Genomic DNA, 144,179 nt, shown 5'->3' with positions numbered 1-144,179 from the left:
CAGAAGTACAGTAGAGCAGATCAACAGGACTAGAAGCTGGTTCTTGGAGAGAATCAATAAAATTGACAGACCACTGGCAAGACTTATCCAAAAGAAAAGAGAAAGGACCAGATTATTAAAATTATGAATGAAAAGGAGAGGTCACGACGAACACCATTGAAATTGGAAGGATTATTAGAAATTTTTATCAACAGCTATATGCCAATAAACTAAGCAATCTGGAAGAGATGGAATCCTTCCTGGAAACCTATAAACTACTAAGATTGAAACAGGAAGAAATTGATTTCTTAAACAGGCCAATTAATTATGAAGAAATTGAGTCAGTGATAAACAACCTTCCAAATAACAAAACTCCAGGCCCGGAGTTTTCCTGGGGAATTCTACCAAACATTCAAAGAAGAAATAACACCTATTCTCCTAAAGCTATTTCAAAAATAGAAACAGAAGGAAAGCTACCAAACTCATTCTATGAGGCCAATATTATTGATCCCAAACCAGGCAAAGGCCCCTCAAAAAGGAGAATTACAGAACGATTTCCCTATAATATGGACGCCAAAATCCTCAACAAGATACTTGCTAATAGAATCCAACAGTTCATTAAAAGGATTATCCACCACGATCAAGTGGGATTCATACCTGGGATGCAAGCGTGGTTCAATATTCGCAAATCAATCAGCGTGATACATCATATCAACAAGAAAAGTCTCAGGAACCATATGATCCTCTCAATCGATGCCGAAAAAGCATTTGACAAAATACAGCATCCTTTCCTGACTAAAACCCTTCAGAGTGTAGGAATAGAAGGTACATTTCTCAATCTCATAAAAGCCATCTATGAAAAGCCTACTGCAAATATTATTCTCAATGGGGAAGAGCTGGAAGCCTTTCTCTTAAGATCAGGAACACGACAAGGATGCCCACTCTTGCCACTATTATTCAACATAGTACTAGAAGTCCTTGCAACAGCAATCAGACAACAAAAAGGGATCAAAGGTATTCAAATAGGCAAAGAAGAAGTCAAATGTCTCTCTTGCAGATGACATGATACTCTATATGGAAAACCCAAAAGAAGCCACTCCCAAACTATTAGAAGTTATAGAGCAATTCAGTAACGTGGCGACAAATCACGTCAGAAATCAGTTGCATTTCTGTACAATAACGAACGAAGAAAGAGAAATTAGGGAATCCATCCCATTTACAATAGCACCAAAACCATACATTACCTTGGAATTAACTTAACCAGAGACGTAAAGGACCTTTATTCTAGAAACTATAATCACTCTTAAAAGACATTGAGGAAGACATAAAAAGATGGAAAGATATTCCATGCTCATGGATCGGAAGAATTAACATAGTTAAAATGTCCATGCTACCCAGAGCACCACACTTTCAATGCTATCCCGATCTACTGATATATTAAAGAACTGGAACAAATAGTCCTTAAATTTGTATGGAAACAAAAAAGACCCCTAATCTCAAGGAACTGTTGAAAAGGAAAAACAAAGTCTGGGGCATCACAGCCGGATTTCGAGCTGTACTACAAAGCTGTGATCACAAAGACAGCATGGTACTGGCACAAAAACAGACACATAGACCAATGGAACAGAATAGAGAGCCCAGAAATGGACCCTCAGCCCTTTGGGCAACTAATATTTGATAAAGCAGGAAAACATCCGGTGGGAAAAAGACAGTCTCTTCAATAAATGGTGCTGGGAAAATTGGACAGCTACATGCAAAAGAATGAAACTTGACCACTATCTCACACCATACACAAAAATCAACTCCAAATGGATGAAAGACCTCGATGTGAGACAGGAATCCATCAAAATTCTAGAGGAGAACATAGGCAGCAACCTCTACAACATCGGCCAAAGCAACCTTTTTCATGACACATCAAAGGCAAGAGAAACAAAGATAAAATGAATTTATGGGACTTCATCAAGATTAAAAGTTTCTGCACAGCCAGAAACAGTCAGAAAAACTAAGAGGCAGCCCACGGAATGGGAGAAGATATTTGCAAATGACACTACAGAGAAAGGACTGGTATCCAAGATCTACAAAGAACTTCTCAAACTCAATACACGAGAAACAAATAAACAAATCAAAAAATGGGCAGAAGATATGAACAGACACTTTTCCAATGAAGACATACAAATGGCTAACAGACATATGAAAAAATGTTCAAAATCATTAGCCATCAGAAATTCAAATCAAACCACACTGAGATACCACCTTACGCCAGTTAGAATGGCAAAAATAGACAAGGCAAGAAACAACAATTGTTGGAGAGGATGTGGAGAAAGGGGATCCCTCCCACATTGTGGTGGGAATGCAAGTGGTACAGCCACTCTGGAAAACAGTGTGAGGTCCCTTAAAAAGTTAAAAATTGAGCTACCCTATGATCCAGCATTGCACTACTGGGTGTTTACCCCAAAGATACAGACGTAGTGAAGAGAAGGACCATATGCACCCCAATGTTCATAGCAGCAATGTCCACAATAGCTAAATCGTGGAAGGAGCCGAGATGCCCTTCAACAGATGACTGGATTAAGAAGTTGTGGTCCATACATACAATGGAATATTACTCAGCTATCAGAAAGAACGAGTTCTCAACATTTGCTACAACATGGACGGCACTGGAGGAGATAATGCTAAGTGAAATAAGTCAAGCAGAGAAAGACAACTATCATATGATTTCTCTCATCTATGGAACATAAGAACTAGAATGATCGGTAGGGGAAGAAAGGGATAAAGAAAGGGGGGGTAATCAGAAGGGGGAATGAAACATGAGAGACTATGGGCTATGAGAAACAAACTGAGGGCTACAGAGGGGAGGGGGGTGGGGGAATGGGATAGGCCGGTGATGGGTAGTAAGGAGGGCACATATTGCATGGTGCACTGGGTGTTATACACAACTAATGAATCATCGAGCCTTGCATCGAAAACCGGGGATGTACTGTATGGTGACTAACAATATATAATAAAAAATCATTATAAAAAAAAAAAAACAAAGGGGTGAAGTATGACGCCTGCTACAACATGGATGAACACTGAAAACACTGAGCTAAGTAAAAGAAGCCAGTCATGAAGGACCACAGATTATAGGACGCCACTTATGTGAAACGCCCCAAATAGGTAAATCTACAGAGACAGTAAATTAGTGGTTTCCAGAGGCTAGAGAAGTGGGGGATGGGGCATGACAGGTATGGGTACAGGGTTCCTCTTTGGGGTGATGAAAATGTCCTACAATGGACTGGGTGATAGTTGCTCAACTCTATGAATATACAAAAAACCATTGAATTACACATTCTAAATGGATGAATTGTATAGTATGTGAATTATATCTCAATATAGCTGTTGCCCACAGTGACACTGCGACAGGAACGTTAACATGGGGCCATACCTTGATGATACACGAGCATTGTGTGTGCCTGCAGAAATAGCTCATGCCATCAATGTCGCGGATGATGGAGGCCACAGGAAAGCCACGCTCATGTCAGGAATCCCAGGTTGTAGCTGCTGCCCCACAGAATAACAAAAGGGAAAGAAAAGAAGGAAGATTTTTTTAAAAAAGAACTATGACGTTCAAGGAATGTAGGATGAATGAACTTTCTTTTTAAACTGTGAAAATACTTTTATCTTTGTTATAGACTGAGAAACCATCCTTGACATGTTTTATGATTTAATATAGGGCCACGCATGGTGCGCTTGCACTGCAAATCCTATGAAGAGGGAGAGCCTTCTCTCGCTGTGTTGTCTCGTCTGACAATATAGATGGTGCCAGCGCCATCCTGCACTCCTTGCCCGCCCCACCGGGCGATTACTTGGGATTCCACTTAGTGTAGCATCAGAGGCCTGAGATCCAACTGATCCGTCTCCTCTTAGTTTATAGTGAAGGAACCAAATGAACCTGGCGTTCAGGGACTTTTCCAAAGTGATGAATCCAGTGGGGGCAGAGTTCCTGACCACCCAGACCGGGACACTTTACCTTATACCATGCTCAGTCCCAGAGCTGAGTCCCAAGAGCAATGAAGAAATGCTGTGGAAATGTTTGAAGGTCAGGAAACTCATATTTCATGTAAATATTCTCAATATTTAACAGAGACAAAAGTATTATTTTGGAACAGGGACAAAAATGGGTGTGTGACTACGCTCTCTGGCATCTACGGAGGGAGCATTCTTGCAAGCCAGCTCAGCTCCTGGGCTGTTCTACAGTTTGGAGATTCTGGAAAGGGCAAAAGGGAAAGTGGAGAGAACAGTTATGTTTAAAACTGTCCGGCAATGGTGTTTAGGGACAGGGAAATGAGAGTAGAAGAGAAAGACTTTCAGGGAGCAAAGGATAGTAAAAGGAGAAGCAAGGGAAGGAAAACTATTTTAAAGAGGGTGGCCATGTATTAAGAACACACTAGCCCCTTTCCCATTTCAATAAGAATTTGAGTAAAGAACTGAAATATTGGTTATAACCTTTTGGCCACCATATTGCTCCTTTGAATATAACGCCCTGCCCAAACGGAGCCTTGAGGTATTCTCTAATTTATTCAAGTTATACTGAGAATCAAATTAATCTATCTATCCAAATCGCCTACTTATAATTCAGGAAAAGAGTGCTCTCAGAACCTCTTTTAACATACTATGTCTTGCTCTCCATTACTGCACTATATGAACTGACAACTCGTAGTGAATATTCAGAAAGCAGAGAAGTTCTTACTCATCTTTCTATCCCCAAAGTACCGAACTCTGCTTTTACATAGGTGTGAGAACTTTCAACATTTACAAAGTTAACAAGCGATCTGAACTTTCCGATGATTCTCAGATGTGAGAAAGAAAAAGGAAAGGACAGCCATGCCTTGGGTTCTGTGGCATAGCTGATTGTTATCCCCCAGGATGGCCCAGGATACCTTGGCTGGTGTTGAGAAGAACAACTCAGGCTCCATCTCCATAATGTGTGGTTCTAAATTTCAGATTTGAGGATTGATGTTTGGCTTGTACTAGATTCTTCTCTGGAAGAAGAAAAGAAAGAGAGCAAAGGGTGAGCTCAGAAGACCATTCCAGGAAATCGATCTGAGGCAGAAGCAGCAGGGACAATGTTTTTTGAGAAGATGGCCAAAACGCATCAGACCAAACATAACAAGAGTTCAAAAGATCCCAAGTTATTTAGCTGAAAGACAATTCCAATGCTTTTTCTTGCACACAGCCCATCAGAGCTGAAACAAGTGAACTCCGAGAAGGCTTTAGACGACACCCTGAGAGGTATTTCCTTAGAAAACCAAGCTTGCAAATCCAACCAGCTCTCCGTCGGCCAGAGGCTGGCAGTTCGATCTGTGAATCCAGACTAATTCTTCATCTCTTTGAGACCCCTGCTATCTGCTTTTTAACACTTCACCAACTCCCTCAAGCCTGGGAGGGAGCATAAAAAGAAAACTCAAAAATAGTTCATCCAGGAATTTGGATTATCAGCGCTTTTTTTCTCTTCCTCTGTCGGTAAAGTGATATTTCTCTCTAGACTACAATTTCTACCATTGACCAAATTTTATGGCCTGTTTCTTTCTCTATCAGTTAGGTTATGCTAGGTGACACTACAGTAACTAACAAGCCCAAAATCTTAAAAGCTTAAAACACAATAGTTTATTTCGCAGTATATGCAAGTTCTGGCACCTTCTAGTCGCTGCCTTGGGTGTTATATCACCCATCGCCCCAAATTGATGATCACCCCAATTTGTATGATCACCATGAGGAAGAGAACATGGAAAACAACACCAGTTTTTTCTTTCTTTCTTTTTTAATTTTCTGGTATTCTTTATTTGTTTGTTTGGAGTACAAGTATTATTTTTCTTTTTTCTTCTTTTAAATTGAGGTTTAATTGACATATAATTTTATATTGGTTTCAGGTATACACCATACTTGTCTTCGATCCTTGTATACATTGTGAAATGATCACCACAGTAAGTCTAGTTAATATCCAACACCACGCCTGGTTACACATTACGTTTTCTTTTCTTTTTTTTTTTTTTTAAGATTTATTTATTTATTTAACAGAGAGAGAGACAGCCAGCGAGAGAGGGAACACAGGCAGGGGGAGTGGGAGAGGAAGAAGCAGGCTCATGGCGAAGGAGTCTGACGTGGGGCTCGATCCCATAACGCCGGGATCACACCCTGAGCTGAAGGCAGACGCTTAACCGCTGTGCCACCCAGGCGCCCCCACATTGTGTTTTCTTATGGTGAGAACTCAGATTTCTTTTCCTAGCAACTTTCAAATATATGATATGCAGCATCATTAATTAGAATCACATACCAGTTCTTAAGTGTTTCCACTCAGAAGGGACCTACTCCTCTCCCACTCACAGCTCATTCACCAAAAACATCACATGGAATATCCACCTTCAGAGGCTGGGGAAGTACAATCATTCTGTTTGGCCGAAGGAAGGAAAGCAGGAAATACTGGTGGGCAGCCGTAGTGCCTTCCATACCTGGTCTGCTCCTAAATATAAGAAGACTTGTTATTGTTTGCTTTTTACTTTGATCTCTGAAAGCCCCAAGCATGGTAGGGAGTGCTGTCCAGATGCTTGGGAGTACGAGTGCTTGAATGAATGACCTTGTGAAACACAAGTCTGGCCACCCTCGTCCTGACCATCCTCTGGTATCAATTACTTTTCGAAAGCTACCCTTCAGATGCTACCGTGACCCCCGGGGCTCTGTTGGCAGTGCACATTCGATAGGGTTCCATTTTAATGAGCCATCCTCAGCCCTTTCATCGCTCCTTGTAAGCGATGCCAAGCATCTGTACAATTAGAGAGCCTGTGTAACTTTGGAACCAAGTTTCAGAAAGTCTAAACTGACAACACTGTTTAAAAACAGCCCCATTTCATGCACAGAACATGACAGAGGAGAAACTTGAAGCCCAGAAATGAAGTGACTGGTCTAAATTACAAAGCTAATACATGGGTGTTGTTTTAAGTTGCTAAATGTATGGTAGTTTGTTGCACAGAAATAGAAAAGGAAGACAAAGTTAGAGTTCCTCAAGAGTATTTATATTTTACGGGGCTCAAACTAAGACCTAATGTACTAAAAAATCGGAAAGACAGTAAAAAGATCTTGACATTAACAGTCACTTCCATATGTAATTCAAAATAAAATGGAGTTTTATGGGGCACCTGGTTGGCTCAGTGGGTTAGGCGTCTGCCTTTGGCTCAGATCATGATCTTGGGGTCCTGGGATTGGGCTCCCTGCTCAGAGGGGAACCTGCTTCTCCCTCTCCCTCTACCGTTTCCTCTACTTGTGCTCTCTCACACTTTCTCTCTCTGTGTCAAATAAATAAATAAAATCTTAAAAAAATAAATAAAACATCGTTTTTGAAATGTTTATATGTATAGTATAATTAACAAATTCCTTACAGATTTTTTTTACTTCAAGAACCTGGATCTTTCTGTCAACACAATATTTTTCTCCTTTTTCTCTTTTTAACTAATCTACCATTGATTTTTTTAAGATAAGATAAGGAACCTTAAAGTTAATGCCTAATTATAGAATTTCAGAAATCGAGAATGAGGGCACGTGGATGGCGGGGAAAGGAATCCTTGCCTGGGGTCCAGAAACCATCTGAAGCCCCCTTCTCCTGCCAGTCACCCAGCCACCACCCGGGTAACCGGATTTCGTGGCAGCAGGCTTTAGCAGGTGCTCCCGCATTCTCCTCATTGGGTTCTCGCACTCCTCCTGCACCATTTTGGACTCATGCGTCTACTGCCATCCTCTCCAGCTATGTCAGGAAACTAAACAGTACACAGTGCAATTATCAGATGCCTTTCAAATCACATTCAGGTTGCCTCTGAGGTGGCAGAAACCAGTGAGGTCAACGGACTTCCCCGGGGCCATGGCTGCCAGGCTCCCCATGTGCCGCCAGCCAGCACCCCACTACAAATAGACCAATGGCTATTGAAGTAACTGCCTCTTTCAGGTCAACCTCTACCACCCCTTCGTAGCCATAGTTTGCAGAGGGCCAACTGGGAAAGAGGCAGGGGGAGAGAAATCGAGGGAGCAGGTGTGCACACCCGGCGAGAGAGCAGATGTCAGGCCACCATGAAATAGAAACCCAATTCTACACACCTCGAACCTCTGCAGAAGCCCGTCGGGCCCCCTCAAAGCCACCTGTAGAGGTGAAGAGCAACGGCCTTGACATCATTTGCTACCCATGACCCTAGGCAAGCTATCTAACTGCCCTAAGCATCTGTTACCTTGTCTGTAAAATGAGGATGATAAAAATAGCTTCCTCATTGGGCTGTTTTGGGGATTAAGTGAGTTAAAACACGAAGTGCTGGGTCCGGTGTCTGACAGATAGAAAGTACTTTTTTTTTAAGACACTCTCTTCCTCAGCTCTGGTAAACTTGCTCTCACCCTGAAAGGAAAGAAGAACCATTCTCCACCTCCCTTCTCAAACACACTTGACTTGCTCACAGGACCAAGGTTGGTACCACTGCTGAAGTTCACTCTGCACTTGGAGGAAGCAGGGTGTGATGTTGCATTATCCTATCTTTCTGTTTCAACAACCGCTCATCCCCTCAGCTCGCCCCTGAGCTGCCTCTAATGCCGCAGCTCATCGATGTGGGCAGTTGAGTCTTTTTTCTTAATTTGGGGCCAGAGGCAATGGCGTCTTTTAAGTAATGGAATCATAGCTCTGATAGTTCTCAGTTAGGAGGAGGTCTGGACTCTGCGAGGAGAGGCTGTGTCTCTTTCCCAGTCCAAGTTTCCCCTGGAATGAATCCACTTGGAGGTAAATACGGCTGGCGCAGACCCGCATTAATGTGCAACCCTTGAGTGCTAGAGCCCATCTGGAGAGAGGAAATCACAGATCCTGCCCTGCCCGAGGCAGTTAGTGAACCCCAGGCCAGCGCCCCAAGCTGCAACAAAAAATAATGAGATGAGAAAGAAGAAACAGGCAAAAGGATTGTGGCTTTAAGCTGCGAGGTCTTAATTTAAAGAGGTGTCCAGCATGCTCTCTGAACCAATAGAGAGAGTATAGGAGGGTGATGGAAACACAACCCCGACCAGCTTTTGAAGCCAACTGGCCAGGCTGCATCATACTGGAAAAATATTACTCAGAAGATTTTTCAATTTATAGTTCAAAAATTACATTCCCTTGGTCAACTTTCTAACCTACCTTTGAAAGGACTTTCTCCTCTGAGCCTTGTGCTCAGGACGAGATGAAAATAGAAAGAAGGGATTCTAGTGAGCTCTTTGATCCCCATAGGGCTGGTCCAAATGGCTGGAATGAGCTCCAACATTTCTGAGTAATGTTGTCTGTCACTCAAAGTCACAGATGGAAAACTCTGATTCCAAAAACCCTCATGGATGAAACAAAACAGCATATATATTATCTGAGCAAAAGGAAGTTAGGAAAATTTTTCCCTCATCGCTTTCCAGTGTAGAATCTTTACCTAAACCTCGTGTTGTCCCATCCTTCATTCCAAAATGCACTGGTTCCATTTGTCCAAGAAGTGGTAGTTAATACGCTCTTTCCCAAAGGGAACGGCAGCAAGAATGGAATGTAATTTATTTTTTATTGCTGAGTTGGGCTTTTGCAAATGATTCTTGCAGACGTATTTTTAATAGATTTTCAGACATATTTTATTTGTTGAAAAATTTCCATGCCCTAGCATAATTTCAATTATTCAATGGAAACCAGAGTTTGGGGAATTGTTCGAGCCACTCATTCAGCCCTGTGAATAAGCTATATTTATCACTTGAATTGATTACTTTGTCCATTTGAAAATTAGCTCAGATGAAGGGGGATTAGGAGAGGATATGTTTCAGATCTCTTTTCCTCCTGCAACCGCACAGAGGCTCTTTGCTTCCTTGGAGCAGTTTGCAGCCTGGCCTTTCAGGCCACTCGTTCCTGATGAAGAGGTTCAGGAGAAGGAGGGCTTCATTGAGGGCACTGTGTTCCTAAAGATACACTCAACAGAGGTTTGATTATTCACAGTACAAGAAATCTAGAGATGAACAGTCATTGCTCTTGGTTGGGGGGATCGACAAAGCCCCTGGTCAATGTCTCAGTGTGTTTTTGGACCAAAGATGGATGCTACAGGTCAGGTCATCACATTCATCAAGAAGAGTAAAGGGAGAAGAATCGGTTTAGTATGGTCTGTCTCTTTTTATTAGGAAATCAAAACCTTTTCCAGAAGCCTGCAGCTGATGTCCACATACTTCCACTGTCACCCTTGGTCAAGTCACCATCATATCACCCCATCGCCTCCCAGTTTGTCACCCACCTTCTTCCCCTTGACCCATCCTGTCCTTTCTCAATATAGAAAGCAGAGTGAGCACATTAAAGTAGAAATCGAAAATGGCACTTCTCTGCTCCAACCCCAGTAGCTTCCCAGCACACTCAAGAGTCAACTCCAAGCTCCTCAGATGGCCCATGTGATCTGGCTATCTTGTTCCTGCTCTGATTCCCTCCTGACTACACAATGCTTGCCCATTCCACTCCAGCCACACTGGTTCCCACTGTTTTAAGGCGGCCAGGCCTCCCCCTTGCATCTGCTGTTCCCCTCCACTTGGCATGCTTTTCCCCTCTATCAATACATGGCTGGCTCCCTCACCTCCTTCAGGCTTTGAGCACATTTCAACTTTGCAGTAAGACCTTCCCTGACTACCCTATTCATAATTCCAACTTCCCTTCCTCCATTCCTTTCTGTGTTTTATTTCACTGCTTTTGCATAGCATTATCTAACATATATACATATTTTTTTCTCTCTCCCCCAGTGACTAGAACAGTGTTTAGCTCATGTCAAATGGCCATATACTGTCTGTCGAATAATGCATGGCAGCATGCAATCATGAATGGGACAGAACTGTCTTGCATGGCCTCTACTAGCAAGTATTTGGTGCTCCAGCCTCTAGTGCAAGAGCCTACTGGGAGAAAGGGGGCTCGGAACGACTTTTGAGTGGTCAACAAATAGTGTGTGTCATATGGATCTACTTGTGAATGGTTGCAGCAAAATTGCTCAAATTAATTCTGCTTGTTCTTATTAAGTGAGGATCCCAAAAGTTGCTTAGAGTATTAGGTGTAAGGGAAGGAGAAAAAAATTAAGACAAGTCCAGAATCTTCATAGACACTTTATGTGTTACTTACTTCCTTAAATTCTCAAGACAGCCCTGGAAGAGAGTGAAGTTCAGAGACTTCAAGTAATGTGGCCACAGACCTTCAGCTGGGACGGAAGGCTGGGGGTTTTAGTCTCCAGGTTCTTTGTTATTTCCACTGTACCAGGTGTCTCCTGATGGACACATCGATGCCCTGATGTTTACATCAGTAGCTGAGAACATGCCTTCCAGAAGCCTGGGAGATCAGCATCCTTACCTGCCCCCTTGGCCAACTATGTGGCCTGAAAAGGATAGGAAACAATAAAAAGATTTCAATCTCAGGCAAATTATAAGTGTGATTCAGGAAATCTGGCAAAGTTACCCTGTACACAGCCCAAAATATGTCCCACCCTCTTCCACATTGCTGCTCAATATTCCTTTACCCACAGTTAAAGCGTTCATGATTTTAACTGCTAAGTGAACATATCTAGTCTCATAAATTTCTCCTGAAATTATTTTGATTTTTTTTCTATTTCAGTTTGTTCACCTGTCACAGGTATTTGTGTGTCGTACTTGAGGAAGAAACCATGTCCTACATACTTACCACGGCATTCTTTCCCATCAGTCAGTATTAAATAAGTGCTTGCTGATTGATTATAAAGTTGAAAATGCAAATCCCCAGGGTTGCGTATTGTACTCCAATATTCGTGTTTGGGGTAGTGTGCTGTGGGGAAAGCAGAGTGAGTCACACATGCCTCAGTTTCCATCCTGGTCCTACCACTTATCACCTGTTACACCTTGGACAATCGCCTTTAACCTCCCAGAGCCCTAAGTGTCCACGTTTGTATAATGGGTCTGTAAAGGGCCCAGCACAGTGCCTGGCCTATCTTGTCCCTGAGCCGGATTCAGAATTAATGACCCTCAGTTATGGCGGCAGAACAGAGCCACTCCAATCCTGACCCTCAAGGGTGAGATTCCCCAGCACAGAAGATAGTGACCCTTTGGTGAAAAGATACCCCAAGGCTTAGATGCATCCCAAGCTCAGCACTCATTCAGAACAAGATCCACTCAGATAGAAGAGGAAACGAAAATCATCACCCCCCCCCATTCATGCCACTGTCTGACACCCAGCCAGCCACTGGCCTGAGAGAAGCTGAGGACCACAGGCCCACAGAGCTCCAGAGTTTCTGCATGAGCCCCCTTTCTAACCACCATGCCCTGCCCTCCCAACCATTTGCAGGGCAGCTGTTCACCTGTCACACCTGTGTCTTGGGCCAGGTGGCAGATCCATCTTCCTATACCTCCTCTGAGCCCTTCCAGACATTACCTGCCACCCTTAGCCTCCAGTACAGTTGATTATCCCTTCTCCTGACCTACCCCTCGGGTTCGACAGCAGAGAAGTTTCTCTCAGCCCCACTGTAGAGACCTCCACTGTCAAGGGTGGCTTGGGGGCCCTGAAATGTGGCTGGTCCAACTTGAGATGTGCTGTAACGCCAAAATGCAGACCAGAGTTTGATGACCTAGTATGAAAAATAGTAAAATGTCAAATATCTCTTTATATGGATTATATATTGAAATGAGACTATTTTGGATATATTGGGCTCAGTAAATGTACTATTAAAATGAATTACACCTGTTTGTTTTAAATTTTTTTAAGTGACTCCTAGAAAATTTTAAATTACTTTTTGTAGCTCATGTTATATTTCTGTTGTATAGCACTGGTGAGGACAATTCATCGCATTATACTGTCATTATTTGTTTTCTTTCTGTCTCACCCACTAGACTGGGAGCTCAAGGAGGACATGAAGAGTGCCTTCCAGGGCCCCGAGAGAGGTTCTATCCATGGTTAACCTTCTACAAATGCTTGTTAAATGAATGAAGTTATGACCAAAATGAACAAAAACCCCACAACTATTCAACGTTTCTGAAATAATATAAAATCACTTGGAAATATATGCTATGAATTGCTATTGAATTGCCTACTGATCTCTTTGATATGGAGATGACTTTCAATACATATGGTTGCTATGCATCCCCAACGATGCCCACAGGTGTAAATAAAATGAATATTCCAAAACAACACTGAACTTTATGCATGCGAACTTGAGCCTGTACATTTATCTCATAGGCGAGCTGGGATGGCTACCAATTTATAAAGTGTTGTAAGTGACAATTGCCCTTTCTCAAAGCTTGGCTGTTTAGTCAGCTGTTCTGTTTATTCCCTTGGGCGAGCCAAGGACCAGCAGCATGAGCATCACCTGGGAGCTTGTTAGAAATGCAGACTATCTAGTTGCATCCCAAGCCTATTGAATCAGAACAAGATCTCTGGTTAATTGTATGCACTTAAAATTTGAGAAGCCTGAGCTATGCATTTTTGTTTCTCAACTCTAACGAAGAGGACCACCTGGGAACTTGGCTATCATTCCCTTCTACTCTTCACATTTTTTTTTCTAAAAATGTGTTGAACTTTCACTTTATGTAAGATACCATCCTAGGGCCTGAATATGAGGATGAACCAAACACGTGACTCTGGGTTCTGTGACTCATGTCTCATGTGACTGATCCTCACTGAGTGTGGGACAGCTGGACATACTATGTACAGGAGTGCCTGAGAGCTCTGCAGAACTCTACAGAGAGGGGCAGACAGGAGTGTAGGGGTCAGAAATGGTGCAAAATTGCCCCCTGTCTGGAGCAAATCTACAGACAGATGCTTTATGAATCATGCATGCTGAGGGTGTCCAGAGGAAAGGAAACAGCCAAAACCGCCCTTCCCTTCAAGAAGAAAACTTTTCCAGAATCTGCCTGTTTCCATGGAGACCCAAGAATCTGCCAAGCTGCCATCAGCTCTCTGGTCCCCAGGCTCAAGTTCAAGCGAGCTTAATTCCCCTTTGACTAGGTCTCTGGGATAGTGTGAGTTTTCTTCCTCTAGGGGAATACGAGTTTGTCAGTCTCATCTCTGTGTTCCTGGAGAGCTGAATCAACTCAAACTCTAACTTGGCAGCAGTCCCCGGACACTCTGTGGATGGTGAAGTACAGTAAAACCTCAGTACACCGTCACCCAAATAACCAGAAAATTCAACTACCGGGATTCTTCTCCTCTATTTCTGCAATTATAATTGCATTCACTTCATTAGTCAAATTCCTTAAGCAACTATGGAGTTTACTATGAAGAATACAGAATGGCCCTTCCTAACAAGAGAAACTGATGTGAGAACAAGCTATAGCTTAAAAATCTTCCCATGTCTCCCATTGCTTCATATATGGAAATTTTGCACAAGGGCATGGCCTACCAGTCTCTGTCCTGAATGGCCCTGGTTCCTTTCACCCCTCCCTGCTGCTCTCTGCACTCCAGCCATACTGGCTGCTCCCACCTCCTCCCCATCCTCCTTCTCTCCTCCTCCTCCTCCTCCTCCTCCTTCTCTTTGAAGGCCCTCATCTGGAATGTTCTTCCCTCCAGTCCTCCTTATGCCTAGTAAACTCCTATTTATCCTTCATATCTCAGCTCAAGATCACCTCCACAAGGAGTAGTCCAGTGCTCAATGGACTACATGCCCTGGGTCCCTACTCTGCGCTCTTGAGCTGTTCTTCCTTACACTTTCTTCATTGATCCCTTAGAGTGTGCATCTCCTTCCTACTGGTACAAACTTTATTCCACAGTCTATGGGAATCTAAAAATTTTCAAGCCAGAGAGAGATGAGATTAAAGTTTGGGGAAGATGAATTCAGCAGCTGAGAGCAGAGTATATTAAACAAAGGGAGAAATTGCAGGCATAGGAAAGAGACTGGAATGATTATCTTTGAAGCGCCAGGCCTGGGGCTATTTCTAAAATATTATCTTATTTGTTCTTCATCATAGATTTATGGGGAAAGAGTTGATGTTCCCATTGTTTAGTTGAAGAGACTGAGACCATGAGGGGTTTAGTAACTTGCTCCAGGCCACAGAGCTGGTGTGCCAGGTCTGCCTGGCATCTATAAGTCAGCCTCCCACAGAGACTATTGTAAATGTTCCTTTATGGGAAGATATGGAAAGGAAAGAACTGACCTAGCAGAAGTATTGTATTGTGTTGTATGTGTGGACATTGAGCACAGAAGAGGAACTCATTGAAGATGACTGAAGTTCTCACCTGGCCACTTCCTCCCAGAATTACTCCATATACATCTCCCATGTGTTCCCTTAGCACCCTGTGGATCCCCCAGAGAAGGCTTCATAGACTTTTACAATTCCCAGTCTTTCCCACCAAGGCCATGCCTGTGGGATTCACTGCTGGACCAACCCCCACACTGAGGAAGACAGCCTGTAAACGCCCAGCAAATTCTTGCTAGATGAATATAAGCCAATGAATGAAGGAAGGACCACATGACTGGGAGAGTGAAGATGTCAATGACAGAGTCACAGACAGAAGAGCCTGGAGCAAAATGTCAAGCATCAGCCAGCCAGAGCAAGTGGGGCAGCTCTCTGGGGACGCCTAGAGTGTTTGCCTGTGAGGATCCTGGTGACTTAATCCCACTAAAGAATGGGACACTCTAAGGTAAGTGAGGTGATCAGATAGGGCAGGGCTCCAGTCGCAGAGGAGACTCAGCTCAGTGCATCCAAGGCTAGGTAAAAAATCAATAATGCCACAACTGCAAAACTCAGAGAATCCTTAGTGATTTGTTGGTGGGAACAGTTGGCACTTGAAGAACAATTTATGCCACAACTTTGTCAATGCCTTCTCCATAAATCTATGATGAAACTTTAACAACATGAAGAATTGGTTTCCCTTGAGAGTTTGAAAGAATGTTCTACAGAGAGAGAGAGAATCCATATGTTGGCTCCTCAAATTGCATCTACCTCAAACTTTCTCTGTTCCCCATCTGGGGAAGGGTCAAAGAGCCCTGCATATCCGTCATCACCACTTTATTCCCTCTGGAAGTTGTAAAAACTCCTCTTCACACTCTAGGGGAGTCTCAGTTTCTCCCCTACATCTCTCTGTGCTGGCTCTAGTCAACATCTCCCCTCCTGAAAACACCATTCCAGTCACCTCCTTCTAATCTGCCATTAGTATTTCTCCCCTTCTCACTCTTCCCTCCACACTGTTAAACAGATAAATTTTTCTAAACACTGATCAGAACCAAGAATAGAAATTACAAGTTCTCAAGCTGGCATTCATGATCCTTCATGCTGGCTGTCACCTCCCTCGCTGGACTTACCTTCCACTGAGCCTCTCTTCATGTTCACAAGCCAGAGTCAAGCCAATTTCTAGCTCCTCCTGTATCCTGCGCTCTGCTTTCTCGCCATATTGTCACTTTCAGCCTATGATTCCTTCTCTTCAAGGACTCTGCCAAAAATCCTACTGTCCTTCCAGAATTTTCTCCAATGCCACTTCCTCTCTGAAGCTGATCCCAATTCTCTTAATGGGAATTAGCCCCTCCCTTTATATATTCCCATAGTACTTCTTTTTTATGGCTGATAAAATTTTCAAAAGATTGCCTCATATTGTAGTAAGTTCCATGAAAGTTTGTGAAACAGCCCCGTTGCATGATGGTCTCATTTTGCATGATATGGTTAAGGTACAACACATCAGCACATCAGTGGGTGGTTCTGGTGTTCTCTGCAACCTAAAAATTTCTATATTTAATGACCCTAATTAAAACTCTCAACATATCAAAGCAATTTTTTAGAAAAACAACAATTAGCTTTGGAAATTTTCACAATTCGTTAACTTTGTCAAGTTCAATAAACACTGTTTCTTTCCACTTACAAGACTTCCAGGGAAGCTTTGAAATCCTGAAGCTTCCCCTTTAATGAGTGGAATTAGCATGGGCAAACATTTTAAAACTTTTCTCTTTTTTCTTTTCTCTCCTCTCTCAAGTGAGAAAGAGATTCTATATAGTCTTTAAGGAGAGCCAACTCAAGTATTCATTATCAACTGTCCCCTTTCTCTTGGATAATTCTTAGCTTACAAGAATATGCTCAAATCTCCATGTTTAATTATCTTCTCTTAACCTAGTTTCTCCCTCCAGAAATGACACCTGCAAAACTTCTCAGAAGGAATCGTTTATATACTCCCTATCTCTAATTTCTCACTGTCTCTTCTCTATTTTTAATTAAATTTATATTTATATTATACTAAATATGAAATCATTGTGGAAATCAGAAAATACAGATAAATTATGAGAAAATTAAAAGTACTTATGTGGGAAACTGCTACGCACATGGTAAAAACTATATTTCTCAGCCTCCATTGCACAAGTGAACACTTACTTTCCACTGGTAAGTGAAATGTTGTCTCATAGTCTACTCACTAATGAAATGTGAGTGGTAGTGCTATGTCCTACTTACTGGCATGGGCCACAAACCACCCTCCACACCCTTCTTTGCTCTTTCCTCTCCCTGGAAGATTGAAAGGAAAGCCCAGAGCAACTTAGAAAGCCAGGTTTTTTGAAAATGGCAGAGTCAGTATTAGTCTTGGTCCTAGGGCTTTTTGGAGAAAGGCCATCTGCTAACCTTCAAGTCTAGCCCAAGACTACGCCAAGACTAAGAAATAAACCTCCATTAAGTTTGAGCCATTGAGAAATTGATTTCCAGCATTAGGAAGTGCCACTGACTTACTTCCCAGTGAAACTGGTGAAAAAAAATTTTTTTTTAAATAATTATTCAAAGCCTTTGGTAACAGTCCTAAAGGTAAAAAGCAAATGAAGAAGTACCTATTCAAGAAAATCTATGAAAATTCAGAAGGAGAGATGAGAGCCAAAGATGAGCCAATACTGTTCCTTTCTTCTCCTTCCCTCCAGCTCAGTAGTCAGACACTCCATCCCAGACTTCTTCAGTCAAGAGCCCAGGGCTTCTACTTGGGAACAGGATATCTGTGTTTCTTATTCCACCCTCAGTACCTTATTGCCAAAGCTAAGCTCTGGGCAAGTGTGAGTAAGAAGTGGAGATTCTCTTCCTCCACCCAGTTCCTATTCATGGAATAGAGGGTCTACCTTGGGTGTGGCACATTGAGAATACTAGGTTCCTGATGGTCCTTCCTTTGACTCACGAATCAGTGGTTCCACACCAGAAGATGCAAGCTGAGAGAAATCCAGGCTATTGCCCCCTGACAGGGTTCATCACCTAGAGTGGGGGGCTGTCCCTCGGAGAAGCTCGCCATTTTCCCTACTCTCAGCCCCAGAGTCCTGCCTCAAAGATTTTTGCTTAGGGGAAGAAGCAGGTCATAAAGCAGATAGCTCCTAATCTTTTCCCAAAAGAAGTGACTTCATTTGCAACAGAGCACATAGAAGTTCAAGCCTAAGAATGGCTCTCATGAATAATGAGGATTATAGTGAAAGGCAATTGGAAGGAGATCCGTGGATCAATGAAGATACAGCTAGAATGTAGACTGGTTACTACAGGAGAGAAATGAGGAATAACACAGCTGGGAGGAGCTTTCTTGAGATCAGATCAAACATCAAACGCTAACCACGAAAATCATTCCTACAAAAGAACCACAATTTAATTGGATTAGTTTGCAGAGGAATATATACTCCAGAGCGTTGTTAAAACCCTAGAGCAATCAGCTGGCAATTAGTGGAGTTTAATAGCTGTGTGGGAAAGGTGTAGAAGAAAGCTTTATCAGTACCGTTGTCATGTGGTGTCATCCTAGAGTGAGGAGCAACATCGGATTAATACTGTGGAAAAGGCAGGGAACAGACTTCACTAAAATAATCCAGCCAGTCACTAAACGAGTAAGCAAGCAAATAACAATAACAAGCCTAGGCAGTGTTGAGGGGAGTTAGACAGTACCCAGCGTTGCTGCAGTATATTATCTAAAATGTCAGTTTCCTTAAAAAAATTACAAGGAATGCAAAGAAATAGGAAAGTGTGACCAATAACAGGCAACAGAAACTGCCTGTCAGAGCAAACAGACAAAAGATTTAAAAAAAAAAAAAAAAGGTTTCAAGGTAGTCATTATAAGTATGTTCACAGAACTATAGTAAAATTAGTAAAGTAAAGCATGATTAAAGAAGTAAAGGAAGGTTTAATAACAATCGTGCATCAAGTATAGAATATCAAAAAATAGAAATTATTAAAAAATGGAAATTCTGGAGCTGAAAAGTATAGTAAGTCAAAAAAAAAAGACATAAGACTCAAATTACTAGAACCAGACATGAAAGAGGGAACATTATTACCAATCCTACACAAATAAGAAAGATTATAAGGGAATACTATGAACAATGCACGCTAATAAATTAGACTAGATGAAATGGACACATTCCTAGAAAGATACAAACTACATAAACTGACTTATGAAGAAGTAGACAATCTAAATAGACCTAAGACAAGTGAAGAGATTAAATTACTGGTCAAAAAAACTACCCACAAAGAACAGCCCAGGTCTTGATGTCTTCACCACTCAATCCCACCAATCAGCTAAATTAGAATAACACCAATTCTTCACAAACTCATCCAAAAATAGAAGAGGAGAGAACACCTTGCAAATCATTTTGCGAGGCCAGTATTACCTTGATAACAGAACTGGGAAGATACCAGAAAAAAAGAAAATTACAGACCAATATTTCTTATGAATATGGATGTAAAACCCTTCAACAAAATGCTAGCAAACAATATCCAGCAATGTATAAAGGAAGTTATATACTATGACCAAGTGGGATTTATCCCAGAGATGCAAGGTTGGTGTAAAACAGGAAAATCAATTAATGTAAGACATTATGTCAATAGCATAAAAACAAAAATTACATGATCATCTCAAAAGACACAGCAAAAACATTTGGCAAAATCAAACATTCTTTCAGGATAAAAACACTCAACAAACTAAGAACAGAAGGAATTTCCTCAACATGACAAAGAGCATCTATGAAAAGCCCAGAGCTAACATCTTACTTACTGGTGAAAAATTGAAGACTTTTCCCCTAAGATCAGGAACGAGACAATGATGGCCATGCTTGCCACTTCTATTCAACACTGTACTAAATATTCTAGCTGGGGCAATTAGCCCATTTGAGCTGCTATAAGAAAAATAACACAGATTGGATAGCTTAAACCACAAATATTTATTTCTCACAGTTCTGGAAGCTGGGAAATCCAAGAGCAAGTCACCAACAGATTCTCTGTCTGGTGAGAACATGTTTCCTGGTTCAATGACCAGTCTTTTCACTGTATCCTCATACAGCAGAAGGGACAAGGGAATTCAATAGAGTCTCTTTTATAAGACTTTTGCATTCAAGACTTGATCACCTTAATAAAGGCCCTATCTCCTAACACCATCACATCAGGGGTTAGGATTTAAACATGAATTTGGGAGAGATACAAACATTCAGTCAATGATAGCACTTAATGAAGAAAAATAAAAGGAAATTATACTGGAAAGGAAGAAGTAAAACTATCTCTGTTCACAGATGACACGATCTCGTATACAGAAAATCCTAAAGAATCCACTAAAAAACCATTAGAACTAATAAGTGAGCTTGGCAAAATTGCAAAATACAACATCAATACATAAAAATCAACTGTATTTTAATACACTTGTAATAAATTATCCAAAGATGAAATTATGAAACAATTGCACTCACAATAGCATTAAAAAGAATAAAATACTTAGGAATACATTTAACAAAAAAAGTGCAAAATTTATATGCTGAAAACTATAATACATTATTGAAAGAAATTAAAGAACTAAGTAAATAAATAAACATGCCATGTTTATGGATCAAAGGCTCAACATTGTACTAAGATGGCAATCATCCCATGTAACGTCGTGAGTCAACTATACTTCAATAAATAATAAAAATTATAAAATTAAGTTAAATTTTAAAAGATAGGAATCATCCCCAAACCAATTTACAGATTCAAAGCAGTATCCATCAGGATCCTAGCTGACTTCATTGTAGAAATTGACAAGCTTTTTCTAAATTCATATGGAATTGCAAGGAACCCAGAATAGCTAATAAAATCCAGAAAAAGGACAAATAGGAAGGATTATACTTCCCAGTTTTAAAACTTACCACAAAGCAATGGTAATCAAGACAGATTGGTACCAGCACAAGATTAGATATGCAAATCAACAGAATAGAATTGGGAGCCCAGAAATAAACCCATACATCAATGGTCAACTGTTTTTCACAAGAGTGCTCAGAACATTCAAAAGAGAAAGGATAGTCTTTTCAACAAATGGCACTGGAACAACTGGATAGCCACATGCAAAAGAATGGAACTGAACCTTTACCTCACACCATATACAAAGATAAATACAAGATGAATCAAAGACCTTAATGTAAGGACTAAAACTATAAAACTCTCAGGAGGAAACACAGAGGTGAATCTTCATTCACGACCTGGTATTTGGCAAAGGAGCCTTAGATATGACCACAAAAAGATAAGCAACATGAGGGAAAAAAATGAACCAATTGGTGAGGATATGGAAAATTGAAATGTTCATACACAGCTGGTGGGAATTTAAAATGATGCAGCTACTTTAGAAAACAGTCTGGCAATCCTTCGAACAATTAAATACAGAGTGACCAATATGACCAACCAATTCCACTTCTAGGTATATACACCCAAAGTAAGTTAAAATATATTCCACACAAAAAATTGTACTTGAATGTTTATAGCAGAATTGTAACAAGCAAGGGTGGAACTGATGAATGGATAAACAAAATGCAGTAAATTCCATCAAAAGAAATGAAGTACTGATACATGCCACGACACGGACCAACCTTGAAAACATTATGCTGAGTGAAAGAAGTTAGTCACAAAAGCCCACATATTCTATAATTCAATTCATATTAAATGTCAAGAATAGGGACATCTACAGAGACAGCAAGTACATCAGTGGTTGCTAATGGTTGGGAGGTTAGCAATGTAGGAATAAAGGGGTGATAGTTAGCTAAAGGGTATGGGGCTTCTATTTGAGATGATGAAATACTCTAAAATTCACCGTAGTGATAGCTGTATGTATCTGTGAATATACTAAAAAAACCTCGAATTACATTTTAAATAAGATAACTGGATAGTGTGTGAATTATATCTCAATAAAGCTGTTTTTAAAAGTTTGAGCCATTGGCTACTGGGGTATATTTGTTACAACGGTTCAGCCTATCCTATCTAATATAACCCATAATCTCACAATCTAGTGATATACTTATTTTAATGTATATCCTCTGGACTTTGTTTTGCATGAATATAGTTTTAAAAACAAACCAATATTCTTTAAAATGCATTCTTCCACTTAATTATAACTATTTAGGTCAATAAATGTCTCTTTTTCATTTCATTTAATATCTAGCACTAAAAACATTCTGTTTGATTACAGTTTAAAATCTTGAGTTTGTCAAATAGCTAAAATTTCCTTTTCTTTCAGTTTTATTTTTTATAGTAGTATGAATTTTTTAGCTTTTTCCCCCACATTTGTGTTGTTTTATGTTCTGAAAGATTCCTTAACTTTATCACACCAATTCTTTTAGCACATTTTACATTTCCTAGCTTCTATCTTTTCTCTGAATATTCCTTCATAATAGTATCCTATTGTTTTTCATGAATGTAAAATCTTCTCTTTTGCTGAAGGTATTGGAAGTTTTTGTCTGATCTCTGTATTGTCTGACTTCTCCAGGTTCTTTTTTTTTTCCCCTGTTTGTTTGTTTTGTGCTCTGTGTTTCATCATAAAGGATTCTTCTGAGTATATGTTCTTCATTGGCTTTCTGTTCACGTCTAAAAGCAAGGCACTAAAACATGACTGGAAGCTAAGTGTGTCACAGTGCAGTATGCTAACTGGTGAGCTCATTGAGCAGAGAGGGAGCGAGTATCTGGCTTCTTTATTGTGGTTCCTAGATGTCGGTGTGTGGCATTATTCTATCTTACACTACATAGTTTCTCCAGGCCAAAGTCCTCCCACCTCCTGGCCTTCACACTTACGGCTCCCAGCTTTCTGGTTGCTCGGAAAGGCAACGAGGTGGAGGTTACCCCACCGCGTATGTAGAGTTTACCTTGATGCCCTCTGCATGCCTTGCCTTACTTCTGTGTGGCCACTCCCAAGCCCAGAGCTTCTCCCTCCCAGTCTCTCTCCCAGGCATCCTTCTCTCTTCGGCTCATTCTGATCAGTTTTCCATCCTGACCACTGCAATGAAGAGTCTCTTATCTAAGTCTTTAATGGCCTCCATCTTGCTAAATCCAAAGGATGTTTTTCTGTCCTCATCTCAGCCTCTTAGAAGAATTGAACACGGTTGAGTTTTCCTTCTTTCCAGAAACTCTGTATTTACTCCATGACAAGAGATCTCTCTGCTACCTTGCAATCCATTTCCCACAATTGTTGTAAATGTAAAATAGACATGCCATGCCACTCTCCTGCTTAAAACACGTGAAACCTTCTCAACACACTTTGAAAGTATCTGGTTTCCTTATCATAACCCACAGTGCTCCACATTACCTCTCCCTACCTGCCCCTCGGCTCATTTCTGACCACCCACTGTGCACTCACTCTGCCCCAGACATCCTCACCTTCTCTCTGCGGCTCCAACAGACCGACTCAGTGCCAAGGGAGAGTGTTGCACTTATGTTCTCCATGAAGCACTCTTGCCTCAGATCTTCCTGAGGCTGGTTCCTTCTCATTATTCAATTCTGAGCTCAAATATCACCTCCTTACCCACCACCATCACCCCAGCTACCCTTATTGTATCAATCTCTCCTGCTGCCACCGTGACATTTAAAATTATGTGATATTATCTTATTTTTTATTTACTCTCTGTCTGAATTCCCCTCAAGAACGGAAGCCCACATGGACAGAGGTGTTGTCTGTCTTGCTCACAAGTGTCATCAAACGGAGCCTGGAATGCAGCAGCCCCTTGATAAGTGTTCGCTGCGTGAAAGAGTGAAGTGACCCTACAGTCATGCACTGAGCCCTCTGTGAGAAATCACTGCAGTACAGTTCAATGAAGGATCTGTTTTCAGCTCAGACTACCACCTAGAAGGAACTCTTCCCCACAGAGCAGATTTAAATTCTCCTTGACCACCATGGTTCCTGGAACTACTCATCACCTCAGAGAACACAGAATTTTTAACTAGAAAGTCAGGGAACGTATCTCATACAGCCATTCCTCATCAGCAGAAAAACAGGCAACTAGATGATACTAAGCAAAAAAATTAGTTACAATAAAGTCAGCACCTTAAAACAGAACTTTGGACAAGTACACAAGTAAATATGAAGAGTTTCACACAAATAAGTGCAATATGCAATAAGCAGAAGGATATCCAAAATAGTCTAAAAGAGGGTCTGTTCTCTCGGTCCCACTGATCAGGGGTTCCCGCCACTTTCTCAGTGTGAAAGAATTAAACGTTGCCACCAGAATTTGCTGTAAGTCTTTCAGTTTTCAAGTTATATAAATATGCAAAGTGAACTATATGCTAAAAGAGTTATGGGTTAGTCACTGTCAACGAATTCTGATTTAAAGAAATTCTCTCAATATTTCATACATACAGTACCCAAACAGATGGACTGTGCTGTGATTTCTTAAAAATTTGAACACTTTTTGGCCCTACAATTCTACTTTAAGGAGGTTAACCAAGGGAAATAAGTAAGAATGTGTATTAACTTTTTACTATAAGCATAGTCATTACACCAGCATTTATAATAGCAATCTAAATGTCCAACAATAGGGGGCACCTGGCTGCCTCAGTGGTAGAGCATGTGACTCTTGATTTTGAGGTTATGAGTTCAAGCCCCATGTTGGGCACGGAACCTACTTAAATTTTTTTTTAAATTAATAAATAAATAAGTACATAAATAAATAAGTAAATATCCAACAGTAGGAGATTGATTATAGCCATTTACAAAATTATTCCACGGATAAATATTTGTTGGCATAGAATGAGTTCATTAGGTTGAAAAGGGCAGTTTACAAAGAATATGATCCCATTGTATTCATATAATATTATACAATATAAATTTAAGAAAGATAGAGTAAGGGGGCAAGGAAGGTCATACACTACCCTGATATTTTAAAAAAGTTTCTCTAGATAATAATTTTATAGAAGTTTCTTTATGTGTTTTTTTCTTTATCCTAATCTAAATTCTTTTTTTCTTATAATAAATAGTTGTTACCACTGCAAAATGAAAAAAAAAAGCTGTAAAATTGAAATTGAAATTTTGCTGATGATCAGAGTGGGCATAATCAAGGAAGAAACACTCTTTATAGTGTTTCTTAATAAGTTTATTCCACCCAAAAGTGCCATATACTACACACACATGGACGACACCAACCATTAAGCCCAAAATAGCCTGACAGAGTCCACCAGACACCTCCAGTTCAGAGGTTTCCCAGCTCTTTCTTCTCCCTGTCTGATGCTCACCCCACAAAGCCCTCTCCATGCTCTCCCTCTAGCATCCCATCAGTCCTCGCTTTCTTTCTCAGGGGCTCCTGTCTCAGTCACCCTGGGCTGCCACCACAAAATACCACAGACTGGGTGGCTTAAACAGCAGACCTTTATTCACATGGTTCTGGAGGCTAAAAGTTCAAACTCAGGGTGGTAGCTGATCCCTTTCCTGGTGAGAGCTCTCTGCCTGGCTTGCAGATGGCACCAGCCCCCTTTCTTCACAGGACCTTTCCTCTGTACGTGCACGCAGGAAAGAGATCTCTCTCTTCCTCTACTTAGGCCACTAATACCATCTTGAAGGCTCCACCCGTGCAACCTTATATAACACAAATTACCTCCCAAAGGCTCCATCTTCAAATACTGTCACTTTGGGGGTTAGGCCTTCAACATATGAATGGGGGAGGGGCGGGGTACAACACTCAATCCATAACACTCCTCTTCTCCTAATTACACACGGATGTTTTCCAGGGCTCTGCCTGATGCCTTACACATTCTTCATCATTCACACACATTGATGGTTTTCATCCCATTTCTTTAAATCTCAAAGATGTCCCAAAAGATTCAAACTCCAATTCCAAACTCCCCTGAGTCCCACAAACAGTTCAAACTCACATGCCCTGAAGTGTCCACCCTTTTCCAATCCTGCTTCTTCACCCTACTCACCCCTGTGGGAGATGCATGGCACGACCATCCACTCATTAACTTGTGCTGGAAGACTGACTAGCAGCAGATGGCCTAGACTCTCCCTTTCACCCATGATGGCTAGGCACCCACCTTGTATCAGAAGCCTTGGTGGCTCCTGGCCATAGAAAGACACAAAGTACATAAGAGGTGTCCAGGCCCTGAAATACTGGCAGAGAAAAGGAGAAATTGCTCAACCCAGAATCTCAGGACTCAGAATTCAGAGCTTAGCGTGACAGGTGTGACTCGCCTTGTGTGGAACTATCAGAGGCTTTAGGTACTGATGTGGCCAGGCCACGAAACACACAGCCTTTGGCCTCCCTGACCTGGTGGACATCATCTCGCTGGACTGCCAAAACCTCCAAAATACAGGCCCCATCTAAAAGCCAGAGAGGCAACAGTATGTCACAAATGGCATATCATCTGCTTACCTGAGGTTTTGTGAGCAAAGTAAAAGCAGTCTTGGACTGAGCTGAAGTCTTCCTTCTCACCAAATCTGTCCTAACTCACAATGGCTCTGCAAGTTTCTAGAACACGTCCTAAATTTCCTTTTCCCATTCCTCCTCCCTCCTGCTCCAGTCATTTCTCATCCAGATTACAGATTAGGTCCTCATTTCCTCCTTCATTCAAACCTCTCTTCTGACTCCCAACTACTGTCCATATTGCCCCAGAAACGGTCTTTCCAACATCTAAATCTAGCACATTTCACCCATTGAAAACCCTGGGGTGGCTTCCCATTATCCCCTGGAACAGGGATCCTTTATGACCTGGCTCCTGCTTGCCTGCCCACACCTCCACACCTCATTCTCACTCACTCTTGCCAAATTTGCTATTCCCAAGCAAGCCCTGTTTCCTCTGTCACCTCCAATCCTTGCATAAGCATTCACTTTCACTGGGTCCCCCCGTTCCCAGCCTCCCAGCTCCTCTCCTTCCCTGGGAGCCCTCCCCGACACCACCCCCAGAGATTTAAGAGTTCATTTGTACTTGCCCCTGCTGTAACTCGAATAGCCCCTGGGGTAGACAGACCTCTCCATATTTTGTGGTCCTCTCTCTCCTCCATGATGTGAGCACTTAAGAGAAGAGCTCTGGAGTCTTCTTACCTTTTTTCACACCTCCATTTTTGAGCTTAGATACAAATGTTCAATATTATTGAATGAGTTTATTAACAAGATGAAGAACAAATCAAAGAATGACTAGATGGCACCAACGACAATAGACATTACCTCTAGGGTTAAAATATGCTTCAAAAGTGCTTGGGAATCCTTGTAGTCATAGATATGGGACATTGGAATTGGAGGAATAAAAAGGGTAGGGGCCTCTCTGTGATTCATGGAAATCAGAAGAACTGGGGTAACCCAAAGACAGAAAGACATAAGATGCTAGCATGAAGAGATTTGCAAGCTTCTGTAATATGGATTTGGTGATTTTCCAATACCCAAGAGAAGGAAACATTGGAGCTTTTCTTAGCAAATAAACCCACATTTCCTTAGCAAATAAACCCACCCTACCTTAGCAAATAAACTCAAAAAAAAGAAAGAAAGAAAGAAAATGACCCTGGGGAAACAAATCCCAGTGGAAGCAACATCCTTTTAACCAGGAGCTCTGAGATGTGACCTGTTCAGGCAGCTACTGGACCTCTTCTGCCATTTTATATTTCCTCTTTAATCAAATCCCTGGATGCTACAGTTCTCAACTTGCAGAGATTTAAACGGCACTTTGATTAATGGACTTGATCAGTGTCCGCTCTTGTTTAACCACGGTGTTCTCCTCCACGTTTCACATTTCACACCCACATAGCACCATTCCCCTTTTATTACAGGAACTGAAGAATGTGATGGCCTGCCAGACAGCAGAGTAATTTATGAAAAATATATTTTTAAAGGGAGAGTGTATTAAAACTTGAAAAGAACTCAGTGCCTGTTGCTATTTTAATTTTAAATAGGCTATGCAAATAATTAAATGTCAGGTCATATTGACACCATCAAATTTAGGAGAGTAGAGATGGTATACAACTCCAGAGTCCTAGGGAATATTAAATCAGATCAGATTTACCAGGGCACTGAAACATAGCTTGCTTTTGACATGAAATAACAGTATCGATTGAGTTAAAAATGAGCCAATTTCTAAAAACCTCTACCTGCTACAAATGTTTCCATATATACCACAATTCTTTAAAAAGAGATAAAAAGAAATCGAGATGAATTTGTAACTTTATATGTAAGCACTAAATCCCTCCTTGGTTTTTTGTTTTGTTTTTTTTTTCTCAAGCCTCTCCGGCCTTACACTAGCCTATTTCAAATATTGACTTCCAAGAAAGGATGGATGAGAACAGCCAATATTCAGGGCTAAGGTAATGGATGCTGCTCACCTTACTTTAAAACAGCTTAATTGGGATATTTACCTGAACTTTGCTCATGGCTTTGTACACTTAAATCTTAATTGGTCACACCAGTGTGCACTGTGTACTGTGTACTATGGCACAGCTACTCCAGATTAATAGGAAAGTCAAAAAATCCCTAAAAATGGCACTGAAGCTTTTTATCTCGATGAAGTCCCAAAAGTTCATTTTTGCTTTTGTTTCCCTTGCCTTTGGAGACATGTCATGAAAGAAGTTGCTATGGCCGATGTCAAAGAGGTTGCTGCCTATGTTCTCCTCTAGGATTTTGATGGATTCCTGCCTCACATTAAGGTCTTTCATCCATTTTGGGTTTATCTTTGCGTATGGTGTGAGAGAGTGGTTGAGTTTCATTCTTTGGTATACAGCTGTCCAGTTTTCCCAGTTCCATTTATTGAAGACACTGTTTTTCCAGCAGATATTTTTTCCTGATTTGTCGAAGATGAGTTGGCCAGAGTTGAGGGTCCATTTCTGGAGACTCTATTCTGTTCCACTGATCTGTGTGTCTGTTTTGTGGCAATACCATGCTGTCTTGGTGATATAGCATGGAATCAGGCAACATGATGCCCCCAACCTTGTTTTTCTTTTTCAAAATTTCCTTAGTGATTCGGGGTCTTTTCTGGTTCCACACAAATTTTAGGATTGTTTGTTCCAGCTCTTTGAAAAATGCCAATGGTATTTTAATAGGGATGGCTTTGAAAGTGTAGATTGCTCTGGGCAGCATAGACATTTTAAATGGCACTGAAAAAACACAAGTGATCAACGAATAAATATTTGCTGTGTGAAGAATTATATAATATCACAGAAGTCCTGTGATGAATAAGACATTAAAATACTTTTGAGGTAAGAAGATAACAGCAGAAAATGTGCCCTTCTTTTAAATTCTAAATTGGTGATTAAAGGAATTTCCTATCCAGAGTACCTAATGACTAGTCAAGCTGAATCAAACTGCATGTCAGGAGGAAACCAATTTTTCATCCAGGATTGGTTATCCAATGACCCAACCCTATGATGACAAAAGCTTGGCACTAACATCATGACTTGTCTATCCACTGCCTATGGCAGACACCACTAATCAATTACAGCATTTGGCCATCAATTCCACAAATATTTACTGAGTTTTTCCTACACGTCTGCACCCTAATAAGCACAGAGACATTGTAGTGGACAAGAGAAACAAAGCCCTTGCCCTCTCGGAGCTCACATTCTAGCAGGAGAAGAGGTAATGCACAAGAAAGATTGATCATTTCAGATAAAGAGGGTGCTAGATATACAGTTAAGCAAGGAAAGGCGATAGACTATGGCTGAGAGAATGGGGGAGGGATGTCACTTTAGCTAGGGTGGCTAACGTCCTCTCTGTAGAGGTCACTTTTGGGGAGAAACTTGACCAGTGAGAGAGGGCCAGCAGTGAGCAGATCTGACTGAGTCCTCCTCAGCACAGCACTGCAGGTGGCCATTAACAGTCAACTGCTGATTGGCTGTGGATGAGCCCTGTGCAAGGCATGCTGGGTAATGCAGAAAAATCCAAGGTGAATAAGCATTCCACATAGCTATGGGAACACATTTAACATCAAACATCAAACACCACAGGATTCTGAAACAGGGTATGGAAGGAAGACTTGGAATGCTTGGATTCTAGTCTTCCTCTTAGAACCTTGGTTTCCTCATTGGTAAAATGATCATTTGGTTGGACCAAATGATCTATAAAAATCCTTTTGGATACTGTGGTCAATAATTCTAGCTAAAAAGTAGAATAGGGTTTTAAACAATTGGAGAGATAAGGTAGATTAAGTAGCGAAGTCCTTTCGTGAGTGGGTCATATGAACAGTCAGATGAGAACTAAGGTATAGCTTTGCCTTCCTGGAGGCTTCTGGGAGATTTCAGAAAAAAACCATAATCAGTCCCTAGTTCTTCAAACAGCTTCAACTGCCACAATCCAAAGCAGTTTTCACCTTGAATTCTGGATGAAAATTAATTGGTGTGATCTTCTCAGCCATACACATATTTCAAATCATCAACGTCCCAATATGTCATCTGGTCATCTCAGAACACAAAGGGCTGCACAAAGGTAAGTCATAATGCTGTGGGATAAAAAGGAAAGAGGTGTCAGGGATTCATATGAAAGAATTCACCTTTTCCTGCTGTCTGCCAACAGGAGAGCCAGCACAGAAGCGCCACGGGAGAGAATTATAGGCTTGCATGGTAATGATGGGTCTGGATCAAGACTCAGGTATTTAGTTAAAAAATTCCTGATCTTTCTTCACAATGGCATTAAAGACAGGTCCCAAGTGCATGGAAATATCCCCTGTCTTACAGGCAGTAGTTCAAGTTTGGGCCACCAGCCATAATACAAACACTTACATGTTACTGTGATAGTGTGAGTTTGGATGATAAATGATTGAAATTCACTTCGTGGGTACGAAGTGTTTCATAAATACTTAACCTCCAGAGAGACTTCAACTTCGAGTTACTCACTCCATCTGGACTTCCAGGGTTACACAGGGTCCCTGTTCCATTTATAAATATTACGTGTTCCGCATGAGCCCCTTCACAGCTCCCACTGTGGCTGATGTGTATTGGCTTGGAACGTGCCATTCCGGCAGACCCAGAGATCCAGGACAAGCCAGGAATGGTCTTTTGAGTAACTTTCGATTCATGAACAGCCCCACTGACTTATTATTTCTCAGCTTTTCCATGCTCTGAAGCAAAAATGGATCTATCTCTGTGGCTTATCCCAGACCATAGGGATGGATGGTTTCATGGGAGGATGCTTTCTCCAAAGAAAAGCCCATAAAATCAATCCATGCTTTGGGCCCACAAACTGTTCAGTGGCCAAGTTACAGCCCCCACTTCTCAGCCAGGAGCTAAACAGGAGGATAACCAAAATCTTGCATTCTCTGGGAACATATAGGAAAGGGCAGTGCTGACATCATCTCCTCTAACTCCCTCCCTAAAGCAACAGTTCTAAAGACACTCACTCAATATGGTTTGGGCCTGCACTCTAGAAACCTTTTAGGACCAGGATGGAGTGGTCCTGGCCAGAGAATTCATGGTTATTGATAGAACACAGCAGCAATACTACGCCCTCTTCCTGGTCCTCAATCTTCTCATCTATAAAATGAAGGTTTGCATCTGTCTCATAAGGCTTTAACATTCATGGTAGCCTATTTGGTAGATAAGCCTGCTGGGTGTTCAAAACTCATCTCTGGCACTTCCTGTTTCTGCAGCCTGAACTCAACTCACTTGTTTATGTAATAAAATAATGTCTACTTCACAAGGTAACTGTAAGAAAAAAAATTAATTAAGCATGTGAGTGTTAAACCACAGTGAGCTGTTTTACCTTCTGTAGCAAGACCTAGTACATTACCATCCACCATAGTTCCCTCCCAATGGAGGGGCTCACTAAATGCTAGATTGCTTACCTGCTGGACTTAAGCTAAGAACAACGTTGGACCCTCAGGGTAACCCAAACCCTGTTTGAATGAAGAGTTTATCTGGATCATCCCTGTTGAAGGTGGAGATCCCAGGCTAATCATACCTCCCAACTCATGAAATCTGGTTAGACCATCCAGGCACGCAACATGAAGGATCTATGTTAAGAGAAAAGGAAAACCAGGCACCTAGGCATGAGTAGTAAGTGCAACTGTATCTCTTCCATTATTTTCGTGTCTTAAGAAAACACCATTTTATTATATCTCATGATTTTGTGGGTCTGGAATTCAGGCCAAGTTTAACTGGAGGACATTTCAGTTTTTAGCAAATCAGCATTAACTGAGGTCAGTCTGTGGTATTTCGATGATGAGTTGGTGGGACTGAAGGGTCCAAGACAGTTTCACTCATATTTTGGGAGCCTTGGCAGGCCTGGCTGGAAGTCTGGGCTCAGCTGGGCTGTCAACTGGAGCTCCTGAATGCAACTATGCCAACATAGTGGCCTCAGGGTAGCCAAACTTCTTACACAGTAAGTTGGATTCTTGAGGTAGCATTCTAAGAGACCTAGGCGGGAGCTGCAAGGCTTCTTCTGACCTAGCTTTGGAAGGCATGCATTATTGCTTCAGCCACATTCGATTGGTCTCCTGGTTCTACTGAATGACTGAGGCTGATCCAGATTTCAGGCGACAAGTATCTTTAATTTACCTCAATACCCGAGCCTTAGTTCTGCTGCATGGAACCAGCTATGGGTACCACCTCTTTCATCTTCTCATCCTTCCCATTGTCACCACCAATTTCTTCATCTTATAAAAAAGAATGCCAAGACTGAGACATCACCAAGGCAACAGAAAACTCCAGCAGGTAAGGACGGAAGGACCCTCTGACTTGCCACCATCTTAAAATATCTGGCTGTGTCCAGCCAGCTTTCATTAGCCCAGAACCTAGAATACCAAAGATCTCCCCACAGTCTCTGCTCCACAGAGATGAATACTGTCAACAGGAGGTTCTCTGGAGGCTGGCATTGCCCGGGATGCTCTTGATTACCTACTATTGATGGCAGGCATGCTGAAATGTGAAGGGGATCAGTCTTTCTCAGAGAGGACAGTAAAACTGGGCAGCTGCAAGTCTGTGTCCTTCTGCCGTTGGTAGCCATCATGCAAGAGGGACCCAAGGCTGCTCAGAGTTGTCAGGGTACCCAAGCCCTCTTCATTAGGATTAGCATCCAGGGTCTTATACCAACAGAACTTTAATTTTTCATATGCTGCATTCCTCGTGGGTTGGCTGTGGTTTGTTCTGCATTACCTTTACTCCAGGACCAAGACTGGGAAAGCAGCTTCTATCTGGAACGTTGTCAATTGTCATAGCAGAGAGAAAGGTGAACACCGTGGTTCTTAATCCTTCTGCTCAGAAGTGCCTCCTGTCACCTCTAACATGCACATGTCATCAGCCAAACCAAATCAAATGGTCACACTGAGTACCAAAGGACCAGGATGTAGAGCCCTCCCACCACAGGGAGAGGCCCTGCAGAGAAGGGTGTCACAATACTTGGTGAATATGAACATAACCCACCACAGTCTGTATGCTGTACACCAGACATGCAGTTCCTTTCCCTGCACACGTAAGCGGACACTTACCCTTCCCAAGACAGACAACTTCAAATTCCCTCCAGGTGGCCTTCTGAGCTCAAAGTCCAGGATCCATGCATAAGGCACGTCTCTAGCAAGTTTGGATGTGCCTCCTTTAGGTGGGGACACTTTTGAAATTAAGTAAGTCACTTGCTCCCACAGACAAACTCAATACACAATTAGAGGCGGGGACACAATAAACACTCCCATGTGGAAGTGGCAAGTGTGGGAGTCGTTAACAGTCACTGGACCACGGGAAGTCTACAGTCCCTCCAAGCAGACGTTACAGGCAGCCCCGTCCCACATTCCATATTAGCTCCCACTGATGCTCTTAACCCTGGAGAAACTCTCCAGTCCACTCTTCTCCATTGTCCTTGGCTCTGCCCACTCAGAGATCCTTCCTTTTTCACTGTCCTCTGTTGCTATATCTAAAAAGGAATATGGTCTCTCTGGGCATTAAGCCAAGCTCTCAGACCACTCTCGACCTATAAAATGTTGGGGTAGGCAAAGTTTGTTTTAAGTATCAAATGGGTGCAGTCTGTTTTACTCCAAGCTGATGGCGTTTTTGCCCATACAATTCTCTTAAAATGTTAGTGGGTTTCTCATATGTTTGATTCTAGTCAGCCCCAAGGACCAGGAAAGATAATAATAAAATGACTACTTTTGCCTTAAGCTCCTCAGTTTGAGGTTGGTCTGTTATGTAGCTATAGATAAGGGAACAAAACTGCTAAAAGATATGGACACCCAGGCCCAGGCAAGGCCAAATGAATCTGAATCCCTGGTGGAGAAGCCTGTACCTCACCGATTTGTTTCTCCAGGCGATTCTGTCGTTGCTGAGGGCTGAAAAACTGCTGATCTTCTGTAGACAATACTAGGAACAAAAACAAAGTGTTACGCAAAAAGCCATCTTTGGCTTATCCCTACAAGGAACTACCTTTTCTTGCTATGTTTTGGTTTTTTCCCCATCACATTCACTTCATAGTCAGATATAACCAAGGAGACAGTGACCAGATGGTAAAGGGTTGGAAACTATATCACAGGAAGAAAGTACAGGAGGCATGGGAGGGGTTTCATGCTGAGAAGAAAAGTTGAAAGGTGGCGTTCAGTTGTCTCCACATATTGAAATGGGTAGGGGAAGTTTTCTCTGCTTACTAGAAATCAATAGTAAGCCATTAGATAGAAATCACAGGGATAAAGATTACACTTGATATAATTTATTGTAATAAGATGGAGAAAGTAGTATTTTCTTAGCCGCTGTTACCAGAATATGTAATTACGGCAGGGATTTGGGCTTTTCACAAAGAGCCTGGTGTTCTCTCATTCTGAGCACACGGCAGGATTGCATTGCCTCACCCCTTTGAGGTTAGGAATGACCAAATGACCCACTTTGACCAAAAAAAAAGAGGATTGGAAATGCTGTATATTCCGGAAGAAAACGTCAAGAGCCAGTGTGCAAATGGCCACATCCCCTTTCTTTCTGTGATGTTTAGGTAGTAGAGGCACCATTAGCCTGGGTCCAGAATGGGAACGAGAAACAGAGCCCCCAAATAACATTGCCAGATAAATTATAGGATTTCCAGTTAAATTTGAACTTCAGAAAATTATAATTGTTAGTATACATTTTGGGGGACATATTTATTCCAAAAAAAAAATTACCAATTATTTGAGGGTGTCCTGTATTTTTCCTTGCTAATTCGGGCAACCTTACCCCCAAGTGATCCACACAGGCCACGTAGCATTAAGAAGAAATAAGCCTTTGTTATTTTAAGCTGTAGAGACTTGGGATTATCTGTCATGGCCAAATAATTTAGCCTAAACTGACTTAACGATTTCCCATTTTTGATACGAAAATATTTTGATGAGGCCTAAGTGTAGCCCTAATATGTGAAAGGAGGTAGGGAGCTTCCCTGCATATTAAAGGAGAAAACTGAGAGCTCCAGGACGTACTTTGAGAAGGGGAGATGGAGAAAAAATTGTTAAAAACAGAGCCTTAACCATCAGGGACTTTCTTGTCTACTTGAAAAATAAAAGAAGACGAAACAACGGTAGAGAGGAGTCCTGAGGTCATGGAGGTCATTGTGGGTTTGGAGTAGGTATGGAAGGACTTCATGGAAAACGCAGGCTTGCCTGCCCCAGGGATGGCCGAGTAAACAGGCGTGAGACTGCTGAAGAGCTGGTTGAGAGCAGAAACGCCCTGTGGGGGACCCGCCACCTTCCAGCTTCATCACTGAGTGTGGGCCCTGGCTTCGGGGCAGGGCTGGATATAAAGCTGTAGGTGGCCACCTGGACCCAGGTCACAGGCCTGCTCTGACGCTGAGATACTGACTGCGTTCCATGATGCAGCCTCTGGCAGACAGGAGGATGGGGGTGGGGAGCCAATATTTCAACGCCCAAACCCAAACATTGCTGCTACCTTTTGTTTGCAACAGCAGCATTATAGGAAAGCTCCTTGAGAGCAAGGGCCTGGATCTCTCATTTCCATTTGTCTTCACCCCACATGGCCCCTTCCTAGCACAGGGTGGGTGTTAAATAAACATACAAGTAATTGCTGGGAGGAAGCCCTAAGGGTGTTTTGAGACCCCTTTAGCCGCTACAGCCAACTCCTTTTGGCCACGAGGGGGCAGCATAGTGTCATGAACTATAACCTGGTAGGGCCTTCAGAATCAGGGTGGATGTGATCCTATCGTAAACCGGTTGGTACTGGGATGCCAGTCTCTGCCAACATTTTCCTGGGCCCACAGGAAAGGGAAATAGTCATTTTTTCTTTTCCTATAAAGCTATATTCATCCAATTCAAAAGGACTGTCCTTTATTCCGAGATTTTCTTTCCCAATTCTTTTACCATTAAAACATCCTTTCTTTTACATGGTAAGGTTTTTGTTTTATTTTTTACATTCTTATTTAACCAAATAAGTAGTGGCAACCTTCTGGTGTTCCAGAATGCTTTCAGTAAATGGTTTTTTAGGTGTGTGAACTCATGTCAGGAGATCCCTGAGTGTTGAATGTCAGAATCAGACAGGGTCCCTAACAAAAAAAAAATGAAGGAAGTAGATGAACTTTACCTTTGGGTCCCCCAGGCCCTTTCCTGCCACCATTGCTCCTTCCTTTCTGCTCACCCCTGCCCTGGCCACCGAGCCACCTCAGGGTCCTCCTGCTCTGCCTGCCCAACCTCCTCCCCCAAGTTGAAACCTGTTCTCAGGAAAGAATCGGCTATCGGCAGCTCCGACCTCAGCGAGAATTTAAATCGCTCCCTTTCCTTCCTAGAAACCTTGCCTCCCGTGTCTTATCTCTGATTCCAGGATGCAGGTGCGTGTGGCCAGTTCAAGGGACTTGCAGCATCTGCAGAGGAAGATACGAGAGTGAAAGGCAGTCAGCAAGGTGATAAAATCAGGCCACCCATGGGGCTCGCAGATGCTACTCTGCTTTATTAGGGAGGCAACGGGAGCTGCCCCAAGTGCACGTGGGCCAAGTCCTCCAACAGAACGGCCCCAAATATTTACTCTTCCCTCACCTTTTTGGAAAATCATAAGCCACCCCCTGTAAGTGCTTATGATATTTCAGTCCTGATGACAGAGCCTTCTGTCCATTGGACCGTGCAGCCCAGGCAAGAAGCCATGTCCTAACTCATAAAGGGCCTGCTTTGGTCACAAACAAGACATACGGTCCACAGTGCATTGTGGGATACGGTAGCATTTTTGGCAATGATTAAACCCCATGCTACTGTTGGGGGGATAAAAGAGTATGAGACACCGTGGGGGCTGCCATCAGAAGTATTCCAAAACAATTGCCAGAGTTGAAAAGGAGATGACAATGTGTTTGGGAGGCTTGGAAAGCCCTCCTGGGCCGGGCCTGGCAAAACAGGTAGGATTTTGACAGGAAACAGCAAAGGTACAGCCTGATCTAAGGGCTAGAGTAGGAAGTACAGGGTTGTGCTTGCAGCACAGGGCCCAGTCCCATTTGACCATAATGTCAGGCATGTACCAGGGAAAACTGGAAATTATAATGAAGGACAGGAGGGCTTGGCAAGCGGGCAGAGGCAGGCCTGAATCCCACTGCCACTGCAGACCACTCAGTGGCCGTGGTTGACTCGCTGGTTGATGCCCTAAGCCTCAGCTCCTGGAACAGCAAATCGTAGCCCACAAACCCAAGCAATAAGACACATTTAATAGTAATCATTACTTTTCTTACCCACTTTCTGTGTCAGGCCTCATCTTCCTGATGTCGGAGAGGTCACTGCCCATAGTCCGGGCTCCCACTGTAGGTGTCCCGTGCTGCGATGGGCCCACCCGGTGCTCAGTGCTGGTCTCTGTGCTGACATCTACAGAGACGTCTCCACCTCTCTGCTTGTCAGCTGTGGCCATGCTAAGTGCCTCTCCATCATCCTCGTGCCCATCAGGATCATTGGCCAGGGCTGCCAGAACAAGGCACCACAACCTGGGTAGCTTAAAATAACAGATACTTATCCTCCCACAGCTTTGGAGGCTGGAAGTCCGAAATCAAGGTGTCGGCAGGGCCAGGCTCCTTCCAAAGGCTCTAGGACAGAATCCTTTCCTGCCTCTTGGTCACTGTGGTGGCGGCAGCTGGCAGTCCTGGGCATTCCTTGGCTTTGCCTCCATGTTCACAGGGCACCTTCCCGTGTGTGTGCAGCTCTGTGTCCACATTTCCCTTTACTTATAAGGACACTAAGTATGGCATTAGGGCCCACCCTAATCCAGTACAACCTCATCTTAACTTGATTATACCTGCAGAGCCCTGTTTGCAAATTCAGCTGCATGGTGAAGCCCCAGGTGGACAGGAGTCTGGAGGGGCACTATGCCGCCGTCTGTTCTCTGAGAGGCTCCTGCAAGCCCACAGACCTCCCCTGCTGGCCCTGTGCCTCTCCGAGGCACCCCGAGCTCTCTGGCACTCTGCTCTGGGCCAAGAATACCACCCTCTCCTCTCTGAGGTCTGCACACCCGTCCTGGGCTATCCCCCAGCCAAGGGGGCTTAGGGCCCTCACCCTGAAAGCACACACACCCACCCTTGCCGGGGGAGTGGGCAGAAGGCAAATGAGAATCAATGTGTCTCCCTGCTCAGAGGCCCAATCTCTCATCACCCCAACCACTCTCTCCTCTCTCCCCAACCTGAGAAAATTGTGTTTATTTACATCTTCTCCCAAATCTATCGGCTAAAGCCTAAACTTCTGAAACTCAAAAACCAAGAGAAGACCCCTTTCCTCCATAACGTTGCCTTCCCTGACATAAGTCTCACTGGCAAAAGGGGCACGGGAATCTGGTAGGAAAACAACAGTGATGAAAGGATTCATAATTTGAAAATACTATTGTGCTGCCCCAAATCCCCCAGCTCCCTCCAATGTGTGTGTGAAGGTCTAGCCTCGTCCCTGGTGTGTAAGTTCCAGGCAGCCAGGGTGACCAACCACCCCAAGTGCCGAGAGCAGGAAAGTACCAGACAAACCAGGACATGGTGGCCACCCTGCAGTAAAGACCAGCTACCTTCCCATTCCAAGAACACTGAGCAATCCGGGAAGGCTGCTGCTCAGGCCTCGGAACCCCAACTGTTCAACGAGCAAGTCTCTCCAACAGAGGCTTTCTTTATGGGACAACTGGCTATGTTTCAGAGCACTCGGCTGCGCTGAGCGGACGCCCGAGGAATACCACCAAGGCGACACCAAGGACTTTTACGACCCAGGCCTCTGGGGAGCTAAACTCACGGTGCTCCCCTCCCTGGGAGATTTCTCCATGACACTCGATGCCACACATCCACACGTGGCTCTCCCCATCACAAAAAGGACACTTTGGCTTCAGTCCCATACTCCTGAAAATAAAAACACTGTAACGGCGCCCACCCCGCCCTTCAGCGCTCCCACCCTGGGATGTGTTCTTATCAGCTTCCTTTCCTGTAACGGTAGCCCGGGCAGGCATCTGATTCTGTAGCTGGTCTGCGGGGTGGAAGAACAATGTGGAGTTCCACAACCTGAAACCTAATTTCTGGTAGGAAGGTACCATCTGGTGGATAGTTGGGAAACTGCTCACATCCTGCATTTGAAAACGAGCGTCTGAGGGCGGCTTGTGCAGCCGCAGCAGCATGCCGATGGAAATGTCACTCCGAGACGGAAGGAGAGCTCTGCATTCAAACACGGGCTGAGCCCCTCAAATGCGTGTAGACATGGTTATTCTTAAAACCAATCAGAAGCATCCAGAAGAGTCTTCTCTGTTTCCTGGCCTCCTCTGTCCAGTTTACCATGAATTCAAACAGCTATTCATTGTCCTCTTCCACTCGAAGTATAGTTCTTGCTTCTCTTTATCACAGAAATTTATTGATGAGGGTTTTCTCTTGAGAAATCTAGTCACACCTTATTCCATGAACACATTTGCACAGTCAGTGACCCTCTGTGGGGTCCTCTCCCCAGCTTACCATGGCCCCTTCTGCTGGCTTTTATATCCCTGCATCAGCCAGTCATTGGCCGTGGGTCACATGGGAAATGTCAGGACCTTGGACAAGGAGGCTCTCTACAGCTGAAGGCAGTCTGCTGACCACTAGGAGTGGTGAGATGAGTCTTTCCCCAAGGGAGACCCCAATCTGTGAAAACACGCTAGGCTCTTAGTGTAATCTTTACCCACTTGCTAAGGTCTTGTTCCCACTAAGAGATGGCATCTTCCTTGTTCTCTTCCTTCTTTACTTCATTCAATGAGAAATGGACATTAACCTAAAGTAGATGAAATCATCCCCAAAAGATCAGGATCTCTGTGAGGAATACTGGGAAGTCATCAATATCTGTCCCATTTCTACCCTTGTTCCTTTGTCCTTTCCCTTTGCTGTACCCTCTCTCCATTCCTTCCTTCTACAGTCAGAGTTGTTTTCTAGAAAGATAAGCAACAGGACAGACTACAGAGTGAATGACTGCTAACCAACCATTTCTGTCCAATGTAGTCTTTATTCCTGCTGTGTTTCAAATATTCATCACAAGTGTATTTAGACATTCTTCTACCTGCTCTCCCTTCTCCATTTCTTCTCTGGTCTACACTGACTACTGAAGCCATACCAGTAACCTTAAATTTTGTCATGTCACTCCCTCATTCAGTGCCCAACTGCAACATGTAAATCTCAGTTCTACCACTTACTGGCTGGACGTTGGGCAAGGTACTGGTACTCTTCTGTCTCAGTTTTTCCATGTGTGAAAATACCATTTCAAGGGTGAAAATAACATAACCTGCTGTATTAGATTAGTTAATATACTTGAAGCACTTAGGATAGTGTCTTAGCGATTGATAGCACTGTTAGTACTATTATTAGGATCACTAGTTGTAGTACTATTAATCACAGGGTTGCAAACAACAGTGAACTTGACCTTGAACACCCACTTTATCTTGTGGAGAAGGGGCTTCAGTTCCCTCATCTTTAAATTGAGGGGACTGCCCAGTGTCCCTTCCAGCCCCAGAATTTGTTTCTCTCACCCTCTGCATATCATCCAGGACCCAGCCATCAACACGCATTATCATGTTATTGTGTGGTGGGTGCAATTTTCAGCTCACCCTTACATAAGCCTTTGTTCAGACTCCTGCCAGCCTAGAATTGTCCATGCAGCCTTCCATGTGCTGTCCATCTTCCTAAACACAGGACAGAATGTTGGTCTGTCTGATCTTTGTGTGTGCCCATGGAACCTGGAATAGCTTCTTCTATCTAGGTGTTCGGAAGTGTTTATTGATCAACTTGATGTTGAGTACCAAATAGTTCTGGCCACGTTCCAGCGATTTGTCTTCCCTGCCTCTCCCCCTCTGGAATGGCTCCTCTAACAGAGGTCCTGGAAATGCTCCGGCTTTTTCAATTGCTAGTTTAATTTGCTGCCATCTGTCATAGAGTATGTGTTCCCAGAGGCCTGGAGCACATCTTCCAGGGGCTCAGTGCTGTGCCGCATCCGACTCCAGGCAGAGCGAGTTTACGTGCAAGAAGCCCAGGAGGGGGGTGGGGGGGAGAAGGAAGGTGGGAGCTGGAGGGCAACACATGGTTATGGCCTCCACTTCCTGAAATACCCTCACTCGGTGCGCACTGATAGAATTTAGGAATCGATTTCTAAACATTTAGAAAAACAAGTGTCCTTGAACAGAGGAATCTTCCAGAAACACAGTTTATTCTTTTGTATGTTGCCACTTACAGCACCGACCATAAGTAGTTTGAGGTTAGGCCACGATAAGAGAAGGAACTGACAAAGTCTCAAGATCCACAGGTGTGAGAAGGGAGGTGGGAGGTGCCCTTTTTTTCTCGAGGGATCAATGATAAATCTGTGATATCAGATGAAGAAGCCACCACACCGTGAATGAGTGCAGCAACCTTGGACCAATGTCCTCCGCCTAGAAGGTCAACAAATATATTTGCATATGTTTCAACCTGTGTATATTTGGTCCTTTTACAGTAGCCATACTGAGAACGCTTGCTAGAGGTTTCAAAAAATATAACATCCTTTCTAAGAGGTAGCCAGATTTCTAGTAACTTCAACCCTCCAGAACACAAAAAGGATCCTGGCGATCAAGTGAAAAGCCACACCGTCCGTCTTGCTGTACACTGGCGTGCACTCAAAGAGTTACAGAATCATCCTAGCCTGAGCAAACCACATGCTCATTGTGAAGCCCATGCAATCTTCTGGGAGCCCCTTTTGTGCTGCAGATAGAATTGTGAAAATGAATGCAAATAAGCAACGGTTCTGAATTCAAAGTCAAGTATGTTCCAAGTTCGCCTTGCCAGCCTCCCAGCCAATGCTAATCTCACCTATTATGCGGTAGTTCCATCTGATTAATCTGATCAAAGGACATGTGGCCAGTGTCTCTTGCTAACACATCGTAGCTGGGCTCCTAACCTAGGGCTTGCTGCCATCTGCCACAATATGATAGACATTACAGACTGTCTCCTGGGAGAGTGATCTCTGCCATCTAGCCTGAGCAGTCGGAAAAGGCCGCCTCTATATGCACTGCTTTGAAATCCAACCTCCTCAACACTAAAGGGGTCATTTTATAAACTTCCTGTATTCAGAGTAAATAGAACAGAAAATCTCTTAAAGAGCATGTCATGCTGAGAACAAGCGACCGCAGCCGGAATGCTCACTCCATCCTCACCCAGGAAGGGCTCACCTGTCTCCTCCTCCCCTGCTTTAGGTGAAGACTGACCCCTTACAATTCACTTGCCCCCCTGCCACTTTCCATCCCACTGTCTCTCACAACTCTTCCAGAAAGCTGAGTCAGAAACACTCTCTCCTGCTTCCTTTGCCCAGGCCACGGGCATGCTCAATGCTTCCCAAGGAAACAATCCTTGCAGCCCGTCCTCCAGCCTTTCCTCCCACCCTCGTTACCCCTGGGCCCTTTCTTGACTCCTCTAAGTGCACATTTCTTTAAAAAAAGCTATTCACAGGTATTAGCTCTGTCTCAGTATCCCCTCTGACTCCATAGTTCCTTGCAACCTGCTTCAACTCCCATTTCTCTTCTGTAGTTGATCCCTCAAAAGCCAGCAGTGAGCTTCCAGTTGGGAAATTTAATGACCTGTCATCCTGTCTTCACCTTGGTCAGCTCTCTGCAGCTTTGGCACTTCTGCCGGCTACTTCCCTAACCTTTGCTCTCGTAGTTCCCACGCCACTCCACACCCTGCTATTCTCATCCTAATACTGTTGCCACTCCTCCTTTCTCCTTTGACTCCTCTTACTTCTTGAGCCCTCTGCATGGCATTCTTCGAAGCTCTGTCCTTGACTATTTATCTCCTTTAACTTTCCTTTTTCAAGACTTCAACATTCACTTCTTTGTGTATAACTCTTGACCTCACCCTCAGTTCTGAAGGTGCTATTGAGCTGGAGATCTCTACTTTCACCTACCCAGTGGTATTTCCAGTGCTACCTTCCATACCCCCCCCAAAATCAATGGTTACCAAATTAACTGATCACTTTCCATCCTAGACCTGGTCTACTTCTAGTTCTGCTATTGGCACCAACATCCATCCTTACTCCCAATATGATCGTGTTGGTCACCACCCAGGCTAAACTGCTCAGCCTTGTCCTTCCAGGCCTGATGAGGTACCAACCTCCATGGGTGTCGCCCCTGCACCAGCTTTCTCTACCCTGTTTCCATGTTCCACTCTAACTCAGGCCCTCATCGCCTCTTCCCGGGATAACTGTGGGCCAGGCTAATCTGTTGAGATACCAATTTGTGTGTTTTCATGTTGCCTTTCCTTCTCTATCCCACAAAGATGCCAAATACGTTGTGTATCCTTGCCTCTAGTAAAGTCCTTTATGGCTTTTATTGGAGAAAACATACTTAATGCCTTTGAGAGCAACAAGGGGAAGGAGGAGACGCTTTTATGGAAAGAGGAAGAAAGAAGACTTAAAAAAAAAAAAAAAAGAAGTGAAATACTATTCCACAACGAAATACTAGGCAACAAAAAGGAATGACTATTGTCATATACAATATGGTGAGTCTCAGAGATAAAATGTTGAGGGAAAGAAGCTGGAGTAGGATTCTATATATATGAAATTCTACAACAGGTACACTGATGTATGGGGATAGAACTCAGAACAGTAGCAAGCTCAGGGTAAGGGGGCATGAGGGAACTTCCTGGAGTGAGATATGTCCTATACCTTCAATGGGATGTTATATGGGTATTCCATTTATCCAAATGCTTCCAACTCTACACAGAAGGTCTACAAATTTCACTGAATTTGAAGTTTAAAAAGAGGTCAGAGATTGGGGGACAGTGATGGGAGCGGTACTGATGGTAGCACCCCAAGAAGGAAACACCACTCAGAGGAGACTGCCGTCTCATGTCTTTAGGGAACCTGGACCTTGGGCTACAAGAGTCCCAGAATTCACAATGCTTCGCACACTCTACGCCATAGAAGGCCACGGGCCTTCGTGGATGTTGGTGTGACCATGATGGAACAAAGGTCAGGGGTCCTTCCCAGTCCTACCGGGTATGTAGTAATCTTTCCAGATTTCAGAGCCTTCTTGGGAAGGCAGGAGTGCCAAAGAGTGGCTGATACTGAATTTCTTATCAGCCCAGCAGAATGAATCTGAAAACTAAACATGAAGAAAATAAAGAAATGGGCATTTCTGGCACACCAGACTTGGTGGACTGAGAGTTAAGACTTCCTGCAAATGTAAAAACCTCTAATATTTCTCTCAATTCTTCTTATCCCCTCTGACAGATTAGATTCCCTAAATCGCAGTCAGGGTCATGTTTTCCTCTAACTAAAATCTTCAATGACTCTATCTTGGAGCAGGAGAAAAAAAAAAAAGTCTATATCCCTTAGCCTGAAATTCAAGGGCCTCCTTAATCTAACTTCCCAAAGTCAGTAGCCAGCACTTCTCAGTAAGGAGAGAGCAAGAGGGACACTGTAAAACACTCACACCAGTCAGAGAAACTGTTTTAAATGCTGCTGTCGTGTTGCTAGGGGGGTCACACTCAAGACCACAGTTGCTACGCACACCACTTGGCTAATGTTCAGAGAAAGTGCACACATTTTAATACTTATGTAACCCAAATATAATTACAAGTGCAAATCTCTCAAAAATTGGGATTTGTTCCAGTCATGTTTTTCATAAGAGCCACACGCAGGAAACCCTCATCCACATGTGAGCTTGGGGAGTGAGACAAATCCGGGCGTTGGGAGGCGACAGACTGGATTTGAATTCCTGTGCTGCTCTGCTCTGCTGAGTGCAGCAGACACAGTTGGACACGTATCTAACCACCAAGCACGCAGGCCCCACACCCTCCTTCCAAAAGGCCAGATTTCAGTTAAGTCACATTTCTCCACTGGGTCTCCCACCAAGCCAGTCACTGAAATCCATCCCACTTAGGACAGACATAACGCGGCAATTCCGATCACTGAGACATAAGAAGAGCTCTTCTCAGAAGCTTGCAGGAAATTCCCCTCTTAAAAATGACCGCCCAGGAAGAGAGGTCTCTTCTGCTGCTGGATTTGATTATGCCTGGATGTGAAGCCTGAAACAGCAACATCATCTATCAACCACAGGAGGAGACACCCTGAGGACAGAGCCTCTCCACTGAGAAGGGCACAGCAGACAGACAGATATCAGTATCGGTAGATCAATGACACAGCCCCCTTTCCAGGCTCTGAGACAGAGATTTCCATTTCTCCTCCAGTCCCCTACACAAAGGGCAAGGCCCAGGGTGAAGGCACTTGAGTAAATTCAGACTGTGCTCTCAATGCTGCTATATTCAAATCTATTAATGTCTTCAGTGGTTTTCCTGAGCCATTTTTAATTGATGGTTTAGTTCACTCTTCTTCAACTGAAGTGGTGGATGAACAAAAGTAAATACGCAAAGGTTTGAAAAACAAATCAGGTTGAGGTGAGGAATTGTGCATTTAGTTATGCACATTTTCAACTGCAAATGACATTCTGTTATTTCCTTAGAGTGGAATCTGACAGCTGATCACCTCTTTGAGTTCCTGTGCATCTATTTTATCTCTAATGATACTGCTCACAGGGGGCTTACTTACACTTACCGCACATTATGACAAACACATCTATCCATTGACATTTAGGTGACTGCAGACAAATGGAGCTATAAAAAGCTTCAATTGCTCAGCGCCTCATTGCCTAAGGGTAATTTGTACGTTATAAGGTAGAGGTGGAATTGTGAAGAAGATACCACAATCTGCTGGTTTCAAACTTAGGGAAAGTATCAGAGAAATAGCTAAGACACAAAGCTTCCTTGATTTTGTGGAAAGTATTTATTGAACATCTACTGTATGCACACCACCAGCCAAGACATTGGGGAAAAAAAAAAAAAACAGGTGATATTTAAGCAGCCAGACTCCACCCTCCAAGAAGAGATGCTACTTTTGTGGAAGTAAAGTATCTATATATAAAATCATAAAAGTGAAAAAAAAATGCAACATGGGACTATATGTAATGTACATCTTACGTAAATACATTACACATACACATATATTTAATACTAGATTGAGAACTGTCAAAATGAAAAAAAATCAAAAAATGGATATGTCAAAAAGAAGTTTATGTGGTCTCGAATCTGTAATACCAAATAAACTGTTAAACAGTGACACCTAATAAATCATTAGTGCAACTGCCTTCTTTAAGTGTTCCTGAACACTCAGTTAAAATCGGTTTCTGGATCCTATTGTGCTTTGCACTTTGAAAGCACTTCTGTCCTAGCCCATCAGCCTAAGACCTCAGGAGCAAATCAATAGTCTGACAAAGTCAAATTTATTGACCCATTACTATGAAGGACACAGCACATGGAGGAAAGGTGGAAATTACAAGATCTGGGGTAGAGCATAAACAAAAAAATAAATTAGTATGACGATTGGCTCAGAGCAAAGCAAGGCTGAATGTAGAGGGCTGGACATCAGATCTGGACTGCAAAGTGGACCGAGGGGCCCATATCCTTGGAAACTAAAGTTTAGATGTGGAGTGCTGTGTCCCAAAACCCCTTATCTGAAGCTCTGCACCTTCTTTGGAAACCGAGGCAACTTCTCTGGATCAAAGTAAATTACGTAAATATGGTATGTTTCATTCTTACTGATGTCATTTCAAATTTAAAAAGTTCTGATAGTCTGATTTTAGAGAACAAAGTTCCTCTGAGTGAGAAAGCAGTACATACTGGAAGGGAGTTGTTGTGACAGGTTACGGCTGCAGCATATCCTTGGGGAAAATATTTTTTCCTGTTAACTGCAGCTGGCTTTATCTGTGTCTGATGCAGGGCAAGGCAGATTTATATTTTCTTAGTCTGAGCTAATTTTTACTTTCTCACCTCCATGACAACTCAAAACACACATCGCCCTGCATTTTGGTTAGTAATGTTCAGAGCTGTCTCCAAGCTAGACTACAAATACAAAGTACTGTGTCCCCACCAAGGTCTAGCAGTTGTCCCCGATGTGGTGGGTGCTCAAAAATATTTTCTGGATTTAATCTGATTATCAAGAAATAGCAATATTTCAACTTCATCAATGACTGCACATCAGGCCCAAGCAAAACTAAGATTAGGTGACATCAAGTGGCAGGCTAGGAAGCTCTTCTAATAACAGAAAGACTGTCCACTTGCAAAACTGAAGGCAGGCCATTCTTCCTAAGCTGGAAGAAACATTTAACAGAATTTCAACAGGAATCCATTCAGCAAAGTTGCACCGACAAAGGGAACTTGCAAAAGAAATAAGCAGCTAGGCACATGGATTAGCCTTATGCTACATGAACAGTATACTTTCAAATCTGCGTCATTCAGATTTTGCTCTTTTTTATGAATGGTGACAGTAATCAGCCTTTTCTATCTGATCCTGCCCGAGGCATACATAATTGCTTAAAAAGGCATAGCCTGTCAAGTTTTTATTTGTTCAAGTAATGTCTGTTCAATCATCTCAGTTCAAATATGTCATCATTAAACAATCACACCCATTATAGAGAACATAATGAAATCATTTGGAGTTGGGAGAACTGTTCTCAACCCCACAGTACCCCTTAAGTAAAGGGCTTTTGTGTCATAGGAACACTTTCCACTTCCTCTCATCATGAAATGTTAACATACTTCAAGTTGTTTATAAATTGGCCTGGTGGGTGAAAACGAGTACAAAAAGCTGTTGTTCACAAGACCTAAAGAAATGACACTAGAATCTTTCTATGCATTTAATAATTCTAGGGTAAACTTAAAAGGATTTAGTGAATGCCAGAATTCCCATTTCATAAAGCAGTTCTGCTTTGCACCAAATTGTGAGCCAGAGTTCATGTCAACATTGAGACTACTAAATGAAAACCATTCTTAAAGAACATTCCTTACCAAGCGTTCTTCCACGTCTTGATGATCAGCCATGTCTGGGAGAATGGGCATTCATCTCAGGGCACATAAGACACACGTTCAGAGGCAGCAGTGATGACAAATGTCAGCAATGCCTCTCCCTAAAAAAGATTGCTTTGTTTTCATTCAACATGTGGAGCCCCCTTTTGAGATAAGGAGCAACATGACGTGTGTATTACTACAGCTGTGTCTTAGAGTCAGGGGTCTCCTGCCTGGTGTAATCTGAAAGTTCCCTCACTGCAAAGTAACTCAAGACTACCTAAAATACTTATGCATGTCAAAACAATACATGGGACATTTATTCCGTTTTTCAAAACATTTGTATTTAACTTCAGGGAGCTTTGATCTCAATCTCAACCACCATCCCCTCCAAATTCAAAATAGCCCTGGGACAGGGGTAGGGGAGATTCTTTTAAGAGTTAGCTTTGGCTTGTGCTGAGTTCATTCTGAGGTTTATGAGGATGCTCCAGAAGAACATAATAGCACAGAGAAGAGAAAAATGCTTGTTTGATAAAGTATAACCTCACTTTATTTACTACTTAGGCTAAAATGCCCCACATCCTCTTAACCTTTATTCCCTTCCTTCTGCTATTGTTATGTTGTTCACTTTTGAGACCATAGGGGGCCTGAGTAGGAAAGCTTCTGGGAAATGGGGCATTATTTAGCCAAGAACAGAACAACCCAGAGGACATAATTATTGGGTCTCAGAACACCACAAATTCTCAGTTTTTGTTACAATTGTTAAGATGTTCACCAGTTAGGGAAAAAAAAGTATAGATTTTCTATGGGAAATCACTAACCAATAAATTATTAGGATATGGACTAGAGGAGGGACTATCCTGAGTTAATATATTCTGAAACCAAAAACCAAAACCACAATCCTCTCCCATGCCAAAGTTCAAGTAGCTCAGGACCAGGTTGCCTAGGGTTAGTTCTATGCTAAAGTAGTAAGAGCAACTGGCTAAACCAATCCACGCTATCACCCAAGGTTCAGTTCAATACATGTAAAACAAACCACTCATGGAGTTCTACATCACATGTCACAAAACAGTAATTGTTTTTGAACTGTTTCCAGAAAAGAACCTTCATTTATACTACATATATTAATAGGAAAATGTGGGACATTAAGTTGATGGTTGCCTGATATCTGCATGATGAATTAAAGGCAATAATCATCTCCATGTACCTTAAGAGTAAGGGAAGGAAATCTGTCTTCCATTTCTTTGTTGACTCTGCAATCCAACTTTGCATCTTTTCAATGATCCGTATCACTAAAGAGAAAATGTACAAAGTCTAACCTTAAAGAAACCTACATGAAGAACACTAGGAAGTACTATTAAAAACTGAACTTTTAAGCATGAAAAAAACCTTAAAATGTTAACCAATCCCTTACCTTTTCTGGCTTTCCTTAACACGAAAATATACATGATGGTTCTCATACTGAAGTTTTAATGTATTTTGCTGTGGCTTGAACATTCTTTTAAAGTTTCAGGAGGCAAAAACATGTCTGTTTTGCCTATTATATCCCCACACACCTTGAAAAGTGTTTAGCATACAAAGGTTCCAAATTGATACTGCTGAATAAATAAATTCCACTGAATTACTGTCACAGCCTAAGGAACATCTTTGTTTTTACTGAAATCATGGGTATGTTGCTGAAAATGGCATACTTTAAATGGGAACATGAAATGTGTTATTTCCATAACTCAGACCCACCTTGCTTTTGACAGCAGCAAATTTAATTGAAATAGAGTCATTTACAGATGAGGGGAGAAAAGAGAGACATCTAGTGGATGGACTGAAAGATTCAAAACTCAAAAGCCACATCTGCCTCTCCTTTCTTCTCTTGCTAAATGTCTCTGAAAAAATTGTCTTCTTTGTGAAAGAGGTCAAAGACAAGTAGTTCCTTCAATTTCAAGACTACTACTAGAATGCTAATGCCTGAATGAAAATTCTTCTACTTGGGAGTTTAAGAAGTCACTTCCTTCTCCTTGGGGGAAAAAAAAGTTACTTAAAATGTTCATGCTTCAAGTGCCCTAAAGAATCATGTCCATAAAGCTGCAACTTTCCATTTTATAAAGGTGAAGAAAAAGAAATAGGTAGACAAATTTAGTACTGCTCACATCAAATAAACCTATTTCTTTACAGATATGTTAGAGGCAGCTCAATCCACAGACATACAATTCAAATGTAATCTGAATGTGAGTTAGCAGACCCTTATCTTGAGTTTATTAAAACATACATTCATATAAGGGTTGAACCACTTTTTCAATGGACTATCTTGAAAGGGATGAATTTTTAAAAGACAGCTATAAATGGATATGTAAACAGAATTGTAATTTATGCCAAACATATTTTTCCCCCAGAGAGGGAGAAAGAATCCCATGCAGGCTCCTCTGCCCAGTGTGGAGCCTGATGTGGGCTCAATCCCACCACCTCGAGATCATAAACCAAGCCGAAACCAAGAGTCGGACGCTCAACCAAGTCACCCAGGTGCCCCACACATGTGATCTATTTTAAAAATAGATTATCACCCTGCCTGTATCGTAAGTATGCATAATTACTATATCAAAACAGTGATAGGACCAGAAACACCATTTTCACATGTGGTTTTTACTCCAGAACTTTATTCAACAAATATTTGAGCACTTGCCACATGCCAAGAATTGTATTTCATAACATTATGACAAAGTTCACTTTTATCTGTAGCCTAAAAAATGCTTTCCCAGTCTTTAAAACCAGTTCAGGTACTTTCTAATTCATAAAAATCCAGTTATGTCACTGGCAAGTTTAACTTTCAGTAGGAAATCTGCTAAGAGGTACATAAATTTAGCTAATTTGAAGAGACATGGCCAAAATGTGGACAGATTTCCTTCCCTTACTCTTAAGGTACATGGAGATGATTATTGCCTTTAATTCATCATGCAGATATCAGGCAACCATCAACTTAATGTCCCACATTTTCCTATTAATATATGTAGTATAAATGAAGGTTCTTTTCTGGAAACAGTTCAAAAACAATTACTGTTTTGTGACATGTGATGTAGAACTCCATGAGTGGTTTGTTTTACATGTATTGAACTGAACCTTGGGTGATAGCGTGGATTGGTTTAGCCAGTTGCTCTTACTACTTTAGCATAGAACTAACCCTAGGCAACCTGGTCCTGAGCTACTTGAACTTTGGCCTAGATCACAACAGTTCAATGTTTCAATGGTTGTTCTGTACACAGAAGGGTCTCTTTTTTTCTTTCTTTTTTTTAAAGAAATCATTTCCTCACAACATCCAATTCAGCCTCCAACAGACTTGCTGAGTTTCACGCTCTTGTTATTAGCTCAGCACTTCAGCCTGCTAGCTATGTGCATCATGCATGATTTGGTAGAAATATTTAAGGTCATTTGATACCTCCCTCTCATCAGCAGCATCTAGCACAATAATATCAGCTCTCCCAACTAAATGGGTCACTGCCAAGTAAATTTTGAGAAAAATATTTAATAAACCAAATAAAACATTATAAGAATCATTACCAACAAGTCCTATTCTGCCCCTAACTACTTACATGGCCTTTGCCAAGTCACTTACAATATCAGTGTGTTCCCTCATCTGTAAAATGTGATTAGGACTAGACCAAACTCTGAAAATTCCACATTACTGATATCAGCTGTTTGCGTGTGTGGTACTCTGGTCATCTCAAAAAGGGACAAGAGATCCCAACTAAGCATTACTGCACCAAAACACAAGTCTCATGTTTTCTTATTGCACAACCCTCTGAACAGTCAATTCTTGTTTCAAAAGATACTGTGTACTCCCAGTAAGAGAAAGGACATACTCTCAATTCCAATATCAATTTTCTAATAAGCCTCCAAGAAAGAGGAACAATCTACCATACCAATGATTCTCATTCATTGAAGATGGAGGAAATTTGGGGGCGCCTGGGTGGCTCAGTTGGTTAAGCGTCTGCCTTCAGCTCAGGTCATGATCTCGGGATCCTGGGATTGAGCCCTGCATCAGGTTCCCTGCTCAGTGGGGAACCTGTTTCTCCCTCTCCTTCTGCCCCTCCCCCTAATCATGCTCTCTCTAAGAAAGAAAAGAAAAAAGAAAAGAAAATGGAGAAAGTTTTGATTTAAGTCATCATCTCTTAATTATCTCAAAATGGGATTTGGATAAGAGAGAATCAAAGCTGATCAACAAAAGCAAAGCTAGAAATTAGCAGGGTTTCTACTGTTGATGTTGAATGGTACCAAACATTTCAAAGCATGAAAGTTAGCACTATACTATGCTCAGATTTAGAGTGCACATTTATATTACTATATTACAAAGATTTAAAAATTACCAGAACCTAAGTTAAAGAACTACTGAAGACCCATTTCAGAAAATTTATGATCACTTAATAATCTTCTACTGTTTTATATAGAATATCACTGTTTTATTTAAGATAAAAACTAGAGGAACAGAAGAGTATAGTAATTCACAGTTTTACTTTCTTGATAAATACGGGTATTTTTTAAAGGACCAAAAACTGTATACACAAGTAATTCAAAGTTTGAATTTCAAAATGAAAGATGGATTTTATTCACTCATCCATTCATCTATCAAACATATTTACTGAACCACTACCATGTGCCAGGTAATACGTAAGGCACTAGAAATAGCAAATGAATAAGACTGATCCTACTATGTAATTACTTTCAACTATTGTTGGATGTAACATTTCTCATTAAGTAAGAATGTCAGGGACACATAAAAGACTAATTTTAAACCATAACTACACATTTTAACTTTTACTGTACTTAGCTGAGTTTTTTCCCCTCAAAACAACCACCATGACCACCATCAAGAAATATCCTAGGCTTATTAAAACATCTCTGAAATACCACTCATCTCTGTGTTTACCACTACACAAGCCTCTGAGCTCAGGACAGGAAGTTTTATTCATTATCAGACACAGTGCCTGAAACACAGTATATAGCAAGAAATGCCTCTGGGATTGGAGGCCCAAAACCTGATGCAGTACACGGGTAGTGTAAGTGAGCTGTAGTGTTTGAATAAATGTGAAACCATTCTGATTTAGCACCTTATGTATAAAAGTCACTAAAAGTGATGGAATGCTGAAAAACAAGATCAATCATTCGTTAAATCAAAATAACAAGAATAATTTTCTTCTAATTTTTAGTTTTCTCAGTTTTGGGCTTCAGTTGCCAGTTTTGCTAAATCATTCATTTCTATTTTTGTACCCTTTTTTACTGCTGTGGCATTCACTGGGGCAAGATTAATACAATTCTGAAATCAAATAGGTGTTATTTAATTCAACTCCCAAGTTTCAAGTGCATCAATTAAACTGGGTTATGACAGAGAGAGTACCAGAGACAACCACAGGTATTAATTTATTTTTGTTAAGATTCTATTAAGACCAAGCACATTATGACGAAAGTGTTGGTATGCTGATAAACAAATACTACGGAAGAGGAATGAAGAGTATTGAGGAGTCATCAACAGAGAGTAGCAGAAACCTTTTTTACTCAAGTCTCCAGACCCTCCAGCATCTAAAAATTCTCAAGGTCAGCTTAGATGTGATATGGACCTAATTACAAAAACAAAGTACTTATTTTTAGGATTTGTTGTGAAAGTTCCCCATAACTTCTCGCTGACAACTCTGCCCATGGCCAAGTGTATAGGCCACATGCTATTACACTGAAATAAATTTCAGGGCAGAGTTAAGAGGTTTCACTCTGAGAGTTGGTACATATGTTGGTTTCCGTGTACTTTAGGTAATATATTTAATGACATAAACCTAAGTTGGGAATCTAGGTGCTAACAGCTACAGAAACTGCAGAAGGCTAGTGGAGGTACTCATGCATGGCGATATGAACAAGATAAGGGAGTAGAGGGTCACAGGAGTCAAAGCTGAGCTGGTAAGAAAAGCAGAAATACACTGGACATTATTACAGACTGATTAGTCTGGTATTTAGAGGAACAACAACACTCTTTACAACAGCACAAGTACCCTTTTTGACCCTATACATAATTTCATCAACAATGTTACAAAGTAACCTGGTACCACCCTTACGGTCATCTGAATGAAGAAAGTTTCTATTTCTGTAGATATATTCTCTAGGACTTCTCTGTAGAAATTAAAGAATATAATAGCCTATTATCCCAATACTTCGTATTATTATTTCTGAAGATATTTCTACAAATAACTGCAAGAACAGTTATTTCAACTTGTTCAGAACAGTAGCTTTGAAAGCAAACAAAAAAAATTATATTGGTGGACCTGAACAGGTAACTGCTGTATCTTTTATCAAAAAGGAAGGTAGACCAGAAGAAGGTGATCAACTGCAGTATATGCCATTTACTAAAGGGTAAAGATTAAGTTGTGAAAACCGGCTTACTGAAGAGTAGGCAAGTTAGAGAACCATCATCTACTTTATTTCTGTCCGTTAATATTTCCCAACTGATCAAAGCCCTGCCTATTAAAATGGAGACATCAGAAAACACCTTTACTATCACAAAGGAATCAATTCTCACAAATCAAAGCTGCATTGTTAATCCAGATAATACCACCACCTATGTAAATTGAATTAAGGTCCAGTAAGTTCAAAGAATTTGTCTAAGATTATACAAATATATCTTCCATGTTTTAACAATAAAAACAACAAAAAATTAAAGTTAAAGGATTTTTATCAAATTGTAGAACCAGAATAAAAATTTCAATCACTGGTCTCAGTTTGGTGTTTTTCCAGTGTACCATGCTCATGTAGCCTGACATGGAATCAGTGTTACAGATTTGAATTCATCTTGGCCAGCATCTACACATATACAACCAAAGGTGCTGTAAGTTGAAAAATGATACACAGTGATAGGAAAGATGCAAAGAAATAAGAGCACTGTTTTTACCCTATTATAGCTCAGTCCTATAAACGCAGAGGAAAAGGGCTATCAAGAAATATACAGGAAAGGTTTGAGCCTTCTTATTTCCCTAAACACGTGTAAGTTTAAAGGAAAATTTTTGACCTTCACATTTTTATATCAAACAGTTAACATCTTTATATAAGTATTCATAAGATTGTAATCTGTGGTGGCTCTGTAAACATGTCTCTTGAGCTTACTCATTTATTATTCAATAATACTAGGTGGAAAAGACATATTTAAGGCAATGCTAATAATACTTTATTGGAACAGGAGAATGAAATCTTTAATGCTTGTCCATTTAGTTCTGTATCAAAAGATCTTTGAAAAAGCAGAATGGAGAACAGTATATGTAGCAAACTCCAATTCATGTTAAAGTAAGGGAGCTATACTTCTTTCAATATGCACAGATAATTACAAGGACACAAAGACATTTCTAACTGTAATGAGAAAATAAGCTAGGGTGAAAAAGAAACCTACTTTCACTATCTACTCTTTGGTACTGTTTGAACAGTTTTTTGTTTTTGTTTTTACATGTTCATGAACTACATTTTCGAGGAAAAAACAAAAAACAAAAAACAACTTTGATTCTGATACTACAACTACCAGAGGACGTACACTTTGTTCTTTACTCCCATACTCAAAGCTTCACAGAAATGATTAATATAATTTTAAGTATCCTGCTTCATTCTAAATAAAATCTAAAGTTTACTCCTCAATTCTATTTTGATATTAAATACGAACAACAAAGACCCTTTAATTGTTCTTTAACTTTTAGACAGAAATATACTAATTCTATGTGCATTTTCATGGGTAATGAAGTTCAAATATTCACTGGCATTAATGCTGAAGTTCTAAAAAGCCTAAAAAAACTTCATTTTTATTCTTCTATAAATAACTGATTAAACTTCAAGTTCACAAGATATTTTCTACCACACACATTATAGAGATTTCAATGAATCCCACTATTCCAGTAGAAATAGAAATCATATAAAATACATAAACACAAAATAGAATGACACTGCTTCTAAAAAAAAAAAAACATTAGGAAAGGTAATTCAGTTTTAATTTATTTTCATCACTTTTTCTTCATGATCCAGATATTTTAAAATGCAAAGAAAATTAACTTTCCATGATATGTCAGGGACTGGCACTAAAAAAATTTTCAGACTGCAAATGAGTTATACAAATGAAAATATCAAATGGAGATCCAGTTATCAAAATGAAAGCACTCAACATATTAAAAGTTCACAATTATTTGTTTAGAGCACATAAAAAAGTCAGCTTGCTAACTGTTGTGATTTTAAAGAACTATTGCAGAGGTCTGAAGAAAATAGATTAGTTAACTTATAAAGAGATTAAAGAGCTTGAAACAAGTATTAAAAAGAAATTTGTGCCTTTATTAGAATGGTGTTAGGCTTTAAATATACCAATTTTGGTAATCAAATTATTTATTTTTAATAAGAAATGACACTACAGAACTGCAGTACTGGTCCAACAGTCTTGTCTTTACTTTTCCTTTAAAGCAAGAAACAGGATTTGAGTAATCAGAAAGCACTAGCGGGCATCAGTTAATCCAAGATACTAGCTTCTTAGTTCCAAAAGCACTTGCAAAGAAAACCACTGGGGGGTACAAGGCGGTGGAAGCCATTTGTAATAACTGGAATCCCATGAGTGTGTACGTACGCCAAGTCTCATGAGGCTTTTTTTTTTTTTTTTAATTTATCCTTTACTTGGTCACTTGTTTTTCCTCAAATACTAGTTTTTCTTTGACTTTTTTCCTCAAAGTATAAAAAGTATGAAATATAAACAAGCTCTTACATTGCACACTTAGAAGTGTACAACTCAAGCATTATAGAGCTATCTACATACCGATAAATCCCATCAAATCTTGGATAATTCAATAATATACAAAATATCAGGGCACAAAGAGAACTGAAACCCACTTCTTTTCGTTACACATAAGATTCAAATATTCAGTCTAAAGAAAAACACTTAATCATTTTGGCTTTCCTCTACATTCGCATGTTGATATACTTATTAAAATATTCCCGTATAATTGTTTGGTCTTCTTACTTCAAGTCAGGTTTAAAACCTCAAAACCAGCCATCCAGACAAAACAGGTAATCAGAAAGATTATTTCTTCCCCACCTCCCTAACCCCAATAATTATGAAATCAATTTTACGACATGACTCCAAACACTGGATTGTGACGACAAATGCTAGGTCCAATTTCTTCATAATCCTTTTTGGTGTGGCATACTTGGTAGAACTCAGGCTGAAAATAAAGACATGTATTTTTACAAAGGTAAAAAATGTACCACCTCTCAATACGCTTTAAAATAGATTTGTTAAATCTTAAATGTTTATTATTAGTCCATCTTGGTATTTGAATAAAGCTTAAAAATTCTACAAACCGTGACTTAAAATCAGCTATAATCTTCATCAGAAATGAAAAGTAGCACTTACCACATGTCCTAACATACATCCCCCTACCTCAGCATGATTCTGAAATTCTGAGGACTAGAAGACTGATTCTCAAAAGCCCAGACTATTCTGATGAGACTTCCCCACATTGTACAATAAACCAATACTCTAAAAAAGCAGCATTGATCTAAAATATAAATAAGGGGCACCTCACTGGTCCAGTCAGTTATGTGTCCAACTCTTTAGGTTCAGGTCAATGACCTCAGGGTCATGGGATCAAGCCCGCGCTGGGGTCCCTGCTCAGCCCTGCGAGGAGTCTGCTTTAGATTTTCTCTCTCCCTCTGCTCCCCCACCCCCACTGCTCACTCTCTTTCTTGCTCTCTAAAATAAATAAAATTTTTAAAATAAAATAAAAACTCCTCTTGGTCATATACAAAAACTTCTAGATTAACTTGCTTTCCTCACTCAAGGTCTGGTACAGACAGAGGCTCTCTCTGTTAACTTCTTTAAAGGGCAAACTTACCAACTCATTAGGTTATATGGCACAAATGGAAGATAACTAAAATTAAGAATTAAGAAAGTAATTTTTACCTCTTATTTTTAAATGGTTTTAAAAATCCAAGTCTGTATAGTTTTCAATAATTCAGATAAAAGCTTCTTCATTTTATTTAATACTCTGCGTACTACAGGTTAAAGCACTGATATTTAACAGGCTAATGATGTTAAATTATCTTTTAAAGAGGCTCTTAAGATGTTTTGGTTTGGGGAGCAGGCCCTTAGAATAATTCCCTTTACTAAGTTTTGAACATCACACTTCCATGCAGTAATCTTTGTTTTTAAATATTCGCACAGAAAAAACAATGACCTTCTGATATCTATATCATCACAAGATTAAAAGAACTTTCCCTACAGATGAATTTAAAAACTCTAGGGGCGCCTGGGTGGCACAGCGGTTAAGCGCCTGCCTTCGGCTCAGGGTGTGATCCCGGCGTTCTGGGATCGAGCCCCACATCAGGCTCTTCAGCTATGAGCCTGCTTCTTCCTCTCCCACTCCCCCTGCTGTGTTCCCTCTCTCGCTGGCTGTCTCTACCTCTGTCGAATAAATAAATAAAATCTTTAAAAAATAAAATAAAAATAAAAAAATAAAAAAAATAAAAACTCTAAATGTTCACTCTGAAAAACTGTCTAATAACCAAAAAATAAAATCCAAATAATACTTCTACTTCTTAAAATACTATGTACATATATACGTATCCAATTTTTAAAAACTTTCTCATGCAATACACAGATATATTGCAGATAAATTTAAAGAAATTTCCCTTGTTAGTCTATATTGTATAAGGACTGGCGAATTCTTCTATCTGAAAAAAAATCAAATTTTAAATGTAAGCTTTATCTCACCGTGGAAGCCAGCATCGATCCTCCAAACCAAACTGCATATCGCTGCATGTGGTGTGTAATGACTTGTACATCAATAGGTTTTGGCTAAAAATGACATAGTAAGAGGAGTTCAACAGTAAATTCAAATAATTTCTGTATCATTTTAACTTTAAATACACAAATGTAATGTTTCACATACTCAAAAACATGTAAATAAAACTTTAGAAGAGGCAGGATGCACATAAAGCAAAACAGAGAAACAAATTAAGCTAATTTTATTGAAACAAAACAAAACAATAACCACACACTTATGACTATGCCCTCTTAAGATAAAAACTAAGGAGGGGGGCCTGAGTGGCACAGTGGGTTAAGCCTCTGACTCTTGGTTTCAGCTCAGGTCATAATCTAAGGGTCAAGAAATCTAGCCCCGCCTTGGCCTCCATGCTCAGCGTAGACTCTGCTTAGGACTCTCCCTCTGCCCCTCCCTCAGCCTCCTTCTCAAATAAATAAATCTTTCTAAAAAATTCTTTTGAACTCCAGTTACTATATTTCTCACTGGTATGGATTAACAGTTCTGAAACCACTATAATACGTATTCCAGTTTGAGCAAAAACATAAATGTAGATAAGTCAAGTTTCTCACTGTCAGACAAGAGCATTAAAAATATGGAAAAGTGGAAGGCTACAATGAACTTCTGGTATTCTGGAACTAACAGTATCACTATGAATTAAGAGTTTTTAATTTATATAAATATAAAACTGGATGCAGATGAGTTTGTATGTGCATGCACACAAACACATCCTAGTTCTGACTCCCAAGAAGGCCTGAGGTAGTGACCTTCAATAACAATGAATATACCCAGTGTCCAAAATTCAGTTCCTTAATAGCATTTTCCACTAAAAGGAACAAGGGTGTCTCAGGGGAAAAAAAAAGAAAAAAAGGCTGATTCTAATACCGGAGAACAGAAAGTACAAGATGAACCTGAATTATTTTGCTGTGTCAAAGAGTAGCAAAGAGCCTAAAGAATACTAGGGCCACATCAAAAGGACAAAAAGCCACCTTTAATGGCTCGCAATGGCCAAATCTGAGAAAATCTGAACATCAAAATTAAAGATATTAATAGTATTAATGATACGTTGATATTTTATCACAATGATAATACAGCCTGAAGAATAATATGAGAAATCAGGTTTTTATAGAGGTATGACTGAATGAATGAATGAGTGAGTGAAGAAGGGAAAACTCGTCTTCTTACAGTAAAATGAAACTAAAAACCATAGAAGGAATGATGGAATTTGCAAAATACCAGTTGGCAACTACTATGCAGTGGTAACTATTTTAGGAAAGAAAAATGGATGTTAAAACCAGTGGCTGAAAGTTTGATAAGAAACAGGATAGCTGCACAGTCTGAAAATACCTTCCCATAGGATTCTTATCACACATAAAGAAAAAATAATAACTATTTTTAGTTATTATTAGTTTAGAAACCCAGCAGACACAACTTTAACCAACTGATCAAAATTAACATCTGGGATAAAGTATACAATGTGTCTAGTGATATAATGCACTAAGAAAAGAAACAACACTATTCCTGTGGTATTACTGACAAAAGTACGTAATCTGAACCTAACTGACCAAGAGGAAATACCAATCACAAATTGAGAAACATTCTGTAAAATAAATGGCCTGTATTCTTCAAACACCACGGTTTTTGACTTATTTAACTATGGTTAAATAAGAAAGACAAAAAAGGGGCACCAGGGTGGTTCTGTCAGTTGAGTGCCCAACTCCGGTTTTCAGCTAAGGTCATGATCTTGCAGTCGTGGAATTGAGCCTTGTGTGGGACTCTGCGCTCAGTATGGAGTCTGCTTCAGATTCTTTCTCCCTCTCCCTCCCCCACTAGCCCTCTCCATTCAAGAGCACTTGCTCTCTCGCTCTAAAATGAATAAACTCTTTAAAAGAAAGAAAGAAAGAAAAGAAAGGAAAGAACGAAAGAGAAAAGAAGACTTGAGTACTTACTCCAGATCGAAGGTACAAAAAAACTAATTCAAACATGTGGTCCTAAATTGGATTCTAGACCAGAAAAAAATACGTTTTTTTCCCCCTTTTAAGGACAATAATGGCAGAAGTGGTGAAACCTGAATCAGGTCTATTAACTAGGTTTTTTTTATTGTATCAAGGCTAATTTTGTGATTTTTGACAATTGTAATGTCCTGTTTCGGGACATACGCACTAAAGTATTTAGGGGTGATGGGATATTATATTTTCAACTCATTCTCAAATAGTTCAGAAAAAAATATTTGCATGTATAGGTATATGTGTATATTTGTATATGTACATATCTTTACAGATATCGATAAAGCAAATATAAAATGCTAACATTTGGAGAATCTAGCTGAACTATATATAGGAATTCCTTCTATTAGGTTTTGTACCTTTTCTGTAAGTACGAAATTATTTCAAAAGAAAAAGTTTAAAAATATTTACATGTCATAAAAAATGGCTTATTTTTGTTAAGAAAGTTATTTAGTTGCCATTAAAAATACAGATTGAAAGGGAACAAAGCCAGATTTAGATACAGATATATAAAAATGTTATGAAGATCCATAAAAATATCAAGTAAAATAAAAAAGGGAGGCAGAGTCCTCCAGTAAACTGGATTTCTCTCTCCTGTATCATTAATGTCAGTACAGTGCTGATATCATTGCAGGAAAAAAAATTCATTTCTTATTTGAAATGCACAAGAAGCCTAAAAATATTAAATTTTTACTTTACTAAACTACTACACTCAAAAACAGCATTTGTTTCATTTCACGTATCTATAATGAGTCCATTACAAACGAAACAACTACCTAAACATATTTTTTTACTGCACTCCAAGGGATAAGTTTAAGATAATCAAAATTTAGGGGCTGAAAACAGTCAGCTGTCATGCGATTTCTAAACAAGCGGCAAACCCTAGAGGATTGTATTTTACTTTTAAGTAATTTTGAATGACTAGCAGTCTCAGATGAAACCCTAATTCTTGATAATTTTTCAAGTTGAATAAAATGTTTTTATTTAGAAATGTATCCTCTAAATCAATGTTTTGCCTCAATATTCTACACTGAAAAAGGATGAAACATGACATTTACTGAAAAACTGTCTCATAAATATAGAAAGCAGATATCTGAGAATTTAAAATTAATTTTGATTCTGACAGCAAACCTGAAGTCCAGGACATGTAAAAGAAAAGTTACTTCTGCTAAACCACACTTGATTTCACACTATGAGGCTACTATGGGGGAGGCTACAGTGAGTCTGTGCAAGCAGGCTTGACCCCACAACATCAGCTTCCCTCTCAACTCATCTTTCTTGTACTGCTATTTTAAATTGTGTGGATCCTTACGGAATATTATCCCTAGAGTATGCGAGGAATTCTCTATGTTATCTGTGAGAGACGTATAAAAAAATGTCACTCACACAGACTAAGAATATCTTCCAGAAATGTTGATAATATCCTAGAGGAATCAAATGACCAAGAATATCATAGACATGACATTCTTGAATGATTCCATATATGTAAATCCTTTAAAAATATATGTTTTTGGGGGCGCCTGGGTAGCACAGCGGTTAAGCGTCTGCCTTCGGCTCAGGGCGTGATCCCGGCGTTATGGGATCGAGCCCCACGTCAGGCTCCTCTGCTATGAGCCTGCTTCTTCCTCTCCCACTCCCCCTGCTTGTGTTCCCTCTCTCGCTGGCTGTCTCTGTCTCTGTCGAATAAATAAATAAAATCTTTAAAAAAATATATATATATATATATATATATGTTTTTGTGAATACATGCACAGATAAAAACATGAACTGGATATACACTAAATTCATGACAGCAGCTACCCTCTGGAGGAAAAAGAAAGGATGGAAACCAAACAGAGAAAGGAAAAGGTCTGAGGAAGGTAAGGTACTCTTTCGGTAATATTTTCTTAAAATAAGATCTCAATATGATTAACTACTTTCCATTAGAAAGCCTGATAAAAATCCTCTTATTTTCCTAAATAAAAGCAAAAGTTGACAGACATTTCCCATCCCCACTGCAATAATCAAGGCACCCTCAAACCTCCCACCAATAACTGAGAAAACCAACCTTCAATCTGCCACCACTCAATTCCTCACTTAATTTCAGCCTGGCATCTACAGTTCTTTTCAAATCTCTTTGCAAGCGACGTCCAAAGTCCCTGAACATGGTTGAACCTCCAGAGAGGACAATATTCTATATTAGTGGAGAAAAATAAATAAGTAAGTATGACTTTTACTTAGAAAGAGAAAAATTTTAAAGACATAAGAAACAGTACTAAAATCCTATCATAGGCTTTTGAAGAGAGGGTTTTTAATTTAATATTCAACAATGGACAGAAAAATAAAGTTTTTTAAAAGTATGACCCTGAACAATTTTGCTGTAAATACTGACCTTGTAGAGAGGACGTCTGACATCAATAGGGCAATTCTGAATTACTTCATCTACAACTTCTGAGATAGGTTGAGTAAAGTCTGGATTAGCAAACTGAAAAGTAAGTAAAGGTGGACATATGACAGAGATTAGATCATTACTAACTTAAATATCACAATAAAAAATTAAGAAAGTTTCCAAAAACAAAAACTTTTTACAAACATAAATTCTGGTCTCTAATTCAAAATTAAAGACACTGAAATCAGAGATTTCAGAAGAAATCAAATTACAGTAATGATGATATATACCATTTCATAACCATCAGAATAGCAAAAATGTAAAACCACACATATACCATGAGCTGGTAAAAATCTGTAGACATGCACACGAGCCGAGCTCTGAAAATCTGAGTTGACCGACACATTCGTAGTTGAGGTCAAACAAGGAAATGTTCAGTCTTCTCATTTCAGCTTTTATACTATAAGTATATATAAGTATATATGTAAGTATATATATATAAGTATATATATATAAGTGTGTGTGTGTATATATATATATGTATGTATGTATATATAAGTGTCCTTTTCATGATTTATTTAGTGCCACAGTTTCCACATTTTGTGGGTGATTTTGCTATTTAAAAGGGTCCCCAGGGCGCCCAGGTGACTCAGGAGGTTGGGCATCTGCCTTCAGTTCAGGTCATGATCCTAGCATCCTGGGATAGAGCCCTGAATCATCGAGCTCCCTGCTTGGTGGGGAGTCTGCTTCTCCCTACCCCTCTGCTCCTATGCTCTTACTTAATCTGTCTCTCTCCCTCTCAAATAAATAAAAGATCTTAAAATCAAATAAATAAATATAAAAATAAATAAATAAATAAATAAATAAATAAATAAATAAGAATGGATGGATGAATGAATGAATGAATGAATGAATGAATAAATAGGTCCCCAACCATAGTAGTGCCAAAATGCTATCTACTGTTCCTAAGCTTAAGGCTGTGATATGTGTCACGGAGAAAATACAGTTTTAGATAAGGTTCACTCAGACATGAGTCACAGTGCTGTTGCTGGCCGTGGGATCAGTGCTAATAAATCAACGATATATATTAAATAGTGTGTCTTTAAACAGAAACACAAATAAAACAAGGTTCTATGTTCCTGACAAGTGCTGTAACCTAAGGCTCAAAGAACCTAACCCTGTTTCCCCCTACGAGCAATGGTTCAGTATTCGCTAATTTGGCGTCCATAGCAACTTTATATAGATTATCTACTGTGAATAACGAGAATAAACTGTATACTCACATAATGACATACCATAGTTAAACTATTTCCAAATAGCTGACACTCAAAAGCAAAACTCATTTTTTAAAAAAGCTAACTTCAAAAAAACTTGAGTGATTCCATTTATGTAAATCCTTTAAAAATATGTTTCTGTAAATACATATAGAGTTTAAAATATAAGCTGGATATACACTAAATTTATGACAGCAACTCCCCTCAGGAGGGAAAAGAAAGGATGGAAACCAAATAGACAAAGGAAAAGGTCTGAGGAAGTTAAGATACCCCTTGTAATATTTTATTTCTTAAAATAAGATCTCAATATGATAAATATTAAAATACTAGTATGTATTTATTTGGAATGGAAGGTACATGTATTACACAAAACTTTTCAAAATTTTTTAACAGACTGGATAAGGTAGGTTTGAGATGGAAAGCAGTTTGACAGCTTCAATTATTATGGAAATAGAATGAGGTTAAAAAAAATAAATTTTTAAAAAAATTTTATATACAACAGGCCTTATACAAGGAGAAATAAGATTAAGGAAGGCTCCCTTTCTTCCCCATCATTTATTTTTATATGCATGCCAATGACCCTCCAAAATCATACTGTATATTTCCTGAGAGGAACTATAAATATTTATATATATACATATATGTATATAAATTTATATACATAAATAAAATATTAGATCTCAGAATTAAACTTGTATTCTGAAACAAAGACCTAATTTTCAAAAATATATGTAAGTGGCCATCTATTACTCTTTAAAATTGGAAAGGAAATGCTACATGGAATTTTTCCTAGGTAAAAATAAAAGGTCAAAATTTAGCTTTATTTTGTCGAAATAGCAAGTCTATTTTATTCAAATGAACAAAATTTAAAGTAACTGTCTAGAAAATGGGTTGCCAACCACCTCTCTTGGCCTCTCATTTTTCCCATTAGGCTGTCTAATGGGAGAGACAACATTCCTTTGTTTGTTAAACTGATTCTGTAACTTGACTGGTAACTATTAGGGATGTGCCAATTTTTTCCAGTTTTAAAGATCAGTTTGAAGTCATTAAGAGTCTGGGCATACAATGAAAAGAGATAATGTTACTTAAGTGATGAAGCATAATGATATATTTTAATTTAGATAAAGTAAAATATCCCCAACAACGATTCCACTGACTTCTATTATCATAGTAAGAGAAAAAAAAAATGGCGGCCAACATCTATCTTTTTGAAGCATGTTGAAGAGCACACATAAGAAACCTTAACAGGGATACAGAATTCCTAGGGATAATGAATACCTAAGAGTGAGTATAGAAATGTGGCTCATACCGAACCTTGAAAACCCAACCTACAGACTATTTGTTCTACCTGTCAGAAGTAGTCCATATTGTATTTCTGTGGGAAAATGGGAAAATATAACTCAATTTGATTGGCTCTATATGCCATTTATAGACAAGCTTAGTTCACAGGCAAGGAATGGCTCAGTCCACAATTAACTATAATTAGCAACAGAATTAGAATCCTGAAAATTTTATTTTGTGATTTGTAGAAACTCTCTAGGTTTCAGACTATGAAATTTCCAAGGAAACTTAAATTCTCAAAACATGCTTTTATGATCCCATGATACTTCAACCTGAGACCCCGTCACGAGATTTAATCCCTAAAATGTGGACAAAGAACATTAACAATTTGATAGAAAATATATGGTCTATATATCTTAATATAGTATCTTATCAACTTATCAATATAGAACTTACAAATTCTCTAAACTGTCTTTGTTAACCATACTTCTTCAATATTTACCTAAACAACACACACACACACAAACACACATGCACGCGCGCACACACACACATACAGAGGAATGCGTGTGCTCAAGAGATTAACCTCCCATAATTCTTTCCTTAACCTTTGAAACAGTTTATCTGCTACAACATGAGCAAGTAAAAGGCAGGAACGGGGTCACTCATTCCTGTGCTATGTCCTTCTCGTAGCAATTTTTAATCAAGAACATACAAAAGAAAGAATTTATACAACCTTTAAATACTCACATACTCTGAATCGATCCACAGATATTCTGATTTAGAAAGAAATTAAGTCTGATTTGAATACATCTTCACAAAAAGCTGAGGGAGTACTGTGCTATATAGAATCCCAGGTGAAAAGGAGTAGAATATGTAGTAAAGCAGCAAACAATGGCTACTTAGTAAATAAATGAAGGAAAAGAGTAAGAATTAACAATAAATTGTTGTAGGTTACTCAATACTTGACTATGTTCAACCTAGGGTCCCCACTAAGAATATTTAGGCCTTTTGTTTTCATTTTCAACAAAAGGAGTAGTCTTGCCTCTAAATGCTCTCTAGTCAGGTCTTAATACTACTACAAGTGACTATCAAGGGAGGAGTTTCTTTTCTCTCTTCTGAAAAATTTATAAAGAATACACCCAAGTACACAAAGCAGTTCAAATGGCTTCGTCAAAAAAATTTAAATTTCCTTAAAAAAAAAAAAAGAGTGCCAAGCCCATTCCTTCTAAAAATACTCCTTTCAAGCATTTGTGATGAATTTAGCAATTCAAAAAATAAATATCCCTACTCTTTCATACAGGGTATCTTCAGTGTCCAAGTTTAGATACCTACACTTTCATCTAGCCAAAACAAAAAACAGAGTGAATCTTTCAAATGACAGAGGAACTCTGACACAGAAATATCTAGAACTACAGAAGACAGAATCTTAAAATTCACTTGGGAAGTGACACAGTTCATATGATACAAAAAAAGAAAAAAAGGAAAAAAAGGTCTATTCTGGAAAAACATGGTGAACTGAGCACACATATCCCAACTTGTTCTCTCTACTGAAAGCACCAATAAAGATTTTTTTTAAAAAAGGAATAATCCCAAATGTATGGAGAGAACAGAACAAGAAGAAACAGCAAGAAAATTTGGCAAACTGGAATCTGGAAAGCAGATGGACAAGACCATGCACTCCCTCCAAAACACTTAGTAAGTCATCAGTAGGGAAAGCCAAGAATAAGGCTGTTTTCTATCCTCCCCCCCCCCCCAAGAACCGGCTGTACCTGTTAGCACTGAAAGTGAGGTAGAAGAAGGACAGGAAAGAACACTGGCTGAAAGTCTCTGTGAAAAGCAATTAAAGTCACAGATCCCAACCAAAGAAGTCTATGAAATGCCTCCTCCTCATTCAAGGAGAAAGGTGGCTTATCCATTCTCTAAAGGGAATAAATTAGAGAGCCCCGGACTCTTATACATGGCTGAAAGGAATGAAAGTCGGAGGCTTTTAAGTGAAGGTACGCAGCCTATTGTTGACACACAAATGCCGACGACCCTCTTCCCCTCTTCCCCATTCGGCTGCCAACCTCTACCCTCCAGGCAGCTATCTTCTTAGGAATCGGACTATCCGAAATGATCTAAGGAAACACATATAGGGCATTCCTCCAAAGAAAAGGCCACAGTCAACAAGCCCTACCCACAAAGCTCTGATTTCCAATCAGGTTTTTAGTGTCCCCTTCTTAAATGAGTGGCCCCCAAAAATCTCTAGCATGAAAAATACAGGAATCAAAACAAAGAGAAAAGCAACCTGGAAGAAAGAGACTATGCAGAAAGAACAACACTTCAAAAAACCTAGACCAACATCCTCAGAGAGCCAGAAGATATGCAATCATGAAACAAGAACAGAGCAGCATAAAAAAAGGAATATTCAAGAGCAGATGAGGGGGAAGCCCTTGAAAATTAGGTACATTAACAGAAAATAAACTCAATAGAAGGTTCAGAAGGTAAAACTTAAGAAATCACCTAAAGAGTGGAACAAAAAGAAAAAATACAACTAGAAGAGAAAACAGAGAGCACATCAGAATGTTAGGGGAACAAAGTGACAATCTACAAGTATCTGGAAAGAAAAAAAGCAGGTCCTATACAAGGTTTAGAAATCAGAACAGTTTTTTACTTCAATTTGTAACAGGAAGCAACTAAGCTAAGGCTTCAAAATGCTGGGGGAAAAAATGATTTACAATCTAGAATTCAATACCCAAATTATCAGACAAGTATGAAGATAAAATGAATACATTTTCAGACATGCAAGGTCTTGAAATTTCATCCCTCACGTGCCCTTTTTATCAGGAACCCCAATGGGAAATGATCTCCACCAAAATAAAGAAAGAGAAAGATATGGGACAGAGGGAAGAGGGATTTAACTGAGAGGCAACAGGAATCCCCACAATAATGGTGAAGGAACATAACTCTGTACCAGGTGCAGAAGGAAACAGGTTCATACTGGGATGTAACGCATGCTCTGGAATATTAAATTGATTATAAAACCCTATGCATCTGAATATCCTGAGAAGACAGTTATAAAACTGGCGGATAGAGTTTAGAGGTGAATTAAGGGTCATTATTTATTTTTTTTTTTTTAAGATTTTATTTATTTGACAGAGAGAGAGACAGCCAGCAAGAGAGAGAACACAGGCAGGGGGAGTGGGAGAGGAAGAAGCAGGCTCCCAGCAGAGGAACCCGATGCGGGGCTCAATCCCAGAACGCCGGGATCATGCCCTGAGCTGAAGGCAGACGCTTAACGACTGAGCCACCCAGGTGCCCCTAAGGATCATTATTTTAAAACTAAGCAAATAAGTTATTGTTTTCCATGACAAACAAAATAGAGGACAGGAAAATATTTCATGGTAAACTGCATGACTCAGATCTGATTAGAATTTGTGTTCACAAGATCTGATTACAATTTGTGTTCACAAAAATGTAAGCACTGAATTTTTACTTAATTGAAATTATAATGTAATTATTGGGACACAAAGGTATGGAAAGGTACTGTTTGTCGTGGCAAAAAAAGAGAGAAAAGGCAATCCTCTTCCTCCATAGCTGGAAACTGACAGAAAATGACTAAAACTGAAAAAAACTTGAAGTTGCAATGCAACCAAACCAATTTGTAGCTATGGAGGCACTCACCAAAAGAATAAACTAAAAAAAGGTTGAAGTGCTTATTTCTAGGGAAAAAAAAATAGGGAGAGAAGTATGCAGGGTACTCCTAGTTTCTCTTAGGATTTCAATAACTAGGACTTTTAAACAATGTGCATATACATAAACTGATTTTAAAAAACAACTCTGAAGAAGAGAAAAACATGGATTTCTCACAGAAGAAATTATTTACAAAGAAAAATATGCTATAGAGAGTAAAGATGTTTTTTAAAAAACTTAATGAAGAAAACCTGATATATCAAATGATAAAAATTACTTAAATAGAAAAAAATTACATATGAAACATTAGCAACAAGGTAAACTGACATCCAGACAACTATCCTTTTCCTAAGCAACACGACACAACCAAAACACCACAGTTTATTTATGTTATCTAATGTGTCAAAGGTTTTTTAAGACCATCACAACCTTAGCTGAGGATGTCTATAAAGAGTATTCCACGCTTCTTCCTTTAAAATCGAAGATTTCTCTTACCTCCCATGCTATTATCTATCCTGTGATAATGATCCTATTCATCCAGGACTTTGGTTTTGGATCTTCTGTAATTCTCTAATTCCTGTCCTCCACTCGGAGGTTTAGTATCTCTCTCCAGTATTTCAACTTTAATTGATGTTCCTTAACCCATAACCTCTAATCCATTCAATTTCAGCAGCTCACATATACATGACCCCAGAGGAAAATGTGACCTGACCGCCAGCTGCGTGGTTATCTTTCTATCTTCTTAAATCATTACTAAAATGACAAAAGGAAATTACAAGAAAGGATAAATGCCCAAGAATGTCTTCCCATTTGGAAGACAAAAAAAAGAATGTTATATCCTAAGTGCTTCCAGAGGGGTATACTGCTAAGAAGTCAATCTGTTCACCCTGAAGTCCCCCAAATTGAAAGGATAAGAAACCACACAAGGAAAAGTAAAATAAGGTTTTTAAAAAACTGTTAATTTCTCTATATAGAAATAGTGAGATGCCCAGGATCCCTACCAGATCTTGTAAAAACAGTTAATTAAAACCTCAATGAATAGGGGCGCCTGGGTGGCACAGCGGTTAAGCGTCTGCCTTTGGCTCAGGGCGTGATCCCAGCGTTATGGGATCGAGCCCCGCATCAGGCTCCTCTGCTATATGAGCCTGCTTCTTCCTCTCCCACTCCCCCTGCTTGTGTTCCCTCTCTCGCTGGCTGTCTCTATCCTGTCGAATAAATAAATAAAATCTTTAAAAAAAAAAACAAAAAAAAACCTCAATGAATAAATGAAATAAATGAACAAAGAGAAAATGACACAAATGAAGAAATGAGGCAAAAATTTAGGAAATGCTCAATTTCAAGAGAAAAAATTTACAATATTACAATTTTGCCTCAAAAGCAAAAAACATTAACAGGTATAATACTATTTCTATACTGTAAAACTACTGATTTAGCTAATAACTATAACGTAACATACGGACAGGCTAAGGGAAGAGGGTCTAAGGAAATATCAACTAACCTAAAAGGAAGTTGGTAGATAAAATACTTAACATTGCTATGCCAAGAAATCAAGATGACAAATATTTGCAAATGTGGAGGTAATTACCAAGAGCGCGGGCTAAGTGAGAACTAGTGAATGCTCCGCAGAACACAGAAAGAGTGACAGAGTAGGGGTGGAGGCTGAGGAGCTGCTGCTTTTGTTTAAGCTGGTCAGTGTTATGTATGACTTTTAAAACTATGCACATATATCCTTTTATGAATTTTTATGTTAAAGACTGCTAAGAAAATGTGCTCTCTAAAGCCTTAAAACATCCATATACTTGTCTGACCACAATGCCTTATCCCAGGTGCTCACTCCTTTGCTCCTAATTTACAGCTATATGCCAATTCATCATCATCTCCAATCCCTGCCCATATGCTTCACTAACCCTAAGTAACTCACACCTTTCGGATTCTGGCTCTTTCCTGTATGCTGCAACACTTTAACCTCTGCCTTGTCAAAACCCTTTGTTCCTTTTCCACAACTGCCTGGGAGGGAAAAGAATATTATATGACTTAAAGTTCTGGGTCTCTAACTTCCATAGTTAGAGTCCCCAGTACTATTAAAATAGTCACCCTCTCAATTCTCCTCACTAGTGATTATAAAAGTTACTGTTCTCTCTCAGCCCTCAACTTGATATCCAACCTCTTCTCCCAACACAGTAACTTGATTCCCCTTCATGAAGAATAGAAGTATGCACTGTGACAATGAACTTACTCAAGAACCCACCTGCTCCTCTACCCTTCCCAGCTCCACATTTTCCTGTATCCATACTTAACTCTTTACCTCTACATCACTGGAGTAATACCTCTTAAAGACAAAACTAACTTTAGCCTTATTCTTGCAACTGAGTTCTTACCAGTTCCGAGTAGCCAGGATGCTTTTGTTTTAGAGCCACCTCCCAGGATGCCCACACTGTCGATTCTCAAATGCAAAAAACTGCCTCTATCACATCATTCCATTACAGTTGCTCTCCTAGGAGCACCAATAATCTGGATACTAAAAATCCATGAGTACCTCTCAGTTTCCCCTATTACCTCAATGTGCCAACTGGCACTATTTAATCTCCCTCCTTAAACATTCACTTCTCTCAATCGGAGCACAATCCCTTAGCGTGGCTTCTCCCCTTCTGTATCCTTCAAAATTCTCTGTAGGTTCTCCTCCTCCATCCACAGTGTCAGTGTTCAACAGGGCCCCATTCTTCCCCCTCTTCTCACTCCACATCCTCTCCCTGGCCAATCGCTTCCTTTGAGCTATATATGGTGATGACTTCACATCTATGCTCACTCCAGGACACACAACCCAACACTTAGAACCCAAGTGTTCATTTTTGAACCTTTTTATCTTTTTTTAATTTTTATTTATTTATTTGGGGGAGGGGAGGGAGAGAGATAATCTTGAGCAAGTTCCAAGAGCAGCGTGGAGCCCGACATAGGGCTCGATCTCACCACCCTGAGATCATGACCTGAGCCGAACTCAAGAGCTGGATGCTTAACTGACTGAGCCACTCGGGTACCCCTATTTTTGAACCTTTTTAAAGAGGCATAATAAACTCATCTCCTGTTTCTACCTCACTCATTCTTCCCTGTCAGTATTCCTAATTTCAGCGGACAGCACAACATCCAGCTGTTCAAGTTACACAGATGGGAATCATCACAGATTCTTCATATTCTTGTTCTCCTCACATCTAAGTAATCAGTAAGTCATGTTGATTCTACTGCTTTTCTCTTAACTCTTTCTCATTCTTATTGACCTAACATAACTTATCCTTCATCTGGAAAACTGCAATAAACTCACCTCTTTCCAACAGAATTCACACCTCTGTTTCAATCCATCCAACCCAATGCAGTCAGAGTAACCTTTCTAATACCGTACAAAAATCTGTGTCATTTGCACTAAAGATTTCTGCACAACTACAGAATCCAGTAAACTCCTTTCTACAGCATATCAATCCCTCATGACCACCTATCTCTTACCAATCCCTTTCTTTATAATGTTATTATCTAGCTCTCTCCTATCCCAGACTTCTACCCAGCCTATTTCGGCTGCCAGAAAGATGTTCCCCCTAACATACCTGCCTGACAAATACATATTCACCCATTAAGTCTCAGTTCCAAATGTCACATCTTCTAAGAAGTTTCCCTAGTCCTCCCAAGCAGACTTAGATGCTCTTTGTTCCTATGCCCTCCCCAAATCCATGCATCTATTAAAGCAACTATACCTGTTTAGATATTCATCTCCCTTATTCTCTGAGCTCAGTAAGAGCAACATAAAGTAATTTTTCATCTTTAAATATTCCATACTTAAACTGCGACCATGAAAATTATATTCATTTACTATTTGCTAAGTGAATAAACAATATTAAAAAATAACTGTTTTTAATGCCGAATAAGCACAGTAGGCATTTAATGTAATTCTATTAATAAATTTCTTTTATTAATGAATTTCTTATACTAAATTACTGAAAGAATTTTTCATTATTAAAAGCGTACACTTCATGAATTTAATAAGACCTGCATGTTGCTAACATTTCATAGAGACAGAAAACTATTTTGCTAATAAATATTTTGTTATGATAGTCAACTAATGGTTCTTGGTTTAATGGTTATTTTATATGGGGGGCAGTGGTAGTTCTAGAACTTTTCCGAAAATATCTTAATTAAATGGTCATAAATTTTAGGGCTCCCCTTTTTCCATGACTCCACATAAGCCACAAGTATTAAAAAAACAAGTTTTAGTTTTCTAAATATATGAAAAATAGTAACTTTTTTAGCCTATTTCAACGTAGGCAATTTTTCCTCTTGAAAATAACTCACTATAGTACTTTAGTATACAAAAGAAAGTTCCTGAGATTAACTCTTTCCTGAATTTCTTATGGTTGACTGATAATTTCTGCTGAATATTTCAAAACAATTCCATCTAAGAAAAAAAAAAACTAACCTCTGGATGAAAAAAGATTTCAGGTCCCAAGAATCTCTCATACCCAACATCAATAGAAAATTCTTTCTTTGAGATAGCATTGATTCCGGTATATTGCTTAATCCACTTTGATCCATCTGTGTCATACTTGTTAAATTCTTTTACTAAATCTGGGCAGACGTAACTATAGCGCTCCTAGGAGAACAAAGAAATGAGTAATTATTTCTTCGTTTTAGGAACAGTAGAAAAGGATGACTTATTTTCAGTAAACTAGAATCAAATGAACAAATATCATAGGAAAATAAAATTAAGAAATTAAGCTGAAGAAAATTGTATGTTAGGACAGTAGTTTATGTTTAGTACAAATGAACAACTCATCTCTCATCTCCTACACGGAATTCCTGGCTTCATATATAAATTTAATAAGACTTGACCAGCTAAAGAGACAACCTCTACTATCTCAAGGTTATTTCATGAAAACGTTCATTAATGTCATTCAACGTTTTATATCGTTCCAATAATTAATGGAGTTTGCATTCTAAAAAGAAAAAAACATAAAATAAATACAGAACTGGAGAATAAATAATAGTTGATATAACCCACAAATTAATATAGACCCTTAATCCTTAATATCTTCCTGGAACAAAACTGAATATAGTCTAAGTAAATGAAAGTAAATGAGCAAAAGAAAAGAGGCTGAAAGTAAAAACTATTCTTTTTTACTCTATCACCTGCAATGCTAAATTGTTACGTATCTGGTTATAAGTCCTAGGTAAAAGTTTCCAACAAAAATGCAATTCAAAAATGTTATGGGTTATAACATTCTTTTTGCAATTTACGGACTCCTGATTCCAAGTTCCATTTTTTTTTAAAAGAAAAACACACATTTCACATATTTTTGCACATCAAGAATTCTAATCCATGACGGATACAAATATTATTACTAATAACTGAAAGATGTAAAAGGAAAGAATATGGAAAACAAAAGACAAACGTCTTTCTCCAAACGCTGGAAATAGGAATTACATGGAAATGGTAATTCTTAAAAGACACTGAGACTGAGCATCCGTATTCTCTACAATAGATTTCAATCCTTCGTGCTTTTGTTATTTTTTTTAAACTCCACAGGGTTCCCAAAGATGCTGAAGCAGTATTCATGTTAATTTTTTACATATTTAATTTCGATGTCACCCATTGGGTGAGTTTTGGCAGCCATTTCATAATTCCTTTACTACTAGGAAGTAGTAAATTCCTTTTCATTCCTAACCTTTGAAGAGTGAAAGAAACCCTATAATCAGACAAAGATAGGCAAATAAAGTTATTTTTGCTGGGGTAGTTTTGCTTTCACATATTGAAAATACATGAGAAACCCAATGAAATTTTTGAAGGTATGTTGGCAAATGATAAATTTAAAAAGCAATGCTAAGTATTTTGACAGTTTACATGAAACACTGATCTAACAAAGACTTACATAACATACAAATTATTAAAACACCTTAAACAGTCTTCAGATTTCTCTTCTATTTGCCATATCACTTGAGCCAAACACCATCTCTATTCTGTAGTGAAATGAAACAATTACATCAAAAAAAATTTTTTTAACAGAAAATTGTTGGGATTAAAATAAAGAATTCAGTGAAGAAATTGAGATACAAGGACTCTGAAGTGAACTAATTATTTTTACTACAGGGAATAATCACAAAAATGTATGCTAAAGTCAGTTGGTACAAATGTTCTTGACTCAAATGTGAAAAGTGGAGACAACCGGCACAGAGTTGATAATCCTACAAAATTTCCTTACAAGAAATACAGAGAAAACATATATATAATTAAGAGTAATAATTTATAACTGGCTGAACAAAAGGGTTTTTTTAAGTACTGTTCTTCACCTGAGTGTTTTTCATGTTAATATTGTAAATTTGACTTTAATTTTGAACTGAATTACACTCTCATCATTACTTTTACCTTTACTGCCTTAGCAGTTTCCAAGGATTGCTCCGGAGGGATTCCTACTTCTCGGTCTCTCAGCAACTGCTGAATAAAATATGTTATATCTCGTCCTGCTATTGGAATGTGCTTAATACAGCTGCCAATCACATACCCTTCAGCCTAGATGGGAAAAAAAAATAAAATAAAAGAGTGGCAAATTTACTTTCAATTATTCAAAACTAATATAACCTAAATAACCATCAAAGATTAATTTCTCAAGTTAGTGTGTTTATATTCCCAAGTATTGCTATTTATCCCAGGAAAATTCTTCCAGTCTTTATTCTTCAACAGTATTCCTCACAATACCGTATTATATAATTTACAATACTGCACAGATATTATGAACAAGAATGGCCAACAATTTAGATTATTCTTTAACTGGTAAGAGTTATTATAACTAAGACTGAAATGACAGAACAGCACAGAAATTATGAATTTCAGAAGTTTTAAATGTTTTGATAGCGGACCAGATAGGAAATTATTTTAAAATCTTTTATAATTTCAGTAAACAATTTAGATAGCGCTGTAGGAAATTTAATCATTAATCCACAAACTCATTTTTCCTAATGAAGTGGATACCAATTTCAAAAGGCTGAGGCATTCTATGCATTATCATAATGCCAAATAATTAAATTCTACACAATGAATTCATAAATTTATTGATATGAGTCGGAAGTACAAAAAAATATGTAATACAATTAAATTTCATTAACAAAGAATATCATCTGGCCATGACAGAGTATTAGGGATTGGATTTATTCTCTCACCTTAAAGAAAAAAACAGGACAAATTAAATGAAATAAACATTTTCAGACACTGAACATGCAGAGTAGGGCAGTGTTCCCAATGAGAAGGGAAAAGAAACAAGATGGAGTGCTATAAACATCCCATCTCACTGCCTAGGAAGAGTTCCCTGGCAGCAATAACAGGAGGGAGAACCCAAGCAGAGTCAGATAGTTTCATTAAGCTGAGGATACAGAATTTAGATTTTAGGGAAGTCAAAATGACTACAGTTTACATGTCAAACTACTAAGGCTGAAAGAGCTGTAATGACACAGAGCTCTGAGATATGAAAAGTAACACCTTAGCTGACTAGTACTCATCACATTCATGTTAGGAAACCATCAAGGCCAGAGGAAAAAACCTCTGGAAAGGTGGGAACAAAACAATCCCCAAAGCTTATGTGTAGCTGAGAATAGTTCATGTTCCCATTAGCCAGAGTATCAAGACCTCAAACACAGGACATTGAGCAGAATCCTCAAAAGAATAGTGCCTCAAGAGTGGGGACAAAGTAGGACCAGACAAAAGACTGTTCTGGACTTGCTCAATAATGTTTAAAAGGAGCCCCTGAAAGGATCAAACTGATTCCTGGTAACCTAACTGTGTCCCAAGGAAAAAAACATCAAAATATTTTTAAAGTCCCCAAATCCAGGACATAACAATGTGAACATACACTACCCAGTGAAAAACTATAAGCAAGCAAGGAGCTGGAAAATACAACCCTTGACTGGGGAAAAAAATCAAAAGAGAAAGAAACAGAAATATCAAAGATAATAGCATTTTAGAAAAAGACATTAGAACAACTACTATATACTCCACATGATCAAGAAGATCAATGGAAACACGAATGACAAAAGGAAGATATAAAAAGATCCAAAAAGAACTTCTATGAAGAAAAATAATATATCTGAAATAAAAAGTATCCTAAATGTGATTATAGCAAACTAAACAATAAAGACAGAAGTGAACTTGAAGACAAAGAAAGAACTATTCAAAACAATACAGGAAAAAAAAAAGATTAGGGAAAAAAAATAAACAGAGCACCAGTAACATGTAAGACAACTTCAAGCAGTCTAAGAGACATGTAATTAGAGTACCCAAAGATAAGGAGGAAAAGAAGGGACAGAAAAAATGTCAAGAAATAATAAAGAACTTTTCTGGTATGATTAAAAAAACTACAAATCTATATAGTTTCAAGAAGTTCAACAAACCCAAACGAGAAGTGGAAAAAAGAAAAAAGGGGGAAAAAAAGAACACATTTAGGTACATCACAATCCTGAAGGCAGCCAGACAAGTAAGAAATATCACAAAGAAACAAGCACAGGAAGGACAGCGGACTTACTTTCAGAAAAAATGTAAGCCAAAAGTCATTAGAACTACCTCTTTAAAATACTGAAAGGAAAAAACTATCAACCTAAAATTCTACACCAAGTAAAAAATCTTTCAAAAATGCAAGCAAAATACTTTTTCAAAGGATGTACGTAAGTTGAAAGAGGTCCCAGTCAGTAGACCAGCACCATAAGATGTACTTAAGGCCGGGGTGCCTGGGTGGTTCAGTTGGTTGAGCATCCAACTCCTGATTTCAGCTCAGGCCATGGTCTCAGCATTGTGGGACTGGTTCTGCAGGGCTCCCCACTTAATGTGAGCCTGCTTGTCCCTCTCCCCCTTAGTCCCTCCTTCCCCTCCACCCCCACACACACATATGCTCTCTAAAATAAATAAATAAAATCTTTAAAAAAAAAAAAAAGGCAACGCCAAGGGCCATCACTCTAGCAGAAAGAAAATGATGCTAGATGGAAATCTGGACCTTCACAAAGGAAACAAGCGCTGGAAATGCTAAGTGCGTAAATATAAAAGAAGTTTATCTTTTTCAAAATCTCTTTTAAAGATGGTGATTTGTTCTCAGCTGACATGTCCTACCCCACCCAAAATTCGTATGTTGTAGTACCATCTCCCAATACCTCACAATGTGATTGTTTTTGGAGATGGGGACTTTAAAGAGGTAATTAAGTTAAAATGAGGTGATTAGAGTACATCCTAATCTGATATGACTTATGTTCTTAAGAGAAGAGATTAGGACACAGACGCACAAGAAGACAATGTGCAGACAAATGGAGAAAATTAGGCCACCTAGATAGAAGACACAGAGAAGCCTCAGAAGAAATCAACCCTGCCAACATCTTGATCTCCAACTTTATTGCCTCCAACTATGAAAAAATTAATTTTCTATTGTTTGAGCCACTAAGTCTGTGGTACTTTATTACAGCAGCCCTAACAAAACTAATATACTACTTAAATGAAACAAATTAATCATGTACTATAAAGTTTGTAACATGGAGAAGTAAAATGAGTAACCATTATAGGGCAGAAGGGAAGTACATTATTGTACACTTCCTATTTATAAAATAGTAGAACATTATCTGTACTTAGATTATAAATTAAAGATGTTTATTATAAACCCTAGAGCAACCACCAAAAAATAAGTAAATGACAACAAAGAAGAATATAACTAATTAAGTCAATAAGGATATAAAGATAAATTACAAAAAAAATACTCCATTAATTCAAAAGAAAGCTAAAAAGAATGAAAAGAGAACAAAACACAGGAGTATCCAATTCTTAATATCCTTATGAAAATTCATTCTTTTTCATGCTGGTAACTTATATTTGAAAATTACCTATTTGAATATTATCAAGATACTAATATCATTGATTAGTTGTGCAGATGTTAAGACTGGGGTCAGATAGAACCAGTCTGAATCCTACCTCCACAACGTACTATTTGGTGATCTTAGGCAATTCATTTATTTGCGCTGTTAATGGGTAAACTGAGGTTTCAATATAACCTACATTACAGATTCTGAGGTTTAAATGAAAATCTTAAGTATCTCTATGTAGCACTAAGAAAGAAAAATATGTTGTCAACTATAAAAAAAAAAAAACATGAAATAATGGCCACATCCCAATTTCCAAAATATTAAAATATACTCCAATGGCAAAATAAAATCTGGTATAGCCATAGAATGAAATATTATTTGGCAGTAATAAGAAATGAAGTACTATACATGTACACCTTGGATAAATCTTGAAAACTTAAGGCTTCATGAAGGAAACCAATCACAAAAGACCACAAAGTGTATGATTCCAGAAAAGGCAAATCTATCAAGACAGAAAGTATATGAGTGGTTGCCGGGGCTAAGGTTATCAGGGGGAGACTGACTGCTAACGGATACAGGGTTTCTTTTTAGAGTAATAAAAATGTTCTAAAATTGACTGTGGTAATGGATGCACTATGTGAGTATACAAAAAACCACGTAAGTATACACGCTAAATGGGTGAACTCTATTGGTGTGTAAATTATATCTCAAGAAAGCTTTTACTAAAAAAAGGGCAATTATTACTAAAACTATTAGGACATTGGGAGGGTAGATTATGACATCTAATCTAAAAGTAGTCACCCTGAGGATGTAATCCTCAACAGAGGTTGCCTGATGCAATAAAAATAGGAATGATTAGTAATGAAGAAATAAGTTCAAAATAATTTCATTTCTTACAGAATATTCAATATAATATAAAAAGTTTAAAAGATAAACTATCTATGGGGCGCCTGGGTGGCGCAGTCGTTAAGCGTCTGCCTTCAGCTCAGGGCGTGATCCCGGCGTTCTGGGATCGAGCCCCACATCAGGCTCCTCTGCTATGAGCCTGCTTCTTCCTCTCCCACTCGCCCTGCTTGTGTTCCCTCTCTCGCTGGCTGTCCTCTCTGTTAAATAAATAAAATCTTTAAAAAAAATAAAAAAAAATAAAAGATAAACTATCTATATACCTATCTAATACTACCAGTATGATTTCAAGTAGTCATTTTGAATGTATTAGGCACAATAAAAACCCTAATTTGTCATTAAAAATTGGAAGCACAAAGGCCTTGGCAGAAAAAACGCCATCTCTGATAAATAATCCAATCTGATGCATTTTTCTTAATATGCTTTACTAAATCCAAACCATAAAACACAATCATAACTTGAGCTTTTATTCAAAAAAATAATTTCTAGGGGCACCTGTATGGCTCAGTCAGTAGTTCTCTTGATCTTTGGGTTGTGAGTTCAAGCCCCACACTGGGCATTGAGCTTAATTTAAATAAATAAATAAGTAAATAAAATTCCCAAAAGTCATTAATGGCCACGTGCTTATAACAAACTGTTATTTAGTTAACCTATGCACCAAACTGAAATCTATTAATTAACGATAAGAGAGACTATCAACTGGCTAACCTATACAACACAGACACATCCAAACCAGAAAACAGAATTCCATGTTTAAGAAAAGAAAGGCACAGGAGCACCTGGATGGCTCAGTTGGTTAAGCATCTACCTTCAGCTCAGGTCCTGATCCCAGGGTCCTGGGACCTTGCCCCCACATCAGGCTCCCTCTCCCTCTGCCTCTTCCCCACCCCACCACCCATGCTCTTGCTCACACTCTAACAAATAATAAAATCTTTAAAAAGGCATAATATATTTCCATTCCAGCTACTCCAACATTTTCTAATTATGAATGAGAAACAATTTCTAATATTTTTAAATCATATTCGAATTACAGTACAAACCTATATAGCAAAAGAAAGATTCTGAAATTTGTTTATAGAATTTTAGTATTAATTTGAGCAAAATACAGCACTAGCTGAACAAATGGCCAAATCAGAGCAAATTTTTCAAATATTTAAAATTTTTTAAAAATGGTATTAATTTCATACCATTTAACTCTTCCAGATTTGTTATCTGATAGGACTATTTGATAATTTTAAAATATCCTTACCACAGGAATGACATGAGTGACACCATCTCCACTGTCTATTACTGTACCGGTCAATGTCCGTTCTCCTACTTGTCTTGAGGTCCAGGATGCAGCTAAGGCAAGAACAGCCTTAGAAAAAAGAAATATGACCGGCAAGAAAATAAAAACAAGCACAAAGAGTTAATAGAAAAAAATACTTCACTGGAGTACTTCAATTTTAAATGTACAGTTGACTCTTGAACACCAGGGTTAGGGGAACAACAAATACCAGGGTTAGGCGCAGTGATCCCTCCAACAAAAGCAGCTGAAAATCCAAGTACAACTTCTGACTCCCCAAAAGCTGAACTACCAAATAGTTTACTGTTGACCAGAAGCAGTATCAATAACATAAACAGTCGATTAACACAGATTTTGAATCTTACAATAAAATAAGTTAGAGAAAAAAATGTTAAGAAAATCTTAAGGAAGACAAACATATTTATTGAAAAAATCTGCATATAAGTGGACCTATACAGTTCAAACCTGTGTTGTTCAAGGGTCAACTATAGTCATCTCTGGCAAGAAAATACACAAAATTAATTACATTATGCAATAAAATTATTCACATCTTACATTTTAAGACAAAGTTACAGGCTTATATACTTTTAGGGGCATAGTTATAAATTTTCCATGTTTTTACAAGGGCCAAAATGGGGAAGACTAACATGAAGTATCACAGTACTAAGACTGCCAGGACTTAAAATTATGTTTATATGGGCTAGCCTGTACACAAACCACAAAGTGTTAAGTAAGGTAAAGAAATACACAATTACCCAATTACCCAATCATCTATGTATGTTATTCCATACATAGATGGCTATAAACAAGTATCTCCATCATAAGATTAGCTCCAAATTTTCTAAGTGCAACAGGCATTTAGGAATATATAACAAGGTATTTAACCACAGAAAAAGCCATTATATACTTTTAAATATTATAATTTAATTAGGAAACAAAGTTGATGAAATTACATTTTTCTATGAAAAAGATTGGCGTGGGCAATAAAGTACAATTCTATTAAGATTACAAATTAAGAAATGAACACAGCTAGTTCATTTTTTAAAAACTGAATTTCACAGAATCCAAGCCTCCAATAAGATATATGGCCAATAATCAAAAACCGAGCTAAACTTTTACCTACTTGCAATATAATAGCTGAACAGGACCTAGAAAGTTATCTAGGCCACCCTCCTATTTTAACACAGGATCATACCTCATAATCATTGCTACCTAAGAGAACTATACAATAGTTACATACTTATTAAGCATTTGTGATATGCTATGCATCACATTCACTACAGGGTTAAAAAACAAGAGGTGAGCTGTGATCCTGAGAGGTGGGAAAGAAGCTATTCCATGAAGATATATTTACAAAGTAAGTTCAATAAAATATTACAGGGATTTATGATACACAGAATACAAAGGAGCACAAAGGGGAAGGTGGTCAAATACACCCAGCAGTAAGTCAATCAAAACAAACTATGAAAAAAGGACACAACAAATGTTTCAAGGATAAATGAAAATGTATATAAAGTTCTTGACCTGGAATAAACATTCAATAAATATTAATACCCTTATTTCTGTCCCATGAAAAGCCTTGAATTATCTAAAGATCATTAACTTCCTTCCTTCAACATTTCTCTTTTGCTGACTAACTCTATTTTCTATGATTCCTAAATTATTGAGTCAGGAGAGAACTATGAAATGCTTTGAGGTCATAAAAAATATATTTTTAAAGAGTGAATTAAACCAGATAAAAATTCAAGAGTCAAGCTTATCTTGACTTGTGAACTTTCTTACCTGCACAGCAATGTACAAGCCTGGAACATTGAAGGACTCAAACATTATTTCAGCAGTATATTCCCTGTTTTCTGGAGTATTCAGTGGAGGTTCAGTCTATGAAATTTAGTAACATTTTAAATAGACAAGATCAGATTATTCTGACAATTTCATAGGCAATTGTTAAACAAGAAATAATTTATGTCAAAAATTTTATTTAAAAATTTTAGTTAAATTTAGAGATACAAAGATAGACACATAGACCAAAGAAAACTATATAAAGAATTCCAACAGATCTATGCATATATGAAAACAATATATTCTACACACAAATAAAGAAACCAAGTTCCTACATTACACCAGTAAACACTGATAAAAGGAGAAAGAGAGAGAGAGAGAGAGAGAGAGAGAGAGAGAGAAGGGAGACCTAGTCAAATCATCTTATAAAAGGGTAATGACAGACCCCCAGGGAGACATACCAATGGTGTTTCTAGTGGCAGAATTCTCACCTATGGAATGTTTTCACTAGGATGTACCGGGTCTGTTTACAACTACAGTAAATAAGCCAAGATTCTACAAATTTATGCCATGCTTCTTGGAAACTGTTATTTTAAGTTATATAACTGCTAAGAGTATTAAAATAGAGATATTTACACAGTTCTCTTCAGTTTATATGACCACAGGCATCATTTAGAAACCTGCAGATTAAGTCTGGGCCAGAACACATTCTAATGAGGCGAGAGAGGAGTGAGGAAACAGTACTTGCAATCCCGGACTCCGTGTTTCCCCTAAGCCTCGTGATTACTTAAATCATTTAAATTATTAAAGCTTGAAACTGGGTAAGACCTCTGATTCTTATGAATCTGATTTGACAATTCTTTTTGTTATCTCAAATATTTAAAATAAAAGGCAAAACTTTCAAACTTCATAAATGCAGAAGAATGATGTTTTTGACCTTGAGGTAAGGATTCCTTAAATTTCAAAAGCACAAATTACAGAGAAACATGAATAAAACTTGAATTCTTTGCAAATTAAATCTTTTTGTTAATTTAAAAAACACTATAAGGTTTTTAAAGAAAATAGTCAACTAGGAGTAGACTTTGTACACATGTAAAACCTTTAACAGCTAAACTACCTGATGTGTTTAAACTTATTTAAAAGAGTTTTAGAACTATGTTCAAGGCTTTGGAGATAATTTAGTGATAGATACATACAAAATTAAGCAAAGTGAAAAAAAACAAGGCAGTTAAATTATAAACTCTAAGAAAAACAGAAGTTCTATATAAAATAAAATATAATCAGAAGACCTCCCAAGGAAAATATACTAATAGCTTATAAGCACATAAAAAAGTGCTAAACATTAGTCATCAGGAAAATGCAAATTAAAACCAAAATGAGAAATCTTACACACCCACCAGAACAGCTAAAATTAAAAAGACTGACACACCAAACATTGGAAAGAATGTAGAGCAACCAGATTGCTAACACATTTTTGGTGGGTGTGCAAAAAGGTACAACTCATTAGAAAAAGTTCTGAAAGTTTCCAATAAAACCAATCATGCACCTACCCTATGACACAGCAGTGCGGTATCTAGGTATTTATGTAAGACAAATGAAAACATGTCCACAAAAAGACTTGTGTAACAATGTTCACAAAAAACAAAATATTCTTAACAGTCAAAAACTAGAAACAGCCCAGGTAATCATCAAGAAAATGGATAGTGAGGCATATTCATACAACAGAATATGATTCAGCAACAAATTATTGGTATATGCAACAATGTAGATGAGTCTCGAAGATTATGCTAAATGAAGTCTTACCAAAGAGCACATCTTGTATAATTCCATTTATATAAAGTTATAGGCAAAACCAATCTGTGATGGGAAAAATCAGAACGGTGGTTGCCTCTATGGCACAGGGGCAGGAATTAATCAGGAAAGGATATCAGAAAACTTTCCAGACTGATAGTAATGTTTTATATCTTGATAAGGGTTTAGGTTACACAGATGTATACATCTGTTAAAACCAGGAAATGGGCAAACTGTATCATGCATCCTGTAAGACAAAGCCATCTCACCACTTGTTTTTGTAAATACAATTTTACTGGAACACATTTAGGTATCATCTAAGGCTGCTTTCCTGCTACAACAGCAGAGCTGAGTAGCTGCAGAGACCAGATGGTGCTCAAAGCCAAAAATATATGCTATCTGAACCTTCAGATAAAGTCTACCAAAGCCTGGTCAATACCCACAGAATGGCAGAGTTAAGGTTTATACATTTTATAGCATGTGAATTTTATATACATAAAAGAATTATAAGCAAATAATGAACTCTAGTTGATGATATGCATGCTAATGTATTTAGGGGTGAAACTAGTCCATCTGCAACTCTTTCTGAAATAATTAAAAACATAAGATGAAGTGATGGATAACCTGATATCATAAAGCAATTATAATAAAATTAATACTTGAGTCTAGGTTGTGTACATGTGGGTGTTTATTGTAAAGTTCTTTTAACTTTATGTTTATGGTCTACCCAAAAACAATATTCACAAATTACAATAAAATATAAAATATGGATTTCATATAACTATACTGTAGGGTGGGGGAGAAGACAGGGATTATGATTTAGAGAAGGAGGGTAAAAGAAACAAAACCCTCATCTTTCCTACTTAGGAAGTCAGGAGGTAGTGTCTAATATTTAAATAAACAAACAAGAAATAGAAAACATGTTTAAATTTATGAGGTAACTATCACAAAAAGCTCTTTAAAAATTTAAAGTGTTTGTCTCTAGATAATATGAATCAAAGGCTGGGAAAGGTGAGGAAGGAGAGTGTTATTTTTTTGTTTTAAATCTTTATAGCAGTTGGTTTTTGTAAGCTATAAACATGCATTGCTTTGATAAAAATAAGAAAAATTCAAAAATTATATTTTTTGTACTGTACTTTTGTTGCCAAGAATTACTAGTGAAATAATAATCAGACCAGTTATAAAAAAAAAAAAGCAAAGTGCCACATTTCCAACTTTTTTGAACCTTACTGTTCCTATCATAAAGATTACATATTAATTATGAAAAGAACTTTCTAAGTGCCTAAACCTTGGTGCTTCAATATATTACAACTCTACTGAAACCCAGAACTGGACAATCTTAAAGATGACACAGCATTGTAACAAAGTCTTTTAGACATAGGACAATTTAATAAACCATAAAGTATGCCCTAGTGAGTACAGATGTGATGAAAACGTTCTCATTAAGTTTCTTCAAAAATGTCCTTGGTGAAACTATAATTTGTACTTACCAAAAGAAAATAATGGTCTTCTGGTTCTGCCCTTAAATATTTAAAGATCACTTGTTCCATAAACCTTTCCATCAAGTCCCAATCTTCAACTATACCATGGCGAATTGGCCACTATTAAAACAAAACACAAAACACAAATGAAATCTTATTAATGTCAAAAGTAAATAAAACTACCAAAAAAGGAGAATATTAAATCAGGACACCATTTTTCAGGTGTGATTTAATGATACTGTGGATCATCCTTAGGAGATGCATACTTTATTTAGAGATCAATGAAATTATTCCCACAACATATTTTCAGGTGGTTCAATTAAAATGCATAATGTAAATATTAGGAAGAGAATCATCAGAGCAATCCTGTCACAGACAAATCGAGAAGGATGAAGATTAATATATACAATGGGATTTAACAAAGAGCTTAATAATAATCTGCGCTCGAAGAATCTGAAACTAAATAAGAAGTTTGAGGGTTTTTTTTTTATGATTTTATTTATTTGAGAGAGAGGGAGAGAGCACTAGAGTGAGCAGGGGGAATGGGAGAGAGGGAGAGAAGAGAATTTCAAGCAGACTCCCCACTGAACCCAACCTCAGGACCCTGAGATCATAAACTAAGCAGAAATCAAGAACGGACGCTTAACCGACTGAGCCACCTGGGCACCCCAAGAAGTTTGGTTTTAAAAGAAAGAGGAAAACAACAGCTAAAAGGCTGAGGAAAAAGAATAGGAGTAAAGACTGAGAGAAGTTTTATTGTTTTGGTTTGTTTGTAGCATTTGGAAGACTTAAAAATGTGTTTAAGAGAACAGAATCAGTGCAGAAAAACTCTGGCGTCTTAGCTCACTGACTTCACCACCTTCAAGGATTTCTTTTCCATTTTGGCCGCAGTTTGGTCTTAGTATCACTATCTTATCTCTAAATTCCTGAAATCCAAATACATCCCTCTCTGATCACAACCTCTTCTCCTCCTACCACACTCTAGCAGCCCACTATACTCCTGATCACAATTAGACTTGCAGTCCACTGGCTCTTGTAATTATTCCCTAACCATCAAACCTGCCCAAACACACACAAACACAAACACGAAGTTTAGATTTTATGCTCCATCACTTTGACTATAAAAACCCAACCTAGCATGACCCTTCACTAAACTTGTCTATACCCAGAATGCTGATTATACTGAAGACACATACATAACTAGGCGGATAAAACTAAGAACTCATAATTGCTGTTCTCAAGTGAACCTAACTTTGCATGGCAAGTCTTCGTTTCCCTACTCTGCTCATCTTCACTCTTCATGATGATAATTTTAAATGTTCTCCCTATCACTCATATTTCACCTTCTCCCCCGACCCCTTGGGCAGCAGAGATGATGTCATTATGTATTTCACAGAGAAAGCAGAGGCCAACAGTCAGGAATCCAATCTCCCTTCACCAAATCTATAAAACTGATTCCATACTTACCCGTTTCACCTTTTTGTAATGTAAGAGACCCCACACACACATATCAATTAGATCATCTGTGCTCTGGATCCCATTCCTCTACCTTTCTCAGAGACCTCGACTGGACTCCATCTTTCCTGTTACTTAAATCTAATGGCTCCTTCACATTAGCATTTAAACATCTCTTCCATCTTAACCTCACAACTTGTCTATTCATGTCTACTTAACTATCTCTGCCTCCCAATCACAGCCGAACCTCATTGAATATTACTGTCATTTTTTCCTGGCCTAACATTCATAATCCAACCTACTTGAACCCAGCCTCACTGGGCTGTCACTCTTCTAAAACTATTCTTATTAAGGTTACAAATGACATCCTTATAGCTAAAGACAGTAAATAATATATGGGCTCTAACTTACTTGATAGATTAGCAGCATTCCACACTGTTTACATTCCTTCCTGTCTAGCCCTGTCTCTCTAACCACGGATTCTCAGTCTCCTTTGTAGGCTTTTCCTCTTCTATCCAAATCTAAATGGTAGATTGAACAGGCTCCATCTTGGGCCTCTTCCCAAGTACACTCCCCTAAATAATTTCATCCTTTCTAGAGGTTAATTGCTACCTTCCAAATATTTGTCTCCAGCTGTCTTGTTTAGGAGTTCCAAGAGCCACATTATTTCACTGCCTAACAATGTATAAGATGTCTCTCAGGTACCTCAAACACAATATTCAAAACTAAACATGTCTCTAGATGTGACAATGTGGAGGTAAAAGAAAGCCACTCACATTGACGGCTCTGAGATCTACTGAGTATGGAAAAAATACTGCTCATTTGGGTGAAAATTTTCCTCTCAGGATTTAAAAAAAAAAAAAAAAAGAGTTAAAGCGATATTGGGAAAAGCCATAGGGAAAAAAGAAATTTCTATGGTGAAGAGGTTGAGGATATTAGGCCTATAACTGAGTAAAATTCCAGATGGCACAATCACTGGACTAATTTTTTTTTTAAAGATTTTATTTATTCATTTGTAAGAGAAAGAGAGAGAGCGAGAGCGTGCACAAGCAGGGGGAGAAACAGGCAGAGGGAGAAGCAGGCTCCCACGGAGCAAGGAGCCCGATGCAGGACTCAATCCCAGGACCCTGGGCTCATGACCTGAGCCGAAGGCAGATGCTTAACCAACTGAGCCACCCAGGCATCCTGAACAAACTAATTTTTAAAAGAAAATATTATTTTTACAAATCATAAAAATGTACCTTTGTTGCATACGTAGGTTTTTCTATTGCTTCATCACCAATAAAGAAGTCTAGGTCATCAACACCTTTCATCACCCTCCTTTGAGCTTGATCACCCACTTTTGCGGACTCCTTAATAGCAATACCTTAAAAATAAAAGTTATTTATACATGTCAAAGTTTGCTTTTTTCAAGTGAGACAGAATTTTAACTTATATTTCTTCCATTATAAAGTATTATACAAAATATGATCTAACACAATTAAACTGTTAAAGCACAGAGGTCATTTAAGAAATTGATGACAAAATTCATTTAACACAATGAAACCTCAACTTCCATTTAGAGACAAGGCCTCAAGTGTAAAAAGCCAAAAAAAGCACTGCTGTGGGAATGTTTCAGTTGTATTTTTTTAAACTATGTAAGATCTATTTCAATTTGAGTAAAATTATAATCCCACCAAAGTCAATATATGCTTGATGGACAATCAGAAAGAAAAAACTGAAAAATGCTAACAAATGAAAATAGGAAAATTGCCAGGGGAATTTTTTAAAAAAAAAAACCTTTCTTCCTACTTGGACTATTATAGACTGGCAATTTAAAAATAACATTGGCATAGGGTTCTGTTAAACTTTAGTCACACATACAAAGGGAAATTTCAAATCATTTAGGTAAAACTCACAATAATCCCCTCAAATAATTTCAGAAATCCAGCACACAGTACTTGACTTAAAACTTGTTATATATTTTTTAAGTATGTTATACATTTCTGAATCTGTCAAGTTAAGCAGTCATTCAAAATAATTATCTGCATGCACTTAAATGTTACACTTGCATTTATAATCAATTATATCCTTAATAAGACGGGTAGAAAATACTGAAGGAATGACATTCTAAATCCAGTCTACTCCTTCAAAATGTTAGAAAGCTTCTCTAGTAATTTATTTATAATGTACACAGACATCCAGATGGCTCACTATAAGTTTCCTGAAAAACAAAGATGTCTGCAAATAACCATGAATCATATAAACAGGCTTTCCAGATTAATACCCATGCTCATCAGTGGCAATTAACCATATCTGCTGATTATAAACACTGGACTTGCAGCATTAAAATTGGGTGAAAAAAACTCCAAAATCAAAAACCTCCTTTCAACAGGAAGATGGGTTTTTAACAAGCTGCAACGTCTCATAAGAAAGACAATGAAAACTAAAAGTGCATAGTTTGGCAAAGAGATGAAAATAGAGACAGACTAGATACAATGGTGATAAAATCCTAAGGTTCAAAAGATCAAGATTATATAGGTCTCCAACAAAGACAACACAGCCACTTAAGAACATAAAACATCAGTAATCTCATGAAAAAAATGTTTAATCACAGCATAACACCTGATAAAAAATTATAAATTATGAAATAACAAAATTGGTATTTTATGGGTTGAACTGTCTTCCCAAAAGGTATGCTGCAGTCCAAACTGCCAGTACCTCAGAATGTGACCTTATGTGGAAAAAGGGTCTTCTGAGTTAAAATGAGATTATTAGGGTGGGCCCTAATCCATTATGACTGCTGTCCTTTAAAAAAAAAGAAATTTGGACTCAGCCACACACAGAATACAATGTGAAGACAGGGAGAAGACAGCCGTGTGACTGGAGTGATGCATACACAAGCAAGGTAACACCAAGCACTGTCAGCAAACGCGGGAAGCTAGAAGAGGCAAGGAGGGTTTCTCCCCTGGAGCTGTCAGCAAGATTATGGCCCTACTGACACCCCGATTTTGGACTTCTAGCCTCCAGAACTGTAAGTTTCTAATGTTTTAAGCCACCCAGTTTTTGGTCTTTGTTATGGTGGCCTTAGGAAACTAATATAAACATACACAAGCCTCTAACACTAAACTCAAACATAACCAAAGTCAAGTACAGATCCACAAAAGTACTTCCATATTAGTCAGGAAAAAAGCTACTATTTGTCATCAAATTCTTAAAATAAACAACAATCAATATATTGATATATAAATGTGGGGGAAAAGTTTAAAAAAAAAAAAACCTGTCCTTCCGAGTAGATAACAAACATGCATAAATAAAACATAAGGAAAAGACAATAGTACCACCAAACTAAGACCACTATAGTCACGTGAATGAGCTATTTCATCAATGTCACCTAAAATCCATATTATGTATTAAAGAATTAGGTTTAGGTAGCAGCCTAATTTTTTTTTGCTTTTTTTAAATTGAAGTATAATCAACATAAAATGTCATATTAGTTTCAGGTATGTAACATACTCACTGAACAATTCTATTCATTACTCAACACTCACCATGGTTAAGTATAGTCACCATCTGTCACCATACAACACTACTACAGTATTATTGACTATATTCCCTATGCTGTACTTTTCATCTCCATGACTTACTTATTTTATAACTGGAAGTTTGTACCCCTTGGTAGTAGCCTAAGTTCTTACACAATCAATTCGTAGTTAAGTATCCAAAAGTATATCACAAGTACAAAGTTCAAACAGGTTACTGGAGAATTAAAATTAAAAAAATAAAATACATATACATATGTATATATATATATGTATGTATGTGTATATATAAGCTCCCCTTTTAAATACAATTTTGACAACTCATTTCCCATATTTCACGTTTAATTTTGTCCTTGCTACATTAATTACAAAACCACTGACCTATTCACATCCAATGAGTGCCCATGTGAAACTAAACATTTGCAGTTTCTGACAAGCCCAATAATTTCTACCTTGTTCTCAACTTCATTGATTTGAAACCTAAGCTTTTTTCACTATCCTACATGTTTACTTTTCCATTTCCTTATTTTCATAAATTAAGAAGAATACAATACATGAAAACATTCAGTCACATAAACTCCTGTGTAAAACTGGTGACACTCTAGGAGTCAATATCACCAAGCAATGGCTCCAAAGGTTTTTTCATCTGATACATTCAAGTCTTCATATGGCAGCAGGACAAGTACATCAGAGGTATAACTATACAATATACAAAAGGTAAACTGTTGGAAAGTCAAAAGTACAAAAGTATGTCCATCAAGAACCAGATACATAATTCATACTAACAAATGAGAACGCTAACAAACCAAGTGTGAGAGTATTTTTTAAAAACTGCTAAGAGACAAACACTACTGAAAACTGATGGCCAGGCTGGACAAAACAAAACAATGTAATTATGGTTATAAGACATTAAAAAACAGCTGAAGTCAACATCTCTAAAAATGAGATGCCATCCTTATTTTGAAATGTGGTCTCTCATCAGGGATGTCAATAAGCCCAGGCCTGGCAAATGGTAATCATGTTCATCACACACCAAAGAATAGTCTCTATATGTATGTGATGGAGGATGCACTACTTAATATTTACATCCACGTGCTATCAACAGCAATAACTTCAAAGCAAAAAATTGTTTAATTATCAGCTCATTTATTTTTAAATTTTTAAAAAGAGACATTTGGTAGATTTGGTAAACGAAGAACTAAACAGCTAAAATGAATGGTGAGAGGCATGGAAATGAGGTCACACAGAGCAAACCATGTTTCTAAAGGACTAAATCTTAGTGTCAGAAACAATTATCTTTTACTTTAACTATTACAAAAAAGATCTTTAAATCAGCTTATTTGTGACTTAAAAGAATACTTACAGGAAGGGATGATAAACTGTGGTTCTGTGTTTCCAGCATATCCTAGTTTTGTATACCTGCAAAACAAAAAGGAAAATTATAAGGATTTCACTAATATCTTAGTGATTATAATTTATTTCTCAGATTTCCATTTGTTATGAAGTGAGATTCCACTATGGGTAAATATACAAAATTCTACAGCTTCAATGCATTTAAACATCCCTACTTTCCAAAGCTATACCAAAATTATACCCACAGCTTTTAACAAGAAATTCTACTTCTACAAACTGATCCTACAGGGATATTCATACATACGTGAAATAACATATAACAAGACCATTAGCTATAATCTTGCTTATAACAGCAAGAGACTGAAAATAACTTAAACATGAAATTAGAAACTAGTTAAATATGCTAAATGTATACTCTTAGGTTATGCAGCTACTAAAAAAGATTGAAGAATCTTTTTATGGACTAATATGGAACAATCTCCAAAATGTATTGTTAACTGAACAAAGCAATGGACAGAACAATGTTTTAAGTATACTGTATTTGTACAAAAGTAAGGGAGAGTGGTAAGAACATATAAAATACATCTGACTGTACAGGAATAGAATATCTCTTGAAGAATATAAAGCAGTCACTAATTTTGCTGGTCTCCAGGGAAGGAACTGGGTAGGTGACAGGCAGGAGTGACAAAGAGAATTTTTATTGCATATTTTTCATACCATTTGAATGCATTATTATTCAAAATAACTGTAATTTTTAAATGTTTTGCCACAGTGGATTCAGCCTATAATCTTACAATAGAAAAATAATGACGATCATGATTAGGAACTATAAAAGCTGAGCTTTGATAAGCTGCATGCTGTGAGCTACACAGGAGATAGCTGGATTTTTTTCTGTGGCTATGCATTAAAACCTATTAACTATGAGCAGGCTTTAAAGAGAAAGTAACAACATTTTATATTATTCCATATTCAAACTCACTGCTAAAGAGCAGGGAGGTAAATTGCTGTGAAATTCTTGGATTCTAAGAATATCTGCAGAATTTTTTTTTTCTAATATAAGAAGGAGGGAAAAAAGCTCTCTTTGAGGGATATTTTAGTCCCAAAACTAAGTTCAAGAACTAAGAGTGCCAAATATGCTAAATCACTAAAAATAAGTAGAAAACATAAACTGATCCAAATGGGATATGCTCTGACTAAACCTCTTCCAAGATTCTCCACTGTCCACATTTAAAAAATCAACAATAAAACTTCTTTGCAAGGCATACAAAAAAGCTCCTTTAACATCTGGCTCTTGACCACCTTTCCCAGCAGCCCTGACACACTACACCAGTCTCCCAAGCCATAAAATTGCTAACAGTTTCTGGACAGACCAACTCATTTCATGCCACCGAGCCACTGTTAATACTGTTCCAACTACAGAAGATGCTCCCCTTTCAACACTGAATGCAGCTGCTAAACTCTTATCCATCCTACAAAACTTAAGTATCACTGCCTCTATATGAAAACTTTTCTAAACTCCAACAGTATACTTTGCCCCTACAGTAGACAAATGGAACGGACTTATTTATGTCTTATCACAATACTTACAAAATAAGACAGTCTAAAACTGTCTGAGCCACAACACCCTAACACTACTCTCTTAACACTTAGTGAAAGGATTAATACCTAATTATTCCTTTATCTAATCCCTCCACTTTTTATTTTGCCATTGATCACCACAGCAGTTCAAGTCATTATACACAATACCGTAGCAGAACAGAATACCTTAATTCCAATTCTATGAACCCTACAAATAGAATAATCTCCTTAAAAATCACTGCCTAACTCAAAAAATCTTCAAATGAAGCTCTACTGTCTACAAAATTAGGTACAAACTTGTTCTCACTTCTATAAAATGATTCACTGTAATTCCTAAAGTCCCTTTCAGATTAAAAAAAAAAATTACATGATTCTGATTCCTTCAGCTGAGTATTACAGTACTTCACAATAAGCCACAATTAAACTTTTTACGTGTCTCCCATCATTTGCTTCCGTGAACTCAGCTCAAAATACACTGTACTTGTTACTATTTTCCCCTACATGACTTGCAATTTCCCCATCACGTGTTATCTGGGCTTACTTTGCACCCTCTCAAAATGCTCCCACCACAACCTAGGACGCCTTCATGAAGTCCTTCCTGATCATTTTAACTATCATTATTCAATAAACTCTATTTCAATAACCACTCACTATACAAAGCCTATATTGTTATTTTCATATGCATAAATACCATCTCCCAAATATGGCAGTAAGATATTTGAAGTAGAAACCATATTACAGTACAAATTCCCTTAAGGAAATCTCCATTTATCAAGTTCACCAGATTATTCAATATTTCATCCATGGTCAAAATCAAATTCCCTAGGCTGAGCATATTTAGCAATAAATTACTTTCAGAACAAACACAAGAAGAATCAATGAACATAACACAGAACAGTCAATACATAATCAAAATAAATGTGCTCTTCCCCAAAAGACAAAAATAGCTACCTATAGCGTATCAACTATATGGATATACCACAACATTTAATCATTTCTACTACATTTAAAACACCATAGCCAAATAACTTGACATTGGACTTAGCAATGATTTCTTGAATGTGATGCTAAAAGCACAGGCAATAACAACAAAAAAATAAATTAGACATCATCAAAATTTGTAACTTTTCTGCACCCCAGGACACCATCAACAGAGTGCAAAGGCACTCACACAATGTAAGAAAACACCTGCAAATCATATACACACACAGTTTCCAACTTAGAATGATCCACCTCAAAATTTTTTGACTGTATTACAACGGTGCAAAAGTGATACGCACTCAGGAGAAACTGTACTTTGAATTTTTAATGTTGATCTTTTCCTGGGCTAGCAATATGCAGTATGATTCATCTGGTGATGCTGGGCAACAGTGGTAAGCCTCAGCTCGCAGTCAGCCATGTGATCATAATAAACAACCAATAAACTTATAATCACTCTGGACCAATACAACATTCTGTTTTTTACTTGCAGTACAGTAGTCAATAAATTACATATTACCTTATTATAAAATAGACTTTCTATTAGATGATTTTGTCCAAATGTAGACTAATGTAAGTTTTTGAGCATATTTAAAGTAGGCTAGGCTAAGCTATGATGTTTGCTACGTTAGATGTATTAAATACATTCTCGACGTAGGATATTTCCAACTTACAATGGGTTTCTCCAGATGTGAACTCATTGTTAAGTGGAGGAAGATCTTTATCTGATAAAGAGTTAATATCCAGAATATATAAGTACTCCTACAACTCAACCACAAAATAAACAAACAATACAATTAAAAAATGAGCAAAGCACTTGAATAGATATTTCTCCAAAAAAGAGATATACAAAAAGCCAATACACACATGAAAAGATGCACAACATCATTAATAACTAAGGAAATGTAAATCAAAACCAAATTAAATGCCAGTTCATACCCATTAGATTGGCTATTACAGAAAGGAAGGGAGGGAGGGGAAAAGAAAAGAACAGAGGAAAAGAAAAGAAATGAGGAAAAGAACAAATGTTGGTGAGACTGTGGAAACCCTGGAACCCTTGCACATTCCTGGTAGTAAGGTAGATGGTACAGCTGCTGTGGAAAACAAAAGGACAGTTCTTCACAGAATTACCATAGGATCCAGCAATGCCATTTCTGGGTATATACCCAAAAGAAAAAGCAGGGGCTTGAAGACCAATGTTCACAGCAATATTATGCATATAAGCCAAATGGTGGAAGCAACTTAAGTGTCCACTGTCAGGTGAAAGGATAAACTGTGGTAAATACAAACAGTAGAATATTAGCCTTAAAAAGGAAGGAAATCCTGACACATGCTACAATATGGATGAACCCTGAGAACATCATGCTAAGTGAAATAAGCCAATCACAAAAAGTCAAATATTGTATGATTCCACTTACATGAGGTACCTAGAGTGTCAAATTTATAGACAGAAAGTAGAACATACCAGTCAGTTTGGAGGTTCCAGTCTGAGAAGACGAAAAAGTTCTTACCATGGAGGTGATAGTTGCACAACTGAATATACTCAGTGTCGCTAAACTGTACACTTAACAATGTTCTGATGTTGTGTATATTTTACCACAATTTCAAAAAAAACCTAAACTTTGTAGCTATCTGGAAAAAAATTAAATTGGGTACATACCATACCATACATGCTGAAGTAATATAAGTCTAAATGGATCAAAGATTAAAAGGAAAGAAAAATTAAACCGTAAGTTTTAAAATACAGGATAATTTCTTTATAACCCTGGAGTAGAAGACGCTTTCCAACTATAATTCAAAATCCAGACACTAAAAAAGATTGGTATTTCAACTATGTAAAAATTAAAAACTTCTTCACAAAACATACCAAAAGTAGCCAGAAGAAAAATGACCAACAGAGAAAAACTGTACTCAAAAACAAAAAATTAATCTCCTTAATATGTATAGGATACCCAGAAAAGGGAGAGGGGGAAATGAAAAGGAAAGGAGGAAAGAAAGGATAGAGGAAAGGCAAAAGACAGTAGCCATTTAAAGAAAAAGAAATAGAAATGGCTATAAATGAAAAGGGGCTCAACTCCTTAGGGTTAAAAAAAATGCAGATTAAAAGTACACTGAGGTAACGTTAATACATTCAAAGTTGGAATGCAAAAATGATACAGTTATTTTGGAAAACACCTAAACATTCATTCACTTACCATATAACCCACCAATTCTACTTCTAGTACATACCCCCCCAAAATAAAAACATATGTCTACATAAAGACATGTACACATTTGTTCAAAACAACATTATTCATAATGTCCCAAAACTGTAAGCAAAACATATGTTCTTCAATAAGAAAATAAACAAACAAGGGTGGTATCTTCATATAAACCAAAATTACTCCACACATGAAAAATTTAAAAATGTAACCCATTCTCCAAGGAAAAGTATTCAACAGAAGACAAAACGACCCAAATGTTGGAATTACCAGATAAAGACTGGAAAGAAGCTATAACTATCATAATGAAATAAAGAAAAGTGCACTTGTAATGACCAGTAACATAGTAAACATCACCAGAAACTCTAAAACTACATAAAGAACAAATGAAATTCTAGAACTGAACAATGCAATACCAGATATACAAAAATCACCAGATGAGCTAAACAACAGAACATAGATAACAGAGGAAATACTCAGTGAACCTGAAGGCAAATCAGCAGAAATTATCTAATCTGAAAAAGAGAGGGAGGAAAAATTAAAAGAAGAAACATGAAGAAAAAAGAGTAGAGCCTCAGAAACTTGGGAGACAATATGAAAAAGGTGATATACTGAAGTCCCAGACAGAGAAGACACAGGTTAAAACACTTTTTGAAGGAATAAATGACAGAAAACTTCACCAATTTAGTGAAAGACAGCAATTTATAGATCTAAAAGGCTCAAGAAAACCAGAGCAGAATAAATACAAAGAAACCATACTTAGGCACATCATAGTCAAACTAAAAATCAAAGATAAAGAAAAAATACTGAAAGCAGCTGGAGGAAAAAGGCCCATTAACAGGAAACAAAAATCAAATTACTACCACCTTATGAGAAACTATTAGGCCCAGAAGACAGTGGAATAACATTTTTAAAGTCTGAAGACGGCAGGAAAACAGTCAACCCAAAAATCTATAGGAACCAAAATATCCTTCAAAAATGAAAATGAAATGAAGACATTTTCAAATAAAACAAACACTGCCTTTGATCAAACCTGGACTAAAGAAAGTTCTTCACGCTGAAGGAAAATGATACCAGTGGGACAGTGAGGCATTAATAAAGAACATCAGAAACAGTAAACAGGTAAATGTAAAAGACTATTTTTTACACTCAGTTTTTTGAACATACTTATAACTAAAGCAAAAGTCATATTATCTTGTGGGGTTATACTGTACATAGAAGTAATATCTGTAACAACTACAGCATAAAAGGACAGTGGGAAGCACAGGCACGGGAAGCAGCAGGCAGGGGAGTTAAGAGACTTCCTGAGATGCAAGGTCTCTACTCTTTGCATGAAGTTTTAAATTAACTCTAGCGAAACAGTAAGTAGCAACTTTTCTTAAAGATGTATATTATAGCCCCTAATTTAATCACTAAAAAAATGCCAAGAGGTATAGTTAAAAAGCCAAAGGTAAATTAAAATGGAATTTCAAAAAATATTCAAATAATTCAAAAGAAGGAAAGAGGAGGGGCGCCTGGGTGGCACAGCGGTTAAGCGCCTGCCTTCGGCTCAGGGCGTGATCCCAGCGTTACTGGATCGAGCCCCACATCAGGCTCCTCCGCTATGAGCCTGCTTCTTCCTCTCCCGCTCCCCCTGCTTGTGTTCCCTCTCTCGCTGGCTGTCTCTATCTCTGTCAAATAAATAAATAAAATCTTTAAAAAAAAAAAAAACAAAAGAAGGAAAGAGGAAAGAACAACAAACAAGGACAACAAATTTTTTAAAATAAACAGTATACCTAAGTTCAACCATATCCATTATTACATTAAAAGAGACAAAACTCTCCAATTAAAAGAGTACATTTAAAAATAATAATAATAAAGCAAGCTCCAACTATACGTTGTCTGCATGACAGGCACGTTAAATATAAAGATGGAGAATGAAAAAAGATGGATGGAAGGCAAAAAGCAAGCCTAAGATACCTGGAGTGGCTATATTGATATCAAATAAAACTACTCTTTAAGAAAAAGGGTAAATACTAGAGATACAGTAATTTTATAACAATAAAAGGATAAATTCATCAAGACATAACAGTCTTAAATGTATATGTGCCTATTAACATAAGTTTCAACATACTTCAAGTGTATCATAATTAAATGCTGAGGTAATTCAACTCTTAGAGTAGGAATTTTTGCCACCTATCTCTCGGTTAATGGATAAAATGATAGACACACACACACCCAAAATCAGTAAAAGCATAGAGGATCAACATTAATAACCACTTTGATCTAACTGATATTTACAGAATATACTCAAGAAATGCAGAATATGAATTCTTACTAAGTAACACATGGTACATTCATTTGGACCATGAATGGGCAAACTATGGCCCCAAAAAATTCTGCCTGTGCTCTGTTTTGGTATCACTAGTGATTTTAAAATGGTTTTTACTTCTTTCTTTCTTTCTTTCTTTCTTTTTTTTTTTTTGCATTTTGGGAGAAGGAAGAGAAAAGAGAGGAGAGGAAAGCAGCAGCAGAGACCATGCCTGGCCCGTTAGCCTAAAACAAAGACCATATGTGGCCCACAAAGCCTAAAATATTTTGGTCTTTTACAGAGAAGTCTGCCAATCTCTGACCTAGACCTTTTGCTAAGCCATAAACCAATTCTCAATAAATGTAAAACATTAAAATCATAAATACAATTTCTCTGAATAAAAAGGAATTAAGTTAGAAACCGACAGTAATAAGATACCTAAATAAACCCCCAAACATTTGGAAATTAAACACTTCTCTATAATCCATGACTCAAAGAAAAAGTTGCAAGGGAAATTATTTCAAGTTGATTAACAGTGAAAATAAAAGTTTTAACATCAAAGTGTGTGGGATGCAGCTAAAACAGTGCTTAAAAGGGAAATTCCAACTTTCAGTGCTTATGTTGGAAAAAACTGAAAGGCCTAAAATCAGTGACCTAGATTTCTGAAAAAGTTAGAAAAAAGGAAAGTAAAGTAAACCCAAAATAAATAGAAATAAACAATAAACAGGATGGCAGAAATCAGGTTAATAAGAAAGAAATAGAGAAAATCAACAAGAAAAAGATGGTACCATGAAAAAGATAGGCTGATCAAGAAAAAAAGAGTACGGAAATTGCCAACAAAAGGAGTGGAAAGCTGGTTAACACTACAGATCATATAGACATGAAAATGATAAAAAAAAAATTATAACAACAATACCATCACATTGAACTCAAGATGTAATGGACAAATTCCTTCAAAGATACAATTTACCAAAATCAACACAAGATGAAACAAAAAATCTATCTGAATAAGCCCAAACTTATTAAAGAAATTATCAGTAACCTTCCCAAAAAGCAAACTGCAGGTTTCACTGGTAAATTCTATCACTCATTTAAGGAAGAAGTAACAATCATTTTACATTAAGCTCTTTCAGAAAACAGAAGAAAAATCTCAAGCCTTCCATGAGGACAGCATAATTCTAATACCAAAATCAGAAAGATTATTTCAAATAAAGAAAATGGCAGGTCAATATCCATCAAGAATACAGATGCAAAAATCCTTAACAAAAGAAATACAACAATATGCAAAAAGGGTATATATACACCATAACTAAGTGAGCCTTAGCCCAAGAATCCAAGCTTGGTTTAACTGGAAAAATCAAGCCCCCACTTTTTTAGAACATTTCAATTAATTTCACTAATTTGAAGACCACTCCTCAACATGCTATGGTCTGATGTCTACTTCCTCCCAGACTCCTCTAAATACCCACTTCACTTTCATAACCCTCAACCCCCTGCGAAACACACTGTTATATCTAAAGTAGATAGAATTAATCTTATAAAGTCTTGATAATTATAGTTAGGAACAGAACACATAAATCCTAGCACTTACACAACACAATGCTCATCCTTCTTTCCATTGTTGTTTTTGTTTCATTTCACCCTAATCCTTCACTTCCTCGAGGGGTCCTTTTCAAATCATCCATTTTCATCATTCCTTTTGGACACATTCAATTTTCACAGTATGATTCTTAAGCAAAATTAGTAGAGCCCTAATGCCTTCCAACTTGCCATTCTTTAATAAATGGTGCGTACTTATGTGTGTTCACCTGTGTGTACTTTTATTATTGCTTAAAGTACACTTTGTTACCTCGCACTTGTTACCTTGCACTATCTTAAGAATATTTTCAAACCTAGTCCTTTTTTAATGTCAATTCTAAACAGGGAAATTACATTTTGTAAATACCCTGAAATTTCAAAGATACTTTCATGTGGTATCTTTTTGATGTCAATTGTAAACAAATTTACATTTACATGCAGAGTAGAAATAAAATTACACATCAAGAACAGTTCTATTACAGAATGCTAGAATATGCATACGTTTTTTCTTTTGGAACTCTACAAAAGAAACAGTAAATTGTGATTGTCTTCAGACAGCAGGACGGAGAGAAGGGAGAATTACGTTTTCTAAATTTACACTATTCTGTCTTAAATGATCTAACCGTACACATACGTTACTTTTTTAAGTAAAAGAACTTTTGAACTGATAACATTTGCCCATCATTAAAATTTTAGTAATACTGAAAAAATACTAATGTTAAGTTTCCCAACAATGCCTATAACCCCTAGCCACCCAGTTGCCCTCCCAAGAATAAATCACTTACAAATCCCAGAGATAATTCATGCATGAACTTGCATATGTATTACTTTGATTTAAAACATGTCACTGGGTTATCTGGACAGTCAAATTACAAATCCACTTTATTTCTATATACGTTCCTGTATTTAAAAAGAAAGTGTCATTTTCTAAATGGTTTTTTAAAAAAGACCATAAAATGAAAAAGGCGAAGCTATCCTACCTAATGTTTATGAAATGCATAAGCACAACACAGTATTTTGGAAAACTAAACCAAAATTTTCCTTTGTGACCCAAGGCAGCAAGTTAACTTTACAAAAACTTTCCCTGAACTATACAGCAATGAAAAAAATCTCCAATGCTGATATGGGCCAGCAAGGAGGGAAAAGGAATTGGAAATGACTTAGAGAAGGGAACAGAGGAGAGAATTCAGAAAGCACTTTCGAAGTTATCAAAGACTTGGTGACTAGAAGAATAGTAATGGAAATGTAATGAAGTTACAAAAGAGGAATGACCTGCACTGGGAGTAATGAATGGCAAAAAACAAATGAATTTTATGTAAGAAATGATTGATTTATCATGGTCCTCACTGCCTCTGGGGTAGGGGAAAGTAGATTTGGGAATGGGAACAGTTAGTTATCAGTAACACACTCTCACTCTTAAAAAGAAATAAAACAAATGTGATAAAATGCTAGCAGGCCGTAATTCTGATAAATAGAGGAGTATCTGTCCTATTATTTGTTGTACTTTTCTAAAAGAAAAGAATTCATTTAAGGAAAGAATCTTTTCCAGTAGTAAAACCAGTTATGCTTGTTTAAAACATTAGCATTCCTTATGTTGGGTATTATTTTTAATTCTGCAAATTCAAATTTTACTTATTAAAAGCATGTAGCTGACAAAGAGTACTTTTACTTAATACAATGGTTCATATTTCTTTTTATTTTGAAAAACATCTCACAGCAAAAAGCTATCTGAAGATCCCAATACGTTACTGATAATGAACCACTAAATGGGGGAAAAAATCATAAAAAAAAAAAAAAAACAGTTCAAAATGAACTAGAATAAAAAGCTACAATAAAAAAAAAAAATCATTCCAGGAAAGAACAAACATGTATTGAGGTTTTCACACTAAATCCAGTTAATAACCCACAGCCCATGTAAGGGAGAAACAGCACTAGAATTTTAACTTTCCATGTTTCCACAATCTTAAACCATGTAACAAAATGAATATAAGACCCTCAAACTTTAGGATAGAAAGAACTTTAATGATCTAGTGCAACCCATTTTCCAAACTTTCTGGGTATGAACCACCACCAATTTAAAGTTGAAAGAATTCTACCTCAAAATGACCAGCTTCCACCCTTACCGTATCATAAAAACAAAGTACAAATTAAGTATAAATATCAAATTTTAAATGAAAATGGAGGTCTACAAATGAATCCCACTACTTAACTTCTGTAATATCTCAAGTCTCAGCTTAGCTATAGTTTTCTTTGTACTTCTATTATTAGGAACTTTTAGAACAAGAATGCAGTGGCTAATTCACAAGGAGTATTGGCTATAAAGATAATTAGCAATAATTTTGAAAAGCAATCCCAAAGCCCTCCAGTGTTCTTCTCACTACATTAAAGTCAACGTGACACCCAAAAAAACTGACAAAACTGTTGAGTGGAAGAAACTGGACTCCTTTGTGTCAACGGAAATGACATTCTCCCAATCCTTTTAGGTCTAAAATTCAAAATCTAAATCCTTTTCACTAGTGGGGAAGAAAGAATATGAACCTTAGAATCAAAAAGTCATGAGTGAAATGTTTGTTCCACCATTGACTAACTATCCTATGATCACAGGCTTTATTCCTAATTCATAAGGAGTAAAACTGAATTCTCAGGACTGTCACGAGGATTAAAAAAGACAACAGTAGATGGCACTAAGTATTCAGTAAATTCTCCCCACCCCCAGATCATTTTCCTTTATCCATGAGCCTCCTTTTATTTCTCCACCCATCCCTGTAACTATTCTTTCAAAACTCAGCAATGTTTTCCCAACCTCTTTGCTAGTACACCAGTCTAACTAACCATCACTTAGAGATGTAGATTTCCACTTATATGAAATGACCACAACAGGCAAATTCATAAAGACAGAAAATAAATTAGTAACTCCCAAGGGTTGTAGGCAGGGAGAATGGAGAGCTTGGTGTTAATGTGTGTGAGGTTCTTTTTGGGGTGATGAAAATATTCTAAAGTTGACTGTGGAGATGGTTGCACAAACTTGTGAGTAACTCAATTATACACTTTAAAAAGGTAAATTTTACAGTACATTAATCATATCTCAATAGAGCTGTTTAAAATAGAATAAAATTCGAGACTCAGACTGATACTGCCTAAGTTTAACTGTTATCAATCTTCTGCTTAATTATCTACACAATCTACTGCCAATCAAATCAATTCTAAACCAGTTTCCCATTTAAAATCCTTCTGAAATAAGGCAAGATATAAATAAATAAAATTAACTACCTGTTATCCCACAGCTCCAAACAGGATCAATTCCAAGTAGCGCAATCTCCTAGCTGATCCCTCCCTCCAATATTTCCAAACTCCTGCCTGACTTCATCAATAAAATATTTACAGAGCGTTACTAAATACTATGCAAAAGGCCATAACTTGAAGTGAACAAAAAAGACATCCTACCATCATAAAGCTTCCAATTTAGCTTCCATTAACAAAGCTTGCCTTCCCTTCCATCTATCATAACCTACTTATGCTTTTCCAAGAATTTGAGCAAGTTCAGCTCCTTCACAAACAATCCTCCCAAACACTACAGCCGTTATTAATCTCCCCAACTAAATACTAATATGCCATCTTTAGTTATTTCACATACATTAGTTTCAACTCTGGAACTCAACTGTAAGCCTAAGAATAAAATCATGCCATAGCTTTCTGTATGTACCATAGTATTCAGCACAGAACTGAGAATTCCAGTGGTGAAATAAGTAGTTGATTACACGCAATACCATTTTTTTTTACATATATCAATAGTTTATTCCTTTTTATTGCTGAGTATTATTCCATGGTATGTATGTTTGTTTAACCATTCACAAGTTAAAGAACATCTGGGTTGTTTCTAGTTCTGTTTTTTGGGTTTTGGGTTTTTTTAGCCTTCTAATGGCTTTATTTGGGGGTTCTTTTGTTTTGTTTTTTAGTTAACATATAATGTATTATTTGTTTCAGGGGTACAGGTCTGTGATTCATAACTTACACAACGTCCAGCACTCACCACAACACATACCCTCCCCAAAGTCCATCACCCAGCCATCCCATTCCCCCCAACCCCCTCCCCTCAGCAACCCCCAGTTTCCTAAGATTAAGAGTCTCTTATGGTTTGTCTCCCTCTCTGTTTTCATCTTGTTTCATTGTTTCCTCTCTTCCCCTATGATCCTATGCCTTGCTACTTAAATTCCGCTTATCAATGTGGGATATATATATACATATATGTATGTGTGTATATATATGTACACACACATACACACACACACACACACACACACTGGAATATTACCCAGCCATCAAAAAAAATGAAATCTTGCCATTTGCAATGACATGAATGGAAGTAGAGGGTATTATGCTAAGAGAAATAAGTCAATGAGAGAAAGACAATTATCATATTGAGATCATATGAGATCTCACTGATTTGCACCTTTTTATATCAATTTTAACTACAGCTGCTGTTGTTACTGTATGTCAATTATTTTACTATGTGCTTTATATTATCCCTAATCATTATCAAAACCATGCAAAATGCATCTGTTTCCATATTGGGGAAAGTACACCTCACAGAAGAAGAAACCACTGCAAAGAAATACTAAAGCTAGAGATGAACTCAAATATCTATCAGCTCCCAAAGTCAGTGTCTTTTGTACTGTCTCCTTTAAATAGGAGTAGTTACTTCCAAAATAAAACCAGAGAAAGAACTAACAGTATAGTTTGTAATGCTAGCTATGGGATCTTCCCCACTTACACTTTGTCAGTTTCATCTTTAAAAGAAAGTAACAGTACCTACCTTATACGATTAGATATCAAAATGAATTAATACATATAAAGCAATTAGAACAGTGCCTGACACACAGTATGCATTATATAACTGTTGGCTATTATTTTCATCACCATAAATCACCATAATGAAGTCACCAAATATACTTCCTAGTCTCATAAACTTGGTTTATGATAGATTATGGCTTCATACCACCTACAACACAAATACCAAAGCAGTGCAGAATTCAAGGACTTTCGGACCTCCATAATCCAGTTCCAACGTATCTTTTTAACTCAACTCAAGAAGCACTTACTGAGCACTTATCATACATTAGACACTTTCACTACTTTCCTGTACCGTATCAAGTATTTCACTATTTCTCTGTACCATATTAAACATCACTATTTCCTTGTACCATACGAAACCTAACATATCCAAATTCAACCTATACTTTTCCATCTCACTTTGTTTCCTACTACTGTTCTCTCACCTTGTACACTAGTCTTATTTCTGCCAATCAATACTTTATTCATCCTTAAAGGCCTACTTCAGTTATTATCTCTACCAGGAAGCCTTTTTTCATCTTCCCTGGAAAAAGTAAATTTTCCTTCACCTATGATTCCAAAAAGTTTCATTTATACCTGCCAGAGCATTTACCATATTGTTAGTATGTACATGTGAGCTTCCTAAAGGCAGGCACCATTTCCTAATCATCCTTATATTCTACAACACAAGTACTGCAAAAGAATGCGTTTGCACAGGTGCTCACTAGAATTACTGAAAAACAATTTTTCCAACTATCAACAAAACAGATGCAAAAGCTATTTCCTACTTCCCAGTTTTTTTGTTGTACATAAATAAATATATACGGCCCATTATTTCTGAAAAAGAAAAAACTGGTGCAGCTCAAATTCTCTTAATTATAATTCAGGTTTACTATTAAAAAAAAAAAACTTAAAGAAATGGCCTATCATATCGCTGCATTTATCAAGTTGGTCCTACTTGCCAAAATATTCCATAATCCCAAAATTACTAGACTGTTACACCTCTGTTCTAATGAAAAATCCCATATTATTCACACCATCATTAATTATTCCTTTCAAAAACTTGTTCTTGATTCACACATTTAGAATGAACACTATGCAACTCACAGGGTTTTTGCACTTTTGGAATAAAATGTGTTAATTCAAACTGCTACTTATTTAAAAGGATCAAGCAGTTATCAAAATGAAATAGGAATTTAAGGCAACATAAAGAAAAATGGACACAAAACTTCCCCAACCTCATCTCTCTCCCGACAGTGGACACTCACTTTTTCTGCCAGCATCAAATTCCCACTCCCATTCTGATGAATCCACCAAGGATTAAGTGTTTGCAGGACACAAAACCTCACATCCCTTTATAGAAGGAAGACCTGATACTGATACACTCCTGCCACCTACTACACATCACATGATCGATACCTAACCAATCTGAGCTCAGGTCAGAACTTTGAATCTTGACTGAATAACTACAAGATGAACAGATGTTTTAGAACTTACATTGCTAGTATCTAGTTGCAGCATCCTGCCAACTTCCTGCAACGTGACTTTGATGGCATACTCTTGCTGCGTGGTCTCCTTTTCACTGCTTTTCTGAGCCTAGTTCTCCAGCCTTCCCATCAATTTTGTAATCTACACCATACCCTTTCAATAATTACTTTTTTGGCTTATATTAGCTAGTTATTTTGTTGTTTGCATCCAAGATTTCTCACTGATATAACCACATTACATTCCTCTCATTTCTACTTCTCAGATTCTTCCTATCAACTTAAACCCTGTTTCACTATTAAAAAAAAAAAGTATTGTTTTACTTTTAAAATAACTTTCCTAACAAGGCAACTAGAAACAAGTAAAGCAGGCCCCTTCGAAATGCATTTTGGAAGCAATAAAATTCTCAACTAGTCTGTTATCTGAGTAACAGATTAATCAAGAAAAGAAAAAAAGCCCAAAAAGGTCTCTTTCCTTTGCTCTGTTACCTCTACCCTTTTTGATTAGTATGAAGCAAAATTTTAAAATAAATACTTTCAAACAGGAAACAAAAGTGTCCACTAAAACTGTGTACTTTTTAGATAAAATGCATCAAAATTCATCCTAAACTCCAGAGATAATAATCTCTTTAATTTTATTTAAAGGGGAAAAAAAAAAGCTACTTTATGGTAACCCATTTGTTCCCTTAATCTATATATTCACTATTTTCAGATTCAAATACCAAACATTAAGTACTCTGAATCTAATGAAAAAGTTTCTTTTCTATAATCCTATATTCTTAAGTTCTTATTCTTAAGTTCAACAATTTCATTTCTGCATTAATGAGAGGAAATAACTTTTGTAATGCATCAATTATTCAACCTGCAGCTTCAGGAATATGTATACCTTTATTCTGAAGTTATATGTAATTACACATCATTTCCTTAACTGAGCTGTCCTGAATTAACCAGCAATTGTCAGCTCTATCATGTTTCATATAATGCCTGTCCTTGCTATATTCAAATAGTTAACAAATAATTCTATGTTGGTTAACTTGCTTGTGTTTTAGGTTAATCAAATCAATGAATTAGTCACTAAGACTTCCCATTAACAGTTCTAAAAATTCATTTTTTAAAAAAGGTCTGTTTAAAATTTAATACTCTTCAAAGACTCGGTTAACAATTTAACCGCTGATACTGAATATATCCCAATCGAAGGCAGTATTAACAGTGGGCTCTGGAACAAGACTGCCTGAGGGCTCGATGCTAGTTCTACTACCTAACGGTAGCTACTATTTACTTGAACAGGTTACTTAAGTTCTCTGTACCTGTTTCCTAACCTTTAAAAGTTATTATATCACAGTACCTACACTTCATAGGGTTTCTGAAAAGGTTATAAATAATTATCTCAAAAACATAACTCCTAAAGGGCTTTGAAAGGCTGATTTGTACACATCCCATGTAATGTCTTTAAATAACTCAAATCCAAAAACTAAATTAAGTACTTCTAAAATTTAAATGTCTGAAACAATTTAAAAAAGTATTTCCTTAAAAAGGGCATTCATTTTATGAAAATAGTTTCTGAATGTGTGTTAAAATGTTGTGATGGGAAACAAAATTAGTTTTGCATCTGTGCCATCTAGTATGTGTCTGTATTACAACAAAAACACCAGAGATTTCTGAAGCATGTATTGAACCAGGCCTCAACAAAACTACTTTAACTATTAAAAAAATATATATTGTTATTTCAACTGGCAAGAAGAAATGTCAACTACTGTAACTCATAAATGTGAACTCCTAAGAAAATTTTAAAGAGAATTCAACGTTATCAATTGATAACTAGGAACAATCCTGAAAAACATTTCTCAACTCTGGAACTCTGCCTCATTTATAAATAAAGAGCGGGTTAAATTATTTCTCAAAGTCTTTTTCATCTCCATAATTCTACTTAAGTCATTAGGCACTTCCCTTAATCCACTAAAGTAAGTTTCACGAATACACATTAACTGCTATTTTTGTGGTCTTGAAATAACTGAAGTTAAAAATGCTTAAAGAGAAACACTTCATACTTAATTATACTAAGCTCTAAGACTTTAAATAAGCAAACGATAGAGTTTTATCACAGACCAATACTAAAAACATAGTTTGTAATTTTACAGTTCCAAAACCAACCCTAAACTGTAAGGCATTTTGCACCCTAACTCCCCATCTTCAGACTTTCAATCTCCTCGTAGTAACCCCTCATTCACACTAAGTACTGTAACTGAAGAAGTCTTAAAGACACCCTTCTAAAGGGAACTGCATTTTCACAATGGGCAAGACTTAAAGGAGAGAATATTTAAAGATGTAATGTTAAGCATCAGAACAGATGAAGAAAATATTTTTGTGAGGTATATATTAGGGGTAGAGAGGAGTTAGAAAGGAAAATATACCAGACCACACAAATTCAAGGCTGTTCCTTTCCTGGTTATAAGGAGTACGTAAGAATGACTTGAGTTTAAGTCAACAGTTTTGAAAGGTTTTGAAAAAAATCTTGAAAGAAAACAAAATTACACAAATGGTCCTTCGGAAAAATTAAGATATTATTTGTCTTTTTGTTCTGGTATTCATCAATTATGGAGATATCTTTTATATATTTATTGTATGATATAAAGGTCCATATAAAGATACAAAACCACCAGCACACAAAGTAGTGTTAGTCACTATCCTATTCTGGAGAACCAAATTTAAACATTAATCCAATAACATCACCTTATCTTGTGCTGTTACTTAATAATACACGAATTTGTAGTAAGTGCTTGGTAAACTATGAAGCATGTTAATGTAGTGTTATTATTACTTAACTGCTTTGCTCTTGCCTCTTTATGCCAGTGGCTATTATAGATTCCTAATGTCATTAAAGAGACTGCAAGTTCCAATAGAATTACAGACAAGCATTCACAGGGAATTTTGTTTCAGAAAACATACTACTTGAAGCTCCCTTTCAACCATTCCACACTCCTGCCCCTACTCCAATCATTCAGCTGTTTTCATCTGTTGGAGGTGGGGAAGCACACTGGACAAGGAGGAACACTGTGGAGGGAAATTTAGCCCTATGTTGAGCTAAAATCTCCTCCTAAAGAGTGGGATGAAGCAGAAGACTGGCTGTCAGCATAGCGGATCACTCATCACTCGGAGTGCTCACTCATTCTTCGCATTGTGATGCTCAGGATGCCAGATTACACATCCAAGATTTTTAAAAGAAGGAACATTAATATTCAATCTTTTTGTTTTCTCTTTAACATTTTAATAGCTTCAATTTATAAATTGAGTTTATTAACTGAATGATGATTGCCACATCTCCACCTTCATTCCTGAAGTTCCTGTATTTGTCACTTCCTCTAGAATATTTCCAATTATGATCATCATCCAAATTCAATAACAAATTCAAATAACAATTATACTCAGCTTAAAACCAACTCCCTTAATCGTCCCACTCAAACTCAAAATTCTTAAATCTTCATTGATGACTACAATCCACCACAATCAACTGCCAAGCCCTAGCTATACCTCCATCTCTCAAATCAGCAAAAACATTTTGACTGTGCAAAGAACTGTGTTAAGCCAAGCACTGCAGAAGAAAAATAAATAAGCATAAAACACTGTGTTCCTGTCCTTAAAAATTTTAATGTCAATTCAGTAAAAAAGAGAGCTAACTGATAACTGCAATAATTATGATGTATCAAGTTTTTACTATGTGTCAAGCACTGTGACTAACCATTTTCATGCACTATCTCAAACAACAAGAAACAAACAAACCAACCCCACCCATAAGGTAGATACTATGATCTCTAAATTACACATGGGAAAAATGTGACGTGCAGAGTTTGAAGTGTACAAAGTCATACAGCTAGGAAAGCTTGAACTCAAAAACAGCTATGACAACAAAGTCCTTGCTAACCATAATACAAAACAATATAACTGCGGAAGTACAAACAAAAAAGAAGCAACCTTTCCCAAATTTCTCTCTTCTGCTCTATTCCTACTTCCAATATCACATTTCAGAATTTCTGCAAAGCTGGCGCTGAGAAAGCTGTTTAAAAATCATCTAGGAAGAGCATCTAAATTTATATTCCTAGGCCAAACCCTTGAGATTCTGAGTCACTGGGTATGGGGTGTTTCCCAGGCAGTTTTTTTTTAAACCATACCCCTAATTCTTGTTCCGTCATTCATTTGCTCGCTCATTCAAAAAAGATGTGAGTTCATATTACGTGTCAAGTCCCATAACTTCATTCCATATACCTCCTCTACATCCAATCCAACTGCATTCCATTTTGCAAATATTCTAAAAGCCCTATTTACAACATTTAACTCCTCTTATAAAGGATTTTTATTTCCTATCAAGTACAAATATTTTGAATCAAAGTTCTGCTGACACACAATGAATACCTGGTACAGTAGGTGCTCAATAAATGTTAGTTCCCCTTCACATTACGTAATCTAGATTTGCATTATTACGTGGTCCTCAATTCCAACGGAAGGGGGTGGTGCAATGTATGCTATCAGGGCTAAACACAAGCAGCAGCTACTCTCGAGCTCTTTCTGCTGTGTATGCTTTTCCATCTCCTGTATATAGCCAAATCCTTAAAAGGAGAGCACATACCCTACCTTCACTGCAACTTCCTTGACTCTTCCTGACCACAATAATCTCTTACAACCTACAGAGCAGCTATTACTATCCAAAAAGTAAAAATCTTAGCATTTGATAAAGTGCAGTCTTTTATCATCCTAATTTTTTAAAATAATTTTTAGCTCTTATCTGATTAAGATTCTTGAGAGCAGACTGTATTATACATTTTCACTACAATTCCAAGAATGTCTGACCAGCTGCCAAGTGTATAGTTAGCCTTGATTTGGCAATACCACTTTTTCTACCTGTGCAAGTAATCCTTAAGTTACTAACACTACTTTCTGCCTTTACAACATCATAAATGAATTCTCTCAAAAAAATATCGAAATGATTCAAAATTGTCAAAGGCTCATCCTCTATGTAAGGAGACTACTATATCGAGTAGGGGCTGTACCACATTTATTTGCTACAATACCCTGTGCAAATAGTTTAACTTCTCTAAACCCTAAATTTTTCTGTCTTTAAAACAGAGATAATTCTCAGGTTGATGTGAAAAGTAAATAAGATAATATAATGCGTTTAGCACTGGGTCTGACATGTAATTCTTAATAAATACCAGCTGTTAGTATTTCCTGATAAAGCAGAGTAAATTTTTACAGAATTTCAATTTAAGCAAAGTGACAAGGAAATAAGCTAGGAATTCATATATCCTCTATCTATCTATATATCTATATATAGATATACAGATATATCTCAAATCTGAAAGATTTCCACAAGAATGGTTTCTCTAATTCATCAAATCGAATGCATAAGGCTAGGATTTATAATATTTTTAAAAAGAGAATTAACCTTACTAATAAAAACAAAGAAATGTGCATGGCTCAGGAATCCCTGCAGTGTAACAGAAAGAACACAGGGCTTCAATACAGAAAAGCATAAGTTCAAATAGCAACTCTTACCACCTGCTAACTACATGCCACTAAATAAGTAATTTAAATTTCTCTAATCCTGTTTGCTCACTTGTAAAATGAGGTAAAAATGACTGTCATAAAGCTAAGATAAATTAAAATCCGGGCCAGCAGGTACTCCGCTAGTGGAGCTTCCCATTCTGTGCTTAAAAATAAATTTCTGAACTGTGCTTTACAATTAGATTGGAAAATTCATTAGATAAAATATATACACACAACCCAAAGTCAGTATTTAAACACAAAATGTGCATGCAGAAGAGACTGGTGGGAAAGGAAAGAAGATTTTCGGTAAGTCTAAGTAAGAAACTGACTTCTCTTTAATTCCCATCACCCAGTTACCCCATCCCCCCACCCACTTCCCTTTCATAACCATCACTGGGTGTTATATTAAACTAATGAATAACGACATAAAATCAAAAACTAACGATGTACTATACCTTGGCTAACTGAATTTAAATTTAAAAAGATGCTCAAAAAACAATATGACTTCTCAACAGGAGCCAGTTATACTTACTTCAAAGGGCATGCAAAACATGACTCCTGAAGAAATAAGAATTTCAGTGTTTTTTGGTAACAACATACTGTAAATATTTCTGCCCTTGGAGATGGCTGGAGAAACAGTGTTATTATTAAATATGATGTACAGAATTTACATAGGAAAAATGAACTTCCCACTTATGTTTTCCCCCACCCACTCAGCTCTTCCCCACTGGTTCTCAAAGAAGATCATCCTATCTGTACTAATTGCTAGAACATGGCCACAGTATGAATTATATAAGCTCCTTATCCACTGACTCTAACAAAATATTTATGCTTACATTTTAAAATTATGCTAGGAAGGTTAAGTCAATTACGGAAATTCCTGAATCCATTCTAAATCTGAATATATTTAGATATCAATATATAGCTCTACAATAAGGCCATATTAACCTCTGCTACCATAATGGAAATAATTTACCAAAGCAGTACTGATCACGTAAAAAAGAAAGCCATAAAGAGGAAAAGGAGGGGCGCCTGGGTGGCGCAGTCGTTAAAGCGACTGCCTTCGGCTCAGGGCGTGATCCCGGCGTTCCGGGATCGAGTCCCACATCGGGCTCCTCCGCTAGGAGCCTGCTTCTTCCTCTCTCACTCCCCCTGCGTGTGTTCCCTCTCTCGCTGGCTGTCTCTCTGTCACATAAATAAATAAAATCTTTAAAAAAAAAAAAAAAAAGAGGAAAAGGAAATTTGACAACGCAAAGTTCTGTAATCAAGCTATAGCATAAAAAAGTACATAACGAGTTCCTTTATTTGGCTTGAAGGTTGAAGAAATGAGTGAAAACATGCAAAAAATAATTTAGGATCCTCTTAAACTTTGCAAGTGTTACAATGTTATAAAAATCCCTTTGAAAAAAAAGTTTCCCTCACCACTGGTAGCAGATTTGAGTTCTGTAATTCCGTTCTTAAGCAACCAGTCCTATCAATGAAAATCTCTACCCAAATTTTTTTCTATAGTACTATTCCAATGCAGATCAAAAAAGTCTGTAGATATATTAATATGAAAGAAACTGTTATTTCTAAATTCTTTTCAAAAGGAGTTCTTTTCTCTTATGGTCTGAGCTTAGGTGATTCTTTATCTTATGCTGAGATAAAGGATCTTTGCTGGGGGATCTCTAACTTTAAATCTGGGGATTAAGCTTCAAGTTTCCTAACTCTTACAGCTTTTCTTATCGGAGAACACCACGTTTCATAGATGGCCAATTTTTTCAGTCACCTTTTTCCTAATTTATATAATGAAATGGAACGAGCAACCAGATTTACGTTATAACTTTTCATGTATATTAAGTGGGTAATTGTAATTATAGACCAAATAGATGAATGCATTCTCTAAAGCACAAAGAAACACACAAATTATAGGCACACAATTTGCATCTGGGGACCACAGTACTCTGGAACATAAAACTCCCTATGAAGGCCTTACTGAAATATGCTTATTGAATCTCAATGAGCTATCCTCTATGTGCTAATAAAGCTGCAGGTGTGACTTTCCAGGAGTTGCATTAATAGGCAACACAAAAGACAAAAAAAACCTTTGAAGACCAAAATAAATGGAGCTCGGACAGATGGTAAAAAAAGGTGAGAGGCAATGGGGAATCCTAATCATTTCCATTTAAATCATGAGTGTCCAGTTAACTACCTCACCTTGTGAGGTAAAATTAACGTAATAAAGTAAAATGTAATAACGTAGTAATAACTGAAATATTAAAAATAATCCTAAGTATAGACTGAATCCCTCCAGCACCTCCTGGTCACTCAGCATGTGTTTCAAGCTCAGGGTTGCCCTATCAGAGGGAGGTCACTTAAGGACAGTTAACCTCAATGAAATACCTAGTATAGCTCAAAAATAACCAGAACTGATTTCAAAAGGGGAAAAATAGAGTGAGAAAAAGTAACATCCTACTTGTTACCATGTTAGTTATTAGGACTACAATTATCTACACTAATTTTATTAACAACCCAATAATTTCTAAAGCATAAAATATTAATTATGTAGCAGTATTTTTCACTTTAACAAAACACACTTGAAAATCTTCTAAGTCGGGCCAAATCTAATTTTAAAACTGACCCTAAGCATGAAACTACTCACCAATTAGACTGAGAGAGAAAAAGAACAACAACAACAACAACAACAAATACTGGCTCAAGAAAATCAGAATAAAAAAATAATACCTTTAATAAGCTGTCCATCAAAACAATACATTTAGAAGTTCCAAGGCTAAAGTAGGCTGGCGTTTCCCAGAGGAAAATGTTAACAAATCGGATGTTTCCACATGCACAGCTGGGATTTTAGAAACTGTCACACTAACAAAGTTCTGAGAGTGAAGATTAGAGCTGTTTTACAGACAGCAAATGAAATGAGGAGCATACACAATCCTTTTAAGCAACAAAAGTTTGCTGAATAATAAAAAGGGAAAATAGGCTGATACTCTACCTCTCATAACATACCCCCACTCATTGGATTATTCTGAGAATTAGAAATGAAACAATATATCAGCACAGGACAAACACACACACACTCCCAACACTGTAACATAGAGAAGTCATTCCACATTAAAATATAGACCGTATTTTCTATGAAAATACGAAGTGTGCCAAAACTCTAAAATGCCTATTTATACAGTTTAACGCCAATCTACACGTTAAAAGGCTACCCTACAGATCTTGTAACTCCCTGAAAAGCAACCACATCCTTTCAGAGCTCTGTATCTTCCTTCTCGACTTGAACTACCTTCACAGAATGAACGCACACAACTTAAATTATTTTCCCGGGTGCTTCCCTTCCTCCCTCCCCGCGAAACAGTAATATATATATTTTTTTAAGTTCACATAAGGTGATAACTAGCACCAGTAATTCAATCTACTTGAAATATGCTTAATTTTGAAAGTTCTAATAAGATGTATTCAGGTTGGAAACGAAAAACTACCTTATAAGGGTATAAAAGACTGAAAGCAGGAAGCGGCTTTGACAAAACTAAGGAAGTTGCAGCGCGCTTGCTCACTGGGGGACTTTTTTGAGGCAAGAGAAGTAACACATGACATCTTTCTCTCTCAAATTAAAATGTAACTTGGTTCACCGGTAAAAGCGCAGTAGGAGATGGAAAAGACCGGGAGTCCGAAAAGAAGAGGAGGTGGGTGGTCAAAGAAAAGCCCCGACCTAGGTTCCCATTTTCAGAGTCCGATTCTTCCCTTTCCCCACCCACACCCTGGGCAGAGTGTTGTCACAGCAATCTTGCAAAACCTACAAGGACCGCTTCTCTTTTCTCGCTCCTCTGCCAGGCTGTCCCCGCGCTCGATCCACTCGGTCCCCAAATCCACGGGCAGGAAGGGACGTGGAGGAAAAGGACAGCCGGGTGCGCCAGGTTCGCGACCACCCCGACCGCACCGCGGGCCCCGGAGGGGCGACCAGCCCCTCGTCTCCTTGGGCGGCGCTGCCCACCGTGATGGGGGAAGGGCCGGGAGGGGTCGCGCGGAGCAAGCCTCTCCCAGGGGGGTTCTCGGCCCCGCGCCCCCGCCCCGGTCCCAGCGGGTGAAGCGAGGTAACAAGGGAGGCCCTGGCTCCGGGCCCCACCCCGGCAACACGGTGCGGCTAAGACTGACACGGCCGGCCGCAGCACCTTGCCGCAGCACACATCTCCCGACCTCCACCCTCCCCCGCCATTTTCCCAACTCCGCCTCAGTTTCCCCACCCTACCCCACCCCACCCCCGTCAGTCAGCCCCTTTACCCCGTGCCACAGTCCACCACACAGGCCGGCAGCCGTCCCGCCATCTTCCTCCTCGCCTGCTACTGCCGCTGCCGCCGTCTGCTCCGTGCTGATTGGGGCCAGGGATTGGCGGCGGGAGATCGGAGCTATCTGACCATCCACAGCCGGGCCGCCCTCTCCGTCCGGGGGGGAGCCGGGAAGCCGAAGCAGTAGCGAGAAAGCAGCAGGCTCGGTCAGCGGCTACCACTTCCGCAACCCAGGCGGGCGGGCAGGCAGTCCCCGCCCTGCCCCGCCGCGGCCTCCTCCCCCTCTCTCTCCCCTCCTCCTCCCTCTTGCCCCCACCCTACAACTTCTTCCCCCCACGCCGCCTTGCCCCGGGAAGCCAAGATGGCCGCCGGTGCCGCCGCCCCGGCCAGGCCAGGCCCAGGCCGCGAGCGCTCCCCCTTCCGGCTCCGAGCGGGAGGGGCGAGGGAGCATGCGCAATGACGTGCCGCCGCCGGCCGCCGCTCGCATCCCGACGTTAAGGAAATCCACTTCGGGTTTTGCCAGAGGGTAGGGGCGGGGAAGTCGGCCCGAGCCTCCGGTTCTTCTGAAGCTGGAAGGGCTTTTTAGTTTCAATTACTTCTGTGCTAGGTTGAGGCAGGAGTGGGACTGCTCCCGCAACCGCGAATATCTTCTCCAGTACCCCGGGGAAAACTGGCCTAATAGAAAACGTTCTCAGCGGCAAACAACATTCTTGTAACTTGGGCAGTCTGCTTTTCTGGGTGGAAAAGAGCGATATCAGACCGAGGGTGAGCAGTCGGGAGGGATGGGTGAACAAAGGCTTGCACCGTAGCTCTTGTGCCTTTGTGCGGAGTTTTTAGTCGTTTACACCTGAGCATTGTTACAACATCTCACAGAACAAGTGTTACACATTGTCTAGATAGTAGGCCCCCCGGGGCAGGCCTGTACCCACGACGAGGACAAACGTCCTGGGAGTACCTTCTACCCAACGTACTCTAAAAAAAATAGTCCGTTATTCAAGGCTTTTGGATGATGACAAAGATTCTCCCTGCACAAGTTTAAGATTCTACTGTTTTACTAGCAGGATTATACCGAGGATTAGGAACCAAAAAAAAAATTATTTAGGAAAAAAAGATTAAAAACTAGAAAGCCTGGAACAATGGTTTTCAAACTTGAATGTTCATCAGAATTACCTGGAAGGCTTGTTAAAACAGATTGCTGGGCCCGATCCCCAGAATATTCTGTTTAGGTGGTGTGGAGAAGGGCCTGGTAATTTGCAAGTTCTCGGGTGATGGTGTGGGACCCCACCTGAGGAACCTAGAAGTTTAACAGCTTTCCACCAGGCTTATCTTCTGATAAATCATCAGTTTGCTTATATGCCTGATATAAAAATATTTTTTATAGGGAAAATAAAAATATTTTCCCTAAGAAAGGATGTCTTATTTACAACAGAAGATAACTAAGTTGTTAGACCGGGCTGTGGGATGGAAAGTGGATTTTTCATTCATTTGACAGGTAAGTATTGCTCACCTTCTCGATTATGTCAGGGACCATGCTGCCCCTGCATAGTCATTGGCACAAAATAGATAAGGTCCTTGCTCTCAAGAGTTCACAGTTTAGTGGGAAAACATAAATTGTGTTATAAGCAATAGCAGAGATGGGGGACTATGAGAAATGGAGATGAAGGGTGGGAGAATGGGAGAGAAGTGGAATATAGCTTCTCTATAGCTTCTCTGACAAAGTGACATTTTAAAGGTGAGGTAGGAGATAGGAAAGGGTGAGGAGGAATGGGAGCCCTCCAGAACCGGGAACAGCAAGAGTCAAGGACCTGAGGTGGGAAAGAGCTTGGCTTCTTTCACAAATTCAGAGAAGACCCAAATGGTCAAAGTGAAGTGACCCAGGGAAGATGCAATGGGAGATGGAGCCTGGTAGGTAAGGAAGAATCGAACTGCAAGGATTTGTAGACTTCTCCACGAATCTTAAAGCTTAGCCTAAAAAGAGCCTGGAAGCCATCAAAGAGATTTAAGCAAGGAAATGTGGCTGCTTCGTAGGGAATGGACCCCACAAAGTAAAGAGTGAAGTGAATGGTCTTATAATACATTGTATGCTATAAATCAGGGATAGAATTATGTGAGCAGTAACATCCAGATGGGATCAAACGTGTGCAGAAGAAACAACTTAGAAGAATCATCATCACCAACTAGTGCCCAGCACATCCACAGTTACAGAAAATAGATGATCCTCCAGGGAGGCTTTCCTCAGTGATTGTCTTCCAAGAAGTCAAGCAGAAGTGGTTCTCTGTTCAGATGCATAGTTGTTTTTTTCCCTGCATTTTAGAAAATGCTAAATGGGGGTTCTTTGCTGCCTTTTACAACATCAGATATTTAAGGTCATTTGGGAGGAAAGATGCCTGAAGATCAGCTGTGACAGAAAAGGGACATGTGGGTTGGTTGGGGTAAACAGTTGTTTCCAACATTACCGGTAGTAAGACAGGAGTGAAAGGATCTTACCAAAGGGGTCCCAAGAGCAGAGGTTTGGAATTTGAACAGGTCGTCAGGGAAACCCCCACTGGTAGAACCTCAAGATGGCTGTTCACACACAGGCCTTGTGTGGGCTGTCACAGAAGTAGTTACATCAAGGGTCAGAAACCGGAATGCTGCCAGGGTCCAAGCAGGTGCCGTTATGACTGAAGAGGGCCCTAAGGAGGTTTGGCAACATGGAGAGTCCACATCCCCAGCAAAGGCAATAGGAAACTTTGCTACACAGAGATGTAGACCCAGTGCTGCCAGAGCTTCCCTTTGTTCCAGAAAAATTGAAAATCTGTATTTTTGTTGATAGCTAATTCTCTGCAGGCTATATCTTACCTGCGGGCTACCAGTTTTCAAGTTTTGATTTGGGAAACTGTTTAACATTTACATGTATATTGCATTCAAATATGCAGCTCAGGTCAGTGCTAGATACTGTATCCCACTGGCATGAGGGAACCTTCTAGGATAGTCTCTTTCATGTAGTCAAGTCTGCCCTTTGTAAAGGATGGGACTGTTAGAAATCTTTGGAAGCTTCTAACACTCGTTGGAAGCATCATTTGTGCTTGTTCCTCATCATTTGTCTACCCAAACACTTTGCCTGCTTGAGACCCCTCCTACTTCCTACTTGCTAGTGCCAAAATTGGTGAACCTCTGCAGTGCTGCTGTGGTTCAGACTTCCTCAGCGGCACGCAGCCTTCAGATGCACATCTAGCCAGAGCGTGTCTGACCACCCTGTTTGCATATATTTCCTCCTCCGAGTACAGAGAAGCTAGAAGAGCTCACAGAGATGATCTTGTTAGACATGAAAAAGAAAGCAGTGGTGGATGGGTGGGTTTTGTTTGCCCCATATCCATTCTTCCCAAAGAGCACCGCAATTTCCTTTTAGTTCAGATCAGCCAGGTGCTTGTCACTTTCTAAGCCGGGTCCCCAACATTTCAAGCATTTGTGAGTCTTATAATATCCTTCCAAGAAAACCCCTTTTGCTTAAGTTGGTAGTAATCAGCTTTCATTGCTTACATCAAATTTAAGAATACTAAGTGATACAGAATCCCGGAGAATGTAAGTGACTTTCCCAGCATCTTAGAGAAACTAGGGAACAGGACCCAGACCAAAGTCCAGCTCTTTTCAGGGCTCTTTAGTTGTAATGCCACAGCACTGTTTAATTTTGACTGATGTACTAGTTACCAGTTACTGTGAGATTTCCTAGGTTATTTATGCCTTAAGACCAACTTAGCAAATGTCTCTGGATCTTAAACATTCAAGAAATTCACGTATCACTCAATCTCCATTGTTTTAAAATGGGAAATGTTATTATTATTTTTGAATCAACGTAAGTATGACTGTTTGCTAATTAGCAGACCAATCAAATCCACAGAGAGTATTGATTAAGGGCAGATGGATAAATGGTCAAGCTGTCCATGCAGCGTAGTGGTCAGAGGGAGTGGCTGTGAACCTTGGCTTCTCCCTACTCCAGTTGTGTGAACTTAGTCAACTAACTTAGTGTGTGGAAACAGCACTGAACTTAGAATCAAGAGACTTGAGGGTGGGGGCGCCTGGGTGGCTCAGTTGGTTAAGCGTCTAACTCTTGGTTTTGGCTCAGGTCATGATCTCAGGATTGTGAGATCGGGCCCTGTGTCGAGCTCAGCGCTCAACACGGAGTCTGCTTGAGATTCCCTTTCCCTCTATCTCTGCCCCTCTGGCTCATGCACTCATGCACCTTTTCTCTCTCAAATAAATAAATAAAATCTTAAGAGAGAGAGAGAGAAAGAGAGACTTGAGTGTGAATTCTTTAAATTAATCTATTTTCATTTATAAATTTGCAGAAATAACTAACCTATGGGGCTGTTGTAAAGCTGGAATTTTAAGAAAGGATATTATAAATTATAGAATGATCTTATATGGACAGATCAAGAGGACTATGGTTTAATTATGAAGTCATGACTCTTTTACTTATTACCTAAACATACAGACTTAAACATCCAAAAATGTGTCCTCCTCGTCACAGAAGTTATCTTGGGGTGCTTACTCTTTTAATGCTACTATTGTGCAGAATATTTTTAGAAGGTCTCCTACAGACTTGCTTTCAGAGCCCATGGCACATTCTCTTAAATGTCTCCATTGGTGGCAAATCTTGGCCTTTTGTGGGTAGATTTGATTTTTTTGGAATTGGTCAAAAGTCAGTTTTGTCAGAGCCAAGTCTAGTGAATAAAATGGCTGATCAACTAGGGCTATGTTTTTTGATGAACAACCTTGTGTGACTACAAAGTAATAAAACTACCTGGTTTTCATAAGTGACTTATCAACTGCTGTTGCCCATGAACTTCTAAAAAGAAGTTCTGAAAGAAATGATTTTATTCCATGGCCACATCCCTGGGATAAGAAATGTTACACTCATTATATGTTTAATTTCAACTGAAAATATATTTCATGTAGTAATATCTGTACAGTGTTTGAAATGAGGTGAGAGTCTGTGGGATCTATCACTATCTAGTTTCCCTCACCGCTGCAAAAAATGAATAATTTATTTAATATATAAATCAATTTGAAAGAAAATGCAGGTTAGACTCCCTCCCCCCACCACCCACACACATCGTATTACATATAAACACAAGTTACAGATGGGCTACAAATCTTCAGTATAGAGCAAAATCCATAGTCCTCATTGTGGTGCGCTACACCCATATATTCTGATGCCTGCTTCCCTTTCCAACTTCTCCTGTCCCCCAGGAGTTGGCCACATCAGCCTTCTTGCTCTTCTTCACACACACTGAGGCCATTTCTACCTGCATCTTTTCCCTGGACTTCGCCCTAATCATGGTTTATTCCAGAATCCATTTAAATCTCACTTGCTCAGGAGAGCCTTTCGTGACCACCTATTCTGAGGGAGCCTGGCTCACTCCCCCATGTCACCATGTTTTAGTTTCCTAGTGAAATGCCTTATTTATATATTCGTTTATTTGCTTATTATCTATCTCTCCCAGCTAGAAAACATACGCTCTAAAATTTGAAAAGGAACTGGCTCATAATAAGTGCACAAGAAATATCAATTGAATGAATGAGTTGAATAGCAAAAATCGGACTTTGAATGTATTAGAAGAAAATTTGGGAAAATATTTGTATGATCTCAAAGTGGGGGAGACTTTCTTAAGTAGAGATCCGTAGCCATTAATGGAAAGATTTGGTTAGATAAACAATTGGATTTTCATTGGCTCAAGATTTTTCTAGAAATTATAGATTAAAAAAATATTTATATTACATATAACAAAGGTTAATATTCTAAGAGTTAAAAGCAATAAGAAACGTGCCAATAATGCAACAGAAACATTGGCAAATGTTATTAACACAAATTCCCTACAGAGGAGTAGGACGATTAAAATGGGCAATTGACATAGAAAAAGAGGCTTTTCATTGCTGGTAATAAGGGAAATACAAATTAAACAATGATACCATTTTTAACCCATCATTCATAACATTTAATATGAGAAAAAAGGAACACCTGGTGGCTCAGTCGGTTAAGCAGCTGCCTTGGGCTCAGGTCATGATCCCAGGGTCCTGGGATTGAGCCCCGTGTTGGGCTCCTTGCTCAGCGGGGAGTCTGCTTCTCCCTCTGCCTCTGCCCCTCCTCCCGCTCGTGTGCACGCTCTCTCACTCTCTCTCTCAAATAAATAAATAAAATCTTTTTTTTTTAAGATTTTATTTATTTATTTGACAGAGAGAGAGATAGCCAGCAAGACAGGGAACACAAGCAGGGGGAGTGGGAGAGGAAGAAGCAGGCTCCCAGCGGAGGAGCCTGATGCGGGGCTCGATCCCAGAACACCAGGATCACGCCCTGAGCCAAAGGCAGATGCTTAACGACTGAGCCACCCAGGCGCCCCAAATAATAACTAAATAAAATCTTAAAAATATAAAATAAAATGAGAAAAAATATCCAGTGCTGGTAAGTGCATAGAAATGTATGTGCACTGTACGCTGTTCCTGAGAATGTGAATTACCCCACCTCCTACAAAGTTAGCCATTGATATCGATTTATTTACTTCTGTGTATTTGTACATATTAGTCTTAGGAATCCCATTTTGGTGAATCCTAAAAAAAATAGAAATACTGTAATGGGAGGGAGAGAAGATTATGATCAGGAAAAATTATTTTAAAATTCGGAGATTTAGAAATACATTCTCCAAGTGCCTCTCTGACGAGGTAAATCTCAGGTTTCTTTTAACTTAGAAGAAGGGGAGCTTGGGTCTTGAGAGGGACTCACGATCTCTTCCATATGTCAGTAATAACTTGCAGGGAAATGTAACAGATCGATATTTATGTTTTCTCCTTAATAACAATACCTGGATTTTACTCAGGTGCCTATGTGCCCCGCCAAAAGACAACGTTTCTCAATCTCATTTGCAGCTCGCTGTGGCAGTGCAATTAAGTTGTGGCCAGTGAGACATAAGTAGAAGTAGTTGAGTGGAGTTTCTAGAAATTATCTTTTAAAAAGGTTTACTCAGAATACCAATTTTTTTCCCTCCACTTTTCTTCTGCCCACAACATGGATAAAGTACCTGGAGCTCTTCAGCCACTATGGATGATTACCTGACCTTGAGAGTAGAAGCCATGTCCTAAGGAAGATGGAGCCGAAAAAATGGAAGGGGCTCAGGTCCCATATGACCCTGAAGTGCTGTATTACCCTTGACCACCCACCTTCAGACTCATTTTAGGTAAGAGGAAAATGAACCCCTAGTGGTTAAGCCACCGTAATTTGGTATTTTTAGTTATATGCAGCTGAATCTAATTCTGGTTGATAACGCCATGTTACAGTGCTAAATACAAAAAGCAAGTTGCTACTGAGCAACTGGTATTACTTAATATCAGAAGGATATAAACTCAAATGCTTGCAGGTGATTAGTGGGTGACAATAGGAAATGGAGAGGACCATGTTAAATTGGAAATCCCATGCAACATCAGTAATATTATTGCCATGGAGGCATGTGGAGCCCACTTTTCCAGTTTTTCATATTAAATTTCCCGCAATGTTTTGCGAACAAAACATTTTCTTTGCCGTATCTAGACTGCAGGCCACTAGTTTGTGACCTGTGATTTGTAGCGTGATCTAATATTTGGTAAAATACAGGGGGATAGTTGGGAAAAAGGGGGGAATATTTGAGAAAAGGAGGGGAATAAGAGAGGGAGAAAGGAAAGAAAGCCCTATGGTTGATGCAAAACGAACAAACCTTTCAGAATCTCTGAAAGTAAGAAGGAGAGTTTAATTCGCGCCCGTGTTAGGACAGGAAGCATGCTGTTCACAGGGAAGAAAGTGCTCTGGAGAATGAACAGTTTTTTAACAGAGTTAAATGCTTTTTTACGTCTTGTCAAAGCTTAACAGATTATAGATGTGCATATAGGGAGGAATCATGAATTTTATCATAAAGGAATGCAAGCAGTGGGAGCCTGCATGGACATCTCAAGAACAAGACGGTTTTCCGGTAGGCTACTCATTCACAAAGCAGATGTACAATGCATGCTTGGCGGGCCATAAATGAGGCTTTGGGTTTGAATGAAGTTTATGTACAGTCATGTTGACTTAGAAGGAAAGCTCCAATGGCTTCCCTTGTATATCAGGCCTTTAGAGAGTTTTTCTCTCATCACTATATATGTACCTTACTCCCCCCCTTTCCGAGGTCTTACTTTCCGTGCTTTCAGTTACCCAGGGTCAGCCACGGTCTGCAAGCAGATGCTGCCGCTGAGGTAGCTTCAAAGATCAATGGTAGCCTAACACTACATCACAACACCTGTGTCCTTCCCCTACTTCATCTCATCACGTAGATGTTTTATCATCTCACAGCATCACGACAAGGACAATCAGATTATCTTGAGAGACAGACCACAGTCACATAACTGTTATTACAATATATTGTTATAATTGTTCTGTTTTATTGTTAGTTATTGTTAACCTCTGTGCCTAATTTATAAATTAAACTTGATCATAGGCATGTACGTACAGGACAAACATATAGAGGGATCAGTACTACCCACAGTTCCAGGAATCCACTGGGAGTCTTGGAACATGTCGCCCAAGGGTCAAGGCGGACCACTGTACATCCTCATATGTGTCATAAACATAGAAACGTTATGGAAGTTTGCACAGAAAACTATGAAACCTAAAAGGGGTGAGATTGAAGGGGGAGGTTATTAACTTTTTCCTTTAACTCTGTATTTTCTGTCTTGTTACAATGAATACACAGTAACTTTGTAATTTAAGAAAGTCTACTAAGATAGGAGGAAGGGGCGCCTGGGTAGCGCAGTCGTTAAGCGTCTGCCTTCGGCTCAGGGCGTGATCCCGGCGTTCCCGGGATCAAGTCCCACATCGGCTCCTCGGCTAGAAGCCTGCTTCTTCCTCTCCACTCCCCCTGCTTGTGTTCCCTCTCTCGCTGGCTGTCTCTCTGACACATAAATAAATAAAAAAATCTTAAAAAAAAAAAATAGGAGGAAAACTGCTGAAGTTAGCCAGACTGAAACTCCAATGCCACAACATAATCATAGAAAGCTTTTAGGATAACCCCGTCAGAGGAAGTTCAGTTTGTCTTAGGAGCAACTCATTAATTTAAGTATGAATACCTAAAACTAGAAAATACAGATTTGAGAGGGAAAACATATACACGTTGTAGGTTACAGTGACTTTTGTTAGACGTAGATGAACCAGAAGTCACATAAATACACTTGCCAACTGGGAGAAAAAAATGTTCCAGGAAATGGTACCTTGATTACTTTTTCAATGAAAGATAAAAAGAAGTATGTTCTTAATTCTCTAAAATTACAACGTGGCCCAATGTGTACATTGCATTTAATTTAACACATCATGCTCTTTTTATTAAAACCAGTTCCAGTTTTTGAGTAATTCAGATTTTTAAATATTTATTGCTTTTTTTTTTTTTTTTTCTTTTCTGCTTGCCTCTCAGCCATTACATGCTCTTGAAAACTCATATCTGAAAAATGTCCGGGTTTCTTATTCCAATCTAAAACCGCATTTGGTACCAGTTTGAGGATAAGAAATTAAATTGTGAATACATTTTTTCAGACACATTTATTTTCATCCTTTGGTAAATTTGACAACCTGTGACAGTTCTCACGTTTCTGGAACAAGTCCACTAATTATAGAAGAAGCTAATAATGACAATCTGAAAAATAATAAATTACTTAACTGTTTGGGGTTTATCCAAAATGAAGTTATCGAACTTTCTCCTTGTGCTTGCTCCCCCCACTCCCAGCCCACCCCGGGATACACCATGTACCACTGCAGAATTTATGCCTAGGGAATTGTGATGTTTACGGTGTTTTTCTCACAGAATAATAATTTTACATAAGAAGCTTGGTATACCTCCCCGGTTTAGCAAATGAAGAAACCGGAGCACAGAACTAAGTGACTTATTTAAGATCTCACAACAAGTTAGTGGAGTGTACCTCTACTTCACTATACCTCTAGAGATTCATAGAGGATAAAAGTTATATCAAAAATCCAAACAGTTGGGATGCCTGGGTGGCTCAGTTGGTTAAGCGTCTGCCTGCAGCTGGGGTTCTGATCCCAGGGTCCTAAGATCCAGCCCCATGTCTGGCTCTCTGCTCAGTGGGGGGCGTGATTCTCCCTCTGCCTGCCCCTCCCCCTGCTTGTCCTCTCACTCTCTCTCTCTCTGTCAAATAAATAAATCTTCTTTTAAAAAAAGAAAGAAAATCCAAACAATTCTTGTGAAATACAACAAATTCAATGATGCTATAAAATCTTGGCATAATTTCCAGTGGGTAAAGACATTTATGGTGGTAAATAAGAGAAGCCAAACTCAAATCAGCTCAAAAATAAAAAGGAATTTTTTCTTTAGTATGAGTGTATTTCAAATAAGTGTAAATTCCAAGAGGCAAATGGGTTCAGGCATAGCTGGATGCCTTGCCTCGTCTCTCAGCTGTGTGAGTTATGGGTCCTCCTCTGCTTCTCAAGTCCTGTGCAAATCCCTTCCCTTCCCTTTCTCCATGGCCCCAACAAAGGAACCAGGGACAACACTCTTCAGCCGGTTTGGTTTGAGTGTCCTTCCTGGCCACTTCATTGCGACCAGTTGGCTAAGCCTGGGTCACACACTCTACCTCTTGCCTACCAATCCCACCAAAAAGAAGCACGTGAGTAGGAAGTGGAGGAGGGGTAGTCACACAGGGGGAAAAGGGTTTTTTACCCAAAGAGAAGTAATGACTATAAGGCAAGACAAAACAAAGTCTATTAAATTTACATTGAATTGTAAACTGATACAATGAAGTGCTAATTTCTTGCTTAGTGGTTGGGGGCTCCTGGTATTTTCATTTAAAAAAATACTACCAGCCCTCTAGAAGAGGATACTGTAAAACCAGAAAAAACAGAAATACACTGAAAAATATTGTTACGTTTGGAGAAAAAAAAGATGCATGGCATGTATATGTGTATATTGTCAGTCCATAACTGAACACAAAGGCAAATGAAAAATTAAAATGTCGGACATCTGCCAAACATTACATTAAGTGCTTAATTATTCTCTCAATCCTGCACTGGGAAAGCAATTATTATGTTTTTGCAGTAACATTTGTTTATTTTGGTTTCCATTTCATCTCTAATGCTGATGAGCTTGTGCTAACTTCACTTAATCGTATTCCATTGGAAGGCATATAATTATTCAGTTCATAAAGAGTAATGGCCTCATACATAGCTAATTTTTATCACAGTGTAACTAGAACTCTGCTCATTCATTTATCCATTTGTTCATTTACTTATGGGCCAGTTACGAACCAGGAACAAGGCTGGACATAAGATTAAAGACCCAGGAACAAGGCTGGACATAAGATTAAAGAGATGAGTAATTTGCAGCCTCCCCCCTTGAAGAAGTCAAAGTGCAGTTAGGGAAACAGACAAATAAAAGTTAAAGTACACTATGGGAAGGGATTTGCACAGGACTTTAGAAGCAGAGGACCCATAACTCACACAGCTGAGAGACCAGGCAAGGCTTCAAAAAAGAAGGCATAGGGCCTTTGCAGGGTAAAGCAGGTGACAGGCAGTTCTGGAGAGAATGACATGTGTAGCAACACAAAAGCTTAAAGGAACTGTGGAAGTCTCAGAAATGGGATATAACTGTGGCTGTGGTTCAAGCTGTGTACAGGGTCAGAGTCAATGTGAATGACTTCATGTGCTAAGTTTGGACTGGATCTTGCAGTTCCAAAACCAATTCCAAAACCCTGGTTCCCAAACTAGGACCCAGCTGACAGCAAAGAGCCATCTGGAGAACTTGTTAAAAATACAGATTGCCCAGGCACCGCTTCCGGAAATTTGGGTTCAGGAAGAATCTAAAGTTCCCTGTGTGATTCTGGAACACACGCAAGTTTGAGAACCACGGTGCATGGGCAACGGGGATCCTTCAGAGGGTACTGGGAAAGAGAATAACATGTTTTGGAAAGACAGCTCTTTGCCAGTGGAAAGTTGCAGTACAGCAGGTCGAAACAGGAGATGGAGAGACCTGATAGGAGACCGTTGTGATAGAACAAATGAAGAAATGGCTAGCACCCACACTGCGGCACAGGCGGGGGGTGGTGGGGGGGTGCCGAGGAGGTAGGCGCTCGTAGATACTTCTGAGAAACGCAACGCGGGGGACTAAATAATCTGTTTGATGTGGGAAGTGCTGTGTGTGGGCGGGTGGGGGCGGAATCTAGTTTGTTAGGGGTGCCCTTGAGAACTGGAAGTAAGAGGCAAACAGGAGGCGTGGCTGTGTGTACTGCAGGGTGATGTTAGCTCAAGGTGGGAGACCAGGCTGGCACTTGCCACGGGCAGGAAGCCAAAGCTTGGGGCTGGGCTATCCAAGATCCAGAGGCTCGGATCTGAGCTGGAAAACTTGCTGACGATCTTCACCCAGGAATACCTCCCTTCTTTGTGCCACGTGGGGTCGCCACCAGTAGTCATCTGTCATCCCTCTAGTAGCTACTTAGGCTTTCTCACTTATAAACTGAAGCCAGGGATTATAGGACCGTGTGTTCTCAGCGCCTAGCCTAGTGCCCGCACATACTTGATGCTCAAGTTTCTAGGTAAATGAATTTTATTACCTAGATAATTACAGCCACAGCAGCCTCATTATATCTGTATAGGCGGTGTGTGTGTTTATATAAACTTGCATTTCTGTAATTCTACATGCTTCCTTTATTATTTTCCAAAATGCACATTTTTATGATGAATAAGAGTATGCCAGATATAGGGCTTTCTTCCAAACATTAATTATTGCAAGATGCATGTGTAATTAGTGAACCAAGCATCTGCCACAGATATTTAAATTCTACCAAAAAGAGCTTGATTAGTAAAAAAATTACTTTTTAAAACTTTTAAGCTAATTAATTAAAGACAAGGAATAATTTTCAATTATCCAAATAAGTGCATATGGATCAACAGAGACTATTTTTAAGTCGAGTGGTCTGATCACTTTAAGGTATCAATCTTTTTCTCAGATGATGCTATATGGGATAAATAAGAGAGGCTCAAGCCCCGAGGAGTCACTGCCATGCAAAATAAATAATAGGACAGAAAATGTAAGGCTAACTTGAAGTACATGCTTTCATTCTGTTCATTGATTGGATCATTCCTTTTTTGTTTATTCCCTATTATTTTTGCCTTCCTTATTGTAGATAAGTGCCCACTGAGTACTGAACAGGAACATCTTACTTACAGAGTTTCAAATCGACAGAAAACTCAAATAGTTACAACTTTTCTTTATAATCTACTCTCATGAGAAAAAGCAATGACAAGTAACCAAGTTAATATCAGCAATTTCAAAGTACGATTTCCAAGCAGATGTGGGAATTAACTTCAGATAACAAAAAAAAAAAACAAAAACAAAACAAAAAAAAACGTAAAATAGCAAAGATATCGGCAAAAATTAAGAAAAGTATTTTTGGGGGGTGCCTGGGTGATTCAGATGGTTAAGCATCTGCCTTCAGCTCAGGTCATGATCTCTAGGTCCTAGGATCAAGCCCCACATTGGGCACCCAGCTCAGCAGGGAGTTTGCTTCTCCCTCTCTCTCTCTGTCTCTCCCCACTGCTCATGCTCTCAAATGAATAAATAAAATCTTTAAAAAAAAAAAAAAGAAAAATATTTGTTGGGGGGCGCCTGGGTGGCACAGCGGTTAAGCGTCTGCCTTCGGCTCAGGGCGTGATCCCACGCGTTATGGGATTGAGCCCCACATCAGGCTCCTCCGCTATGAGCCTGCTTCTTCCTCTCCCACTCCCCCTGCTTGTGTTCCCTCTCTCGCTGGCTGTCTCTATCTCTGCCGAATAAATAAATAAAATCTTTAAAAAAAAAAAAAAAGAAAAATATTTGTTGGATTCTAATGCCTACATTTCAAACTGGTTATTTGTACTAAATTTTTACATATAGATACCGAATTGTACCTCTCTAAGCCTCTTTAACCCTTTGTTATTTCCCAGTGTGTGTAAATGTACTTGATATAGCCTAATTATTGTAAAAATCTGTAACTTCCTGTTTCCCCTGATTTCCAGGAGGTTTTTTAATGCTTTTCAACTTACAATTTATGATAGGTATGTGCTAGTTCCTTGCTCTTCTCTTGCTCTATCTATATTGAAGGAAGTTGGTTCCTGCCAACTCCATTTGCTAGGCTCACTTGCCTATGCTCCAAAGAAATCAGGATAATGAAAGATAAAAAGACGAAGTAGGAACACTGGCAGAAGAAGAGAAGAAACCAAGGTATTTCTCCTCCTCTCTGATTCAGGGAGCTTCTCCCACAGTGGCTACTTCTCTATGATTCCCATTCCAGGTCCATCCAGGATCATTGGCTCTGGGACCCTAGGCATGGAGAGGGGAGGCTTCCTGTTATGGCTACTCGCTGGGTTGACCATCCTTCCCCAATCTGGCTTTCCAGTCCTTCCAACACTTTTGTACCTAGTCCCTGGTATTAAATTCCCTCAACTGAACTACCTCACTTGGGCTCTGATTTCTGGTTGGACCCCATCTCATACACTGAGGTCACAATACCTGGAAAGTGGTTAGGCAAAGAACAAAATGATTATCATCCCAGAACAATTTATGTAGGTACTGCAAGGCTCACATCCCAAAACGTCCAGCAGAGAGAGAAAATAACTAATGAATGCGTTGTTGAAAATAAAGAATACAATGGAAACAGTTATTTAATTTTTTTTAAAGCCACTTTTGCTTAGTTCTTGTCTTCATTCATTAGTAATCTCCCATCGATAGGGAAACCATGGGGAATGGAGCAGAATGAACAAAGAATCATGCCCACGCGGAGCCCGAAATAGTTCCAAGTAGATTTGCCTGCACAAAAGAAAGAAAGACTTAATCAACACCCAGGTTAGGAAACAAACCGTTACTGTTAAATAACAATGAAGACCTCTCTGCAGTCCCCTGCAGCTCTCCCCCAGACACTCTTTATCTCTCTGCATTAATATGACCTTCCCATGACACAAAAGCAGTCAAGCTTCAATGGATGGGAGAGTCTAAGACAGTTGTCAGTGACCTAAAGGTCTCGGGGTGAGCCATCCTTGGAGATAGGATTTGAAATCAGATTTTGTGCTCTATGCAAGGTTGAGGCTGCGGTTTCGTGATCTTGGGCAGGATTCAGTTCATCATGTCTAGCTCCCAAGCAAATCCGTGTCTGGTTTTGTTGAGAGGAAGCCAAACTGGAAGTCACATAGGGGACTAGTTTTATTCTCCAAGGAGTGATGGGCCATGTTTTAGTTTCCTGGGACTGCTGTAGCAAAGTACACAAACCCAGGAGGGTGGGGGATGCTTAAACAACAGAAATTGACTGTCTCAGCTCTGGAAACTGGAAGTCCAAGACCAAGCTGTGGGGATGGTGGCTCCCTTCTGAGGGCTGTGGGGGAGAACGTGTTCCAGGCCTCTCTCCTCACTTCTGGTGGCTTGCTGGCAATCTTCCATGTTCCTTGGCTTGCAGAAGCAGCATCCTAATCTCTTCCTAGCATTCTCCTTGTGGGTGATGTTTGTCTCTACCCAAATTTCCCTCTCATTTGGACAGCAGTCATTTTGGATTAGTGCTTACCCTGATGATCTCATTTTAACTTGATCACCTCTGCACAGACCCTATCTGTAAATAAAGTCACATTCTGAGGTCCTGGGGGTTAAGACTTCAGCAAATCTTGTTGAGAGGACGATAATTCAATCTCTAACTGGCCATTTACACAGATTAGCTCATTGTCTCTTGCTGAACTTTTCTTCCCACACCCACCTACCCATTTCTTTCCACCACAGCCTTCTGGCAGAACTTAGGTCAGGAGCCCATTTGGTAAACTCATTCACACCGAAGCATAATTCACTAGGATTGTCTTTGTCTATTTATAAAGTATAACAGTCCAAAAGGATATGAAGTAGTATAAGAAAGCAATAAAGTTTAATATACTGTCCATTCTGGAAATATGTACCTTCAATCAAATCACAAAAATATACCCATTCCTCACTGTAATGTGAATGGTAGCAACACTTGTGATTACAAGTAAAAACTTGCTAAGCAGCCCTTGGTTTTTCATTGTAATTAACATAAAAACTGCATTTTCTATTAATGGCAAAATAAGGTTAGATTCCATGTTGTTGATACAATGATATGTACTCATAATTTCTTACTGAAGATTACTGTAAACCTCTTTAACACTAACAAAAAACATAAACACTGCTGAAGGGACTGTAAACTTGGTAGCTACTGCCACATTATTTATTTCATAAGTGGTACAAAATCTATGAAATTGGCAAGATATTTGAACCACTCAAAGCAGCAATGGCTTTAAGTCTGTGCCCTCCTACAATGCCTCTACCCATGGCATTTAAAAGCCATGTTTGCACCCAGTGAAAGATTTATCTTTTTTAGGCTCAAAAATGTGGGATATGATGGCACAGTTATCATATTTAAGAAAAACTTAAGTTAAACTGACACTAAGAACTAAAAAGTAAGATGGGAAAGCTTTATCTGTGGTGCTCTAAAATACACAGACTTATATGCTATAGTGTCTGCCAACATGGAATCCGCATATACCGAGCCATTGCTCCTAAGGGAAATACAGGGTTAGGTTCCTATGAGGCTCTGGTCACAACATTTTTGTCAACCAAATACCTAATCTCATTTTATATGTGCTTCTGTTTAAAGGCACATTCCTTAATATACATTGCTGATTCATGAGTATCGAATTCATGGCCAGCAACACTGTAACTCCTGCCTGCATGAAACTTTTCTGTTTTCTCCTTCGGGCACACTACAGCTTTCTTGCACTTAGGAACAGTAGACAGCACGTCAGCATTCTGCCTGGGGACCATTTTAAACAGCAAAATCAACCACAAAAAGCACAAAAATGTGAAAAATTAGCCCTAGATAGACCACAAAAAGGATGCTTGTTTATAGTATCAGAGCCAAATCAAGAAGGCAAAGAATCCCCTTGCTGGACCTTAACGGGGAACATGCCTGATCATCCACTCAAATTTTGCCACTCTGTTCATGTCTGGGAATAACCATGAAAATGTTATGGGTATTGATTTGGGGTTACAAAAAATTTTTTTATTGAGTAGAGAATTTCTAAACATGGAAACCATGAAGAGTGAGGTACTTTAATCTGGCTTCCATGACCTATAAGTTGAAAGGAAAATCATTTTGACCTACAAAAATGACTGTTGCTTACATTCAACCTCATATTAACATCCTCATTTTAATGAAGAGGAAGCCAAGGTTCCCAAAAGCTGAGTAATGCCCAGTGGCACACACAGCTTCGAGAGACTCCTGACCTGAACTGAGATCTCTTCCCACAGAGTTGTGTGTATGAATTTCAGGCCATGAAAATAAATGTATAAGAACTGTTTTTCTTTTCCTATTTGTGACCTTAAATGCCACCAAGTGGTAGAGATGTGACATCAGTTAAGTCAGGATTTTCTCCTCTCACCACTTCCCACTCACTCCCCAGAATTGTGCTAGGAAGGTGCCTCAGGCTCAGGGGCCCTGGTGTTCTCCCAGTCATTCCTTCTGCTTTCTGCTCCTTATTAGTGGGGGAAGGGAACTCTGGGATCCCACTGCCTTTACCTTAGCCTGGGGGGCACATGTCCCGTCTGTTCTCAGGCAGGAAGTATACATCACAGACCACTTTCTTTGAAACCACCACTGGCTTCCTCACTGGCTCTCCTGGATCCAGACCCTTACTAGTCTCAAGAGACAGAAAAGTGAGGCTTTGACAGATTGCACAGAATCCAAGTCTTGGATCCTTCAAGGCATTGGCTTTGAAATTTCAAAAGCTTAATATTCTACCTTCACAGACTCTTCTCCTAAACTTTTTCCTGCTTAGAGTTTCCAAGTCTATTTTTCTAACTGAAAAAAAAAAATCAAGAATCTATGTTTGCTTTCATTCTTTTCTTCAGGCAATAAAGGCAAAAGAATGAGTAGCCTAAAGAGTGAATAGGAAGGGATGGGGTAACAGGAAAGAAGGAAAGAATGGATGGGAAAAGAGGGAAACATAAGTTAGTGTTCAAAATACTGTCCTGCCCCATACACGTGTTATTCTTCTCTCAACACGACTTCTCAGGTAGTTGTCAGACCTAAGGAGAAGGGGCGCCTGGGTGGCTCAGTCGGTTAAGCATCCAAATCTTGATTTCAGCTCAGGTTGTGATCTCAGGATCCTGAGATCGAGTCCTGCATTGGGCTCTGTGCTGGGCATGGAGCCTGCTTAAGATTCTCTCTCTCCCTTGCTCTCTGCCCCTCCCCCCCACTTGCTCTCTAAATCAATCAATCAATAAGGATGTTCAAGAATTGTCCAAGGAAGTTGCACAGACCCAGCTTTATTTGAAGAATTTCAGTCTAGACCCATGGAAATATCATTACAGTAATTTTCATTTGTGACCATGTCCAGATTAAAACAAGACTTTGCCAATCTTACTAAATAGAAGGGATCTTTTTAGGCAAATGAAACTGAAACTTATTTTCCAACCAAGAGTTGAATAGCAACCTGGCACTGATTGAATAAGAAAGCCCAGTGTGGCTGCAGCTCTGTGGCCCTTTTGCTTTGCCTGTGAAGCAGTTCTTTTAGACACAGATGGGGTGCTGGGCTACTATTTAAGCAAGACTCACATAGAATGAAATCCATCAACATGACATGACAAATCAGAGAGGAGAGTCAGGCAAACGGTACTGCTAGGCTGCATCTAAATTGCGAGAGAGAGGAAGGATGGGGAAAACAGTGTAATTAGAGGCATTTAAATTCTCTTGTAGAAGGAACAGGAAAATATGCTATATTTGAAATTGTAGTGGGAACTTGAAGTTCTAAGGAGGCAGGGATAGGAATAAAGGAACAAGGAGAAGGGTAGAATAAAAAGAAGGCATGATGTACATTCAGACTCAGAAAAGTATCTGACCAGACACCTCAAAGAATCAGAGAAGGAACAGCAAAATAACCATTTCTCCTAAGTATAGTGAGAGATACAAGGTTGGAGAGGAAAAGAATGAGAGGTGGCGGGGGGAGGGTTTGACACTAAGAAATTTAATGGAGGAAGAGTGAATATTTATCAGAGATAAAATAAAAATTGATTTTTTTTTTGAGTAAAAATATTTTCACGGTACAAAGTCCCTAGGCATGCCATTAATGTTTAATTTAGATTATACAACTGTATCGCGCTTGCTATGTATTTTTCTAAAAATAGTTTGAAAAGTGCTACCCAACCTTTTTGGCCACAGTTCAGAATACAGTTACGTAGCCTCATATAGTCCCAGAGAGGTTCTTCTCCTAAAAGCTAATTTTGTTCTTTACCTGCCAAACTGAGAAAAGAAGCAGCATGAGTTGTTTCTTCACCAAGGAGCAACTGTTAAGCCTGCTTTAGTTCTTGAAGGAGAGGCAAACATAAGGCCATTTCAAGTTTCTCTTACAAAGGTTTCTCCTTGGGGTGTCTGGGTGGCTCAGTTGGTTAAGCTTTTGCCTTCAGCTCGGGTAATGACCCTGGAGTCCCGGATGGAGCCCCACATCAGGCTCTCTGCTCAGCAGGGACTCTGCTTCTCCCCCCTGCCCCTTACCCTGCTCATGCTCACTCTCTCTTAAATAAATAAATACAATCTTTAAAAAATAAATAAATAAAGGTTTCTCCTTGCACAAAGGATCTCTCACAATTGTGGGGCACTTTATGCTCTTAGAGCACTTTCAGATGATTTCATTGGAATTTTGGTGAAGTCTATCATAAAGGGCATTTTCTTTTAAGATTTTATTTATTTATTTGACAGAGAGAGAGACAGCCAGCGAGAGAGGGAACACAAGCAGGGGGAGGGGGAGAGGAAGAAGCAGGCTCCCAGCGGAGGAGCCTGATGTGGGACTCGATCCCAGAACGCTGGGATCACACCCTGGGCTGAAGGCAGATGCTTAACGACTAAGCCACCCAGGCGCCCCATAAAGGGCATTTTCTATATCATGTGTCTTTACATACTGCTTTTCCACTATCAAAACCGATAAAACATTAGACCTCGTTAATTAATTAGTTTCTTACAGCCTAAATACTCTCAAGCTTTCATTGTTTTCACTCAGTTTTGTCTTTTTCTTTCCTTCTGACTAGAGAGTTTTTATGCCCCTAGTCAGTTCTTTTGACGCTCTAAACTTCTAGTCTTTCACTTGGCAAAGTAACACAAAACCTAGAGGACCTAGAAAAAGTTCACAATGGGATAAATACCTAGCCCCCTAATACTATAGTCAACTCCTATGCCCTTCATTGGTACTGTGAGAGCCACTGTGACCTTTTGAGGTAGTCGCAGGGCATCAGGGGCTATCAACCAAAGTTTTAAAGCCAGGCTAGACCCTACTTTGAACCCTGGATTTACCACTCAATAGCTATGTGGCATCCCACATAAAGTGGTGATAGCCACTTGATACCATTTATAAAGTTTCTAAGTGCACTACAGTTCCTGCCATACAATAGACATTGAATGAATATTCATTCCTCTCCCTTACCTCATAGAAGGACTGTTGAAGTGCTGAGTCACTCACAGTTTACGTGACAAGGGCTGGGGTTTGATCTTCCTGACAGAAATAGAGGTGGAAACTCTACCCTCAAACCCCAGGGTAACTGCATGAGCTGCTGAACTCTGGCCAGCCCCCGAAACCTGCTGAAACCAGGGCATCTGCTGACACCCAAGTGGATGACACGATCTCCTTGGACAGGTCACGAGGAACCTGCATCCCATAATCCCGGTATAGCCCAAATGCATACCACAATTCCAAAGAAGACCACCCTGATTAGCCCCGTAATTACACAACAGCAAAGGCAGGTATCACCAGGTATCACCAGCCAAACAGCATCACTCAGACCTTTTCATTTGTTAATACGGGACAAAGTTTTAAAGCCAAAGTGTTTTGGCTTTAAAAGACCTACATCTTGGAGCACCTGGGCGGCTCAGTCAGTTTGGAGTTCCAGGATCAAGCCCCACATCGGGCTCCCTGTTCAGCAAGGAGTCTGCTTCTTCCTTCATCCCTCACCCCACTCAGGCTCTCTCTCTCACCCTGCCTCTCTCAAATAAATAAATAACATCTTTAAGAAAAGGAAAAAAAAAAAAAAAAGACCTACCCCCTTTCTCTTTTCCTGAATCTCATCTGTGAGGGGCTCCTAGACTTCTGCCTCTGTCTGGGTCAAGTTCCCTGCTTTTCCACTTCAGCACTTAATCTTAGGTCTCTAATAATCTAATTTTTTTTTTTTTTTAAGCAGCACGTAAGAAAAACTAGTGTCAGCCTTTGTGGAAAAGACTTGGCCTTTCTTCCCCTCTAGAAGAAAGTAAAAGAAAGCCCCTGTGAACATAACAGGACACATGTTGGTTCTCTGCATAAAGAAGAGAACAAAGCTGGGAGAACGGGATTGGAAGGTAGGACGAAGTCACTTCGGCAGTACAACTGATCTCTGAGACAGACAGTGGCTCGGTTTCCATGAGGACACAGTGTACGTATATTGGCCAAATACCGCAGTAGCTGCCAGAGATATGAAGATGAATGGAACACGGTCCTTGTCCTAAGGACTTCAAAGCCTAGTTGGGGGGGGGGGCAAATGAAGCACAGAGTACAACCCATCATGATTGTGACTGATGCTAAGAAAGACTCAAAGTGAAAGTATTCTGGGTCATAGAGGGGACCAGTCAACTGTGATGGGGGGAGGGGGGTGGGAGGAACAGGACACCTCATACAAAGGCTAATACTGATACTAATTAGGCTCACCATGTTGGTTCTAGCCAGCGGTTATTTTTGTGAAAATGAAAAAAATTATAGCTTACCGACATTTCTGGTCTGTCCTAATTCTCGCATCTTTTCTCAATGATCTTTTCACTTTATCCATAAATTTATAGTTTACAAACATATATATGTGTATGTGTGTGCAGTATATACATGTGTTTGTATGGATATGTACGTATGTGTTTGTACATATATATTAGAAATAGTGTGCTTTCTTTTATGACTCTTGCTTCTATTTCTCTAGCCTATGTAAAAGCGTTTAAATATGCTCGAAGCTATGCTTCTCCATTGTAGATACTAATGGTAATTTCTTCTAAATAAGCTGAAATTGGAGTCAGTATGCATATATATGTACGTGTACCCCCATTAACACTAATCCCCCCAGAAACCTTCCTTTCTTTCTTTCTTTCTTTCTTCTTTCTTTCTTTCTTTCTTTCTTTCTTTCTTTCTTTCTTTCTTTCTTTCTTTCTTTCTAAAACTTGCATCTTTGTTGTCTGTTCTGTGTTTTCTTCACCCTGTTTGTTGTCAGCATCATACACCCTGTAAGTAAGCAACATGCCTCGGGATTCCTTCAAAGAAACACCCGGAGAGGCTCAGTATTGTGGTCTTACCATGCAGCCTCTGTTCCTGCTTTCACACCTCCACAGACGCTGCAGCTTCCAAATCGGTGTGCACTTCGGGAAGTGCGGCTGTCTTTAATGTGAGGAGAAGCCCTATGTCCCGCGATCAATCCTCTCTCGATAGCTCTCGAGAGTGTTTTCCGCTAAAGGTAGATTTGCTGAAGCTCTCAGCTTTGACCGGTCGAAAGCCATCCGTCCTTGAGCTCTCTCTGAGTCACACTGATCTACGGAGAAGGGATTTATCACGTTCCCCTTTTAGTAGGAAGAGAGCTTGAAGTAGTGTAACCTGATAAATACTCCTAACTGGACCAAGGCTACATTCTGCGCAGCTCCGGAAGCACCCTCCGTAGCTGCCGCTGCTTCGGTCCACACCCACCCCGGGGAGTGGGGCCGCCCGGGTTGAAGCTTACCTCGCATCTCCCTGTTCTACAGGCCACAAAAGCACTTTGCAAACTCTAATGCATTACACAAACATAGAGTATCATTACAATTATGTGAGGAACAGCAGCCCGTTAAACACTAAAGTCTTTCTTCTTAGATCATCCGCCTCCCTTGTCTCTTTATCATCATTTACGTGAACTGCTTTGAACTAAGTTGCCTTGTGTTCCTTGGAGTCATTAAGAAGCTACCCATGTGACTGCAGACGACCCAACGAAGACTTCAACTTTTCGGGAGTATTTCTTTATTTTAAAAAAATGATGAACATTAATTTTGGATACATTGTTTTCCTATCACCTGTGGGGTTTTTTTTTTTTGCACTTATAAATTTCTTCAAATTAAAAAAAAATTAAAAATACCCCTAAGCAGAACTGCAGATGTGCTAAAACACACACAGTTAATGGCCAAGAAGTACGGACCCAATTCTGCTGAATCCACTGGCTTCTATCTCTCCCACATTTACGTTTTCCTTCTAAAAATGCTCCTTTCCTCATTTTTCTTAGTATCTCCTCCCCCCTTTGTGGTGAGAATACCCACTGTGCTTATAGTAGCATATTTATAGTAGGCACCTGGAAATAATAGGTACTAGATGCAGACATTAAGAAGACTAAATTGGGGTTCCTGGCTGGCTCAGTCACTGCAGCACTTGATTTCGGGGTCGTGAGCTCAAGCCCCACACTGGGCCTAGAGCCTACTTACTAAAATAAAATAAAATAAAATAAAATAAAATAAAATAAAATAAGCTTAAAAAAGGAAGAGTAAGTCTAATAACTGTGTTAATGTAAACATGAAATTTTAATAGTGGCATACTAAATTTTATATTATGCTATGATTAAAACCAGGTGTGTGTGTGTGTGTGTGTGTGTGTGTGTGTGTGTAGAGGGGGTTGGATAAAATTATGAAGGAAACTGAAGGAACAAAAGATTATTGTATAGTGATATGGGGATTATGGGTGGCTTTAAAAAACTCCCTTGTAGGGGCACCTGGGAGACTCAGTTAGTTAAGCGTCTGACTCTTGATTTTGGCTGGGTCATGATCTCAGAGTCCAGAGATCGAGCCCCACGTGGAGTTCCCTATCCCCCTTCCCCCTCCCTCACCCCGTGGAGCCCCCCATGGAGCCCTGCACTGAGGCTCTTGTTGCCTTCCTCCCCAGCCAGCCAGCAGGCCAGCTGGCCAGCCAGCCAGAAGTCTGCTCTTAATTCTCTCTCCCTCTCCCTCTGCACCCCACCCCTAACATAAATAAATAAATCTTTGAAAAGACTCCCTTGTAAAAATTTTAGGTCTGTTTACTAATAAAGAAAAACTAATGTGCTTACGTTTTTATCTTTATGGCATTGAGTCTTCCTTTGCCTCCCTTCTTTTAACTTGGTACTTTCTTTTGTGACAGCTGCTTCTGCTTCTCTGGCTTGTGCTCAGATGTTCAAATGCTAGATGGTGTGCTTCTTCTGTTATACATTCTAGCTATAATGGATGATTTCTTCTGCGTAGCTGAAAATGGGGTCAGTACACAGATCTCTGGCCCTTCCTTAAGTTTCATTTCTCTGAAGTGTGATCTGTACTGTGAAGCACAATAAAGATCAGCCTTGCTTCATGTTCCCCGACACTCCCTTGCTACCCACCCTGTGCGCGCAGAGAGGAGACTCTGCTCAGGAACATCCTTTTTTAATTGCAGCCCTTCATTTCCTTCTGGATGGCCCAATCTTAAATCTGCATTGGTGCAAAATTAAAAATCACTTTCCTGATTCTCTCCTTTGGCAGATCCCATAATCCCTCTTAAGTCACCAAGCTATTACTTTTTACTCATTTGTGGTATACTTTGTCCTTTGTGAGTCATGCTCCAGAAACTTTCTGCTTGCTTAGCAATAATATTTGACCAAAAATCTTAGAATTTAGAATTACTAATGCTTCCCAATTCCCAATAGCTTCCATGTTACTTTTGCAAATGTCACTGTCAATGTATAATCTATTTGTGTATGTAATATATATGGATGTCAAAGGATGTGTCAAAAATATAAAATCACGTGTTAGAATGATACACATTGAGGGTGCCTGGGTGGCTCAATTTTTAAGCGTCTGCCTTCGGCTTGGGGCGTGATCCCAGGGTTCTGGGATCAAGCCCCGCATCGGGCTCCCTGCTCTGCTGGGAGCCTGCTTCTTCCTCTCCCACTCCCCCTGCTTGGGTTCCCTCTCTCGCTGGCTGTCTCTATCTCTGTCAAATAAATAAATAAGATCTTAAAAAAAAAAAAAGAATGATACACGTTGAATTAATGAGAGAGATTTTGACATAATGATAGACATTGAGGTGGAAGAGAAATAGGGGCAGTCATTAACATAGGGGCCCTTAGTGGATTGGTAATGCTTTCTTTCTTTCTTTTTTGAAGGGGAAGAAACTATGTTACAACATTAAGATCTGATAAAGCTGAAAGGTGGATCTATATTCTCTGTATCTATGGGTGTGTTCCCACGTTAGGCTCTATTATTGCCTATGTGCACGAAATATTTCGCAATTTAAGAAATGTCGTTGTTAAAACTTTTTATTCCATTGTGCTGGTCGTTTAAGCTGCTTTATTGATGTGTTACAGAAAACATCAGTAAGAGAATTTTGGAAGAGGAGGGGACCCATACAAAATAGAGAATTGAGAGATGTAGGTTACAGTTAGTGGAACAGGAAACAAAGGTACGTATGTTGAGAAAGGTACAAATAGGAAGTGAAGTAAGTGCATTACCTATAATTACACTAAAGGAATTAAAAATAGTGAGGCAGTCATATCATGGGGGAGGGTGTAAGTGAACTAAGCACTCATCTATCAGAATGGGAAGGAAGTCCACAGATAAAGTCTGGCTGATAAATGGAGAAGCGGCAATTTGACTATTTTACTGAGAGATAGGGAAGTAATCGTGGAGAGGAATTAAGAACGCCGTTACAAAGTTAAACTTGGTTGTTTCTCAAGTGTGGGTCTAGGGTTTGGGTGGAAAGAAAAGGGGTGGAGTAGGGCTTGATGTAACAGCAAAGTATTCTGACCTTTTGGAATAAGCTCGCCAGCACCATCGATTTTTTTTTTTTGGTAAACGTGCACATGTACTGGTTTGATTTAAAAGCACAATGTGAAGACCATCAAACCCAAGAAAACGTCCCTTCCTTCAATCATCTGATCAAGTTAGTATTTACTTCTTAGGCTATATTGCATGCTTGCTGATAAATTATTTACATCCTCATCCTTTAATTGGTATCCTAGAATGGTCCTTTGTTTTTCCTTCTCTGTTTCTTTTCTTTCTTTTAATTTGTGCCCTCTGCAAACGTTTTAGCAGTGATTTCTCTATAGAAAAATTTAAAAACTATTTATCCATTTATGGAAAGCTTGTTTCTGATAGACTATTAAGAGAAACAAGGAAGGCTCCTCCAATTCAACTGGCTTAAGACATGCCTATGACAA

General features: G+C 38.8%; 1 protein-coding gene and 1 long non-coding RNA gene across 3 annotated transcripts in view; both read right to left on the bottom strand.

The window, feature by feature from the left end:
* LOC103667654 overlaps positions 1-7,176 on the bottom strand; it is a 21,684-nt gene extending 14,508 nt beyond the window's left edge. For both annotated transcript variants that reach the window (XR_569806.2, XR_005839002.1), the window contains exons 1-3: positions 6,293-7,176; positions 4,899-5,000; positions 3,404-3,519 (exon numbers count right to left, since the gene is read on the bottom strand). This is a non-coding gene — a long non-coding RNA (uncharacterized LOC103667654). The remainder of the gene's footprint in view (positions 1-3,403; positions 3,520-4,898; positions 5,001-6,292) is intronic.
* Positions 7,177-56,642: 49,466 nt separating this feature from the next.
* On the bottom strand, positions 56,643-118,186 carry ACTR3 (actin related protein 3). The gene is made up of 12 exons (XM_040645607.1): positions 117,932-118,186; positions 93,187-93,242; positions 89,544-89,668; positions 86,857-86,967; positions 83,579-83,674; positions 81,761-81,868; positions 76,148-76,291; positions 74,204-74,377; positions 63,518-63,610; positions 63,194-63,319; positions 59,092-59,175; positions 56,643-57,541 (listed from the first exon to the last, which is right to left on the bottom strand). The coding sequence occupies exons 1-12, from the start codon at positions 117,973-117,975 to the stop codon at positions 57,446-57,448; spliced, it is 1,257 nt and encodes a 418-aa protein (XP_040501541.1). The 5' UTR covers positions 117,976-118,186; the 3' UTR covers positions 56,643-57,445.
* Positions 118,187-144,179: the final 25,993 nt, after the last annotated feature.

Source organism: Ursus maritimus, unplaced genomic scaffold (assembly GCF_017311325.1).
Source record: "Ursus maritimus isolate PB19 unplaced genomic scaffold, ASM1731132v1 scaffold_1, whole genome shotgun sequence".
Lineage (NCBI taxonomy): Eukaryota > Metazoa > Chordata > Mammalia > Carnivora > Ursidae > Ursus > Ursus maritimus.
The sequence above is the reverse complement of the archived record's forward strand: the minus strand, read 5'-3'. Positions and strand labels throughout refer to the sequence as shown.

Bases quoted from the DNA above. Each gene is read 5' to 3' on its own strand.
- ACTR3 (XM_040645607.1), bottom strand. From the start codon at position 117,975: ATGGCGGGACGGCTGCCGGCCTGTGTGGTGGACTGTGGCACGGG. The intron at 89,669-93,186 runs GTAAGTATTCTT...TTTATTTTTAAG, and splicing joins ACAGTTTATCATCCCTTCCT to GTATTGCTATTAAGGAGTCC. The intron at 83,675-86,856 runs GTAAGTACAAAT...TAAATTTCATAG, and splicing joins AAGACCATTATTTTCTTTTG to ACTGAACCTCCACTGAATAC.